The 144,179-nt window shown below is 36.5% G+C and overlaps 4 protein-coding genes across 4 annotated transcripts in view; all 4 read left to right on the top strand.

Annotated features, from left to right (window-relative positions):
- LOC109052570 (transcription factor Sox-18-like) overlaps positions 1-1,977 on the top strand; it is a 3,668-nt gene extending 1,691 nt beyond the window's left edge. Inside the window, exon 2 of the mRNA XM_019069991.2 lies at positions 117-1,977. Within this exon, the coding sequence (XP_018925536.1) occupies positions 117-1,051 (935 nt within the window). The 3' untranslated portion in view covers positions 1,052-1,977. The remainder of the gene's footprint in view (positions 1-116) is intronic.
- A 29,811-nt stretch (positions 1,978-31,788) lies between these two features.
- On the top strand, positions 31,789-88,016 carry LOC109069277 (XK-related protein 7-like). The gene is made up of 3 exons (XM_042750671.1): positions 31,789-32,401; positions 77,960-78,159; positions 86,261-88,016. The coding sequence occupies exons 1-3, from the start codon at positions 31,836-31,838 to the stop codon at positions 87,235-87,237; spliced, it is 1,743 nt and encodes a 580-aa protein (XP_042606605.1). The 5' UTR covers positions 31,789-31,835; the 3' UTR covers positions 87,238-88,016.
- A 6,293-nt stretch (positions 88,017-94,309) lies between these two features.
- LOC109094463 (cerebral cavernous malformations 2 protein-like) lies at positions 94,310-106,340 on the top strand. The gene is made up of 10 exons (XM_042750852.1): positions 94,310-94,556; positions 96,952-97,110; positions 97,188-97,271; positions 97,427-97,610; positions 98,024-98,629; positions 99,913-100,044; positions 101,773-101,836; positions 102,157-102,307; positions 103,832-103,970; positions 105,101-106,340. Exons 1-10 carry the CDS (start codon positions 94,527-94,529, stop codon positions 105,379-105,381), a joined length of 1,830 nt encoding a protein of 609 aa, XP_042606786.1. The 5' UTR covers positions 94,310-94,526; the 3' UTR covers positions 105,382-106,340.
- A 470-nt stretch (positions 106,341-106,810) lies between these two features.
- Positions 106,811-131,148, top strand: LOC109094600 (CDK5 and ABL1 enzyme substrate 2-like). The gene is made up of 9 exons (XM_042750486.1): positions 106,811-107,557; positions 116,953-117,045; positions 122,178-122,255; positions 124,985-125,093; positions 125,295-125,448; positions 126,569-126,663; positions 126,765-126,871; positions 127,454-127,658; positions 128,216-131,148. Exons 1-9 carry the CDS (start codon positions 107,055-107,057, stop codon positions 128,354-128,356), a joined length of 1,485 nt encoding a protein of 494 aa, XP_042606420.1. The 5' UTR covers positions 106,811-107,054; the 3' UTR covers positions 128,357-131,148.
- Positions 131,149-144,179: the final 13,031 nt, after the last annotated feature.

The raw sequence follows: 144,179 nt of genomic DNA, 5'->3' as shown, positions 1-144,179 counted from the left end.
AACTAGGTATGATAAAAAAAATCATATTTATAAGCTACTAAAGCAAAAACAGCTATAACCCAAGATGTAGCACAACGAATCCTGAAACAATAACACTGATTGGATGATGTTTCTAGGTCAATCCTGGAAGGCTCTAAGCACACTAGACAAGCGTCCGTTTGTGGAGGAAGCCGAACGACTCCGTTTGCAGCACCTCCAGGATCACCCGAACTACAAATACCGTCCTCGCCGCAAGAAACAGCCCAAGAAGATGAAACGAGTGGAACCGGGTTTGCTCCTACAAGGCCTCACTGGCGGCCCGGGACCAGGAGATGCCTACTCGCCACATCGCCATGCCCATCATCTGCTGCCACCTCTGGGACACTTCCGAGACCTCCACCCCTCTGGAGCTTCGGAGCTGGAGAGTTTTGGCCTGCCGACACCAGAGATGTCACCGCTGGATGTGTTGGAGGAGGGAGGCGGAGATTCAGTGTTTTTCCCCCCTCACATGCAGGAAGATGTGGGTCTGGGTTCGTGGATAAACTACCACCAGCATCCAAACCATCAGACTGGCCACCACCCTCACCACAACTCCCATAACCTCCAGCATTCCCACCCACACCTCAACCAGAAATCTCCCCTGGCCTGCCTCCCACTGCAGGAAAAATGCCTGGTTGTGGAGTCCACGAACCCTAACGGTCTCTACTCCAATATGACCCTCCCAGAATCCTCCAAGGCTCCTCACAATCCCACACCTGCAGGCTATTACGGTCAGATATACGCGAGCAGTCAGTCCCAGCCTGCCTTCACCTCTCATCTGGGCCAGCTGTCTCCACCACCCGAGACCTCGGCGGTCGCTCAGGTCGCTCCACCCTCTCTGGACGCTGTGGACCAGCTGGGACCCTCAGCCGAGTTCTGGGGCGAAGTGGACAGGATTGAGTTCGACCAATACCTGAGCGCGAACAGGACTCGATTGAGCAGGAACGCCCCTTGTGAGGAGAGCAGCGCTTTGATATCAGCCCTGTCCGATGCCAGCAGCGCCGTCTACTACAGCGCGTGCATTACGGGATAAAACCGCTTCTCCATGCAGTCCTGAAGTCTGGTGCACATATGGCTTTTTTGAGTCTCAGATCTTTTTGATTTATTCGAGTTACCTTCTTCAGGGAATCATCTTGCCCGGTTTCACAAATCACTGGAGGTTACTGAACTCTATACAGGATGGTTCTCACCATATAGACTTCACTAAATTGCATTTCACAGTCTGACTAGTCATTACTGGTCTTGATAACCTGTACTTTCTGAGACTGTGGCCGATTTAACCGATAATTTTGCTGACTCCATCCAGCTACTGTATGCTTACGGTCTCAAATGAGGGTACTGGGACGTGGAAGTCAAGAATGTGAATATTTTTGCAATGCATATATATATTTGTCTTTTTATTTGCTTTTTATATTGTTTATTTCTATTTTTATAGACATTTTATATAAGGTTGTATGAAAATATGTTTTGCACTGGGTATGTGAAAACCACTCAAGACTTTTATACTGCACTTAATATCTTTCAAATACTTTCAAATATTTTTTTTCATGACATCTGACGTATTTTGATCCATTGGCGACTAATTTATCTCGCATTCTTCCCTTCTGTGTGGTTGAATATGTTTGAATTGGGCATTTCATGTGGACATGAAATTTTGTAATCCTCTTAGCATTTGAGGATCATGTTGAGTTGGTAATAACTCTCCCCCTTTTGGTAATAATTATCTTCAAATAAAAAGAGTTTGCAATAAAAAATGTCTCAGAGCTATTAAATCAAAGCAATTAAATTGAAAACACACAATTGTACATAGTATTTCACTAACACACTTTCCCACACCACAGAGTGCATGTGCTTTTCAATGTGTTTTTTTCTTCTTAAAACAGTTTTAATAATTAAAAAAAATGTATTACACAGCAAAATGTATCGATGCATATTTTGCAAAATAAAGTTGTCACTAAATATTGGGTAGTTGTCAAAATCTTTACACTTGCATTAGGTGCATATTTGCCTGATTTATGTAAAATGGTGATGTGGCTGCAATTGTTGTTGCCTTTTTGAGAGAACAGAGAGCGAGAGCAGGGCCGCAATGTTTAAGTTGTAATCCAGTCTTGTCTCTCTGATTCCCTCCTCCAAGATTTTTGATCAGCCACAAAATGAGTTTGGCTCTTTAAGCTATTTTTTCCCCTAAAACCACGGACAAAAAGAAAACATTTTCGACTGAGGAGAACAAAACTGAAACTGTCTTCTCTTATGTCTTCATACAAAAAAAGTCAGCTCTGAGATTAAAGAAATGCTCCCTCATGTTGATTCACTCAGTGCTGGAAAACAAAAAGATTGATATAAGAGTGGGTTTCAAGAGGGAAAATAGTCTTTCCTAAGCATTTACATGTCAGGCAGGATGCCTAGTGTGTGTTATTCTTTACATCCAATGATACACATTTCATGTGTTCTTTTCTTTCATATCATGCTGACTATATTCGGATGTCTGTTGAATGACACACCACAGGTTCTTTTGCCAAGAAGTTAAGTGGGCTCAGTTAGGTCCAGGTCAGCTGCCGTGCGGTAAAGTTTCACCCCGCCAATTAATTAGCCATAGAATTAGCAGGAATGTCAAAACAGGGGAAGATCCTGGGGAAACTGGGGATGTTGGGATAGCAAGAATCTGTGTGTTGGAGAATATCTGTGTGTGTGTGTGTGTGTGTGTGTGTGTGTGTGTGTGTGTGTGTGTGTGTGTGTGTGTGTGTGTGCTGCAGGGGGAAGGATGTTAAAGGGAAGAGGAGCTTTTTTTCACCCCTGACCAGCTCCCTAAATGGAAAGAACAACACTGACCGATCATGCAGGTCCAGTAATTCTGAAGTCCGATGTGCAGGTCAGCAAAACAATGCTTATTTTGAGCTGCGTGTTATTTTGTGTGACAGACAGAAAGAAGGCTTGAAAGCTACATTTGTGGTTGTTGCTGGTATTTTGCCATTTCTTTCACAGTTTACGGTTTATTGCCCAGCTGTGGCTTCATGAACTCATGAGCAGTGTTTTCACGACATGCACCCCTGGTGATTTTTTTATTTATTTATTTTTTTCCCCCAAATGAAATTGACAGTAAGCTCTTCACTTTTTGGAAGGATGAATAATCAAAACTCAACTCTGCAGGCTTCAGGAATCTCAAGTTTAAAACAATGTTTCGACTTAAGTCTTTGTATCTTATCAGTCAACTGACCTGTGTTTGTTTTCTATGAAAAGATGTTGGGCCTAAAAATAAAGAGGTTCAAAGCATTCTCAATGCCTTTGAACAATTTTGCTACAGCTTTTGCTTACACTGTTTCTGTACCTGCATAGTTCTGATAATATCAGAGCTCCACACAGAGAGAAAAAAAAAAGAGAAAGTTTTTTATGTTGTTTTAATTATAGTTAAAACATTAGGGTGACCCTGAATAGTCGAAGATTCAATGCTTCAATAGGAACCTGATTTGACTATTAATCTCAAAGTCGAATATTCGAGGCCGAGGGGTGTTATGATCATGCCATTTTGGCTATATGGGGGTGCTCAAATGTCTGATTTCACATAGAAATTAGCGTTATGTTGTATAAATAACAAAGCGTATTCTATATGAGATAAATGATGAGTTAAATCCCATTGATTTAAAACCTGCTATCAAATGCTTACTAGTTATTATTATCTAATTCTTAGGGTTTTGCTGATGTTTAATGTTAACTATCTTTTAATTAAAACGTTATTATTGTATCACCGAATCTATTATAATGTACTTTCTTTTTTCACACAACATAACTGTTGTGATCATGTATCTTTATATGTTACATGTTGTAACAGTTATTAAGTAAATAGTCTGATGTAATTTTCACAAACCTAAAATGTAGCTACTATACACCAAAATAACACTGAATTTCAAATCAGACCAAAAATGATTCACTGAGTCAGTCTGATTCAAACCGCTAAATTACAAAGGAGCTTGATGCTGTTTTGTGAAGCTTTTTTGGCTGACTCATAAAAAGAACTATTTCATAAAAGGCCTGTTCACATCATAACTATCATAACTATAATGCTAACTATATTAGCCTCCAAACCAACACACAATAACTTTATTATAACCATGTGCTGTTGTTTGCCACTGTAAATGCTCAAGCTTTTTAAAGCAGGAATGATTCTGATTGGCTGTCAATGTTTTAGTAGGAAAAAAAATCATAAGTGATTCCAAAGATATCATTCCTTTATGTCGTTATCGTTAGAGTTGTGGACTTGTAGACAAGATTTTTAAAACAACTGTATATCCTTATAATTGTAGTTATCACCCATGGTGTGAACAGGCCTTAATGAGTCATTTTTTCATAAATCAGACATTACGGGCTCACGCTGTGTTCGCATATCTTGAGACCAGAATATCATAAGCTATGTTTCCATTCAAAGTTGTGAATTTAACTTATACCAAAAATGGAATATTGCATGAAACATTTTGCAAATAAAATACCATTTCAATCCATGTGTTAAAGAGAACAAAATCATCACTTCCTGAGAAATTGGCCAAGTTATCATTAATAAAAAAAAATAATAATAATAATAATAAAAATAGAAGTTACTGCAACTGGGGAAACAACTGAAGCTCATGACGACACATGCAGTAACAAACGCTGTCATGTTATGTTGCATTGAGAGGAGGAAACCTGATTTAGGGAACGCAATCGTGCGAGACAATTCTAGGAGATACTGCAGAGAAATACCCTAGCAACCACAGTGAACAGTCATGCCAGTATAATTTGCATAGCTATATCACTCGCATATTCTTCATATTATGCAAAACTTTACTTGTCACACTTGTCACGTAGCATGTTTTTGTGTCTGTGTGTGTTTTATGCGTTCGCACGCGTGGGAGTGTTAGTGATTTCATGTGTCAGTAAGTAAGAAGTTGAAAGAGCTTGACCTGTGTTAGTGTTTTATTATTGCAGCTGAAGAGTGCACGTGTGTGTGTGTGTGTGTGTGTGTGTGTGTGTGGTGTGTGTGTATGTGTGTGTGTGTGTGTGTTTTTCTTTGCACACTTGCTTCAGCTTTTCCATCAGGCCAAAGTACGGACTCTCCCCAAAACCCCGTCCAACAAACCTAATGCATGATGTCATCTGTATATTTTCTGTTTCTTTCCTCCCTTCTTCTTCTTAACAGGAAGTGTGGCCCCCTGCTATACCCTTACTCTTCCCCTCTTGGACAGGAAGTAGCTCTACCTCCCCTTCCTGTGTAAGCAGCAGGACGTGGCGCATATGTGTGCATGAATAAACATGCGTGTACCCGTAAATGCGTAAAGGAACCGCGCATTTATTACGGGACACACTGGCCCAGCTTACACCTGGTAGATGTGTGATGTAATGTCTCTCAAATCTGCCTTGTTTCTTATGTCTCAGCAAGGCTGTATTTATTTGTTCAAAAACATATAATAAGCTGATTTGAGGCTGAAGAAATCTCTTATTATTATCAATGTTAAAACAGTTAATTTCTGTGGAAACATTCTGTTTTTGATCAAATAAATGCAACCTTGAGCATAACAGACTTATGTGTATAATATTATTTATTCATTTTTATTTATTTATTTTATTTTTTCTAAAAGAAGTGAAAGCAACTGGCAAACTTAAAATATTTTTGCTTAATAGTTGACTGTGGTCCTTAAAATTATATAGACATAATAAATAAAAATAAAAACTATAACTAGGAAGAGCTATATTTGACATTTTTAGCACTGATACTACATTAAATGTGACATTGACTTACTGCAACTTGATCCCTGTGAGTAGGTGGCTTTTTAAATGGAATATTATTCCAGAGACAGCATGGAAAACACAAAGCTGCTGGTCGCTGTTTCCTGACTTTCTGTGTCCAATCTTACTGATGAACTGGAACGCAAGTCTCCTTTGACTTTCCCTTTCCTGAACTGTCGGCATAATTTACGAGCATGGCTGTGGAAAGGCCTGGTGGTTTGGTGGCCTTGGGTTTGTGTGACCCGTGGGTTATGGGTTCAAACCCCGGACAGAATGGTAACTGTGACCCAACCAAATGGACACATGCCATCCTACTCTGAGCTTCAAACACAGGTTGCGATAGTTACAGTGTGAACAACCTGCTAAGACTTCCTATGCATCGGCTGTATATAGAAATTTAGGCTTAATACTGATGCTTTAATACATTTTTATCACATTTTCAGTCCCACTTCCATTGGATATACTGTACAATATTTGTGCACTGAACTGGACTGTGCATTTTTTTTACATTAGTAGTTCTAAAATGTATTGCAATTAAATGATGACTGTATGCTGAAACTTCACTGTAAACAGGTTCAGAAAATAACTGTAATGTAGCAGTGTTGTGCTGTAGAATTACAGTAATTATCTTTGCCTGCATTACAGTAATCTTGAGTATATGTACACAGTGTTTAGGTTCTCAGCATGTTCCCATCATTTTTCCCTTTTTTGCTATTTGTTGATTTATTGTGCTTTTGCTATTTTGTTGTCACTTTTACTTGCTTGTCTTTATATAACAGTCTGGATGTCAAAGCTGATTGGTTAAACAGTGTTCTAACAGCATGGATACAGCACTGGGACTTTTCACTGTTGTGTCAGTCTGCTTTAATTTGACAGATCCACACACATTGTATTCTCTTTATTCATGTAACACTACAGATCCCCACACATGGTATGATTTTGTGGTGGAAATTAAGAGTTTGTGGCAACAAGGAAAAAAATTAATTAATTTTGGTAAAGAATTTCATATATATTTTTTTTTTTTATATGAATCAAAAACATCAACAATAAAATTTTTTTTTTTTTTGTGCATGGCTCTGTATAACAAAACAAGTGAATGTCTTTGTTAGTCATAAGATCCTTCCTTTAACTGATTCATTAAAACTGCTGAGTCATTCTAGAACAGAACAAGTGACTGTATTTGTGAGCGAGTCATTGAATCATTTACTTAAAATGCTGACTGATTCTCAAGAAGTAAATCAATTACTGTCTTTATGAGTCATTTCACTTCAAAATGTAATGTTTATTTAATGTGATACTTTAATTTAATTAATTGTGAAATTTGCTAGCAATTTCAAAGTGAAATTTCTTTCTACACATTTTTTTCATTGCACTTAATTTTTAATTAAGAATTATATTATTTCCATACTACAGTGAACAGAAGTGCCACATATAGGCCCTAGTGTAGATATGTGAAGTGAACAAAACAATTACTCACATGATTATTACACTATTTTGCATGATATGGTTATGTTTAAACAGTCATTTGTCATTTGAGTAAATTACCTATAAGCTTGCATTTCAGTGTTTAGTTCTGAATATAGTATTTTATTGTAAGAAATTACAGTTAAACATGGCAGTTGTTGACAGTGTGCTCTAATTGTTAAAGTAGCAGTGCATTGTGTTATTCCAGGACAAGCTGCACTACTCTGAGTTGTGAGGGGTCATTTTCTCCATGGCTTTCTGCAGTTTCCATGATAGTGCCATAATTGACAGTGCAGCGTCTGTGAGACGGGCTGCTGACCCGGAGTGACGCCTTGCTAAAGATCGGGGAGTGAGCCAGCAGACTAAAACAGCCCTCATAAATGCTCCGTTCTTTTTTGGGGGTTGTTTTGGGTGTTCTTGATGTTTTTCTGTTTCGAGGTTATTTTTTCCTTTCACACAATTCCCCTTCTCAGGTTTCCATTTTCTCTTTTACAAACATATCATTGTGAGTCTCTGTCTCTGCAGAGTCAAGCAGGACTTGGCCCTTGGAGTTCGAGTGTGTGTGTGTGTGTGTGTGTGTGTGTGTGTGTGTGTGTGTGTGTGTGTGTGTGTGTGTGTGTGCTCACCCACACACTCAGCACATACTACTAAAGGGCTAGTCACTGCCCTGGCCTGGAGGTTTCGAGGGCAGTGTCTCCACTTGGTCTTCGACAGGGTAATTTCAATTGTTGACTCTCTCAGACACAGTCAATCACACACACACACACACACACACACAGTAAACTCATATCCTTTTCCCAGGACCCACAGTCTCTTAACCCGCTGGTGCCATGCGGCCGTTGTGTAACATCAACCCAGGCTCTGTATGTTATTTTATTCCTTTCTCATCCTGCCTGTTATTTGTTATCGATGTAATTATAAAAAACAACTCTATGCCCTTGATGAGTGATGTTTTTTTCAAGTCTCTGTGATGTAAAGACACTACCACTTACTCACTGATTTATCTTCACTGTGTTAAATGGCTGTTTCCGTAGCGATGTGACAGGACTCTGCAAACTGAGGACAAAACTCTTTTTTGTTTGCATTAAGTGGTTTTCTCTGGGAGAGAAGAAGACAGCGAGACCGCAAGTGTGGGGAGTAGCCAAGAGCCAAATGTGGGGGGAGGGTGGGGGGTAAATGAGGGTAGACGAAAGAAAGAAAGAAAGAAAGAAAGAAAGAAAGAAAGAAAGAAAGAAAGAAAGAAAGAAAGAAAGAAAGAAAGAAAGAAGCAATCAAACAATGAAACAAATCAAACTCTTAAAGACAGAAACTGCAATCAAGTCAAACGATGAAATTAAGACTCAAATAATGAAACAAACAGAAAAAAAACTCAGCAATCAAACAAAAACAAACAAAACAAACAGTCGAAGACAGAAACTGCAATCAGTCAAACAAACAATGAAACAAAGACTCAAAGAAACAAACATAAAAAGAAAGAAATACTCAAACAAAAACAAATAAACAAACAGAAAAAGTCAAAGAAACAGAATAAACTAATCAAACCAACAGTGAAACAAAAACTCAAACACACAGACAAGGGAACAAATTAAACAACCATTTAATTAAAAAAAAACAATGACGCAAAGAAAGAAAGAAAGAAAGAAAGAAGCAATCAAAATAAAAAAAATCAAGCAAATAAATTAAACAAACAAAACATCTTAAAGAAAGAGTTAAAGAAAGAAATAAACATGAAAAATAAAGAAACAAGAAAGTAATCATAGAAATAATCAAAATAATCAATCACTTAAGCAAAAGGGAACAAAACATAAGAAAATGGATATGAGTCTGAACTAATAAACATTGTGGAGAAAAATTGAGAACAAAAAGAGAATTTTCAGGAAAAGCTTCTTTAGCTTTCATCTTCTTGCTCTCTGAATATCTGCACACAATACACACACTCCTAGTTTGAAGCTACAGCTCTATAAAGCTTTCCTTCTTGTTGCTTTCCAATTCTATTTTCTGATTTTATTTTCACATGAAAAGTTTGTCAGCATATTCCACTTATTTACTCTTAATTTATTCCAAAAATGTCTGGAAAGTTCCAACCAAAATTGAAAAAGACAGGAAAACAAGATGAGGAAAGATGTTGCGTATGTGTCGCTTGTGAGTCTCTGAAGCTAACCACCCACTCCAGTGCTATTCGGCACATCAAAAAGAGCTTAAGTTTCTGATGGAAAGCCAAACATTTCCTATTCCTTTTTTATGGTCTCTCTTGGTCTCTCTTCTTCTGCCGCTCTCTCTGTGGCCAGCAAGGGAGCGAGCATGAAGCAGCACTGCAGTGATCCTGTTCCCAAGATATTTAAAAGTGAATTTTTCCAGAGACATTTATATGTTCATTTAGATGATAGACTTTGTGATACAAAATCCTGCTGTTGTACTGAATATCAGGATGTTGATATTCGCTAAAACTGCACTCCTGCTTGTGTAATAATTGCTTAAATACTGAAAGTATAAGACATTGAGTTGAACAAACAAATACGTGTGTGATTTTAAAAAAAAACATGCGCGCGCACACACACACACACACACACACACACCCACTGATATACTGTTTGCATGAGTGCGGTTGTTGTAGTATTTTAGGACCATCTTAACTGCATCTGGTGGATTTCGCACATTGTCACCTGTTAAAATGTGTGTGTGTTCATTTGTAAAGCAGATGACTCTGTTTCCTCTCCTTTGTTATTCCAGTTTCTTCCTGTTTCACACACTTTAATTTCACACTCAAAACAGATTTAAAGAGAGGGAAAGAGAGTGAGATTGCACAACACTTCAAACCTTATTTGTCAACAGGTTATCTGAAAATCATTTTATAGACATTAGGTGTCTTTGACATATGGCAGATTTGTGATGTTAACAAAAGCATTCGCTGCTGATAATACTATCACCCACCACAACAACACCTACTACTCATCATTCTCCACCATTTTCCCACATTTAGAATATACTCTTTTTTTCCTTTTCCTGGTCACGTATTACTCAACATCAATGATACCTCAAGGAGGTATTTCCCATTACTTTGTAAACGAAATTGTTCATCAACAGCATTGATATAGATCACTGCACTGTTGACTCTATGGCCAAAATACGGGCTGTATTCGAATATGCGTACTTCCCAGATATAGTAGGTGAAAAAAAACTGTCCAAATTCAAAGTATTCATAAAACACTAGGGAAAAAATATTCTGACATGCTCATCTGACAGACACTTTACTGTCCCATGAGGCCACAGGAGTTGTGAATAATGATGAAGCAATGCAATGCAATTTTCATATTACACAAATTAAAGGCATACTTCACTCAAAAGTCTGTGATTAATTACTCCCCCTTATGTTGTTCCAAACCTGTAAGAACTTTGTTCATCTTCGGAACACAAATTAAAGGGGTCATATGATGTTGCTAAAAAGAACATTATTTTGTGTATTTGGTGTAATGCAATGTGTTTATGTGGTTTTAGGTTATACATTTTTTTTTTTTACAAAGCTCATCAGTTTGAAAAGCGAGGTGTGCTCTGATTGGCCAGCTATCCAGTGCATTGTGATTGGCCGAATGCCTCAAGCGTGTGACAAAAATGTTATGTCCCTTACTATACTGTGATGCGTGTTTAACTTTTATAAAGAGTATCTCTTTGGATTTGAGACTTTAGTCTTTGCAACTTTACAGATCTTCTTTATGCACCAAGAGCTTGTAACACTCCAAAGAGAAAGGAAAATTTGAAATCGCATCATATGACCCCTTTAAGATATTTTTTATAAAATCCGAGAGCTTTCTGACCCTCCATAGACAGCTACAGAACTACCATGTTCAAAGCACAGAAAGATAGTAAGTACATTGTTAAAATAGTCCATGTGACATTAGTGGTTCTACCGTAATTTCATGAAGCTACGAGAATACTTTTTGTGCGGTCATGAACGTGTGGCATTGTTGAATTGAAAATTGTTGAATAAAGTCCTTGCACAACTTTAAAGGTTGAACCACTGATGTCACATGGACTATTTTAACAATGTCCTTATACCTTTCTGAGCCTTGAACATTTCAGTTGTGTAGCTGTCTATGGAGGGTAAGAAAGCTTTCGGATTTTAACAAAAATATCTTAATTTGTGTTTTGAAGATGAACAAAGGTCTGACGGCTTTGGAACGACATGAGGGTGAGTAATTAATGACAGAAATGTCATTTTTGGGTGAATTGTCCCTTTAATACTATATCAAATTTTTATCGGTCACAAATAGAAGTATACTCTGAGATTAGATAATGACCAGGCCTACATTTTCTACAGTTCTTTGAGAAAAAAAAAAAACACATATACATGGGATTTAAATGGTCAACATGTTCAATTAAAGAGGTTACAATACAGCCCAACGTATACTTCGGTTTTTACACATACAGTAGGATATGTGTTCATGTGTGTGACGTAAATTTCATACACTTTGAAGGGCTATTTGTTAAATATTAAGCAGGCGTCAGGTGTTTGTGTCAAAACTGAAATAAACTTGGGCTTTATTGGTAGTTACATTGCATGTGAGCCTGACAGTTACTGGACTTTCCATATGTATGGCCTTTATATATATAGCCCTCCACTAAATATACATTTGGCATTTGATAGGTGTAGATGTCATATACTGTACATACCTGGTAGGCTGAACATACTATATTCTATATTTGTCTGCTGCTGTAAAATGAGATGTCAGTGGGTGTAAGAACACATGGGAATCTTCTAATATGTGGTGTTATGGGTACAGTTGCTGTGCTGGATTGCTGGGTGTTTACTGACCTGAAGAAAAGCCTTGACAACACGCCATCTATGAATGATTCAGACGTCAATAAAACCCTCTAGACCCATCTCTATTATTCTCACATACCTCCCATTTGAAATAGATAAAGAGTGTGAGTGTATGTGCTGGAACACATTAATGTCCTCATGTCTCTGTAACTAACACCTTGACTGTATCACATTAACTCCCCCAGGTCGTGTGTGTGTGTGTGTGTGTGTGTGTGTGTCTGTGTGTGAGGTTGCTGAGGTTCCTTTGTTGGTCCTCAGAGACAGTTACGAGTTTGTATGAAAAACAGGAAACAGTGCTCATGGTGATGCAAAGAAACAGGAGCTTGGGAAGTCGGCGAGAGAGAGCGAAAGAGAGACAAACATCTGAGGCAGAAAAGGGTGTGTGTAGAGCTCTAAACTGTTTTTGCGTGCATTCACATGGTGTCATTTAAGACATATTAAGAATAATTTAAACGATAATGTAGTTGTTTGAGCAAACATAACTTTAGTTAGTGCCTCCCTGACTTTTTTTTTCTTTTTTTTGTCTTGTCTTAAAGGGACAGTTTGGATAAAATTGTGCATTGTACGTTATTATTTACTCACCTTCATGTAGGTCCAAACCTGTATAACTTTCTTCTGTGCAGGACTTACTGACCTTGACGCACAGTCATGATGATTTGCACGATGAACCCACTTCCTATTTTATGTTTTATTTTAGGAGTCCAAGAACTGAAAGTGTTTTGGCATCAGAGACCGTAAATCATAGAAATCTCAAACTTAGCGGAACGCTTCCAACTCAGGTGAACACACGCAAATCTGTAAGACACTAGGTGGTGCTATTATATGAGTATTTGTGTTTTAGTCATAATTTTAAAACCATAAGGGCTAGAATCAAAATTCCTTTTCTTTCTGGATCAACCCACAAGAATATATTTGGTTTTATTCACCCCTGGAAAAAAACTGCACCATTTAGAATTTTCTGAAAAGCCTACTTTTTCAGACTCAGTTCTTCTATTCAAATGCTAAACAAGCTATGAATATGAGAACGTTTCCAGGTCTCATATTCCTGGCTGGCAGACTTCAGTGGTTGTGAGCATGCAGGGCTTGTTTGGAGACACCGTTGGTCATGGGTAATGTGGAGAGCGAGGTCAGGAAGGTTCGGTCTCTGTGGTGTTGAATCTGCTTCTGATGGCCAACTATGAAGTGAGGACAGCCACATCAGCCCAGTGGAACGTCCTCCAGCGGTACACCAGAACCACTTTATATCAGTATATATGACTCTACCTTTCTCTCTTCCTCCCTCTGAAGGAAGCTCTGTGGTGTGGCGTGTTGCAAGCGGGAGCCCATAAGAGCAGCCATGCTGACCTGCAGACCACAGATCAGGCCATCCCGGCGCTCTGTGCTATCTCATTCACACTGATTATACCTCACACTGCCATTAGAACAGCTGCCGGACTACTGACCACTTGGAAAGATACTTGTTTGTGTGCATTCTGTCCATTTATTTCTAGATAAACATTGCAGCTAAAATTGCTTGTTAGTCCACTTAATGCGCTTAAAGGGGTGATTAATCCAAAATTTAAAATGTATTCACCCTCAGGCCATCCAAGATGTAGTTGTGTTTGTTTGCTCATCAGAACATATTTGAAGAAATTTAGCTTCAAACCATTGCTTGTGGTTAAAATATAGTTCTCTATTTATAATTTGCTTTGCCAGTCAAAAAGTTGTGTGGTCTGAATCAGGAGAGAAATATGCATAAATCTAGCACTGTTACAAACAAAAACAGTCCGAAACTGTTCTAAACAAATATGTCTGTGGAGTTTGATGAGAGGTGATTGACTTTTTTAATTGGATGAAGTGTTTTTATAGATTAGAGGCAACAGTTTAAAGTTAAAATGCCTCAATGGATTTGTTTCTTAAAAAACACACAGCTTTTCACTTCACAAGATGTTAACTGATGGATTGTTGTGATGTTTTTATTAGCTGTTGGGACTTTCATTCTGATGGCACCCATTCACTGCAGATGATCCACTGGTGAGCAAGTGTTGCAATGCTACATTTCTCCAAATGTGTTCTGATGAAGAAACAAACTCATCTGGATCTTGGATGGCCTGAGGGAGAGTACATTATCAGAAATTGTTCATTTATTGGTACACTATTCCTTTAATTCAGTTCTGTACATATTCAAAAGTTTGAGGTCAGTAATGGGTTAATACACCGATTTAATTGATCAAAAGTGACAGTATTGGATGCTGAAAATTAAGCTTTTCTGTCACAGCACTATATTAAATTTTAAAATATGTTCAAACAGAAAACAGTTATTTTAAGTTGTAAAAGTATTTCACAATATTACAGTTTTACTGTATTCTTCATCAAATAAATGCAGCCTTGGTGAGCATAAGAAACTTCTTTCAAAAACATTCAAAATAGTTCTGACCCCGCTTTAAACAACAGCTGTCAGTCTCAAAACTATTTAGTGTGTACTGCTGCAATGTGTAATTTTTTCTTGGCAGCATGTAAATTGTTATGCTAAAACACTTTTTATGTTAAAACACTCCACCATTGGTGAAAGTTTGGGGCATATGGTAAAATGCTTTTTGAGTGTTATTTTAGAATTAGTTTTTGGTCCCACTATTGGTACAGAATTTTGCACACATTACTTTAAAATTGCTTAAATTTAGACTACAAAATCTAACAATAGTAGGTTTATATAATTAGTGTTACATTGTTGCACGAGCTGTCCATCACAATACAACCAAAGAACTTGACAACTTTATCTGAGGTTATCTGAGGGTCAGACGATTGCTGCAAGTGAGGGAATTATAAGTGAGGGAAGGTGTTGACTTTATGATTTTAGCTTGAAACTTGTTGCTTCCTGCATTAAACGGAAATTTATTTGTACAGCAGGTGTTTTAGTCTTTTTATCTCTTTTACACACACACAAACCTTTGTCTAAACAGACACACACAAGCCTTTCCTGAGGGTCTGCTGACAGGATGTTCTCCCTAGACCCAGCAACAAACTTTACGGGAAAAAACAAAGGCACACATACGCACACACATTCACAAACCAAATACACCGTAAGCAACTAGGGTGGCCTGCACAAGCTAAAAACTCTTTTCACATCATCTACTTAATTGTTTTACTGTACAGTTAATGATGCATTTTGGTTTATATTGTTCCAGCCACAGTTCTACACCTGTTAGATGCATTTCTTTTGATCTCACAATGCCTCTGTATGTGCTGTTTCACAATGGAGCCCATCTATATTTGATATTATGTCTAGACAGTGTTATCACACCTCATCTCAGCAGAAAGGAAAAGGTCTGCAGAGACTATACTCTTTATTATTGTGTACATGTGTGAAAGATGATTAATAAGACTATAATGCAAGCAAGCATTTGTTGTGTCTTTGCATAAATTATCACGAGTAACCATAGTAAAACTTCACAGGGCCTGGCACAACCTTTTTTTTTTTTTTTTTTTTTTTTTTTTTTTTTTTTTTTTACTGCCTTGGGGATTTAGTAGGAATAATGCAAAGAATTCATTCTTTTAATCTATATTTTGATTTTTTTCCCCAGTAAAATATACCTAAACATGCTTAAAACTGATTATTAAATTCTAAAGGAAAACTCTATTGTTAAATGTATGTATGTGTGTATTTACAGAAAAAAAAGTTCTCAATAAACACAGTTCAAACGTGTGAGGTTGACGTTTTTTCTTTGTTTGCTTTTTGTTTCTTGTTTTGTTTTTGTTGAAGCCATGATACTTTTTCAGGTTTCTTTGATTCTTCTCCTCTATAGAAAGTTCAAAAGAGCAGCGTTTATTTGAAATAGGAATCATTTGCAACATACTAAATGTCTTTACTGTCACTTTTGATCAATTTAAATAAAAATTTATTAATTATTAATTAAAATACAAAATATAAAATACAGAAATACATAAATTATTATAAATTATATGAATATAAATATATACATATAAATATTTTCAAAATATATACTATATGTGTGTCTTTATATATTCATATTAAATAAACACAGCACACACACACACACACACACACACACACACACACACACTCACATTATATAAATAAAAACTTTTATTTTGGATGCCATTAATCGTGATTAATCGTTGCCCAGCACTAATAAAAAGTAAATACATAAAACGAAATAAATAAAATCTTTTTTATGCTGCTTTTTATTTAAAAACAGTAATATTGTGAAATATTATTAGAATTTTAAATAAATATTTTCTAACTGAATAAATTTTAAAATGTAATTTATTCTTGTGATGCAAAGATGAAATCTCAGCGTCATTACTCCAGTCCTCAGTGTCACATGATCCTTCAGAACTCATTCTTGGTTGTTGAGTAGAAAAAAAAATGCAGAAAATTATTTTTACAGTGCTATATCATAGAGGATCTTAGCCGGCCACCCTCATTGCAGGGCCTGGGACTACATTTTATCATGTCCTATCATGTTTTATAGTCCAGTCTGATCATCTCCACTGCTGACATGGTGTGGAGTTTTACACATTTAACATCACATTCCACTTCTGAAGCCAAATTCCAATGAAATCTACACAGAGACACAAATGAAGAGGTTTGATCTTAAAGGGATACTTTGAAAACCAAGGTCAGGCAAGGATGGATGGAGATTTTGATGATGCACTGCTCTCCCCAGCAGAGGGCATTTTGGGCCATATGGTGACTGTGAGTGTGGCATATGGACAGGGTGCACATCTCATCACCGCTCCAGGTTCATTATAATTGGACAATTTTATTGGACAATCTTCTTTTTTTTTTTTCTTTTTTTTTTCACACTTTCAGTTATTCTGTTTTGGTCTTTGTAAACCTGCAACTATTTTTCGATTTTATTCTGACCTGAAGTGATGGAGTGAAAACACTTAGCCTTTTGGCAGCATGCCACTCTGTCTCATTTGTCCTCTCTGTCTCTCTCTCTCTCAGTTGTTGTGTTCTGTTGTGTTGTACTGGACAGGCAGCTGCAGCAGAGCTGATAAGAGCTCCTGACCTTGGCAGATGGAGTGACTCCTAGAGTGAGCTAATCATAGAACTTCCTCCTCCTGAGAGAGAGAGAGAGAGAGAGAGAGAGAGAGCAGGACCAGGTGTACATTCTAGTGTCAACCACAGTGTGGCAGCATCTCTGTGTGTGTGGATCTGACTTACATGTCCAGCATCAGTATACAGGTATATCAAAGTAAATCAGTTTCATAAATGTGTTTGTGTATGTATGGACTGTGTAGTCATATTTCAATTAATAAGTGAATAATGTACACTACCATTCATAAGTTTGGGGTCATTAAGATTAAAAAAATAATAATTAATCAATACTTCTATTCAGCAAGGACACATTGAATTGATCAAAAGTGACTGTAATGTAAATACATTATAATGCTACAAAACAATTTGATTTCAAATGTTATTTTATTAAAAGTATCATGGTTTAAGTGCACACACACAAAAGGTTTCTCGAACATCAAACCAGCAAAAAGGCCACGTGACACTGAAGACTAGAGTAATGATGCTGAAAATTCAGCTTTATCATCACAGGAGTAAATCAAATTTTAAAATGTACTAATATAGAAAACTGTAGTAATTTAAAATTGTAGTAATATTTCACATTATTAATGTTTTTACTATGTATTTAATCAAATACATAAAGCCGTGGTGAACTATATATATTAGATTGATTTACTTATAATTGTATTCCATATGTAAATTCTATTTGTATTTCAAGAAAGTAAAACTCCTCCCCTTATTTCTTATTACTGTAATTCTGTAAAATACAAATAACAAAGTGATTTAAAGTGTAATGTTAAACACATTATACTTGCATAAAGATTTACATGATTGCTCTAGTAAAGTGAATGGCTTCTACACTCCATCTGAACCTCTGTTCTGGGAGTATGTAAATTCTTTGAACAGGTATGAAATCCCATGAAGGGCAGATTGCTTTACAGCAATGGTCTCATTTTCATTTACATACAATTAAATATGGTGGCTGTGTAAGGGAGGCCAACTGGCATAATTTGTGCAGGTAAACCTCACTCTCCTCTCCTCAAGAGGTTACATCTGTTACATCTTAAGGTCTGTAAAGCTTCATTTAGGACATTACAGCATGATTGTGTAATGTCTGTGAATAACTACAAGACACTTGAAGCAGTATGCATGGGTGAACTGTGAACTCATATAGGCCAAGCCATTATGATGTCATTCTCCTTCACATCTCTCTGTTACACACATACATACCTAATCCTTCATAAAGATACTTTCTTGTCTCTCTTTTTACTGTCACCTCCTCTCCTCCCCAAGTCAGCTGAGTAAATGCTCTCTCTCTCTCTGTCCTCCTGGGGTTGCCTGTGAATGACGATAGTCTTCTGCTTCAGTGCTTTGATGAGATTTTGTGGTGTCGGTGTCACTTCTGCAGTCACACACTGCTCTGTGTGCCTATGTGTTTGCCTCTGTTCATTTCTCTCAGTAATGTCACTCGGCTTGCCAGATATTGGATCAATGTGCAGCATAAAATGCAGCATTAACTGCAAAGGTTGTAACATTGATGGCTTTGATGAATATTTGTGTTTGTTGTAAAAAAACATAAGCTTACGGGCTGATTTCTTTGCCATGTGAATTCTAAGCCTTTCCTAGTTTAAGTTCTGAACAAAAGAAAACTTACTGTTGAAATCGTTATGTGGTTCGGCTCCAAGCTTCATCAGCGAACAACAGACACTTGATTTCACAGTAAAGACTCTAATATTGGCCCATATATAATCAAAAGACGTTTATACCTGTTTATAGTCAAGAAACGTTTAGAATAATACTACAGTTTCCAATTAGCATGTATTCTTAAACCCATACAGTAATGCACACCTAAAATAATATTTTCACTATCAATATCTTCTTTAGTCTAAACTCATTCATCAAAATGTCTGTGGCAGTTGAGTGGCATCCAAGTTATTGTAGAAACAGTCTCATGTAGCCAGACTTTTTCCGACCGAGGAGATAGAAAATATGTTTTGTTTTTACATGTGGTTTAGGGGTGAGTATATTTGAAATAGTTCATATAATAATAATACACCAGCCTGACAAAAAAGAGATAGATAGATAAATAGATAGAGAGAGAGAGAGAGAGAGAGAGAGAGAGAGAGAGAGAGAGAGATAGATAGATAGATAGATAGGACGGGACGGACGGACGGACAGACAGACAGACAGACAGACAGACAGATAGATAGATAGATAGATAGATAGAACTATCTCTCTTCTGAATAAAATAAGTATTTGATTACAGATGATATGCATTGACCAGTGGCTTCTATTTTATACTCTTTAGTTAAAACACTTAGCACTGATTGCATGTGTGTGTTCCCTCCTGTAATCTCTCACACGCTGAGCTGGTTTAACTGGAAGAAGACACTTTTGATGAACCAGCAGCATCAGTTCTGGGTAGAGCCCCCAACAGCTAGCTTGAGTAATTAAACTAAAGGAATTAAAAAGGCAAATGAAAACACAAAATGAAATAAATAAGGGAGCAATAACCGCCACTCAATAATGTAAGAGTGCTGAGTGTGAAAATCCAGGAGGTGCGAACGTCTGCACGTGTGTGTGTGTGTTTGGGCGAGAAGAGTCGGGAGACTATTTTCATTAGGATATAGGCCTGAATGCAGCAGAACTGCTGACAGGGGCATCCATAGCTTCCTAAAGCTAATCTTCCTCACTTGATAAAAACTTCTCCCTCCTCTCTGTTAACGGCACATTCATTCATTGCTGAGCGCTCAGCGCTCCTCCCTCACTTTCGCTGCTTTTCATTTTCTTCCTGTCTCATTATTTAACACTCATACTGCCGGGCTACCATATCCTCCCTCTACAAAAGGCTCCTGTCCATTAAAATTAGTAATTCTGCTTTCTTCTCCATCTCATATTCACTTCCTTTTTCTTCTAAGGAATTATGGGCCTTCTCTCTTTTTCTCCCTTCCCTTCTCTCTATACAGAAATCTGTGTTTATACAAATGGTAATCAATACGCCAAAAAAATATAGTTACTACACTTTTACCACAATAAAACCATGGTTAATTTTTGTAAGGCTTGGATTATTATTAGAATATTGAGCTCTGACATGGACATTTCATTAATGTTCACCCAAAAATTATGGGTGGATTAAAACAGAATTGTGTCTGTTGCTCCAAATGATGAATAAATAACACCTTAAAAACATCAATAAAATTGTCCATTTAGTTAATATATGTAAGCCCATATCATGTCTGAAGCTGAACAGACAGAAAATAAAGCTCAATCATTAGGTTGTAATGTGGCCAGCTGTCACTGCTGATATAATCATTTAAGATTATAACAGATGACTCAACTTTGGATCTATTAATCTGGAAAGATTTATGTACTCTCTTCCTTTATTCTTAAAATACCTTAAACAATATAGTTATCTAATTAATGAAAAAAAAAAGTAAACTCAAATCAGTTTAAAAAATGCTATACGAGTAAATTCATTTTGAATTGGTCCAACTACAGTAGTTTGCAAATCGGTATACGATTCAGTGTAAATCATTCGTACCGCGATCACTCACGCACTAAATTGTTCGGATCGTTTCTTACTCCATAAAACAGCAACTGTTTACACCAAGGAGAACACAGAGAACGAAAAGATTGCTAGAAGTGGATACATTGACTGAAACCAAATCTGACAGTGACAGGGCAATGAATCGTTTTCCAGCAATGAAAACGTGCTTTATTAAGTTCAACATCAGCACGTGCTGCAACAACTCACTGGTGAGCATGATGTCAACAAGTACAACATGTTCCTGGATCAACATCCTTGTTGAAACAAAATATGTTGATCCAGGAACATGTCTTACTTTGCAAAATCACGGCGACCATAACTCACTGTACTGTAGGTAAACACATTTTCGGCATTACTACCTCAGCTTCTTATGTTTTGGCAATGTATTATAGTAGTAGTAAGGTATTTTTGAAGTAGGCTACCTTATACAGTAGCTTAGTAAACATCATGCACATGACATGAATAGCCTAACCCTTCAGTGTACAGGTTTTTATTATTTTTTTCTCGGAGAGACATTTTGCTAATTCAAAAAACAGTATGATTTAACAACAGTTCAATCCACTGAACACACTGTACTTCTATCTCTCACAGCCTTGTTTTCATGTCAAAAATTAAATACGGTGCTACCCTGACTACCCTGTATATACTTTTTCTAATAACAGCTTTCAGCATTTAGGTAATTTGTCCAACACAGCTAATCGTTTGAGAAACAAACAGCTGAGGGGTTAAGAACACATTTGTTTGAAGAAATAGATGTGGCACCAAAAAGATGATTTACTGAACAGATGTGCCTCATTTGGAGTTAATATGTTGTTAAGACTCTTTGATACAACAGCATACCATTCTGCACCAGAGATCAATACTTATAAATGACACATTTTCCATTTATTGCTTCAGAGGGAGGGTCACATATTACACTGAAAGTACAATGTTCACATTATGGTATAATTAGCCTACATAAGTTCTGAGTAATATGAATGAAGATCATTTGCTTAATATGTAATAATTTGTGGAGCAGCTAGTAATTAAAAATAGTAATTAGTGGTGCCTGCTTAGGCAACTGTCACTATTATTATTGTTCATACTTATTAGTAATCCTGGCTAAGAAGATATGGTTAAAAATTATAATAATAATAATAATAAAAAAAAATTTGTTAGGTCAAAATATAAGTCTTTGTTGTTATATTGTAGCTTTTAAGCAGAGGTGGAAAGAGTACAAAAATATTCTGCTCAAGTAAAAGTACCATTACATTAATGAAATTTTACTTAAGTACAAGTAAAAGTACCGGTCTAAAATCTACTCAAGTAAAAGTAAAAAGTAGCTCATTTAAAACTTACTCAGAGTAAAAATTACTAAGTTACATTTTAACAGTGGGAGGGAGGAAAAAATGGGATAGGCCAAGGGTGTCAAACTCAGTTCCTGGAGGGCCACAGTCCTGCACAGTTTAGATACAACCCTAATTAAACACACCTGATCCAGCTAATCTAATCATTTAGGCTTATTTGAAAACTACATGATATGTGTGCTGGAGCAGGGTTAGAACTAAACTCTGCAGGGCTACGGAGCTCCAGGAACTGAGTTTGACACCCCTGAGGCCTATTAATCTCAAACTAGTTGTTTTTAATTAAAGGAATCAGTTATTTAGAATAATAAGACATTTGGGCTGTTACCAGGCAAATCAGTATCAACAAACTCATCTTTTCAATGCAGATGAAATGCAGAAGCTTCATCGGAAGTGGCATTTAGATGTAATTACACACTGTTTAGTGCAGGACAAGAATGCATTTAACCTGCAGTTACAAATGCATGAATAATGTTTTGATATACAAGACATAAAATGTTGAATACTCATTTGAAACTATAAGAAATTAATTATTTAAAAAAAAATCAAAAGCTACTTTAAATGTGAAATTAAAATGGCCAGTATGTGTCAGCAAGTCACTGTTAATAAGTGAGTCGTTGCGACTGAACCGAATCATTTAAACGGTTGATTCATTCAGGAACGAAACACTGTCATGTTGCTCAGAGACGCAAAACTGTGCTTTGGTGGCTGTGTTTGGAATAATATTTTGTTGTAGAAATAGAGCAAAAACAGGCAATATGGTGTCTAAAACGCACGTCTCTTAATTAACTTATTTACTGACCTGTTGTAAAAAAAAAAAAAAAACACAAAAACAAAAAAAAAAAAAAAAAAAATCTATATGAAATTATATAAATATATATATATATATATATATAATCATGATGATTTTTGGAGGAAAAGACGGCATTCTTTGTGTGATTTTGATTTACTATATGAAATGATATAAATATGTACATTTTCTGCCCCTATATCTTCAATTTTGTGATCATTCTAAATGCATTTTACAAGACTGAATCACACAGTGAAAGAACACACTCTAAATGCGCGCGCACATCATTAAAACAACAGTTATGATATTATCGCAGACGATATACATCGCACACTCCGCACCACTGTCTTTTTGGCTAATTTGTTCAAAACCTCTTGCTAAAATGTCAAAGCTTCATTTTAACCACCAATGCAGCGATGCAATTATTTAGCTTACCTCTACATGCTTGCGAAGGGTTGATGTCTTGTCGAGATTTTATAAACTGCTAGTTTGGTCTCCCTAGGCAAGCACAGCATACACAGCATAATAGAGTATAAATATGGGCAGGGGTTCACTTCATTTCCTTCGAGTTCAACTTCAGAATATGACGGGTTTCGTTTTCAGCGGTGTCTGCACCACTAACGCCTGTTTTGTCCGTCTGCATCTTTCTTGTGATTTTAGCGCCAGTATGCCCTTCTGCACATTATTTACTGCAGTAGTTTCCAGGGAGGGATTTTTTATTTTTTTTTACTCAGTAATTAATGTGTTTTAAAATGTAGCGAAGTACAATACTTCAAACTAAATATACTTAAGTAAAAGTAAAATTACAGATTTAAAAAATTACTTTAAAAAGTAGAAGCACAAAAAAAAGCTACTCAATTACAGTAACGCGAGTAAATGTAATTCGTTACTTTACGTATACACTTATTAGGTAAGCTATGTATGGGATACATGCAACTTTAAAAGAGGTGTAAAAGACCTCAACCAAATATTTTCCAATCCTAACAAACCATACATCAATGGAAAGCTTATTTATTCAACGTTTAGATGATGTACGTATACATCTCAATTAAAAAAAAATCAACCCTTATTACTGGTTTTATGGTCCAGGGTCACATATAATAGAAATGGCCTACAGTTAAAGTTGACCGTCAAAGCTGCGTTTACACTGGCAGTCATGAAATCGTAAAAGGAGTCTTTGGCAGACTTCAAATGGAGTCGGAAATATTTAGGTGGTATGACCATGTAAATGACCACACAAGCTTAAAGCTCAAGTTATGGTGTTGGAAGGGCATAAAATGTAAAAACATGACTAAAGGTCCATCACACCATGAAAGATGACTATAAAGATAACTATATTAGTGTTCAAACAGATTCAAACAGTAAAATTAGGTTTACTGTTAGCGCATGCTGCAGTTATGTTGTCTGTCGCTTTAAAGTCTTGAGTTTTTGAAAGTCAGGTGATTGGCTATCAATGTTTTTATTCTTCACCAACAGAAGAAAAAAAAATAATTAAAATGATATTGTTCCTCTTTGTCATTATCCCTGTGGAATGGACTCCACTCTTCTCATAATATTAGAATAATTATTAAAACTTTATAGTTATCATGTTGAATCTGTTGTGAATGTTAGTTATTTTAATAGCAAAAGAGCTTCTAAACAGCAAATGATTTACTTTACTGATTTTTTTTTTTTTTTTGATGCAAAATAAAAGTTTTTGCTAGATGCCATGCATTTATATATATATATATATATATATATATATATATATATATATATATATATATATATATATATATATATATATATATATATATATATATATATTATAATTTTCATTTCCAAAATACTGTAGTAGGCTACTTCTGTAGAATTTTTCCCAAACTGAATGCGAATGATGTTGAAGTAAAGGCTTCCCAGATGTTGGTTTCTGTTAGGTGGCAGATTACTTTTTGCATTGCCATTTGTATTTTGCTCTTTGGCATAAAGTTAGACAGTCATCAAGTTATAGATTAATATATAATCTGATAGTTATGTACTGTATTTTAAAAGATATTGACCTCTTAAATAGTTTGTGTACACTATAAAAAGAAGATGTACTGTAGCTAATCTTTTTTAGGAGAACTACTGCTAGTTATATTATTTAAGTGAGTCCGCCTGAATGTATTGAGTTCAGTCATTTTTAGTATCTTTGAGTGTAGCTGAATGCTTTTTCAAAACCATAGCTTTAACTGCTTCAAATTATTTGTCGCTTGGCTGGCTACAGCTACAAAGTAGTTTCCTGAGACACCCGGTTTGTTTGTTTTTTTCTCATTTCCATGCTGTTTTCTTTTGTGTCTTTGTTCCATTGGATTTTCAGAGTTGACTTCAGTCCCCTCATGCCTTTTCTTTGAACACATCTTCTCTTAACGTCAGCCTGTCGTGGCGGATCACCAGATCGTGCGGCAGCAGTGTCTTGGCAGTCGTCTTACCGGGGTGAGAGGACCAGACAAACAACGGTGAGCAGACATGGCAGCTGACAGCCTGCACGAGATTCCTGCCGCTGACACACAAACAAACTGAGCGTTTCAAACACAAGACTAGCATAACATCACATGCCTTCTAGCGATAGAGTAATACATTCGTGAATATCATGACAAACAGCCGCTTAAGACAGCCTTGACTTTCGTATATGTTGAAATAGATTGTATTTATTATATAAATATGGCATAATATTATTAATTCATAGTGCTTTGTGGTTTTTAAGACCCTAGCTGTGACAGAGGTGGAGATAAGACATAGCAGACGTGCTGAGTCTTCAGTGTATCACATCATAAACATATCAGTGTTTCCCGTTAAATGCCATCCTGTGTTAACTACCATTTATGTTAACTCACTCAGTCTTCTTTTGTGAGTAAATGCTTTAATGCTTGTGACATCTGTAAGATTCTGTAATACCTGAACCTGAGCTGTCAGTTATGTTTATATCTATTAAAATGAACTGAGACTAGTGACAAAAGCCTCACACATGTTGTTAGAGTTGTGCAAGTTAATATAATAAAGGTAAATGAAGGTATCAATCCAACAGTGCATCTTAAAGACTAAAACGGCAATGACTTTTATCTTGCACCATCTAAAAGTGAAGGCAATCCTACCTCTGTACAGAAGTTTTCTTCAGAGCCGCTGCAAACCTTGAATATTTTTGCGTGTTTGAATGACGGAGAACATAGAAGTGATTTCAACCCTTTTAAATCAATGTTTCATTATATTTATAAATATTATATAAATATATTTATATATATTTATAAATTTACAAATTCAAGAATTAAAGAGCTAGTTCCAGATTCTTCTACTGCTATTGAGTGGCATTTAGCAAAATAGTATGTTCATGTGTTTCACCTAGTTGTAGTTTTTTGTAACAGCAGTGGCTCTGTGGCATGTAACCAAAAGCGTTAATCTTACTGGTTGGCCAGTTTTCTTCGTAGTGCAATAGAGAATGAGAATCATTGTCATTGCACATTGCATTATGGGTAGTTGCAGCTATATTTGAGGACACACTAAGTAGCATACAGTGACAACGGACCTCCGTTTGTTCATCACCACAAATCACTACCAACCACCTCCGTTTGTTCATCACTAGAGGTCACTATCCACCACATGGACTCTCATACTACACAGACTGTTACATGTCACCCCGGACTACATTTCATGTTTCTGTTTATTACATTAACACCTGCCACCAATCACACAGACTATATAACACCCATTCACATGCTCTTCCGGGCCGAGTATTGTTAACGTTTATCTCTGTTTAGCGATAGCTACTGTATACGGAGTCATTCCCGGTATTCTAGTCCTGTCAAGTCTTGCCTGTTTAGTCTAGTCATGGTTTTGGATATCTTGCCTGTCTTTGGATCATTCTCTTTCCTTGCTCTGTTTGGACTCTGTGTTTCGGATTACCCCTTTGGGTTACCCTTTTTGGACATTGTTCGCCAGCGATTGACCACACCTGTTTACTGGACTACTCTTTTGTCTTGCCCATGATATGCCTGTTTGCCAGAGTCTGACCCTTGCCTGTTTTGTAACAATGTTGTGAAATAAAGCTCTGCAGATGGATCCAAACGCCTTTGTCACTTTTTCCGTAACAACAACAAATACAAATCACCAGAGGAAAAAAAGTCTATTCACATTAATATCTTTAAGAGCTGCTTGCACTTGCTTATAATAAATGGACTAATATTTATATCCCTTGCGTTCATTCGAGCACTCAGTTCTGTGGCCAGGACACGACACATACACACCATAGAAAGCATACAGCCACCTTCTATCTTTTCCAGTTTTTAATAACTAAGTGCCACTGATATATCTGCCAGACAAAATAATAAATTCAATATAGCTTGATCTCAGCCAGTTGATCATGTATTTAGTCAAGACATATCACCATATCGCCATAATATCTTAATGTTAAAGCATTAAGGGCCAAAATAACAGTATGACCCTCTGTAATGCAGCTCTGAAATGAATTGTATTGTGAAAGCGCTACACCAAGTAAGTTTTACTGGACTTAAATGGAACAAATACAGGATTTCTTACCAAAAGTTGCTGAACAATAAATCAAAGGAGTGTTGCTTTATGAACACAGAAAGTGATCACAGCAAGCTATATCACACATAACATTTCCAAACGTGTTTTCATACAATATTCATGGTGTGAGCACTTATACTGTAGATTCAAGCAGACTGGATATTATGAATCCATAATAAATATGAAATACAAATGAAAAAGCCAAATTTTGGTTAAGTTGTTTATGTTCATTGAGCTATACTTTTACCATTGTGTTGTTTCTAAGCAAAAAAGAAATAAATAAATAAACTTAAAATTGCACTTGATTTCAGATCCATTTTCCACTCTGGTCATGAGAGCATATGGCAGTTCATAACACAGCAAGCATTCTCCATTCTATTGTGTTTTTAACTGTATAATATAAATTTTAACATATACCTCTACTATTACTCATTCTCAGCTGTAGTGTCAATGTCCTAAAGTCCCAAAATGCATTGCGTTGCCAACGTTACGTTTCCATTCTCTATAGAAACGCAGTGTTTAAAACATCTCTCCATAAAAAACATGCCAAACACCATAATGACAATAATATTTGTCACTTCAAATATATTTCTGTTTAACATGATACTATACATGGCAATGTTAATGTGTTTGATCTTGGTGGAATAGATCTGCCACAATGCTGGTGCTGCAGCAGAGCAATTGTTGAAACTTGCTACTGCCAATACATCCACAAGATGCTACTGCGCATTTAACATATATGAAATAACCCCCATACATAACATATATGATACGTATGGGGAAGTCGTGGCCTAGTGGTTAGAGAGTTTGAATCCTAACCCTAAGGTTGTGGGTTTGAGTCTCGGGTCGGCAATACCACGACTGAGGTGCCCTTGAGCAAGACACTGCTCCCCGGGCGCCGCAGCATAAACAGCTGCCCACTGCTCCGGGTGTGTGTTCACTGCTGTGTGTATGCACTTTGGATGGGTTAAATGCAGAGCACGAATTCTGAGTATGGGTCACCATACTTGGCTGTATGTCACATCACTTTTTTTTCACTTTCATATCACCCCGTAGCAGATCTAGACAGGTGGAGCTGGGGAAGGTGGAGGGTTTCCGAAGCACGCTGCAACTGCTACAGCAATCCCTAGCCCAGTATTTGAATGCTGAGCAGTAAGCTCATTGGCTGCTGATGTGAAAATAAACCAATCAGTAGTGCCATGTTAATAATGATGTAATTATATCAGATTGAGTTAGAACCTATCGGCCTGAGCCATATAGTGTTTATGAAAAAATTATGTATTTATCTATTTGCTGATGGAGGATTTGTTAGACCTCTGGGTAAAGATGTTCAACCCCCCACATAACTGGGGCAGTGCTTTTATTGTTTAACAGTTATAATTAATGGAGTTGTTAATAATTCCATGAATTAGATTTTTCCTTTGTGTTTTTGAAAAGTTTTATGTATAAATGACAATGTTATCGAAATTATCCAGTTCACATGTATCTGCAAAAATGACTAAAAACACTGTTTTATGCATGCCAGGCAGTTAAACACTACACCCCTGCTTACATATACACACCCATATACACCCATATATATGCACATCACAACAACATTCACACATACTCTTTTTAATAAATAAAATACATACAAAAAAAAAAACTATTGTTTTCAAAAAATGCTGTTATTGTGTACAGCCAAAATGCATAAAAATTTTCAGTTTTTAGTTGAAAACAGTGTCAACACCTCCTTAATTGAATATGACTAGACTTTTGAAATTAGCACCGTAGTGATTTTTCGCTACTGCAGATTAAAATTTGCTAGAGTGATCTTTTTTATGAGTGTGTTTGTTTTAAGAAGAAGCACATACACATAACGCCATATAACAAGAACAATCATTTCCTTCACTTCATGAACATCAGCATGATGAGACTCCAGGAAAAAGTGATGGAAACAGCTGAAGAGAGGAATTTGAAATTCCGCTGACACAAGAACCAATACAAAGGAAATACAGTCAGATTCATTGGTCATATGATTATGCCAGAGGGGTGAAAAAGCAGACGAAAGCAAGGTGCAAATGTGAGCCTTCCCACAGCAGGGTCTTCACAACACAATAAGTCTCACAGCACTATTCAGACAACTGCTGGCAATGGAAACACCAGCATAAGAAAGCACTGACTCACCTGAAAAAGCTTTGATTAATGCTCATGTACTCAAGTACTCTGACCCCACCAAACAGCCCATTATTCACACAGATGCTCACAAAGATAGTGGTGCATGTCTGCTTCAAAAGACTTAGTCAGTCACTTGTGAAGTAGTAACTGACACAGAAAAGTACAATAATGTCTTCTGAACCAAAAGGGCTGGGGTGAGCTATCATTTACTGGACAGCAGTCTCAAAGGGAACTGAAATTTTACACTGCTTCTGTGAACTTCCCTTTGATTTCACTGCACCTCTCCGACAGTGCTATAGTGGTTAGACCGGGTCAGAGTCTGTTCTCTGTCAAAGCGGATGCTGTATATCTGGTCCGCGCAGTAATGTTAAGCGTTATTTATCTCTGTTGGAAGTTAAAGAGCCTACCCTGCAACTCTGCCAGTACGAATCCCAAAGTAAGCTAGAACACTAATTGACTTAATGGAATAAGTGTAATTAGGTCTGCTGCTCATTTCTTACGGTCCATGAGCAATGCTTTTGGAGTTCCATTCTGTCAGATAAGGGGTTTTAAGTTGAAAATGACCTCGGAATTGATTTTTCACCAATTCAAAAACATGTTGTCCTATCCTTTCTCTTTTCTTGTAAAGCTCTGTGTGAACATTTTGATTTGACTGACTGTTAAAGTTCCCACAAAAATCTAATTCTGTCTTTATTTACTGACCCTTACATTTTTTTCAAACTTGTATGTTGTATAAGATTTTTTGAAGAATCTTTACAAAGCTTTTTTCCATAAAATGAAAACAAAAGCACAATAATAGCATGATATATATTGTCAATATGAGTCCATTGTTATATTCTAATTCTTCTGAAGGTCCGTGTTCTGAAGGAACAAGTTGAAAATTAGTCACTGTTCACTGACAATCTTCAAATTTCAAACTGTTCTTTAATTTCATTCACTATTTTTCATATTAGAGCAATATTTTTTAAAGGTTTATGATCTATGTAGGGTTGCCAAGTTTGTGGTTTTCCTGCGTAATTACATTGCCTTTAAAATGTGGTCACGGGGTGATTTTTTTCTCCTCACGGGGATAAAGGTTTGACATTGCGTAAATTATATTCGACTGAAATGCTTGTTTTGAAATAATTTACTCGACACAGTTTGCATTCTACCAATAATAACACAGTGTTAGATAACTGGTCACCATGATTGTCACTAATAATAATAACAATTATTATTATCATTGTTATTGCTGTTGTTGTTGTTGTGAGTCAACATCCGCCAAACTGCTTGCGTATTAGGTATGGTACATTAGATTGGGTGGTAACATGCAGCTCCGCTGTCATAATGACAGTTCCTATAACCGCGTGCTCGCCTCGCACTGTCAAACATTAAATATCACAGAGAGCACGAGCTCGCGCCCATCCCACTAATCAATAAACCATTTCCAATCCTTCACCACAAAAGCACGAGTGCTATCATTCTCCATTTATGGGCCTTGAAGCACATGGAAAGCATACAATGTATTAAATAAGCTGCCTCGATGAATGAGATCGTTTTAACTGTCTTATGTTCATGGTATCAGTAAAATAAGTCCTAAAACATGAAGACAATCGCCTTTTTTATTTTATTTTTTTTAAGTAATTTTAGATTTGAGTAAAGTCTCTCTTAAACATTATTCGACATATCATTATGCGTAGTGCTACTGTTAAGTGCTACCAAGATGCTAAATGAAGGAACAAAGGATGTGATATTACCTGATTAACAAATCAGACAGCTGCTGAAGTCCTTAAATCTAAAGACTTTTTTTCTAAATCTAAAAGGGCTTCTTAAGAATTTTTTTCTTCATGGGAACCATGAAGAATTAGCCTTTCAGATTGCTCACAAATTGACGTCACAACTGAACAGCTCTGAACAGTTAGTTTGATTAATTATTCATCAGTAACTTGGCGCACAATTATGCACTGTTAAATTCTGACTCTGCAGATTTACAAACAAACAACTAAAATGCGAAGCATGTTGTTAACTTTCCCTCCGGTCAAAAATCATAACGCGGATACAAATTAGATTTTCTTCATGACACTAGCATGCATATTGTAAATTACTATGAATGAAAGCATTTGTCAAATCACTTTCTATTTACTTTCCTACTAAAGACTTTGGTCGTTTATAAAGAAAAACAATATTCTCACAAAAATCTACAAAAATTAAAACACAAACAAAAAAAAAATTTAACAAACAAGGCCCATATATTTGTAGTCCTTCCAACGAAAGGTTTGTGAAACAAGGCTGATTGTATCCCAGCACAAACCAATTATATCCCCGAGGTCTGTCCGTTATCCCTCCCCCTTCCCCCTCTCTCTCGCTCTCTCTATCTCTCTCTCTCTTCCAACTCTCCCATGAGCTTTCACACACACTCCAGCACACACATCCCCCTCCCCTCTCATTGTACTTCGCTTTCCTTTGCCCACTCTCTTTGTACAACAAACATGGCCGCTAAATCGGATGGAGCAGCCGTGTGTGAGAGCGCTTCTCGGTGTCTGCTTGGCCCTGAGCAGAGCGCGGCTCCTGTGCACCCTCGCGCCGAGAAGCGCTTCTCGCTGCTGGACTGCTGCTGGGTGGTGTGCGCCCTCCTGGTCTTCTTCTCCGACGGAGCCACCGACCTGTGGCTGGCAGCGGACTACTACTTGAGGCGGGACTATTGGTGGTTCGGGCTCACGTTAGTGTTCGTGGTGGTTCCCTCCGCGGTGGTTCAGGTGTTAAGTTTCAGGTGGTTCGTGTATGATTACTCGGAGATGAGCGCCTCCCCAAGCGGGGACGGATGCGATTTCAGCACCAAGGACAGCGACCGGCGGAGCGGCAGCGGCAGAACCCTGCCTGCGAACGGCACGCGGAAATGCTGCAGAGTACTTGTGTGGCTCTTCCAGTCCATCATCCACATCTTGCAGCTCGGCCAGGTCTGGAGGTAAGATGCATTACGTCTGTTATCCAGAACTTCTCTCAGAGCCCATGAGCGCCGGGCAGTCGGTGTTCGTTTCCATGCATAGTGTCTCCTTTCTTGGAATGGATGTTACTCTTATTGTGGCTCTCTGCTTGGTGATGCTTTGGGAGCAGATGGAAAGAGCTGCATCCCTGTCTGTCTACATCCCAATTCACTTCTCTTGGCTGCGCATCTGTGCTGGTTGCCAACATAGATGGTGTGTGCCAAGGTGGACAGAGCGCCCGGTGCCATCTCTGGTGGCCCCACGGTCACGTCACCCTTAGGTTATGTTGAAATGGATGTTGTATTTGGCTTACGTTCACTGTGTCCTTTGGAGCACACAATTAAGTAATATGAGCAACTCAGTAGCCAATAAACAAGCGTTCTGATTCTCAAGACACCTGCGCTGTGCAACGGCACCCAAATGTTTTCAGATAAATCTTAAAACAGTAGGTCTGAACACAAATTTATGTTGCAACCCAAATGGGTTGTATTTAATATAATCTTCATAGAATTTTCTTTTTTCCTTGTGCATTTTCATCCATGGTTTAGAAGGATGATGAGTTTGCAACCTGCTTGTGCTGTCATTATGTTGCATTTAAATGTGCACTAAAATCTCACTTAAATTGTTTTTTCCACAGAGAGTGGTTTCTTTTTGATTATACTGCTATTTTTGCATTTAGCCTTGGTTTTCCCTCCTGTCCGTGTCCCATCAGAACAGACCTGTGACTGAGTTGAGAACCTCCGCTGTGTAAAGAGACTTGTACTTTCTCAAAATGACAGCGGATCTTGCAAGAATAGTCCACAGATTTAGAAATAATTGAAAACTCTGAGCCCTCTTCAGACAAAACAGGCATTGTGTAACCCTACAGGGTCATTACTGGCTAAGTACAGAGAGTACAGACAACTTCCAGGCCGGTGTTCTCTGGGGAGGATCATAACTCATTCTTGCATTGCCTGTGTGCCTTCATCAATTTGTTTTAGGCTTTTCCGTAGAGGGCTTCCAATTGTTTTATCTGTTCTTGGAGAAGTTATCAAAAGTGCCAAGGCTGGTTTGAATATCACTGTGAGCATCATATGCTCTTCGAGATGATGCAGTCAACTTTAATAGGGAAACAGAGTCAAAAGATGTTGTTTTATTTGTGCTTTATGGCTTTTGTGCTTCTCGAGGCCTGGAATGGGCATGCAGCGTGTTTGTGAGAGAAACCAGACGGGCACTTGAGGGACAGAGCAGGTTTGTTTTGCTAATGACATTTGAGCTCTGTAGGCATCGCTGAAAGTGCCTTGAGGAAAGACTGCATCTGAGGAATGCTTTTCCCTTGTCAGATGCTGCTTCTCTTTATTCCAGAGCAGGGACAGAGGAAGCGATTCACTCCCACATGTGTGTGAGTGTTTTACTGGTAGTTAAGTGCTGAATTATTAACACAGGGCCAGGGAGGACTGTGTGTCTCAGTGATTGTGTGGGAGAGGATATAGCATTTCCTGCCATCGTTCTCCGCAACAAATTCCTGTTACCTCTCCTTCTCGCTTACTCTCCTTACCTCCTACTTGAATTCTCTAAATATGTTTTATTATTGTGAACAGTTGTAACCGGAATGTTGAATATTTGCATGGGTTGATAGGTATGTCTGGCAGCCGTGACCAGGTCCATATGAAATCAGTGCCTGAAGATGTCCTCAAAACTCTCTGCCGATTTCCTAGCATCAGTTCTGAACGTCTTCTGCCTCTTGCACGTTTGTTTATTAAATATTTTGGATAATTTATGGTTGTGCTGTATAAGTCTAGGTTATGCTACCAGATATTTAAACAGCATGTTTAAATCCATTATGCAGATTCTGCAAGAAAAAAAAGAAAGAAAAATCCTGTCTATATCTGAATGTGATTTGCCTATATGTCTATAAACCAAAAATATTTTTTATGCATACCAAATATTTTTAGCATTAAGAATAATACTAAAAACAAAATAAAATTAGGCAGTGATGAATTTCTTTATTTTTCTGTAAATTAGTTTGGTATATTACTATACTATATATTTGTGAGTTATACACACACACACACACAATTCGTTTTTTTATTATTAATTAATTTATTTTACAATTAATTTGTTATATTACTACTTTAGATTTTATAAATAAAAAGCACTGAATGCAGTGGTGGGATCCTTGTTCTGCATTTCTGTAGTTCATAAAGTAGAGTCATGGGTTTGACATCCAAGGAAATTATGAAATGTAACTTGAATGCAATGGATAAAAGCTATGGATAAAAGCATCTGCTAAATGCATAAATGTCAATGACAAATATAGATTCTTTATAACTGCTTCTACTGAGGTATTAGTTTCTGTGCTTTGACTGACTGAGATCTGATGAGAGAAAAATAGAACAGAGCTTTACATTTTTGTGAAGAACGATGTCCACTGTCTTGACACTTTAATAGACAAACCCTATACATACTGTTTTCTTAAATTAATAAAAAAAAATCATGGCACCCCTAATATATATATAATATATTATTTATATTGTTTATTTTTTATTAGTTTATTAATGCATAATAATATATGTTTTATATGTTTCAATAAAGAAAAAAGAAAGAAAGAAACAACCCCATTATCAAGTATTTTCTGGAATCTTCTTGTGCCACTGGTTGGGAATCACTGTTTTAGAGGTCATATGCACTGGCCTGATTTGTGAATGTGTGTGTGCATGTTTACACAGTATCATGTCACATTAGGACATCTGTGCAGTGCTTTATCGGTCTGTTTGTTGTTTGAGTGAGGTTCTGTTGTCTCAGATAAAATCCACGTGACCTGATCTCAAACTGATGTATTCACAGCAACACCTCGGTGGACTTGGCAGGTCGACAGTATTTTTGAATATCACTAGTCAAATGTGCAACATCTAGCACTACTCCAGCAGTCATAAAGAGCAGATTAACGAGGCATAAACCAACTGAGAACATTCAGTTATTGGAAATTCTGACTCAAGGAGAGATCAATGCATAAACCAGAACTGGAAGAGCCTGAATCAGCTGCAGAGAGCTGGAACTAGACTTAAAAAGCAAGCCAAATAGCTCAGTTATTATGTGAAGCATGTGGTTTGTGAGATTGCATTTTACGGATGTATCGCTGGTCCTTGATCTGTTGCTCACAATGGCTGAGATCATATGTTCATTTAATTTTGATTTGTCCTAGATCAGTAAATAGATCATGGTGAATTCATCTTGCCATCTTGTATTTTGCAGAAATCAACCTGTTCAAACCAGAAATCTATGAGATGTGCACAAATAGTTTTAATCAGGGTCTGAAAGGAGCACTTGCTGACTACTAAATGTGAGGGGGGGGGGTAAGTAAAAATAAGTTTCTAATGATATTTCTGATAACTTCTTTAAAATATCACTGACCTTGCAGGATCTGACCTTGCAGTGAATGTCACAAATATAAAAGATTACAGCAGCCATATAATCCATTTATTCAAGTATAAACAACTGATCACACTATAAACAAAAGTGAACTTTATAAAAAGAGGCACTACATAACAGCATAAAATGCACTTTCATTTTTGTCTCTATGACATACAACTTCATTGTAACTGTTGTAAAAATAAATGTATTTTAATGTCACACACCAATAAACACATATCAATTTAGCTTCTGTAGGCGAATGACGCTGGGGAACTGTGACTCTGCACTTTTTTTTCATTTTTTATTTTTAAATTAACAGAAATACAAATCAAATTTAAATTTATACTTAAAATACACTTAAAAAACATAAAAAAATGTAATAAAAAATGACTGAAAATAGTTGAAGAATAATGTTTTTATGTTTCACTGTTTTATAAAAAGGAAGTATAAAATCAAAGCTGGAGAAAAAAACTCACTGTCTGATGTATCATCCATGTAACATAGCAACAGCCCATGGTTTTTTGTTTGTTTGTTTGTTTGTTTGTTTAATTGTTCATTATTAAAAATGACATTAGAATAGAAAATACAAACCTCCATTACATAAATCACATCAAACATATAATTGATTTGCATTAATCACAAATTACACAATATTTGATTTTTTTTTTTATACTGACACTTATGCAAATGTACTGTATACTGCTGTTCAAAAGCTTGGGGTCAGTCATTTTTTAAAAATTTTATTATGATCAAAAGAAAAAATACAGTATCAACATTAATTTTGTGAAATATTATTACATTTTGAGAAAAAGTGTTTTCTGTTTGTGTGTGTGTGTATATATATATATATATATATATATATATATATATATATATATATATATATATATATATATATATATATACAATTAAAAATGAATTGCTGTGATGGCAATTACTCATTATTCCAGTCTTCAGTGTCACGTGATCCTTCAAAAATGTTTCTAATATACTGATTTTGTGCTTTTGATTTTTTTTTTTAAATCAGTGTTGAAAACAATGATGTGCTGCTTAATATTTCTGTGGAAACATTTTTGTCCAGGATTCATTTATGAATAGAAAGTTCAAAGAACAATGTTTATTTCGAAATAGACATCCTTTGTTTTTTATTTGCTTACATTACAAATGTCTTTACTGTCACTTTTGTCAAATTTAAGCCATACTCACTGAATATACACATTATATAAATGATTAAAAACTCTCACTGACCTCAAACTTTTGAACAGTAGTGTATAATAAAACTTTCATAGCTCAACACTAAAATACAGACTTCAATCCGGAGCGATTCTGTATTATTCAGTGTGGTTTTTGCAACCCTCAGTACCGTATGTGAGACACTAGAACTACTTGAGAGACTCTTAGAGGCTACATAAAGTTTACATTATCTCAAACAACACGTTTTGCCAAGCTGAAGTAAAGGCTTAGTTGGACCTGTTTTAACACCCCAGACACACGCACACACAGATGCACTCAAGCACATAGCAGCTGTTGTGATATGTGTGTTGCAGGTGTGTGAAGCAGTGGAGTGTATCCGCTTGGCCATTAAGGGAGTTGATGGGGATATTCTCACCGAGCTGAAGGCATTACACTGCAGCCGGCGTGCGTGAGGAGCATTTTAGAGCAGAAAACACCTCGCCTATCTCAACTACACACCTCAAAGTGACATTTTCCCGGGGGCCGGGGATGGAGAAAATAATTCCTCATTAGATATGGCCGTCATTAAGAACAGGTTAGAGGACGGGAGGTTGTCTTTTGTCTCCTCTCCCCTGCCATTCCTCTATCCACTTGTCAGTCTCACCATCTCATTCCCTTCCTAAAGATCCTGATGCTGTCTGTCTTGTCGGAGCTGACCCAGTTCTTCACAGCAGATGCTGGAAAAATACTCACAATGGAGTGACAGATACGCTGTGTGTGTATTTGTGAAGGGAAGGGAGTGTTCACAGGTTTCCTAAACACAGCAGCTGAATATAGATTACTCTGAGTGCTGTTTGTACTGTATGTGAATGCCTCTGTGTACCCATCTGCTTGTCAGAGTTAGTTAAAGAGAGCCAGCAGATGTGTGTAAGAGTGGATTTAGGGACTGTACTTACGTCTAGGGATGTTATTTCAACTTAAAAACAAAAAACAGCACATATACAATATTGATTTCAATATTGGATGTTTCTTAGAGCTGGAGAGGTCTTCTTGTCAGGACTTACACTCATGCCCTTATAGCATGTGTTCTGTTGCAGAACACATTTACGAAAAAAAAAAAAAAAAAAAAAAAGGTAAAATTTAACTGGCAGCTGGCAGAATTTTACCATAAAAAATATGGCAGCAACATTTTAGGTTTTACAGATTTAACTTAAATATGGTAATGTTTTAGTTTTGGTAGTTCTGGTAATGTTAATATACCAACCTATTGAAGTATTGAAATCTGTTTAGTAGTTTTGTAATACACTGATAAACACCAAAGGCAGATGGTGATGAGAGTCACATGATAAACCAAAGCACATCACAAGCAGCTTTTCCACAAGCTAAAAAGCAATTATATATATATATACTTTTAACTAAATTTGAAAAACATTTCTTGGTCCCAATTTATATAGAGTAGGTGGCCTTAACTACTATGTACTTACATTAAAATTAATTATTTGATACAATGCACTTATTGTGTACATACACAGTTTATATAATTACACTATTATATAATATATAATTACACTGATGACCCATCCCTTACAATTTAACCCACTCTTAAACCTACCCATACCACCAAACCTGTCTCTAACCTGACCCGTATCCCACCTCAATAGCAGCAAAAGTGTTTTGCAATACAATATGAACACAATAAGTACATTGTACATATTTTTTGATGTAAATAAATAGTAGTTAAGGCCACTTAAAATATAAAGTGAGACCCATTTTTTGTATTTTCATCATCTCGGACATGGTTATCTGTCACTGACCAGCTTCGATATGGATCCATTCTGACAGGTCATCAGAGCTTACAAGGATGTGTTTTGTTTTATGGATGCACACAGGACATGAGGTCAACCCAGTCGCAGTGAAACTTTATGATGCATTTCATTTAAAAGGCAACTCATGAATGTTTGTGTGTTTAATAGGCGGCAAGTAATTTACTGTCTCTATTAATCTATCAATCAAACAGCAATCTGTCTCTGGCAGGAAATGGCTTTTTTATTTACAAACAAATATTTGTATTAAAATTAGAATTTTAATCATCTCTTTTGATTGTCCTTGACTGATAAATAGGTTATGCTTTAGGAGAACGCACATTGATTTACCTGTTTGCTCTGGTGGTGTCTATTTCCCCTGTGCAATTACACCTGTCAATCGTATTACTGTGATCTGATCGGCACTGACAGTTCTGGCCAGCACCAGTGTTTTGAACATCTGGATTGGCTATGCCTGCAGGTTGATTATATTTATCTAGTCTACTTACAGGCACACTTATAGAGAGCCTTTTCAGATTTTGTTTTAGTGATGTAGAAAACCATTTAAATCCAACAGATGGTGAAAAAATGATGCCTTGCTCTGTCAGCCCATGTTGATATTCAACATTGTGTCCTAAACTACCAAAAAAAAGTGAAACTTTGAGACATGATCAGCATGGATATGTTATAAATCAACATTCACCCCATGAAGTTTTTCTGTTTTTCTGTTATTTTGTTTTCGCGCTCTTCACATTTTCTGTATTTTATATCATTTTCAGCTGTGGTGTCTCCCCTGTGGCGTCACATGACATATATCTTATCTCTGTCGTCAAACTCTGGAAGGAATGGAGAAAGACCAGGAGTATGAGAGATGTGCTGGCTGTTCTCTCCAAGGAGAAATGTAGAGACATGGAGCTGTGCATTGTAAGGGCATTTTAATTTCTGTTCTGAGTGAAAGATTTCCTGATTACAGAACAAGTGTAACAATGTCACATCAGGAGCGGAAGGGAAGAGAAACTCCCCAGGTGCGTAACCTCTCTTTGACTCGGTTGCTTGCATATTCATTTATGTTATGTATATCCATGTTGATCAGGGCAGAGGTTTAATAGAGTCTTCCTCTGATTCTCTCTTCTGTTTTTTTTGTAGACTGTGCTGAAAAGCTTGAGTTGAGAAAAGATGTGACACTGGGGTTATCTGTGAGAGTCAGCTGTGAGAAACTCAGTTACATGAGAGGATAATGTGCAAATAGAAATGTTACAGAACATTTAACATTGTGTAACCAGGCATTTTACTGTCAGTATTGGTATTCATTGTGGTCAAGAATTACTTCAATCAGAGCCTGCTTTTTTCACTCTGCTTTTAATTGGTTTTGTATGTAAACATGCGCTAGATAGACATTTGTGCCTTGACACATTTTTCCAGCATCTAACAAAAAAAAAAAAAAAAAAAGATTCAATAAAAAAAAAAAAAAAAAAAAAAAAAAAAAAAGTTATTTTGACTTTTGACATGGGCGTAGCTTATTACTGACAGTTTACAAAAAAATGACCAATTAGGAGAACCAGGGGGCGGGCCAGCATTAGCATGTTTAACAGTTGATTTCAACTATAAATGGCATTGTTTGAGTGACATCTAAAGCATCCTACCACAGTTCATTTTGATATAATATCATGTTTAGAGATGTTTAGAAACATGATATTATGTCATGCTTAGATGTTAGACCACAATAACAGAATGTTGGGTGTGTATATATATATATATATATATATATATATATATAGGTCAGCCATGAGTGGCTCTCGTGCACCACCAGACTGGCCATGGAACGCCCTATAGAATGAGCCGTGGTCTTGGTGATGTGCAAAGCCAGGTCCATCGCGCTTCTCAGCTCCCTGAGCATCGCAGGGTCCGGGCCAGACTCGTCCATGCCAGCGAGGAGTTTGACCTGGAAGACCTCGAGAACCGCCATCGAGTGGAGAGCTGAGGCCTCTTGCCCAGCTGAGGAGTAGGCTCATCCAGCAAGGGCTGAAGTAATAATACAAAGCATGCGTACAGCAGAATACAGTGTGTGGCCACTGACTCGTCCAGCGGAGACAGCTTCTCGTATCCCTTAACTTCAGCGCCGTCCACCGAAGTGAGGACAGATGAAGCTGAAGTATGAGGTGTGCAGAGTATGGGGCGCACCATGACCTAGTGAGCTCATCATGGACCTCCGGAAAAGGAGAGGATCATTGATGAGGGGCTTGACAGCGCCCCAGCAGCGCCCCACTCGTCCAGACGGCTACAGGAGGGCTCCTCCGGTGGAGACCACTCCAATCCCAGCTCCTCGACAGCTTTCGAGAGGACACAGAATAATTTTGGCATACATCCCAGGCTTAACGTTACTGGGTTTGGATTACGGCAGGGGGTCGCAATTCAGCTCCTCCGCATCCGAGGCTGCTATTGACATGCTGTCATCCAGCAGCTCATCATCCTTCCCACCGAACAAGACCAGATCACTTGCACTGGCAGTGGGACGCTGGTCAGGCTGGGGGAAGAGGACGGGGGAAGCCTCTCTGTTTGGATTAAGCAATGCATGCGGCTGGTGTGAGCTCGCTCGCATCCGAGCACTGTGATCCTCTGCCCTGCTGTTTTTTCCTCACAGGCTCTTGGGAGGAAGAAAACAGGAGGGCGAGAGGGGCGGAGTCACTTTCTGAAAAGAAAGCTGTCCACGAACACATAGAGGCGAGACTCATGTTCTCACAATGGGAACAATCCGTCTCGGTGAGCGCGGATACCATGTGGGATTTACACTACCAGGAAAGAAACGCAAGGAAGCTGGCCATCATCGGTATGCAGGGGAGACCTGTAAAGTTTCGATAGGGAACACAGCATCCCAAATACTTCAAACCCTTTTCAAAGGGTGTAAATTTGTGGTTGCTAAGGTGTTCTGAGTGGTTGCTAAGAGGTTATTGGCTGGCCCAAGTCAAAAGAGCTTAACAACATTTCTTAATGATATTCAAGTCCCTAGATATGGCACGGCTTTATTCGTACCCATACCAATAAATTTGTTATAGTGTACTACAAAAGGTTATAGATTTGTCCCATTGAAAAGTATTAATAGTCATGCTTCATTCAGCAAGCACCACTAATTATTTCCAACAATAACAGCCGAAACAAAGCCCATTAGTCACGCTATCGATTCAACATAATGTCTAAAATGACCAGTGTCCCTCATTCACACTGTCCTCCGCTTTCATAGTCTGATTCCTCTAAAGAGCCTGTGATTTAATAATTCAACTACATGCTTTCTCCAGCCTCCTGATGAATGCATTGGATTCCTTTTTTCTCTTGTGCTCGCCTCATTTTTCGCCACTACTTCAGAGGGTCAGGGATGAAAAATGGAAAACAGAAGAATAGTCTGTTCTAGCATTTTCGTGAGCAGGCACAGAGCTGGAACAGAAGATAACTCCGTAGAGATGTGACATCCTGAAATAATGTCACTGTTTCCACAAGCCCTAATCATCGGTTTTCACAAGTACTTTTTAGCTTGGTGTGCCACAGCATTGAGAGTTTTACACACAAAAGTGTTTCTTTTGTGTGCTTTAAGAAAATGGTGTCTGATGGAAACAGTGTGAAGGGAAGGGAAAGCAATGCGTCAGAGAAGGAGTTTCTTTCATGACATCTTGATCTTGCAGTCGTTGTGCTTTGAACTGCTACTAACCACAAGTACAGGAGCATCGATTTAACAGATAGCTTTATTGCTGTTTTTTTTTTTTTTTTTTTTTAAATAGGCTGTGGTGAGATATACATTGATTTATATATAAATATAGTGGGATACACATATATTTTAAGAGCAGGGAGGCAATACAAGGCGGGAGAGTTATTCCCATTGCTGCGCAGTTTGCTGTGGAAGCATTTTCACAGGCCAAACAATATAGAGTGAAGAGTCTGCATTTCACACAGTGCCACCACACTCCCACCCACACACACATTAAACACATAAACACACATGCAGACCAGCAAACTTTTGCTTGCACACAGACATAAAAAAGGGTATCTAAAGTATGGAATTCGGTTTATCCTAGAAAAAAAAATTACACAAGCCTAAGCATTTATATATGTGGCATACTGTATGCTGTATATGGCATTTCCTCATTTATTCATTGCATGTTTAGCCTAAACATTTGAAAATATTTCTTAAACATTCTTAGCAGTCATTAAACACCTTAGCCATAAAATAAAATTCACTGCTTAAAGGGATAGTTCACCCAAAAATGAAAATTATGTCATTAATGACTCACCCTCATGTCGTTCCAAACCCGTAAGACCTCCGTTCAACTTCGGAACACAGTTTAAGATATTTTAGATTTAGTCCGAGATCTTTCTGTTCCTCCATTGAAAATGTATGTACGGTATACTGTCCACGTCCAGAAAGGTAATAAAAACAAATCTTCAAAGTAGTCCATGTGACATCAGAGGGTCAGTTAGACTTTTTTGAAGCATCGAAAATACATTTTGGTCCAAAAATATCAAAAACTACGACTTTATTCAGCATTGTCTTCGAGTCAATGTTTCGTTCATTATCTGGCTCGGCTCGGTGTTCATCATCAGTTCTCTCTTCACAGCAGTTCAGTCAGTGTACTGTTTGAGTAAATGAATTTCTCCGGGATATTGGTTTATTTGAACTCAGAGGGAGTGTCAGCATGTTAAAAAAGCTAACAGCTTAAGTCATTTGTGGATTAATGCTTATTGTAGACGCGAACCCTTTCAAACGATTCCGTTCGATTTGGTGAACTGGTTCAAGAAGATCCAGTTACATCGAGTGATTCGTTCGCGAACCGGATATCACTAAACTGCAGTGCTGTGAACGCGCTCACAACAGACCCGGGAGAGAAGACAATGCTAAATAAAGTCGTAGTTTTTGGATATTTTTTGGACCAAAATGTATTTTCGATGCTTCAAAAAATTCTAACGGACCCTCTGATGTCACATGGACTACATTAAAGATGTTTTTATTACCTTTCTGGATGTGGACAGTATACCGTACATACATTTTCAATGGAGGATCAGAAAGCTCTCGGACTAAATCTAAAATATCTTAAACTGTGTTCCGAAGATGAACAGAGGTCTTACGGGTTTGGAACGACATGAGGGTGAGTCATTAATGACATAATTTTCATTTTTGGGTGAACTAACCCTTTAAGTATTACTCAAGTATACAATCTGTGTGTCCAAACAAATATTAATCAATAGACAACACACAGTATTGTGACATCATGTGTATAAAGCAACAGTAAAGATGATATGGAATACTGTTTTTAATGGCAAATGTATTCTATGTTTATTTGTTATGCTGTTATGTTTGGTCAGATAGACACACACACAGTCATTGGCTCGTTTGTGTGTGTGTGTAATATTTTTGTATTTTTAGTAATTAAAAAAAACTGCTGATAAGTTTTGAAAGCGAAATAAGTGCTTAGATGTAGAATACTTTTTCATGATTCTTTGGTGAGCAGAAAATTCAAAAGAATAGCGTTTATTTAAAATAGAAATCATTTATAACATTATAACAATATCTTTACTGTCACATTTGATCAAATTAAAGGTGCCATAGAATCCAAAAATGACTTTTATAAGGTGTTTGAACACAGTTGTGTGGCTGCAGTGTGTGGAAACAACCAGCCTGTAATGATAAAAATCCACTCACTCATTGTTTTATAATCCCAAAAAATCATAAACAGTTTTCCACATGAGCAGTTCCAGACTATGATGTCATACTCAGTGAAAGCCCTGCCCATTTGTGACGCACTTTGCCCTATTAGCATATACACAGCCCTGAGTGAGAAGCAGAGGTCTGTCATTGCTGTTCTCTTGCTGTAGCTGCTGGAGATACAATATCAGTGCCAAAGAGCCATTAAAGGGTTCATATGATGCGATTTAAATTCTTCCTTTTTCTTTGGAGTGTTACAAGCTCTTGGTGCATAAAGAAGATCTGTAAAGTTGCAAAGACTAAAGTCTCAAATCCAAAGAGATATTCTTTACAAAAGTTTAGACTCGTCCACACCCCCCTAAAATGGCTCGTTCTATCACACCCCCACATCTCTATGTAACTATGTGGGAAGATTTGCATAACACCGCCCAGATGTTCACACAAAGAAAGAAGGCGTACCTTTTATTCTCACTGCAGTATTGTTGTTGCCACAACCGCCATGTCGTATAGACGCTGTGTGTTTCACTGTGAAAGCGAAACTACTTTGTTTGGCCTTCCAAAAGAGGACGATATCCGCTTAGTCATGCCTGGAGCTGATCCGTGCTGGTCGCTGAGGAAATACATCAACTTTGCACTGTGGATCGCCGGATCGGCTTTCACCGTGGACGTACACTCCTTCGCAGGCTCACTGTAGGCCTGATTCGGCCAATCACAACACACTGGACAATCAGAGCACACCTCACTTTTCAGAACGATGAGCTTTGTAAAAAATTTACGCGTTTCAGAAGGCGGGGCATAGAGGAGAAACAATAATGTACAGTATGTGGAAAATAATTGTTTTTTGAACCTTAAACCGCATAAACACATTGTATTATACCAAATACACAAAATAATGTTCTTTTTAGCAGCATCATATGATCCCTTTAAAAGTGTTGTGTGTTGGGATGCACCAACGAACATAGGAGTCTCCATAGACCGCTGAGAACACGGTGGTTAAATTTCATTTTTGAAGGAAATATCCTCGGGAAAAAAAACAGAAAAGTCGCTAATCATTATACGCCAGACTGCCTCACAAATAAGGGTCAGTTCAGCGCTGGAGTTGTGCAAAGATTGCTTCTGAAAGAGGGATCGATACCAACGCTTCGTGCGCAGATGTCCAGACTCCAGACAAAGTAAAGATCACGCATCATATTTTGTTTTCCAAAACAGCTTCTTGGCTCTCTGTAAGGCTAATGTTGCTAAAGCTAGCACTGTCTCTGCCTGTTTTCACTAATGCTGCCTTCACATGCTATCAGAATGATCGTAAATAGGAATGTGGTAGTTAAAAATTGCGTTTGGAAGCAATGTGAGATCAGTAACACGTCACCACCGTGAGTATGTGCTCTTGAAGCTCCACACTCTTCTGAGAATGGAGGTGGGAGTATCAGCTCATTTTCATTCAAAGGGGACATACACATTTAAAAACAGCGCATTTTGGCTCATACCCTAAAAGTGGCAGTTTCAATAAGCTATAAAATATTATCTGTTATTTTGAGATAAAACTTCACATACACACTCTGGGGACATCAGAGAACAATTTAAAATATTGTATCAATGCATTTCATGGCACCTTTAATGTGTGGCCTTGCTGCATAAAAGTATAAATTAAAAGAAAATCTTTTGAAAAAGAATTGAGAATTGAATTGCACTTGCACATACCTGATATGGCCTTTGTTTGCATTCAAGTATTACCTGTGTTTCATTTATTGAGTACTAACCTGCTGCCTTCAACTATACAGACTTCAATGTCTCTCTTCTGCTCTCAGAAATTGTTTATTTTTCTTGAATCTGTGGTATAACTAAATCTAAGTCTGCTTTTTCATCATCTTATATGGCAATGTTTATATTGATTACATTGGGATTCTGTGTTCTTCTTCTGAGAAGGGTTTAGGGGGGCTGGTTGAAGTGTGTGTTTTCATGTGGTCTATTAAAATGAGTGCATGAAGTTTGTTTGTCAGGCAAGATGCTGTGAACTTTCATCTTCCTCACTCCTGTTCTGAACTGTAATGAGTTTCCTGTCAAATTTGTGTGTCAAAATCAGCAGGATGGATTTCACAATAGGAAGGGCTATTAGTTGTTAGTTAGTATGTGTTAGAGCTACGTGAAGAACCACTCACATTTGCTTCGTTCAATATTTATTTTTTCTTTTCTTTTATGCATTTGAACAATGCTTTATTTATTATTTATTCTAACTGACTTACATTGCATTCAAGCTATAATTAATGCTTTCCATAGGAATTAAACCCCACCACCCACATTTTCTTAATAACAACTTTAATTAGTATGTGTTAGAGCTACGTGAAGAACCACTCACATTTGCTTCAGAACATCTTTAATATCTAGTTTCTGCCTGATATTTTGTGCACCAGAAATGCATACAAAATGTATGTCCTGCTGCTAGTATCAAAACTTCATTGTGATGTGTTGTATGTACAGGATATTTCTTGATCTAATTGGTTTGGGATGAATAACAGCAGATTGCACAGGCAGAATAAATATCATAAAATCTGCACACTGCATACTAACATAACACAGAGGTATAAAATATGTGAAAGTTTAATCAATGAATCTCCATTTGGATGATATTTTCAGTTGCACAAAATTTGCTATATATATATATAATATATATATATATATATATATATATATATATCTATATATATATATATATATATATATATATATAATGTATTTATGTATGTACATACATACATATACAATGGGTAAAACAAGTATTTAACATGTCACCATTTTTCTCAGTAAATATATTTCTATCAGGGTTTCCCAAAGTGGAGTTCACAAGTTAAAGGGGATCTATTATGCCCCTTTTTACAAGATGTAAAATAAGTCTCTGATGTCCCCAGAGTATGTATGTGAAGTTTTAACTCAAAATACCCCACAGATAATTTTTTCATAGCTTGTTTAAGTTGCCACTTTTAGGGTATGAGCCAAAACACACCATTTTTATCTTTGTCTCTTTACATGGTAATGAGCTGGTACTCCCGGCCCCCTTTTCAGAAGAGGGCGGAGCTTCAAAAGCTTATGCTCCCACCGGCACACCAGCAACACACAACAATCTCACGCAATGAAACTGTCAGAAACTCTCAAGCGATCGACTCACATTGCTTTCATATGCATTTTTTAACTACCACATTCCTATTTACGATCGTTCTGGTAGCACTTGAAGGCAGCATCAGTGAAAACAAGCAGAGACGATGGTAGCTTTACTAACATTAGCCTTACAACGTGCCAAGAAGCTCTTTCAGAAAGACAATTTGAAAACAAAATATGAAGTGCTTACTTTGTCTGGATCTGATGTTCGCGCACAAAGCATTGGTATTGATCCCTCTTTCAGAATCAGACTTTTTGAAAATCCAGCATTGGAATGACCCTCGTTTTTGAGGCAGTCACATGTAATATGATTGGCATGACTTTATCGATTTTTTGGGGTACATTTCCTTCAAAAATGAAACATAACCACAGTGTTTTTAGCGGCTCAGATGGAGGGAGTCTATAGAGCTCATATGTTCATTGGTGCATACCAAAAACAACACTTGTATTGCCTCTTTGGCACTGACATTGTACATTCTCAGTAATGGCGGACTGCTGCATCTCTCTCAGGCCTGTGTCTATGCTAACAGGGCAGAGATCATCACAAATGGGCGGGACTTTTTCCCTATGATGACATGTACCTAGGGAGAAATCTGGAATCGTTTGTTCTGAGAGACTGTTTATGATTTATTGTCATCATAAATAAAATGGATGGGATGGATTATACCATTACAGGCTGGTTGTTTTCACACACTGCAGCCGCATAATTGTGTTCAAACACCTTATAAAAGTGATTTTTGCATAATAGGTGAATAATTAATTAAATCATAAATTTTGCATAATAGGTGAATAATTAATTAAATCATAAAATCAAAATAAAACACTTACTAAAAATGGAAATATTTTGTTTACCAGTTGTTTTAGTATTATTTATATACTATTATACTTTTTAATACTACTTTGAAATTAGCTTTTATTTTTATATTTTTACTTTTCATTTTATTTGTATTTTTTTTTCTTTTCTTTTTTCTTTTTCTTTTTTTGTTAAAGGGTTAGTTCACCCAAAAATGAAAATAAGCCAGTGATTTACTCACCCTTGAGGCATAGGTGTATATGACTTTATTATTTCAGATGAATATTAAAAATGATCCTGTAAGTGCTTCACTTGATTTCCTAACTTCAATTGGTTGGCAAGGCACCATTTTTTTTTTTAATTAGCATTTTTATTAATATATATATATATATATATATATATATATATATATATATATATATATATATATATATATATATATATATATATATATATATATATAGCTTTATTTTAATTAACAAAAATGTTTCTAATAGTTTTAGTTTTATTCAGCAATAATACCTCTGCTTTGAACGTGCAAATATTACATTTCTCAAGGGGTTCATCAAGTAAATTCAGCAACCAAAAAACATTTGCGAATCCCTGACCTACATTACGCTGAAGAAGATGTCTTGACAATGTAGGGGGGAAAAATTACAGTATAAAGTGCCAGTTCTATGCTTTTCAAAATGCCTTTTTAACCTAACTGCAATAACAGTCTCTTTATACTCAAAAGTGGTTATTGATGGTTGAAAATCCATTGAAGAGGCATATGGATGAGAATAGTGGAGAGCAGCTTGCTGCGCTGGGGAAGAAATGAGATCTCACTGGAGCACGAAGATGACAAACTGTGCCAATACAGAGTGAAGTCAGAGGAGACCAAGAGCGAAGCTGCCATTTTTAGTTCTTTGATTCTGTAAGTGATGTACATTGTCTGCTTTGGCCCAAGTGCATTTATCGTCTCAGCGTGGAGAGCTAATTGCTCGGGGAAGGTCTCAGTGATGCTTCCTTTTCCGTTGCTCTTATTTCATCCTGGCAGCCTGTGCAAACTAGACTATGTTCTTCCAGCACTTGTGTGTGTGAGTGAGTGTAATGGATCGGGGAAATTCAGCTTCATTACTGCCCGGTCTCATTTGCTTTAACACTGAGATGAAGGCTTTATAATCAAAGCACCAGAATTGTGACAGAAAGGGAAAGATGGATGGGGTAGTTCAGTTCAGGCATTCACATGAAACACACTTGCACACACGTGTGAACACTCATACTGCAGGCAGGAGAGTAGATTGAGTTGGAAACCACACTGGAAAACTGTTCAGCTGAGCTAATTAACCTCTCTCTCTCTTTCTCTCCTCACACACACACACATACACACTTTTTGTGAGTCTCTAACTCTGATGTATTCTGACCTACTAAAGATGTCACACAAGCCCATAGGCGGTCGGTGGAAACGGGAGCTTTTTGCTGGAACCGCTTCTTGTTATAATACACTATTAGGGAATGAAGTATTTGCTAAATAGCGCTTAAATCACACAGAGAGGGCGTCTGTGCTCATGTCTTATCTAAGAGTTCCCCTTTTCAGCAGCTCTGCACTGCTATGCTTGAGAAGATAAATTAGCTTATGGCTAATTACAAGTAAAGGTTCTTGTCAGTTTTCTGCCAGCAGTGTGAACAACGATGTGTTTTGGCTGTAGAATGATTTCAGCAGAGAGTCAGAGTTTCTGAGAGAAACACAAGGTGATGTATTGAACCTCGCAGTCTACATGAATCCATATTCACAAAGAATGACTTACATAATGTGGTGTGTTTCCCAGTGAAACGGGATATTTAGTGAGGCAGAACTTGACTTTATTATTCAGGTTTTGATTGAATCGTGTAAATTGAATGTTACATAGAATGGAGCTGCATGGACCTGAGTGTGAGTTTACGTGAAGGACTTTATTGTGAAGGATTTTAATACTCAGGTATTGATTAAATTGTGTAAATTGGACATTACATAATGTATTGGATCCATTATGGATTTTGGTTCATTAAAGTAATATTATTATTATTAATAAATATGAATTCATTTTTTTTCCCCAAGATAAATCTCTCATTAAACAGTGATTTGATCACATATATTAAAAAAATAAATAAAATAACTTTTGTTTGTAATAAAAAAGAAAAAATATGATGAAAATAAAATTTACAAAAGAATGTTATTAATAAATTATGTCAATTTATACTTAGAAATGAACGAATATTCCACAACAGACCAGATATTTAGATCAAGCATATATTGCATATATTGCTTGTTCATCAAAGCAGAAAAACATCATGTTAAATCTGACATCACCAATTTGTGACATCAAAGCCAGCCTTGAAAAAAATAGGTACCTTCAGTGTTTCAGGAGTGAAGTCGTCCTCCAATGGAGATCTCAGATCAGGGAGGCACGTACATGCTGTCTGTGACGTCACAAACTGGTGAATGCTGCTGCAATTTAGTGGCTGAGGGCAGCAGATGGATATTCCATCCATAGAACAATGCTGGATCAAAGACAAAATAAAATAACACACAGGTTTCCAGTGCTTCCAGATCTGTTACTCCAGCTCCCCTTTTCCCTGCCAAACATTTCTTTGGGTAAAATAGCATACAGAGAGCTGTCAGCTGGGATTGGCCTTGTTTGCTTGTGATATAAAGGCTCAGGAATGGTTTTCTTAATCATCTCAGTGAGAGCAGCACCACAAAGCACTAAACTACTCACAACTTATCAAATGTGCATGTGTCCTGTCATTAGCGTCCGACAAGTCTACTTCTGTCATACGAATAACTGACAGCTCATTCGAATATGTTCTTCTCTTATCCTGAGACAGACAGAATACAGCGGATATTGAAACCTTAATTCTGTATTTTTTTTTTTTTTTTTTTTCATTGAAGGGCTGTCACGAACAGTTGCATTCTCTTGGGCGTTGATTTTCAAAGAAATAAATGAACCTCTAATTAGTCTAAAAGAGAAGGCTAATCAAACAGAAAACAAAGGAATAATAACAGAAGTAAAAATCCAATCGGAAGAAATTTAAAACTGAATTAGACCAATAAAGATCTAATAATAATAAACAAGACTAGGTTTTTATAAAATTATCTGACAACTATTGTCATCTATTTTGTGCAGTCTATTGAGATCTTGCAAGCTTGTATTTAAAACCTACAACAAAAAAAATAAAAAATCTATCAGTAGCTTCTTAGACCCTAAATTATTTGATTTCACCAGGCCATTAAACACAAAATGCAGACTTATTTATCACTTGCTGAGAACAGTAGCAGGCACTTCATCTCAATAAGCAGTTGCAGACCAGATCTCATTGGCAGCTTTCTGACCCGTCCAAGAACTTGCCAGTGACACCAAGCCACCTGAAACCAAATGTGTTGAGCTCAAATTTGCATTTTACTTTTACAAGTATGCAGCTATTTATACAGTGTGACCATTGCATTCAGAATCAAATGATGCTTTTAAACCCATTCTCTCTAATATATACAGAATTTGCACACACAGAATACGGTTTAAAAGAACAACAAAAAAAAAGATAAAAACTGGTAATAATAATGTTTCTTGAGCAGTAAATCAGCATATTAGAGTGATTTCTGAAGGAACATGAAACACTGAAGACTGGAGTATTGATGCTGAAAATTCAGCTTTGCATCAGAGAAATAAATAACATTTTAAATATATTACAGTAGAAAACAATTATTTTAAACAGTAATAATATTTTACAATATTACTATCTGTGCTGTATTTTTGATCAAATAAATATTTTGTGACTTCTTTCAAAAATAATACATATAAAAAATAAATATATATATATATATATAAATTATAGAATATATAAAATCAAATCAAAATCAATATATATGTATATATATATATATATATATATAAATAATATAGAATATATATAATTGGAATTAAATCAAATCAAAATCATAAACTATATGATTCCAATAAGTAATTTTCTACTGATACCTAGCCCTATTTGCACATTTTTAGTTGAGGTAGATGAAGTAATCACATCATTATGCATGTTTAGGTGCAAACACCGGCTCATTTAGTTTGAACCATACACAAGGAGTTGCTTTTCACAGTTGAGAAACCAGCTCTAAAGGAGTATGGTAATATTTCAGCTATAATGTGACCTACAGAGTGTTTCAGGACAACAGCGGACCACCAAAAGATAGAGCAGAAACAATAGCAGAGCACAGAAAGCAACAGAAGCTCTATATTTGGACTTATTGCTGGAATGCTGACTTTCTACTTTCCTACTTTCCTCTGTATCTGAGGCACCTATGATTAAAGTTTGTTCACTTTATACAGGAGTCATTGGCTTACTTTACAATAATTCATGTGCGTAGTTGCTGACTCATGAATCTGTCATATGTACGCACAAGTTCGCACAAGAGGCTCACTCTTGAGTTAATGATTAATAAAAGATGAGTAAACTACCCAAAACACCTGGCAACCACCCAGAACAATCTTTTTATTTTAGCAAAAAAAAATTTTTTTCCCCTGTAGACTCAATCACTCTCTTTCTACTGGAAAACTTATTTTAATAATGTACTGTAGATGTAGAGTTCTGTTTTCATTCGAAACACACACTCACATGAAAATTGCAAAACAGACAGCGTGCAGTTCTTGCTTTGCGATTGCAAGTGTCTACTTAGCCTCAATCACAGTTGTTTTTAATCAATCTGCCAATCATTTGGGGACGAAATAATCAAAAGTCAAAACATGAAAGATTTTCAGAGATTTATTTATTTAAATTTTATTTTATTTGTATTTTTGAGGCATTGAAATACAAGATATCCATACTGCAAGCAGAACTGTATATCCTGCTTCCGCGCATTAGTTATGTCATTTACATAGTCTCTACTTGTTTTCTGTACTGTACTTATTTACTGTACTTAATAGTGTATACTTTTAAGAATTATTTTAAAATCTTTTATTGTGACTACCATTATCGCAAAATAAAGATTTTTTAAAATAAACCCACTCCAATGCAAAACAAAATAAACTGTTTTTTTTCTTTGTTTGTTTGTTTCTTTTTAATGTTTGAGTTTATTATTATTATTGTTTAATTGCTTTCTTTTTTTTCTTTAAGTAGTTTTATTTACAGGTAGTTTGTTTGTATGTTATTCTTTCTTTTGTGAATTTTTGTTTATTTATTTATTTTTATTTGTTTAATTCCTTTGCTTTTTTTCTTTTTTCATTTTGATTGATTGATTGATTGATTCATTGATTCATTGATTCATTGATTGATTGATTGAAATATAGAAACACAATCGATCGATTGATTGTGTTCCTTTATTTCACTGATTGAAAATTTGAAGAGAGAAATACAATCAGAAAGTGATTGAAGAGGAGAGAGGGGGAATGGGATCGGGAGAAGAGCCAGGAGCTAGGACTAGAACTAGAGCCAGGAATATTCCAGGTATTATTCTTTACGTTACATTTACTTTACATTATGCTAAACCAAAATATGCAGCAATATGACGTTTTGCCATTTGTCCAAAAGTCTGTCTGTATGAGACTACGTTCTGTGTGGTTGCCAGGTCATTCCTCACTGGCCTAAATCATAAGAGCTCATTCCGAAGGTCCTTCCTTCACTGTATGTCTACTTTGTTTTGTTGCCATATATCATCCACCAAGTGAAAATTACAAGTCTGATTACTGAGAAAAATAAAAGCACACCTCTCCCCAACAAGCCACATGATTTGAGGTATGATTCATGTCTGTAACACAAACAATGCAAATGTAAATACTTAGGGTCAAGGGCTTTGTTCATAACAGCTATACAAGGCCAAATAATCATGATACTGCTAACAGAATCTATAAAAACTGTTTTAAGACAGTATGTGTAAGATACTCTCAGCAGTCTTTCTCGAGAATGATGTATAGCTGCGATCTAAATGATGCGATGCTGTGTGTAATTTGCTGTTTTCGTTACTTTCTTTCTGCTTATAGTCTGGACATTTTCACTGGGTTTGGTTAAAACACAAATGGACACACTGACACAAATTTGTACACAAGTATGCCAACCTTTACACTTCACTATAGCAGACAGTGCTTCATTAACATGCAATATGTTCATGGTCTAAAAGTGGATGAAGAAGGATTCGAGTGTGTACTGTATGTATCTATATTTAATCAATTTGACACACAATCTGACAATTTATAGCTAATTAGAATTCTCATACATTATCAAGATAAACAAGGACCCTGCATGAATATATTTTCTGACACCAGATAACAAATTCGAAGTGAAGTTGTTAAGGAAGTGAAAAGTATAAGGGAGTATAGAAACGTTGGTGATACGGACCCCGTGATTAACAGGAGGAAAGTGCATATAAAAAGTTTCCCTCTCCTGCATCAACACAGACGAGCTAATGGCATTCAGCCATGTGTTTCATTTACCAGCTAATTTGAATCCCCCCTAGTACTTAGTTCAAACACACACTTTCCTAATGTCTGCTCGGTAGGCCCTGTACCAGCTTGTTGATATTGTTCTGCTCTATTAACTCAATAATGATATATCATAAATCAGAGAAGTGATCGCCATGTTTTGTTTCCCCTGGTAATTATTTCACCCAGCTCCCAAGATGTGTCTGAAAGCACAAATAGCTCTTCATGATGAGTCAATTACTTCAGCACATCACCCCACTCTCTCTAACAGTGCACAATTTAAATGGACAATAAATAATATGCACATTACGCCATTTTGCGACAACAAATAATTTCAGAGATGTACCCAAGAATAACATTGCACAATGGACATCATTAGAACAAACTTTTTGCGACTGTCTGTATGTAAATATAAACTATTATAATTAATTTCTTTCCCTCGTACATATCACATGTGGTTTATATTGGTTTAATTGTGTTCTACATATTATTTTTGCAGTTATTTACAAGTAATATTCCACCCAATTGGAAGTGAACAGTTTCCTTTCAGTGGAGATAACTTTTGTATGAATAGTGCCTTTCTATATCATCAGAATGACAGATAATACTGTGTTGAATAAAGGTGTAAAATCCATAAATATACCCAAATGGGTACATATGGGTTGGATAAGTGTGCTCTTAAAGGGATGGTTCACCCAAAAATGAAAAATGAAACTTCTCTTATAATTTAGCCATGTGGTTTTATGACCTGTATGACTTAGTTTCTTCTGTGTAACAGGTAAAAGTATTGTAATTAAGGGCAATGTAATGAAAGAGAGATTCAGCGCTCACAGGTTCCAATAGGACAAAGTGTACCATAAAAATAATATTATAATTCCTCTGAATCCACGCAACAGTCTAAGAAGTATGATATATTTTATTTTATTTTATTTTATTTTATTTTATTTTATTTTATTTTATTTTATTTTATTAAGAGCCTGCTCTTTTCAATTAATTGTTTGATCTGGTTTACAAAACTGGTTTAAATCATTCATTCATGAACCAAACTAATTCTTAAATTCAACTCGCTGACTCAGTACTCTGGACACAGATCATTGTTACATAACATATAAATATAATAAATTTTAATGACAGCAAGCTATCATTTGACTTCAGATGACTTGGAATATAGTGCAAATATGAAATACCTTTAAATATTTTATGTTAGCTACTTTTATGTTGTTGAATTTTAAAAGCTCCAGTTCCCATTAATTGGATATTGCCTGGAAAATAGCTACCAGTATTTTCTTGAAAATATCTTCTTTTGTGCTCAAAGTCATACAGATTTGAAGTGACATGATAGTGAGTAAATGGTGACAGAATTACCATTGTTGGGTGAACTATCCCTTTAACATATTCTGTATCCACATATATCATGCACATTGGGCTAATGCAGTTACTCTCTTTCAGAGACTCAAATCAAGCCACAGAAGTTCATCTTTAGTAAGATATAAGCAGTAAGGAGAGGTGCCTGCTGTCTCTCGGCCCCTAACTGAAACGAATGGACCTGTGAAACCAGACACTGCCATAGACAGCCTCATATCCTGGTCTCTAATAACGTGAATAATTGTGCTGATCGATGCCGAAATACTCCAGCCTCAGCTCTGCAGAGTAAAAAGGGAAAGATCTGGCTTTACTTCACTACAGAGAAAATATTTTTCACTTACAATCAGTCTAAGCTTTTCAAGCCATTTCCACACAATACACTGAAAAGCTAAATGACAGCACTTTGAATGTATTGCAGCTATTAAGTTATACTCATTCAGTGTATCAGTTTGCTAAGATATTGTTTGCTCTTTTCATCCATTTCGCATCGAAAGCTAATGAGCTAAGTGAATAATTAATTGTGAGGAGGTGACTGATGGATCCTTGTCAGTTGGTTTGTGTTGTGGCTCTTGATGATCCTAATGTTAGCAGTGAGTGCTGTATATGGTACTATATGTTAGCAGTATACAGTATGTTTTAGTCTATATTAGCATAGCGGCTTGTGGATATTGAATGAATCAGCCAATGCACGTCATGTGAAGATAATAAATAGGCTAAGAAATGCTAAGTAAAATCATATTTGTGTTTTGTTTTATATAGAGTACATTACATTAGTCACTGCTAAATATCTGATAGTCTGGTAACCATTGAGAAAAAGAAGTGCACTGAATTATATTGAATGTGCACTTGTAGTGTACTTTAAATCATAAAAATATATTTGTAAAAATTACAATTGCAGATATTAATGAAACAAAAAGCCTCTTAAGTGTATATAACAGAGACACTTTCATGAGTGCTAAATACACTTTTAAAAAGTACACAAATAAAATACATTTTAAATTATGAAGTTTTATTAATCTTTCATTGTGGATTCAAGAACCATTTATTTTGGTGTTCTGACTTACATACGAAAGCACATGTAAAGTGCTTATTATAATTTTAAATGTAGTGTGTTATTCAAAATTATATTCAGTTATATTTTAAATGTACTACATTGTAGGTTTGTCATTACAAATGTGTAGTTACAAATATATTTAAATGCATGACATGCAAGTTTCACTTACTTATTGAGCTAACTAATTAAATATAAATTTTAAATAATAAATTTCAAGTGTCAGAAAACATTAGCTTATATTCCTTTAAAGTAAATATTTCCACAATAACTACTCTTTTAAAAGTATGCTGAAATGTACATCTTTTCCACACAGGAACTTTTGACGACATGCTCACATAATGTTTATGTGCCAAATACTGCTTCTTGCGATATAGTTACATTTAGCATATGTTACCCTTATAGTTAGTGGATACTGTGGACTAGTAGCTTTTATCAGTGATAAGAAGTGAGTACTAGGTGCTTCAGTTTTCTGAGTGAAGGCAGGCACTGCAGAGGATCACCAGAGAGGTGAAGAGTGTCCAAAGACACACACACAAAGAGTAATGAAGCCAAGGGGGATGCTGTCGGCTAACTACAGTATGTATCTGTACTTGAGTGTGTGTGAATACAAAGGTATGTGTGTGCAAACACGCGCTTCCAAACCTGTGTGTGTGTCGGAGGGGAAGTCACACTGTGGTTGACTGGGCAAATGGGCCAGCAGCTTCAGGAGAGACAGCTGATTCATACTGAGTGGCACTGGAGGAAGAACTATTTATAGATGCATACACGTAAACTCAACAGCTCAGACATACCTGTGTAAACACAAGTTAATACAACAGTTAATGCTGATGAAATAATACTCCTATCTATCCCAACTTAAATAAATCATGAAACTTTATTTACTTATTTAACATATACACACGTTCAAAAGTAAGTGTTAGAAAACTTCTTTTTAAACAGCGTTTTCCATTTCTTTAACTCATTGAAATAAGTTAAACAATAACTGAATTTCAATTTAAAAAATAACTAAAAGTTGAAATTACTTGTACAGCCAATTTAATTATACTTAAAAGTTCAGGACACATTTTTGATATGCTGGTTGAAAGCCTCTTCACATCCCGATAGCAATCAGTAAGTTAAGTAGTCTAAATGTATTTGTGTGTATTTATATCATCTGTGGAAGGCGTAGGACCATAAAATGTTTGACCAATCAGATTATTCAGTCTGAACATTATGATAGGCTGTCCTACCTGCCTGTGATTGTATGTATTTGCATTACTCTGTACACCGTGTTCACGCAGACAGTTACATCATCAGCGCTTTCAGTTACGCTATTGCATACCGAGCAGGAATGAAGGCATTATTGTAATATTATGTGCTTTGTACATGAATGTTTTCTCACCGGTGAATTGAGACATGAGGTAATCTGACAACACTGCTTTCAACCCTCCTCCAACATCGTCTCTCAATAGAATCGCTGGTTAGTCTCTGGTCTGCCGGAGCGCATTCGTGTGTTTTGGAGAAGGCGTGGCTTTGGAGAGTTATTTGCAGGGAGGGTGAGATCTTATGCTTTCAAAGCTAGTTTTCTATTGCTAGCTTCTTTGAAATCGCCCACCCTAATTTAAGTTTGAAGTTAGAGTGGGTGGAATTTTTTCAGTCTACACATTCTGTCATACAAATGCATTGATTTTAATAAGATAGTCATTGTGTTCAGAAAACAATGAATTACAGTTGGTAAAATACCTCCTCTCTAATGTAAGTACTTCAGAAAAAAAAAAAAACTTAATGTGTAAGCTAACAATTTTTTTTCTTCCCTTTATTCTTAAAAAAAAAATACAACTTCCACATACTCCTATGAAATATTGTTGATTACATGTCAATTAATTAAATTAAGGGCATTCAGTAGCTAGACAATTTTATCCAAAGTGACTAACATTGCATTCAAGGTACACAGTTCTTGCTTTCGCTTGGAAATGAACCCATAACCTTGTGTTGCAAGCACCATGCTTTACTGTTTAAACTACAGGAAGGCTGTACAATCACATTTTTTTTTTCCTGCATTTAGCAGACAATTTTATCTGAGGCAATTTACATTGCATTCAAGGTGAACAGTTTATTCTTTAGGAACTGAACCCATGACTTTGGCATAGCTAGCACCATTTGAAATACAAGAAAGGGACTTTTTGCATCTGCATCTTAAAGGATTAATATATGTATGTATATACTGTATGTATGTAGCCTATACATATACATATATGTCAGTCTCTACATATACATCTATATCAGTCTCTAAGAACTCACACACATGTGCTAAAGCATGGAAAGCTGACCAGAGTATGATTTGTAGACTACTTCGATGCATGTATTTACTCATCCTGGGGATCAGAGCTGCCATACGGCCAGCCAGAGATTTCTGTATCCATGGCAGCCTTCGAGTGAACCCTTTATCATCTCGGCACACACATGCACACACAGAGCACACACCACATGCAGGGGTGTTAAACTTTCTATGGCTTTATCCATCCAGTCCAGAAGGCTTGCTATGAGAGCCATCCATCTAGCCACCCACACACACACATAGTCTCGCTCATTTTCTAACCATGATACAAAGCAGTATTGTCATGTGTTGCATGATGTGTGACATAATAATCTGTAATCCATATCCTGCAACTAAAATGATGGTTAGGTTTAGTCATTTTTCTTTTTTTTTCATCTTGCCTGCCTGCCTGTTCATGAGTTATTTGAGTTACTTTACAACACTTTTTTATATATATATATATAACTGATCAATTGAGAGATGATGTAATGCATATAACATCATTTTCCATTAGAGGGACACTGTGAGTCATGTCCCCTGTGTATAAACGATTTTCCTGAATTCCTTTCATTTAAGTCTGATATGTATCTTTGTATCTACTGTATCTTTGTAGGAGACATGCAAATCATAGACAGTCATATAAAGTCCACTTATCAAAAGAAAATGGGTCCCACTTTATATTAGGTGGCCTTAACTATGTATTTACATCCATTACAATGTACTTATTGTGTTCATACTGTATTGCAAAACACTTTTGCTGTTATTGAGGTGGGATATGTTTAGGGTTAGGGACAGGTTTGGTGGTATGAGCATGTTTAAGGGTGGGCTAAGGTGTAAGGGATAGTCCGACAGTGTAATTATAAATGTAATTACAGAAATTATTTAATATGTGCTTTATAGTAGCAATAAACAGCCAGTATGCTAGTAATATGCATGCTAATAAGCAACTAGTTAGTAGTGAATAGTGCTCCCTAATCTAAAGTATTACCAATCTTTGTTATGGAATACACTTTGAATGTTCTTGATTTCTTTTTCAAGATTTTCAAGACCTGAGGTAAATCATTTATTGCCTCTTTTATTATGACTATTAAAGTTATGCAATAATTACAAGTACATAATGTACATGTAGGTACCTGAGATAATCACTGTGCCATCAGCAATGGCAGAGTAGAAATAGAATTTAGTATCCTGCCGCTTACCATATATTGCAGTCATGGCTGGTTAGGACAAAAATTAGCATGAATTAAAATATCTTTTGTCACAGCGTCGCATCGCATCTGGTTAGGACTTGGTGAAGACCCCATTACTGTGGAGTCTTGACTAGATCTACTCACATTTTCTTCATTAATTAAATTCTTTGTTTGGTTTCTTTCATTATCTAAGGCAAGATCCTGAGACATAATATTCTTAATAAATAATAAATTAGTTTAGAGTCATTCATACAAAAAACATGTCTAGTTTCAGGAAGTCAGTAGTTTGTCATTGGCCTCTTGGGGCTATGAGACACACTGAATTGTGGGAAACACAGCAATCTGCCAGTGGAAATGGTGCACACTTGAAGATCAAGTGATAAGAGGAATCGTGTGAAATGCTAGATTACAGCTAGATTATAGTCTTGACTGAGCATAGCTATAGAATAGATCAGCTTCAGGACTAGAAGTGCTTTATTTGTTTTTTTGTTTTTTTTATTCTACTAAGTCTTGAAGTTGACATATGGGAATAGGCTAAGCTAGCAGGCTAATTGGCTAGCAGTGTGCTTAGCTAGTACACTGAGTGGTTGGCTTGTTAAATGGTGGCTAAGAAAACACTAAATCTTGCTGATACTATACTTTATTTAGTGGGTGTACTGAATAAATTCATGACAATGAGTGCTTTGAGAATTGGTCCCTATCTGTGTCGGTTAGCAGACCTAGTCAGGTCTAGGTCTTTTATGGCTGGATTGAGCGATTGTGGTATTACTGTCAGTCCATAGAAGGCATGTGCTGTAGTATGTGTCATTGTTTGTACTGGCCACCTGTCCCTCTGATTTTCCATCTGTCTCTTTCTCTGAATGTCTGCCTGCTGTCTTGTTTATTCATTTGTCGTCCTGTCCATTGTTACTTGTGTTATTTGCCCTTCTGTCAGCATCTTTTCCTTATCAGCTCTCTTTCGCTGCATGCTATGGACCTCAAAGATGCACGTCACACTGAACCAGGACATTTTTATTCCTCGTAGTCCTTGTAGACACTGAGACAATGTTCCGGTCTATCTTTTTTTAGCCACTTTGGGGTTTGTCTGTATATACAGCAAGTTGGTTCCATTAATACAGTCAGTGAAACTCATATATGTGTGATCATAGATCATGCCAACTTTATTTCAGTTCATCACTTATTCTGCTCCACTGTCAGTCCCACAATCCCCTGTGCAAGACTTCTGTCTAGCTCCCATAAATGAGAAAATTAGAAAAGCCCACTGAGCTCTGCTTACACTGCTGCACCAACAGAAATGCTATAAAGTAGAGACTGTGAGCTTTAGAAGAAAGAATAGAAGAGCAGAGTAAAAGAAGAAGGAAAGAGTGCGATATAAAGAGATGATGAAGGGTTATGTCTAGAAAAAGCTTGTAATGACACTCATTATACACTCATTAATAGTTAGTTCTGGTTCTTGAATTTGATTGGCTAAGCAGTGATCTAAGAATATACTGATAATAACCTTTTTCACAGACTGGGATTATAGATTCCTGCAATAATTAATATAGCCTGGAATAATTTTTCTAGCAAACTTTTATTTTCATTCATTTCACAATTATTTATCATACATTTATATGACTTTGTGTTATATTACCCTGACAATAAACAGCAAAAAAAATAAAATAAATAAAAACAATGGTGCTGATAAGTGAGTCTTTATAAGTGAGCGAATCAAAGATTCCCTCAAATGATTCATTCAAACAGACTGATTCATTCAAGAACGAAACAACTGACTGTGTGAATGAGTCAGTGAATAATTCACCCAACCAAATCAATTTAATTAAAAAACACCCACCAACGACACATCATAAAGAACATACTCTTTTATTTTGTTTAAATTTTTTTTAATTTAAGAACAACAGTGCTGTCTGTGTGATAAATAACTCTATACAGTACTCATTAAATTACATACACACAAAGGTGAGTTTGCTTATTTATAGTGAGAGAGCACTCTTTCACTCAGCAGCACTCTTTCGTCTTATCTCAAGGACGCACGTGTGTGTGTGTGTGTGTGTGTGTGTGTGTGTGTGTGTGTGTGTGTGTGTGTGTGTGTGTGTGTGTGTGTGTGTGTGTGTGTGTGTGTGTGTGTGTGTGTCTACAGTCCTAAATGAGAATTGATTTCAGTCTTGTCTGTGACTGACCTACTCTTCACTTCTTATTCAGAATATGCCCATTCAACACTGTGACAGCTACACACTAAATGGCAGTCTGACTTTTAAACACTTGTGACAAAGACACACACACATAAATACAAGCATCCAATCTAAGACCATTACCAATGTGCTTAACGTGAATATATTAAACATATTGCATTTACTTGGATGTGTGCAGCTCCTGTTTCATGTCTGATTTCTCTTGCAAATGAATGTGTACAGCTCACAGACAGATCCTATCAGGGCTGAAGAGGTTGGCAGCACACATCGATCACTTGCCCTCGATCCTCCTTGTCTCTCTTGCTTTAAATACCTGTCTTTCTCATTCTGTATTTCTCCTGCTTGCTCCTTCTCTGACTTTCCCTCTTTCTGATGTCCTCTTGATGGATTGATCTTTAGGTTTTCTAATGAAAAAAAGATTACTATAACAAAAACACTAGTTGGTTTGTTGCCTAGTTGCTCAAAGATTCAGAGTTTCAAGCTCTTCCTTATTGCTTCCCTCCCTCCCTCCGTCACTCACTTCTCATTTACTGTATCCTTATTATTAAAGTAGCATGTATAGTGTAAACACCATGGCAAATGCATATGATATTATCAAGTACAATGGTAAAGTAATTGTTAAATGTTGCTTAAATGATAATACCATATTTTGACCAAGTCTCTTTTCTTTTTTTTCTTTGGGTAGCTACTATGGTACAGTATTATTTATTGATATTTAATTTGACATGGTAAATTACCACAGATTTCTGCACATGTTCTATATTAATATCATGTTTAACCATCCCAAAAATCTATTAATTATATAACAAAATGTATTAAGTATTTAACCATTAGACATATTTTTTTTCCAGAGACGATTTGGCTGAAATCAATAACTGACATTTCTAATTTGATCAGTCCCACCAAGTCATGCTTTCAACAGATCATTTATTTTAAAATGAAAATTTAGTTACCATCAATTGTGCCCTAAATTGCTCAAAACAGTATATTATTTTGCCCCCAGTATTTTCATCGTATATGTGACCATTCATAAGCGTGGGTTTTTGAAAGATTTTGTAATGTTTTTGAATGAAATCTCGCTTCTTTGCATTTATTAGATTAATAAAATACAGTAAAACAGCAATATTGTGCAATATTACTAAATTTCAAAGAAATTGTATGTTAAAATATTTAAAAATGTTACACATATAATTTGTGATGCAAAGCTGAAATTTCAGCCTCATTACTTTAGTAGTCAGTGTCACATGATACTTTAAATCATTCTAATACGCTTATTTGCTGCTGAAGAAATATTTCTTATTATATTTAATGTTGAAAACAGTTATGCTGCTTTTGGAAATATTCAGAATTTTTTTATTAATAGAAATTTTAAAGAACATCTTTATTTGAAATAGAAGTCTTTTGTAACATATGTAAATGTCTTTACTGTCTTTTGAGCAATTTAATGCATCCTTTCTGAATAGTATTAATGAAAGTATTAATTTCTTTCATATAAAAAATATTACCGACCTCAAATGTTGAATGGTAGTGTACATATATATTTGAAACACACGTGCTCTATATGTCTTATCTTACTTAGCTGCAAGATGCCCTGTACCTTTAAAGCACAGTTACAGATTTTAATGTACTTGAATATGGCATTATTCAGTTTCATGGTACATATCAAAGTGCCATGGCATTTCTATCTGATATAATCAATGTGCCATACCGCCATATTACTTTATAAGGACCATTGAAACATTGTTGAGGTCTCTTTCGGCCAGATGGTGGGTGTTTATGTGAGTAATGAGCAGGCAGACTGCAATGTGGAGGACCTGCGGTATGTTTAAAAAAAAACCACAGCAATATACCTGAACAGCTCCTCTGGAACAGCTCCGTTTTCCAGACATGTTAATTATTAAAAGAGCGAGCATGGCACCACTCTCACATCTCCATGGAAACAGCAGGGGTCAGGGTAGCGGATGGCATCAAGTGGCAGACAGAAGGAATAAGAGGGAGAGAGAGCAAGACACGGAGACACAGATCAAGACAGAGAGAGAGGACTTTGGCAGTTCATATGTCTGTGCTTGAGTGCTAAACCAAGTTTGTCCAGTCCCACAGAGGAAAGCCAAACCAGTTCAGTCTGATCAAGAGCGCGAATGCTGTCATTCAGTAATACTCTTTCTCTTTGAGGCTCTGACAGCTTTGAGAGTGCATTATAAAATCTTCTCACTGTAAGATTAGATGGCATATGCAAAATCTGATTTGGCTTTTAATAAATCTACAAGTTAAAATCCACTGACAGCTTAACAGGTTAGTTCACCCAAAACAAGCATTTCACCCTCATGTCGTTCCAAACCGGTATGACTTACTTTCTTTTGTGGAACACAAAAGAAGATACAGTATTTAAAAAAATGTTTCAAGTGTTTGGGTCCAAAGGAACACTGAGGTTGAGTAAATGATTTCAGGTTATCCATTTTAGCAGAGAAAGTAAGGCATTGACTATGCAACAGTTCAAATGAAGTACTTAGAAACTCAGATGTGAATTCCTACTAGCTGCAGTGTACCGTTACACAGCTCACTGAAGATGTTTAGCTCGGAGTCGACATTTTGCTAGTGAATCTAATGCCTGATTCCTAAACATATTTATTTACCAAACATACATACAAAATTAAAATTAATACTAAACTATAAATAATTACTTAAATATATAAAATACTTTTTATATATTTATATTTAACATGCAGACTACAGTAGATTTAATAGTTATCTTTTAATATTTACTTAACCATGTAAAATCCTTTTTTTTCATTAATTAATGCCTCTTTATAGATTACTGATTGCGTTTTGTGTGTGTGTGTGTGTGTGTGTGTGTGTGGGCTATAAACTCTATTAATATACATATATTTATTTATTTATTTATTTATTTTTCTAATTTATATATTTTTGTCCCGAGATATCCCTAAAGAGAGGTAAACTTTACCTTACATTTGGGGACATCTTCATGAATAAAATTCTTTTTAAAGTCTTAAATGTCAATATATATATATATATATATATATATATATATATATATATATATATATATATATATATATATATCTCTAACTCTAATACTAACACAAACACAATGAACGTAATTAAAGGAGACCGATTATTCCACTTTTTACAATATGTAATATATGTCGCAGATTTCCCCAGAATGTGCATGTGAAGTTTCGCCTCAAAATACCCCACAGATCATTTATTATATAATTTTTAAAATGCCTATTTTAAGTGGAGGCAGAAACACGTTGTTTTTGTGCATGTCTCTTTAAATGCAAATGAGTTGCTGCTCCCCGCCCCCTTTTCCAAACGAAGGCTGTGCCATTACAGCTTGTACCTCAGATACTTTGCTAAAAAAGCATCTGTTTGGTTTTGATTATCATGTCTATCGAGCTGAAATCATGTGCTTTTAAACATATTAGTTAAAACTTCTGATATACGGTTTTCTGAGAGCACACAGAAAGCGGCTGTCACACGGCAAGTGTGTATTAAATTGAGCTCTTAAGTTAATTAGGAATAGTTCATATACATTTTCTATAATAAATAACAAATGTCTACGTTCTCATTTAAGTACATTTTTGATGTGTACCATTCTGTATTTCAAGTGCATTTTAATGAGAGAAGAGCCAGGGTGGGAGAAAAACACTGTGACTAATCCCGTAAAGACATTTTGTGCGTCTCTTTGTTCCAGACCACTGGCCTCACTAATTGGAAAGATTTGCTCTGTCTGAGAGAGAACTAGATAAACTAATAAGGAGAGAGAATCATACCATTTTAAAACCAGACCGTCCCTTGACCTTGACTCTGTAGAGTGCTAAGTTAACTTTAGAAGTGAAGTAAACTCTTTCTGCCAGTGAGTCACTTTCTGATAACCTGCTGTTCTGAAAGCTTGTTTGATGACGTCACCAAGCCTTCTGTCTCCATGGCGATAATGATCAGCACTTTTGATTGGCAGGCGAGCAGAGTGAGAGAAGGCAGAGATGGACAGATTGTGGGCTTGAGTGGGATTGTTTCACGAAGTTGGTCTTTGTTCCATTCTCTCAAACATACAGGAACGTGACAACTGAAGAAGACAACAGAAAAATGAAGATTCGTTCTAGTCGATCATTTTGAAGATTGAGTCATTTCAGCTTTACATAGTTTGACATGATTTTTCTCTGTAGTGTCTTTTTAGTGTCTCTATCGCTCTCCAGCTCTTTGTTGTGCCGAGTTTTGTGTCTTTGCTGTCTTCGTTAAACACAAGAGGGAGAAGGACGGCGAAACAATCCAAAAATTATTCAGCAGGAAACACAGTATAAAAAGAGCATAAGATAGTGTTTTAGATTTATAGCAACACTGGAAAATTATAAAGTGATTTTTTTTCCCCGTCATTCATGTCAGAAAAACTCACTCCTATTTTCCGCTGCTGATTTCGCTTTGTTGGAGAAAATGGAAAATGTATAGTTTATATTTTCCCGTTTATGCAAAAAATAAACCTTCAAAAATAGTGCTGGTATTGCAGAGGCTTATCTCTCTGGAGTGCACAACTTTATAAAAGTGTTCTTTAAAGCCTCATGGGACAGGACAGCTGTCAATCAGATACTGGACTTCTTGTAAAGAGAGAGGCAGAGTCTCAATCTTTATCTCTCTGCAATTTTGACAGTGCTGGCTGCTGCTGACCAGCGCTGGATGAGAGAGAAAGAGACAGTCACACAGTCAGCTAGAGAAAGTGTGTGTGTGTGTGTGTGTGTGTGTGTGTGTGTGTGTGTGTGTGTGTGTGTGTGTGTGTGTGTGTGTGTGTGTGCGTGCGAGTGTGTGTGTGCGAGTGCGAGTGTGTGTGTGAGTGTGTGCACATCAATAAACATTCCTGAAAATGTGTTTACCTGAGACAGAGTGCTGGGGTGCTGCATGCATAATGCATGTGAAAGCATCTAAGTAGGAAAATTTCATTGCATTTATTCTTATATACTGCTCAGGTTTAGTAATTTGAACAAACCCCTAATCCTAAATATTAAGCTTTGGTGTGTAACTCATCCTGCACTATTTGTGGTATGGACATGAGGTGTGATAATTTAATTTTCTAAGTGACTAGATGATTTTTGCAAAAATCCCAATGAGCTGAATTTTCACATCTACAAATCTAAAAAGCTAGAATATCATAGAGATTTAGGGGTCACTTTTTGCCAGTAAACATATACCTGGCAACCACTCAGAGCACTCTACTCTAGCTTTGCGGCAAATTTTGCACAAGCAAGCACCACTTACATTTTCCTCAAAAAAAAAAAAAAAACTCTTGTCTAATTGTATTATTTCAATGTCAACCTTGTGACCTATGAATATTTTATTTAATTGTATATATTTTAGTTTTTTGTTTTTCAGTGGAGTTAAAAGAGCAACTACAGGGTTTGGTGATTGTGATTGGCTGCATTGTGTTTGTCCAATTAGTTCCATTGTGTGTGATTGGCTGTCATATGACTCATGGGATTTCTCTGATTAGAAGAACTGTCTCTGGCTGGTTTAGTGTGTTTTAAAAATGAATTGCAATGATCTTGATAAAAATACATTTAATTTAGAAAAACAAAGTTACCTTGTCTCACCTTTTTCTAATGGCCTGTCTAATGGGCTATAATCAAGTTTTTTATTTATGCATTTATTTTATTTTATTTTATTTTTTGTTTGACATACTGCCTTATATATTTACTATATATGTATATATATATATATATTATATATATATATATATATATATATATATATTTTTTTTTTTTTTTTTTTTTTTTTTTTTTTTTGATGTATTATCAAAAAATTATTACAGGCTTAAATATGAAGTAATGCAGACAGATTGTATGGATTTATGGATTTATATTATTCCCTTAAAGCCTGTCCTGCCTTATATTAGTTGAAATGCACCGCATTTGCTTTAAAAACAGTACATCTCTCGACAAAACATTTTTGACTTTTTTTTTAATGGTTGGATGGTATTTAAACTTCACAAATGTTTAATGCTGCCATTCACAAATGAAAGAATCTTTTGGACTAGATGTATTTGTCATTCAGCTCATTTTCATTGGTCGCACAGACAGCCCTGGCTATAATAGAGAAATGTCAATATGCTGGTAGAGATGAATGACAGTCATTACTCTGTCAGAAACAAAATAACAGAATATTTTTGAAGAAAGACAGTAAAGGAAAAAGGCATGTGGTTTGAGTAATGTTGTGTAGTTTTGTGCTTGTATAGACTCACCGCAGGAGGGCTGGGCACTTTTCCGTCTCCGCTGCCTGCTTTCTGCATGACAGAGAGGGATTTGCGGCACATTTCGGTTTATGTATTAATGTATTCAATGCAGTGAGGAACTTCCTCCTATGGATGTCATCTCATCATCTGCTTCTTACTCATCCATCCATCCTTCCATCCACACAGAAAGCACACACACAGAGGTAAATTTCCTCTGACTTCTGTTGTTTTTACTGACACTGATATTATTTATGAATCATTTTTTGTCAGAAGAGACAGGTTTTGTCTGATGTAGCCCACTTCTGAGAGCAGTTTTGTTCCTAAACTATAGCTAAGTACACACACTAAATATTGATGATGTCTTTGTACTGTAATTGCTTAGTGGGTTTAATTTACAGTTTAAGTAGAGTCATTGAGACAGTCACTCACCTGGGTTTAGTGTATAATCCATGGCTTAAACTGGACTCTCTCCATTCAAATGGGATAATTACCCTCATTTAGTTAAACCACATGCAGCAGTTCGGCATTCTAACTGCTCGTTTTCTTTCTTTCTTCCTCTCTCTGAGGACTTTATGTCTTCCAATAAAAGTTATTGCAGCCATATAAAGCATCCTTACAGCGAACTTTCCACTTCAAATTATGTAAGTGTTCAAATTGGTCAAAACACACAAGACAGTCCCAACATATTGCTTATGAGTGAACTTCACAGAGACAAAGATTAAAATCAGCATAAATTACAAGCAATACTTGTATGACAATGTATGACTATGTATGACAATACTGTATAGGTTTCACGTTTTAATTTATTTAATTTATTTTTATTTATTTATTTATTTATTTTGCTGCATTACAATGATGAGAACTGAGGGGAAAGAATCTTATAAGTCTTATAACTCTGAGGTTGAGCAAATGATTTCAAGTTATCTGTTTAGTCAGAGTTTTGTAAGAATCATGAAACCTATTATTATTAATAATAATAATAATAATAAAAAAAAAAAAAAAAATAATCAAAAAAACAATAATATATTAAAAATGCAATTCACATATATCAAGGCTTAAACAGACCTTTTCTATAATGAACTAAAATGAATTTTCAATTCCTATTTTTCCTATCATCATGAAGAAAAAAGCATGATATTAATGAATTAAAACATTATGTTTTTAAATATCTTTTAAATAAACAAGATGTGTAAACTCTTGTGTACTGAATCAAGGGTGTAAGGGAAATATGTGTTTTTTTTTTTTTTGGCTTGGTTACATTGCGATTTCAGATTTAAACTTTTCTTGAAATGGTATAAATGTTTTTCAAAACCAAATGAAATTAACATTTCCAAGAACTTTGGAGAATCTTTCCAAGAATTTGTTATTGACCTGTAAAATAGGCTTAATTTTGAGAAACTATGAAACTCATAAAATCAAGTAGAAATTACAGAAATTATGGTGAAAAGTTAAATGAATGGAAACAAAGATCTTGATGTAATGACAGAAGAATGCACTTCAACAGGAAGGGAAAGTGTGTGTGTGCGTGCGTGCGTGCGTGCGTGCGTGCGTGCGTGCATGCGCATGCTTGTGTGTGTTTGCTTACAAATTAAAAAAATTTTCCCAGAAGTGAACAAAATTTGAGAAAATCTTCATTTGGGAATATCTGGGGACATCCTTACTTATAAAATTGCAGAAAGGTTTCTGCTAAGTTTAGATTAAGTTCTTCTGTTAAGCCAAAGCAGTTTATTTCAAGTTTATGACAAACAAGAAGCCTAGCAGACAGGTGTTTAAAGAGAGCTTCATTTCCTTGTGAGAAGGATTGTATTTGCTTCTCGCTATAGTTAAACACGTTGAGTAAAAGATTTTTTCTTTTCAAATCCGGACAGATTTCTTTCATCGCACTTCAATGTTATGTTTGTGGAATAATTGGCTGATTCCTTATTTCAAAGAAGCCATAATATCATTGAATATCTTGTCAAGTCCTTTCAGTCAGGCTTTAATGTGGCGGCAGCTGTTTAATGTATATGAGTGCAGATGAGTGTATGAATGTGAATGAGAGCGAGAGAGAGAGGCTCTTCACCTAGAACCCTGCGCGCCAGCTGCATCTTCCCTGCTTCCGTATTTTGTGCACTCTAAGCCTCGTTTAGTGTAATTAGCTGTATTTGCCTGAGTTAATGAGTTTCCCCTCCGTCCTGGATACTTGTTTTTAGAGGAACTCAGAAGAAGAAAGACTCTACCTATGGCAGACTCTGTTTGTGTGTTAGTGTGTAAATACATGTGTGTGCGTGTTTGTGTGTGTGTTCTGGCTGGGACAACCTCCCAGGCCTCATTCACACTCAATGTGAGCATTAATCACGCTAATTACAGCAGCTCTACCCCAGAGGCTGCTGGGATGGTGGAGGACTAAGGTGGGGATAGGCTGATAGACAGGAGATGTTAGTCATTTGCATTGCAAATGGAGTCGCAGGGAACAGCATGTGGCTCATACTGAGTAAAAGTAGAAGAGCATTCAGTTTTTCCCTGCCTTGACTTGCTCTAAAATTGATTCATCTACAGTACTTGCGCAGATCATGACAGTAAAGTAAGCCACAATATGTGTAGACCCATCTTACACCAGTAATGATAAAATATGATTTTAACATTAAAACTCATGAACGTTGGGCTGCTTCAGGTCAGTTTTTGATGTGTAATATTATGTTTTTATTGAGTTAAGGCTAGAAAGTATTGATTAAATATATACATTTATGTACACTGCCATTCAAAAGTTTGAGTTTCAGCAAGATGTTTATTTTATGAAAGAAATTGATACATTAATTCAGCTTTTTTTACTTTCTACTGTATTGATCGAAGAATCCAGATGAAAAATTATCATGTTTTCCATGAAATAACTTTTGAATCAGCATATTGAATTGATTTCTGAAGGATCAGAAAATTGCTGATAATTCAGTTTTGCCATCACAAGAATAAATTACAATTTTAAAATAGAAAACTCATTTTATATTTCACAATATTCCTATTTTTACTGTATTTTTGATCAAATAAATGCAGCCTTGGTGAGCTTAAGAGAAGTCTTTCAAAAACATTCAAACATTTCAACAATAGCATATACCATTTAAAATTTTTAATTCATTAAAAACTCATTTTCCACAGAGGCGCACTCTCTTTTATTTTAAAGATTTTTTTTTTATTTTATTTCATCTTTTATATGGTAAATCCATATATCTGAGAAGTGACTTGTTTGCTTGTGCTCCCTGATTCCGTATGTTCACAATTTGCCAGAAGTTTTTACCTCACTGCCACCCTCAATACCCACACCAGCTCTCATACCCCTGCCTCCTGGAAAAACCAGGTCATACCAGTTTAAGCAAGGATGGATTATGGGCTGAGCCAATGGGGCCAGTAACCCGGGGTCTCTGACTGTCAGGGGCCTCCAGACTCCTGGAAACAAGACACTGCAAATGTACTCTTGATATAGATCGATGAAGAGCTCTTGATTGTGTGCCAGTATCACCGCAGTGTGAAATAAGTGAAGAAATAAGAAATTATATCTCTTCGCAGCTCTGATGTTGTACACTTTTCACAGTGCATTGTTGTCACTTTTGCATGCAGCGTATTACACACAAAACAGATTTGAAGTGCAACTGTGCAACAAAAACACTTTATTTTACACATTTCTGGTGCAGTTTTGATATTGTTATAGCAAGTGAACAATACATCTCATAATTGTGAGAAGAAGGAAGTCTAGAGTCCCAGGACCACACAGGACCATAATATACTCTTATACTCAAGTGGTTTAGATTAGAAGATGGTAAACCAGCTCAACCAAAAAGGTACCACCTTTGCTCTGTCCAGCCCCCTGGAAGATCTTAAGTGGAAATGGAATTGAAAGCTTTCATTAGAAAATGAAAATCGCATTTTTCTGTCTCAAAGATAATGAACACTTTTGAATATTGATTCAGTGTTTAGTGTTTTAGTGCAATAGTGCCTTTGTGAAGATTTAAGCCTATTGTCTCTCTGGTCTTGGGTCTGGGTCAACTGGTTTGTAGTTTTGATTAAAAAACTTAATTAAAGACTCCTTTGAGGAATTGAAGTTTAAATAAAGAGGGTTTCTCAAAGTATTCTTCAGTTTTCGGCAAGGAGCATCTCACATTACACTGTATTTAATAGCGTGAGACACAGGTGGTGTTTCATCTACAGTTTCATCCACTTTCGACCATTATTGCCACATCTCCAGTAGTTTGTTGTAAAAACCTAAGCATAACAAACCAAAGTTATATACCGAAGTATACTTTGTGCTTAAGGTGAAATGTATAGAGGCTTGAAGGTTGTAGACTTTGATCAAGCTGAATGAAACAGCAGGTCTCTTTGACAGTGCCAAGTGTGTGTGTGTGTGTGTGTGTGTGTGTGTGTGTGTCTCACACAAATATATGTGCTTATATCACATCTTATCACTATATCACACTATGAGAGCAGAAGAGAGAACATCTCACAGATCCATTGCCTTCAGTTCTGCCTCTCAGTATACTCCACATACACCTGGAGAGAGGGAACAGAGTATAGGAGAGTATATTTAATTCTATTATATACAATGCTTAGTGTAGGTAATGCATGTAATTAGTTACAGTATGCAAGAATGAGTTTCGGGAGAAGCACGATCAGATAATCAACCAATCTGGCACAGGTGAAACCCGTTTAGCTAATCATCCTAAAGCCTGTGTTATACTTTCCGCATCTGCGAGTCTGCTAGTGTCCGCTATTTTATTCCAGTGAATTTGAGAAGTTCTTTGGTAGAATCAACTGAATTCCACGCTTTAATAAATAAAGATTATTTTTTGCCATTTATGTTTCCGTTAAGGACCTGAAGAACCAAATGTTCTTTAGATTATTCAAATGTTCTTTTTGGAACCAAATATGGGTCTCCTAAGGCATCACTGCGAAACCCCCTTTTTGAAAGCTTTCTTTTCAACAGAGTAGAGATCTTTGATTTCAAAAGAAATCAGCTGAGTCAACTGAAGAATCTTCAAATTCAGTTAGCACAACTAAGGAATTCTCTTGCTTAAAAGTAAATAATGTAATGCAAGAGTGCACATATAAGAAATTAATTTAAAAGGATACTCCACCCAAAAATGAAAATTTTGTCATTAATCACTGTACCATGTCGTTCCAAACCCGTAAAATCTTTGTTCGTCTTTGGAACACAATTTATGATATTTTGCATGAAAACAGGGAGGCTTGTGACTGTCCCATTGACTACAGTTGAATCACTGATGGCAGATGGACTTTTCTGACGATGCTTTTCATACTTTTCTGGACCTTGACGGTGTAATTTACTTGGCAGTCTATGGGACAGTCACAAGCCTCCCTATTTTCATCCAAAATATCAAAGCTTTTATGGGTTTGTAACGACATGGGGGTAAGTGATTAATGACAAAATTTTCATTTTGGGGTGGAGTATCCCTTTAAATTTGAGAATTCTTCAATTGAATCACACGTTAGTTTTCATACACAGCAGATGGCACATCTGCTAATAGACACCCGATAATAATGCAGCTTATTGCTGAAATGCAGACTGTGTTAAACAGTGTTGACTGTAAGCGTGTTAGACAACAATACAGCTTGGCGGTCTCAACAGGGACAGGGGTGCTAATTACTGCAAAGGATAAATTAGCCACACACATACATGCTCGGTTTCTTTCTCTCTATCTCTCTGTATATTTTCTTAGTTGGAACTCTCTGTTATCCTTCAGGTCTTTGTATAAAGTAATCAAGGTTCATTATTGCCAGAATCAATGTAATTAAAGTCCTTCAAACTGTAAAGCTCAACCGCTTTAGTCTCTACTCTCAGGTTCTCAGGTGTTTTTCACTGCTACCTGTCCTTTTATATCAGCCTCACTGCAACAGTTCAATGACAACTTCATAAAGCCATTTATCTGAAATATAGAAAAACATGGTTTCTGTGATTCAGGTCTGTGGTGATTCTCTTATTTTTCTCAGATTTCGTCACTCCAAACCACTCCAGTGCACTGGAGACCTAAAGATTAATTCATCCTTGTGATAATGGATGTGCTGGAGTGCACATACTAGCTAAATGTCTGAGACGCCACACACTCACACAGCAGAAATTGTAGCATTATGTGTTTGATTTTATTTGGTATTTGGCATGTCTTTGCTTTCAATGCTGTCTTTCTCTTTTACTCTCTCTTGGAGATAGGAAAATATTCACATTCGCTTCACATGGAGTGCTTGGCATTGGATCATCCCGAAATCTCCCATAGTGCCATGCAGGCTCAGTTCCCTTAAAACCTTTAGCCTATCAGAGAGGAGCATGAAATACAATCTTTGGCCCTCACTGCCTATCAGAGTTAAGCATGAAAAAATCCCTCCCATTGCAGGCTGAGAGTGTAGAGCTCGGGATAAAGTACTCTTCTGCAGCCTTTAGATAATGCAGCTGGCCTGAAGCTGGTTAGAGCCGAGATGAGAGAGGAAAGGAGAGAGTTAGAAAGAGAACAGGATTGAGAAGAGGCGATTCAGCTGAATCAGAGAATTCTTTTACTGAATAAATTCTATTTCAGAATTCAGTTTGAAAAAGCATTACAACGAGATACATTAAATTCAATATTTATTTATTTGAATCAAATGAACTCGAAAAAGAGTTTTTTGACCGAATCAAAAGGAGTAGAAAGATGAAGAAGATTAAATAGATAACAGCACTGCATTTTGAAAAAGTATTTCTGCTGATGTGCAAGAAAGCCTAACACTTCCTAATATGATTATGCTGCGTTTAAATATTTCAATAACATGTTCCATCACATATAATTTTTTTTACAAAATAAGAATTTTCAAAAGGAAGAATTTAACTTCCAATCTGCAAAGGATTGGAATAACTTCAAAGACTCTATTTAATGCCAAGGAACTTTACATAAACACAAGTGTACCTTTTTCACAAAATCTGTCATTTTCTGTTGCTGTTTGAATGGAGTAAAACACCCACAGAAAACATCAGGACATGTTTTCATTTTCTTCTGTCACTGGCCACTATTCTTACCTTGAAATCAGGATTAAATAAAACATTAAATAAAAAAATTTATTACTATAATCATTCATACAGGAGAAAATTGGCTTTGAATCAAACAAACTTGGGAAGACAGAAGTAGGAATTGTGTCTTTATGGACATTTTTTCTGATGATCACTTCTTCTACAAATGGTTGTCTAAAGCAAAAATGCTATCAAATGCACATCATATTTTGTAAAACAAGCTCTATTTTTGGAATCAGCACCCCACAATTAGTAATAAACAAGTATTGGATATCATTCAGCAAAATATGATAAGCCATGTAATAAAATGACATTCAATTATTTAGCGACATTCAACTGAATTTGAAAATCCTTCACATTTTGAATCAGTTGAATCAACTGAAAAATGTTTCTGATCATTAATGGATCATAAAAGTAAACATTAAGTGCATCCTCTCTGATAGTTTAGGAAAAGGATGGCTTGAGCTTGAGCTCACCGCATTGACCATGCGTGTGTGTGTGTGTGTGTGTGTGTGTGTGTGTGTGTGTGTGTGTGTGTATGGTATCAGGTTGTGTCCTTTTCTTCTCCTGCCAAAAGCTGCTGACAGGTGAAAAGCCCTCAGTGCCACTCTGCTGGTGTCATATTGTGATGCGCACTTTGACAGTCAGTTCGCTCAGCTCAGCCAAAGCTTGTTTTCAGATAGTTTAGGTACTAGACCTGTCTCACCCACTCACCATTCAACCAGGTTTACGCCAGAATTCCCCCACAGTAGTTCGATGATTTATATATTTTTAGAGAATTGTTGACTGGCCAAAGAGAAAAAAACACTCCTATCAAAAACACCACTCAGCAAATGTAACAACATTTATTGCTCATATAACATATAACTAAAATGATAAAGACAGTATTATTTGTGTGGTACATTTCAGGAGATATACAGTAATACAACCTTAGCAATGTTTCTGCATAGCCTATTCAAACAAGTTGCATCCTGTTCTTGCCCAATCAATGTTATTAACCTCATGAATATGCAAATAAGAACTTGAACTACATTTTAAACCATGAGAATTTCCTAACAGAGTTTCCTCCACTGGTTTTTAGCTTTAGCTTTTTTACTCTAAGGCATCGTTTTGGAACCGTATAAGACAGCATGTTGTCCAGTTAGTCAAATACTTCAATGAATAAATTGGAATTCTACATTTAAAAAACAAAAAATAATTGCACTGCTAGAATTGACTTTAAAATCAGTATAGCCCTATGTTTAATTACACAGTAGAGAGCAGTATAATATTACAAACTGACAACAGAAAAAAAAAAAAAAAACGTGCTGAGGTAAATTCAAAATAATACAAATAATAATAATCATGCACAGTTGAGACAGCAAAAATATCTTTTGAGAAAGGCTGAGCATCTAATCAAACTCTATTAAATTCATCTGTCATGTTGCTAATACAAACACAATAATTAGCTCAGTGTTTGTTCCATGTGTTTGGCTGGTAAATCAAACTTCTGTTGTTGTTTATGCATTTACAAAATTGTTAATTTGTCATGTTGTAAGTATGCATATTGCTGGGCTTATGCAGTTATTGGTAATATCAGTACATACAGTAAACAAATTATGTGCTTTGGTAGGCCGTCACTGAAGAAATCATTAACTGTTAATGTATATTTGCAATCAGTGGCTAAAGAGAGAATATATCCCCATGTAACATCATTTGACCTTTAATTACTGAACCTAAATAACCCCTTGACATTTCCCCTCTGTGTGTCTCCAGGTACGTCCACACCTTGTGCCTGGGACTGCAAAGCCGTTGGCATGGCGGCCCGGGTCAGCGTAATTTCTACTGGCGTCTGATGTTCGAGAGCGCTGACATCAACATGCTGCGGCTGCTGGAGGCTTTCCTGAAGAGCGCGCCTCAGCTCGTGCTGCAGCTCAGCATCATGATCCACAGCAACCACATACTGCCCCTACAGGGTGAGACAACACACACACATACAGAGGGTTCCCAGGTGGGCACATGAGATGCTTTTAGTTGGGCATACTTAATGAGGAGTGTTGAGAAAGAGAGAGAGGACAGAACGCTTGTGTGATTGTGCCGTGATCGTCATGACTTATTCATACGGCCATTCCGGAGAAGACGTTTGCTTGTGATGAATTAAACAAAACGTTTAACACGCTTCTCTCTGTGCGATGACATATGACACGGCTCAGCTACAAACATGGGAAAAAGACAGCAGTATATTATATGAAAATAAAAAATGATTAACAATTATTAAATACATATATATATATATATATATATATATATATATATATATATATATATATATATATATAAATATATATATATATATATATATATATATATTAAGAATTTTACTATTTCAGCAAGGGTGCAATAAATTTATGAAAAGTGACAGCCTTTTTAACATTGTTACAAAAAAAATTCAAATAAATGCTGCTCACAGTTTCTACAAAAATATTAAGCAGCACAACTGTTTTCAAAACTAATAAGAAACGTTTGTTGAGCAGCAAATCAGCATATAAGTATGATTTCTGAAGGATCATGTGACACTGATGACCAGAGGAATAATGCTGAAAATTCAGCTTTACATCACAGAAATAAATTACATTTTAAAATATATTCAAAAACCAAACATTTTATTTAAATTGTAATAATATTTCTTAATATTACTGTTTTTACTTTTTAAAGAAATGCAGCCTTGATGATCATAAAAGAGTTTTCTTATGGGGTGCTGTGGTGCCCCTTTTACAAGATATAAGTCTCAGGTGTCAGAATGTGTCTGTGAAGTTTAAGCTCAAAATACACTACAGCTCATTTATTATGCCATGTACAGTAAATGCCCCTTCTTGGGTACACTCTTAAAAATAAAGGTGCTTCACGATGCCATAGAAAAACCTTTTTGTCTAAATTGTTCCATAAAGAACCTTTAACATCTGTTTCACAAAAGGTTCTTTGTGGCAAAAGAAGGTTCTTCAGATTATAAAAAGATAAGAAAGAGATGCTTCTTTACAGAGACTTTGACTGAATGGTTCTTAGTGGAACCAAAAATGGTTTTTCTATGGCATCACTGTGAATTACCTTTTAAGCACCTTTATTTGTAAGAGCATAGAAGCAAAAACATTCTTTTCTTGAGTGTCTCTGTAAATGCAAATTAACTGCTTCTCCCTGCCCACATTTTCAGAAGAGGGCGGAGTGAATGTACACAGTTAGGGAAGAAATTGCATTTGTGTCAGTATATTACACCGGTAACACTTTTAGAATAGGGAACTTTTATTCACTATTAACTACAACTTTTCCCTCAATGAATTCCTAATTTGCTGCTTATTAATAGTTAGTGAGGTGAGTTTAAGTATTGGGTAGAATTAGGGATGTAGAATAAGGTCATGTAGAATAAGGCATTAATATGTGCTTAATTTGTACTAATAAATGGCCAATATTCTAGTAATATGCATGCTAATAAGCAACTAGTTAAGAGACTCTAAAATAAAGTGTTACCATTAGATCTATGAAACAGCATTTCAACATGGCAACAACACAATACTAATGCAACTCAACCAGATATCACTCGCATGTTTTGGGGCGGGAATTATTTAAATGAGGGACACTGTGACGTGTACATTTCCAAAAGAAAACTCAGGACTACAATCGAGGTGGTTGAGGGAGTTCAGAAGCAGCACTTACTGATAAAGAGAATAACTCCCTCTGGAATGGACTTCGTGCTATTTATTGTGCAAATCTTTTTCAAGCTCAAACAGAAACATTATGCACTAAAACAAGTGTAAAAAACATAATAAGACCCCTTTCAAAACAGTGTAAAATATTTATTTCTATCTTATATTCTTATTATAAATTATTAAATATTGAGATTGAATGATGTATAAATCATTAAAGTAAAAAAAAAAAAAAAAAACAGAGGAGACTGCTTCCTCAGAAGGCCACCACATGCCACTGAGAAAGAAAACTCAGGAGACAAAAACATGAGAGGAAAAAAAGGAAAAGACAAGAGGATGGAATGAAAGAGAGATGAGTTGTACAGCAGGACAGAGAGCTCAGAGGGACACGCTGTAAGACTGAATAGACTCAGAGATGTTCTGATTAATTCTGGGTCATGGGTTTGGTTACCAGCTACCACACAGAAAGGCTTTTGCTTGTTCTTCTTATCTTCTTTCGCCTTTTTCCTGTGTTTTCTGATCTCATGGCCCTGCCTGTCAGTCTGACTCAGACCTTTGACCTTCACATTGTGTCAGCAAATCATTTGAAAGTGAGCATCTGTATATGGAGAGCAGAGCACTTTAAGTGAGGACTGTGAAGTATGCAATTACCTACACTATAAAAAGCTGTTTTTTTTTATAGAATTATGATACGTTTTATGTTGATGATAGTTTTTTTATACAGTAACTGCACTGTTACAAAGTAGCTTCACTTCACTGTCCTTTTCAAACAAACAAACTTCAAATTAATTAATTAACGAGCAAGTATGAGGGCATTGAGATGTTTTATTATATCTGCAACAACATGAATTTGCATACATCTGATTTGAAGTTCAGAAGCAAAACCACTGTTAGAGTTGAAAGGTTTGATTCATTTGAGTGAATCAGTTTAGTCTCTCTGTTTCAGTAACAGATTCAAAACTCTTTAATGATTTGTTTGTGCCATCGATCAAAAATGATCATCGTCTCCATAATCTCAGTTTGGCATTTTTCAAGTGTTAAAAAATATATATATAGGTAAATATTGTATATTTGAAGATCTTTAATTCTTCAAATAATAGATTAGAATGAATAGAATAAATATCTTGGCCATACTTTATTTTAAGGTCCAATTCATGCTATGAACAAATCATAAACTACCACTTTTCAATAAAATCCTAGTTTGCTGCTTATTAATAATTAGTAAGGTAGTTGTTAAGTTTAGCTATTGGGTAGGATTAGGGATGTTTAAAATGCTTATGCAGAACATGTGCTTTATAAGTACTAATATACAGACAATATGTTAATAATAGGCATGCTAATAAATAACTAGTTAATAATCATAACTTTTCCCTAAAATAAAGAATAACAAATTTTTATTTTTTTTTTTTTTTTTACTTAATTCTTACTTACATTACGTCTGTCTGATCTAAATGATGGTTCACAAATACATGCACATGATGTACTGTCAAAATCATATAATAAATATTGTCAAAAGGCTTGTAAATCATTTGTAGTCCAGCTTAAAATACTGTAATAATGTGACTAAATTTATACTGTAATAAAATGAGAGCAGCCACAGGTAATCATAAATGCTCTTCTCACACAAAACTCTAATGCTTAAAATAAAACCAAGTTGTTACTACTTTAGTTCAAAAGCATTACTTTCCAACACTTACTGTACAGTAGGTGATGCTTTCAAACCAGTAATGGCGGCTTGGGCTGTTTTTAAGCAGGATGGTTAATCACTACCATAAGAAAGGAACTCACAGAGGAGCATTTTAGGGAATGAAACAACACAGACATGGCATGCAAATTAACAACACCATCAGCAGGCACAATTCATTCTTTGTGAATTCCCCACTGTGTGTTTTAAGGTCTTTGAGGTCTCGTGGAGGGTCTTTTTTCTTTGACTGTAACTCTCAAATCGACATTTCATACAATCTAAAAGCACAAATGCTGTTATTAAAATGCATTATGCAAATATCTCCTGTGTACTTTCTTCCACCACATCATCTGGCAGTAGCAAATCAAACACCCCTCTTTCTCTCTCTTAGCACTGGCAGCGCTGGGCTTTAACTTGTCTTATCCCTTTCCCTTTAAACTGCATTCTAATCTGTGGCAGTCTTTGTGGCAGTGGGCTTGCGCTGTGTCTGATGTTTGATTTAATTAAGATTGCCAGCGCATTGCTCCATGAGGGCCTCTGAAATAGAGGCCGGGAGAGAACACGGAGAGCATGCGGGCAAGCTGGAAGCAGAGCGGGAAAACGCAGACTAATGCTTTCGGATCTCTGCTAATTAAGACCTCACTTAATCTGGACCAAATGAGTTGCTCAAAATGAGAGCCGAGACAGAGAATGTGAGTGTGATGGAGAGAAAGTGAAATGCTGGTGCAAAAGAGACTCAAAAAGAGTAAACGCTCTATAAACAGTGAGGGTCAAGCTTGTGAAAAGAGAAATCCTGAGTATGATTTGCACTATGTTTCCTTGAAATTAAAGTGTATTTCTTGAAATATTTATACTACTGGATGACATGACCAACATACTTGCCAATATTTGGCTTTTTTTTTTTTTTCTTTTTTTTTTTTTAACCGCCATCAGCCGATGAGTTTTTCTGTTTTAAAGGGATAGTTCACCTAAAAATGAAAATTCTGTCATTAATGAATCACCCTCATGTTGTTCCAAACCAGTAAGACCTTCGTTCATCTTCAGAACACAAATTAGGATACTTTTGATGAAATCCAAGAGCTTTCTGACCCTGCGTAGACAGCAATGCAAAGCCCCAGAAAGGTAGTAAGGACATCATTAAAACAGTCAATGTGACATCATTGGTTCAAATTTACTTTTATACAAATTTACTTTTACAAACTTTTTGTGTGCAAAGAAAACAAAAAGAACAACTTTATTTAACTATTTCTTCTCTTCCAGGTCAGTCTCCGCCTCCATTCACGAGAGTACCACTATCCCTTTAATTCCACAAAGCTCAAAAAATGTGCATGTGTATAACATGTTCGTGTAGTGTTTCCTTACAAAGTAACATCACCAACTACTGGCCTGGCATGCATAATACAGCATTTTGAGTAATTTTCAGGGATCCCCGTAAATGGGAATTGTTTTGACAATTTTGTAATCTGTACATGAAAAACACACAGTAAAAACATTTCCATTTTTAGCACATCGTTGACGTGTAAACATACCCTTACTTTAAATCCTTGATTTCAAACTCTGTTGCACTATATCTAGTTGGCTGTTATGTCATATTCACTGTGTATTTAAAATTAGCATTAAGTGCATGGTCTTTATTTGAGAAAATATTATTCCATTTGCACATAAACTTACAAGGCTGCTGAGTGCACTGCCAGTTGCAGTATTTCCTTTCTTGTTCTTCTTTATTTGTCAAAAATACTATAATAGGGTTATGAATTCAACAAGTTGCTATCAAATCATGTTTATTTTATTTACTTTTTCAAGTTACTACTGACTCATTTTTAATTATGCATTTCTAATTTACTAAATATTTCTTAAATAAAATTCATTGCAACGTGTTATTTACTATATTTAATTATTTATGATTTATTTACTCAAAAGTGCAATATCATGTATATCAGCTTATATCTGCCATCAGCCACCCTTCTCTCTTAGAGATCAACATCAGCTATTAAAAAATCCATATCTGTCGATCACTAATTTATACCAGGATCAACTTTTTCACAATCTAGGCCTGACAAAAGCAATGGGCTGCCTTCTTTTCATACGGTGCTCATCCGAATATCCTTAGCTGACCTTGGATAAGCCAGCCTGGAGGGTTTGAAGTGTTTAACAGGTTGAAGCTGCAAGTATAGCTCCCTAAAACACATGTGTGTGTGAGGAGTGAGACAGGAGAGGAATCAAACACCAGAACAAAGCCAATCTGCCGGGACCCACCAGATAAACAAACACGCAGTGAGATGTATTTAAGAGCTGATCCTCATGATAACATCTCCTAAGATAGCTCCATATCTCTCAATCACACACATTCACACACACCTCTTCTTCACCTTTTCACTCTACCTTGTGCTCTAGGGTACTCGCAAACCACAATATAAAGCGCCTGTCAGCAAGTCAAACACAAGCTCACACTCGCTTTCTCTAGAGAGACATCCTCTCAGGCAGTTGGGGAACAAGCCCTGCGATTTGTTGTCTCAGCAGGTGCTGTAGCTTCTATGAAATATTATTTGAAAATTAAAACAAAAACAACAACCGTTACAATACTTTGAACCTTTTTTTTCCTGGCATCACTCTTGAAAGAGCAGCTTGCATGTCTCTGCCAGCTCACGTCAGTTTGCGTTTCATAAGAGCCACTGTGAAAATCGCTTTGCATCTTTGCCTCATCAGAATCTATTACCTCAAAATGTGTCTGTCATGACGCAAGGTATTCACACATTCATATGTTATGAGTCCAGATAGACATCAGTTAGGGCCTGAATTATTCATGCTTTGAAAGTTAATTATTCAATTGCATGTTCAATTAGGAATGAATCACATCAGATCTAATTAAATATTGAAGGCAGAACTCTGAGAATGTGGAAATGTAGTTATTCTTAATGATTTTGATTAGGTTTTATATTTAGCACTTGCCCATTTCAGGATATTTAAATGGCCCCAACTAGAGAAGCTGCACAGACACAGCATTTACAGTCAAATAAACACACAAAGCAATGGAGTACAGAGATATTTTGCGGGGAAATAAAACACAAACATTTCATGAACCATATGAAGTTTAGCAACGTTCGGGAGGAGCACGATCAGATAATCAGACAATTCAGCACAGGTGGAGCTCATCTAGTCGATCAACTTATTAGCATTATATGTACTGTGTATATATATACACAGCCAAGTCACCTCTGTCCCACGACAGTTTTGCTTTGCATTTCATCCTTGCATCTAAGTCAGGTTGTCTGGTTTGCAAGTTTCACCCCTGCACTGTACACTATAGACTCTAAAAATTGCTGGGTTAAAAACAATCCAGCGCTGGGTAAATTTTGGACAGAACATAAAGACTTAATAAAGTAAATAAAATAAATAATATTAAATAAAATGTATAAAAACCTTTATTTCACTGAAGAAGTGCACCAAATCGGCGGCGCTGAGAACCACTCTCTCTCCTGTAGTGGACTCAAAAAGCCTGCAATCTGACTGTAACTCAGCAGCTGGGTTGTTTCGTTGGACACACGCTAAACCCAGTGGTTGGGTAGAAAAAAATAACCCAGCATTAAAAATGACTCATTTTTGACATGACAACATAATTACAGAAAAACTACCCATCACCTGGGTAAACATATTAAAAACAACCCAATAAAATAACCCAATGGGCTGAACCCAGAATTTGGGTTTAAAAAATTTGACTACATTACATTTTCTGTATCGTAAATTCAATTTGTGTGGCTTAAATTATTTTTCCTGACCAGTTGAAAGTTCATTCACACTCAGGCCTGAAACCTGCTCTATGCATGGACATGAATGCAAACGCTTCTAGCTATGCAAGCTTGATTTTGTGCATCACTTCCTTTCAAAATGTGTCAGGATGCAATTCAAAATGAAACACACTGTGTTCTCAGCCACAAGGCATTCCCTGCTGAAAAAGAAAAAAGCTTTGCTTTGTTTTGCTTTGCTTTATTTTCTAGTCCCCAGCATGGGATCCTGGCGTGCTGGTGCTCTTGAGCTTCTTGACGAGCCTAACTAGCAAAATTTCCTTCCTCATCCAGCATCACCAGAAAAACCATGTGGTGATCAGCACTGATAGCCCAGTGGGCAGTGTGCCGACATACAGTGCTGTTGCGCTACGGGTGTCCCGAGTTCGAATCCCAGCTCGAGGACTTTTCCTGATCCCACCCCTCTCTCTCTCCCACTTCGCTTCCTAAATCTAGATCCAGTGAACATAATGCCTATGCTAGTCCCAGGCTTCTTAGATTTTTTTGTGAATATATAAAGTTTTATAATATACCATATATCAAAAACTAAAATAAATTTGTCTCAGTTTTGTCCATTGTAGATGGTTTATAGTGGGCATCTTCAAAGGCTAGTATTCTCTTTCAAGTCAGCTACTGTCATGGTGGAGCAACAGCGCATATTGTTGAGCAAGTTACTTAAGAGTTAGTTAAATTTCGGACAATTAAACAGCTACAGTACATGAACAATAGCAAATCCTGTTTAACAGCACAGACATTTGAAAGGTAACTCCAAAAGCCTTTGAGTTCTAAGGTTTGTTACCAGAACAGTGCCACATTGGCCAAGCTGCTTTTGTATATTTTTGTAAAGTTGGTATCTGTCTTTCCTCGACATTACTCATGGTGTCTCCCTGTACTTCTTGCTCTATTGCTGTAGGTCTCTCAGCATCTGCCTCATTGGTTTCTCTCGCCTGGATGATCGCGTCCTACCAGAAGGTTCTGCGCGACTCTCGAGACGACAAGCTCCCCATGTCCTACAAGGCCGTGATTGTTCAGATGCTCTGGCACCTCTTCACCATCGGTGCTCGAACCATCGCCTTCGCCCTCTTCGCTTCAGTCTTCCAGCTTTACTTCGGGATCTTCATCGTGGCCCACTGGTGTGCCATGACCTTCTGGATCATCCAGGGCGAGACCGACTTCTGCATGTCCAAGTGGGAGGAGATCATCTATAACATGGTGGTGGGCATCATCTACATCTTTTGCTGGTTCAACGTCAAGGAAGGCCGTGCCCGCTTTCGGCTGGGTGTGTACTACTGCGTGACCTTGGTTGAGAACGTTGCACTCACCGCCGCTTGGTATATTCACAGGGGACCTCACACCTCGGACTTCTACGCCCTGATTATTGTGTGTGTAGTGGTGTGTAGCTATGCTTTGGGAACATTCTTTATGTTTGTGTATTATTGCCTGCTCCACCCAGACGGACCTATCCTAGGAGCTCAGTGGAGCTGTGTGGAGGAGGGAATGGGGGTAATCGGTCTGGGAGGTGTTGGGGATTTGGGAACCCCCTTGCCCCAACCGGACGTAGTTACTAGCCCTCCCAGAACACTCCAAAGGACTACTGGTGGGGATCGGGAGATAGGGGCTGGGGATAGAGACAGTTGCCTGCCGGTGTTTCAGGTAAGGCCTCCTAGTGTTCCCCCTGCTTCCTCCCCACGTCCCCCAAGAACCGAAGGTCCCGTTATCCGCATCGACCTGCCAAGAAAAAGGTACCCAGCCTGGGATGCCCACTTTATTGACCGAAGGCTGAGGAAGACCATCCTGGTGCTGGAGAATACGTCTCCTGTGACGCCTCGCATCCAGTACCAGAGCTTCAGCAACCCCAAAGAAGTGACAGAGTATGAGACTACGGTGTAGTGTTGTTCATACCTCCACCTTCCACATGACATCTCTATGCAGAGGTGGAACTCAGCCGCCATGAGGCTATGGTCCGATCCTTGCGGTCGGCATGGTGCTACACGGTGGGACCGCAGCACGCTTGGCATTCGAATGCCTGGGAGCGCATGACTGGTCCGAAAGTGTACATCAAGCTGGACACGAGTAGCGTGGTGTTTACATGATCTGCATGGGAAGTGACACTAGGAAAGGGACTTACCTTTCTGCCTACACACTGAACATATAAAAATGACAGTGATGAGAAGAAGTGGACATTTGTAAAATATAGATGAACTGACCAATTAGTATTCCTCAGGACCAGCCTGGCTGCTGTATTGGTCTAAGTTTAATGTTCAGTGACCTGAAAACAGTACAAATTGTGTATTATTTGCTTCTGTGAATGGTGAGATTAGCAAGTTCAATCATCCATTTCTTCAAAAGAGTTCTTCTGTAATTATTGACTTATTAGATTTATTTTTTATGACTCTGTGGCCATGTCTTTGATATAATTCTTCTAACTGAATATTCATAAATAGATATTATCTTTTGTTATATGTATCTACAATAGAATGGTGCCAGTGTGTTGGTATGAATGTTTTTTTGGGTTATCTGGTCATGCTGCATTGTTTATCTGTAAAGATAAAGAAAAAATGTCATATACTAAGACAAAAAGTTGTGATCTAATGTAGTTGGATGAAAATAATATTGTTAAAAAAAAAGATTCAGATGACAGCCTCAGAAAAGTAAAAAAAATGAATATGTGTGTTTGAGTGTTTCATGAAAATGGTTTTGGGAGCATTTGGGAACATAAAACTTGCAAACGTCAGAGTGTTTGTGTTGCATTTCACAGAAAAGAAAAAAAAATGCAAATGACTGACAGTGAATTCTAATCCTGAATGTGAACTCCCTTTACAGTAACTAGAGCAGTGAGTCTTGGTTTGCTCCATCCGCAAGCCTCAAAACCCTTTTACATCTGTATGTGTTCATTTCACTCATTATTTTGTTATTTGGAAGGGGGCGGCCATTGCTGTGGTTATGAAGAGTTTAGATTCTGAATTTTTGGGGGCTTTGTGGTTTGGCAAGAGTGAATGCTCTTCTTGGCCATGAAAAGCTGCCGACTATTGGGGACAACAATGTTTGTGTGTATGCATGAGAGAAAGAAAGACTTTTTGTCACCTCATAAAATCTTAAGACCTCTTTTTAGTTTTAACTGCTTACCCTACTCAGCACTTTTCCAGGCTTTTTTGAGTAAAGACAATTGTAAAGAAATCACTGCAATTACAAAACCATCACAAGACATCAGCTGAAGTGTTTCTCTCTGTCTTTCTCACTCCCTCTGTGGGGTCTTTCGAGGTCTTGCTTGCTGCATGGAAATTCTATTGCCTGGTTAAAAACCAAGCAGAAAAAACCCAGAGTCATGGTGGGTAATTGCCAATGACAAGAACCCTGCTGTCCAGTCTAAAGACGCTGATGGAGAGCAAATGACACTTGTGGGCTGTAATCATGCTGCCCTATAATGAGACATTCACACATACAGGAATTTTATTGTTGGAGGTCATAGAGTAAATGTGTTTTTGTTTATAGTGCCCGTTCTTTGCTCTGTGGTGGTCTCCACACCTTGCTCAAATCAGGGTCCGGTTGCATAAACTGCTTAGATGAGTCTTAAAAATTTCTTCAAGATTGATCATAGCTTTTTAAGGTCAGTTATAAAAAACTAGCTCTGTCTAATTTTAAATCCTAAAAGACTGATTATCCCTTGGCTAACTGCTAGTTCAAACTAGTTCTTAAGGGCTATGTTTATGCAACTGGACCCGATCACAAATGATATGTATTACTGGTAAAATAAGACGTCTAAAATTACAATTTCACATGAGTAGCAGAATCCATTGAAATATTCTTAAAATGGCTGAAAACCTCCTTCAGGAGCACTTTACTAACTAACCTTTAAAAATTTCTGCAACTCTGATACTTATGGAAAGTTGGTATAGTGGCCCTACTTGTGTAGTGTTCGCATTCTTGATTGATTCCTTAAACTTGTATTATTCTCGATCTGGATAAAAGCGCCTGATTAAGGAATCAATTTAAATGTACACTGAACAAAATTATAAAGGCAACACTTTTGTTTTTGCCCCCATTTTTCATGAGCTGAACTCAAAGATCTAAGACTTTTTCTATGTACACAAAAGGCCTATTTCTCTCAAATATTGTTCACAAATCTGTCTAAATCTGTATTAGTGAGCACTTCTCCTTTGCCGAGATAATCCATCCACCTCACAGGTGTGGCATATCAAGATGCTGATTAGACAGCATGATTATTGCACAGAAGTGTCTTAGGCTGGCCACAATAAAAGGCCACTCTAAAATGTGCAGTTTTACTGTTTTGAGGTGTCCGGGGGGTGGAGGGGGGGGGGGCGGTGGTGTGTCTGAAAACCAGTCAGTATCTGGTGTGACCACCATTTGCCTCACGCAGTGCAATACATCTCCTTTGCATAGAGTTGATCAGGTTGTTGATTGTGGCCTGTGGAATGATGGTCCCCTTCTCTTCGATGGCTGTGCCAGACGCCATCGAATGTGAGTATATGCCCACTCAAGTCGGTTACGATGACGAACTGCAGTCAGGTCGAGACCTCAATGAGGAAGACGAGCATGCAGATGAGCTTCCATGAGACTTCCCTGAGACCTTGAGGTTTTTGACAGTTTGTGCAGAAATTATTTGGTTATTATTTGTTGCAGCAGCTGTCCGGGTGCCTGGTCTCAGATGATCTTGGAGGTGAAGATGCTGGATGTGGAGGTCCTGGGCTGGTGTGGTTACACATTGTCTGCGGTTGTGAGGCCGGTTGGATGTACTGCCAAATTCTCTGAAATGCCTTTGGAGATGGCTTATGGTAGAGAAATGAACATTTAATTCACAGGCAACAGCTCTGGTGGACATTCCTGCAGTCAGCATGCCAACTGCACGCTCCCTCAAAACTTGTGACATCTGTGGCATTGTGCTGTGTGATAAAACTGCACATTTTAGAGTGCCCTTTTATTGTGGCCAGCCTAAGGCACACGTGTGCAATAATCATTCTGTCTAATCAGCATCTTGATATGCCACACCTGTGAGGTGGATGGATTATCTCGGCAAAGGAGAAGTGCTAACAGAGATTTAGATAGATTTGTGGACAATATTTGAGAGAAATAGACCTTTTGTGTACATAGAAAAAGTCTTAGATCTTTGAGTTCAGCTCATGAAAAATGGGGGCAAAAACAAAAGTGTTGCATTCATAATTTTGTTCAGTGTAAATGTAATTTGACAAGGAAGCAGTTTTTCTACAGCTAAAATTAATTCAGAAGCAGAAAGCATTTGTATAGAAATTGCCACAGTGCATTATCCATCATACAGGAGTATCTTGAACAGGATGAACAATTATCAGTGCATGAATCAAACTCACTCTGAAATGCTAACAACTTTTGCTCTGGATTTCCAAGAATCACTCTTCGATTATAGCCTGTATATGGGCATAAACAAATCTTATAAATGAGTAAAATCACTCCTAGCAACAATAACTACTGTACATTTAACCTACACTCAAAAACGTCACAGGAGATGGATCACGTGGAATGTCTTGGAACTTCAGGGGTTGCTGCTTATTTTAATAAAGTTAAACTTTTTTTCCAACCTTGTCACAGAACTGCTGTTTGATATACTTAATTTGTATACTCTGGGAATCATTTCACATTTGAATCAGTCGAGACTAATTCAGAATGAATTAACTGAACTAAAGACTCACTCCAATTAGTGATTTGCTGACTCGAAAATGTATTTTGATTTGTGAACATGTTGATCAATATTAATCAGCTTAAGAGAAACTGGACATTGCTACAGTACCAGTGTCGGAGTTCATTCAGTTCAAACGAGAAACAATATGATTTTATGAAATGGAGTAAAAAATAAGATTGCTTTAGAAAAATAAGATGATTATGCTTTGTAATGAAAGAAAGAAAAAAACGACTTGCGAATGTACAAAGTAAAAATACTACGTTACTGTCACTAATGAATACATCTCTCTGTCACATATTACATGAAATCATTCTACATCATTCCATGTTTAAAATGTAGGCTATCGCATGTTACATACAACAAACATAAACATCTGGTGACAGACAGAGAGCATGAGACACTGGGAGATGAATGTGTATCTTTTGACAGGTTGTTGTGGTAACTGCAGGATCATTAAGCAGGGCTGCAGGTATGTGATGTGTGTCTGAGTGTGTTTGTGGTCTGAGAGCTTTTCAATGTGGCCCCTCTCCTGAAAACTGACCCACCATTAGCTCTCCTCCTCCTCCACTCCTGCCCTTAAGGGGGTCAACAGCATCCTCTACTGTAACAATGTGCGCGCACACACACATACACACAGAACACACACACTGGGGTTCTCCAGGTCAACAGTGCACTCTACTAGAAAAAAACTCTTTAGGTACATGTACAGCACATGTAATGCAAATTACCAAAAACAAAATATAGTTTTAATTATCTCAAAAAATATGAAGATCAGGTTCAACCTTGACCATCAAATCCCAACGCTAATGCTCATTTTTTCAAATATATCATGATTTATTATTGCTTTAACTATTAGTAGCCTATATTAATGTTAAAGGCATAGTTCACCCAAAAATGAAAATTACCCCATGATTTACCCTCAAGCTATCCAAGGTGCATAAGACTTTCTTCTTTCAGATAAATACATTCAGAGTCATATTAAAAAATGTCCTGGCTCCTCCAAGCTTTATAATGGCAGTGAATGGTGGTTGAGATTTTGACGCAAAATAAAGTGCATCCATCCATCATAAAAAATGCTCCATATCGAATCGATACGTTTGTGGTACTCTAGTGCCCATGCGTCAAAGACTGGCAAAAAAAATGTATTCTTGTTGTATCATAACATTAGAGTTGAACCACTGATGTCACATGGATTATTTTAATGATGTCCTTACTACCTTTATAGGCCTTGAACGTCGTAGTTGTGTTGCTGTCTGTGCAGGGTCGGAACCTCTCAGATTTCATCAAAAAGATGAACAAATGTCTTATGGCTTTGGAACAACATGAGGGTGAGTAATTAATAACAGGATTTGTATTTTTGGGTGAACTAACCCTTTAAGAAAGTATGTAGGATCATTTTTGATTGCGCAATAACTTCAAACACAAAAGCAGACTGCTTACTCCTCAGCGTCCTTTATGGCCCAGATCATCTGCCACTGATTTCCAGGGACTATCTGGCCATTGTCCCAGTATGACATTGGGTTTATGTGATCTGTTCCTTCTTAAAATGAGCTACCAGTATGTTCCCCTGGGCTGTTTAACAATCCAGATCAATCCAAGCACAGAGTCTCTGACAAACTGCACATTTCTCCATGACTTTAGGAACGATTCTACTTGCCCTCATCATAAAGTTTCATTACATTCCTTTAGTAAATGTCATCGGGCGTAGTGCAAATTGCACTGTCGCACACAGTAAAATCAAATACACAACTCTTTCATTCTGACAAGGGTAAAACAGGTCAAACAACTGCAATAGGATTTTAGAAATCTATAAAACGCTCTTCCCGTATAGAATATGTAAGGATATAACGTGGGTTTTTGTGCAGCTCAGGGCAGTGAGTGAGCATGCCATCTCTCTGCAGGTGATTAGTTATCTGCTATTCTCATACCGTGTAGCCTCACGTTAAAGTGCCACTCCCCATTGAAACAAAGCGCTGGCCCACACTGCCCCCCAGTGGATGCTTTGAGAAATTGCAAGTCATTGGCATGACTGAGTTGCATAAGGTCTAATTCAAACGTTGAGAATTGATTTGGTGTTTCTAGTCAAAAATTACCAGACTAGTACTGTAAATCTCTCATTATACTATATTAAGCTATATTTAATCTATAAATCATGGATTCGGTCTTTTTTGTCGACTTGTTTTCTTTCATTAGCACAAATTGTAAATGTCTGTTTGGAAGTGACAGTGCATTGGTCTCATTGATCTGAGCTTATGCACCCCAGCTTTTGAGTAAAACACACACACACACACACACACACACACACACACACACACACACACACACACACACACACACACACACACACGAAAAAAAAACCCTTTAAGTGTGGTTATTTTTGACAGTGAAGTACATACTGCTGACATGTTTACCTAGTGTAGCTTCCTTGCTGAAAAAAACAATAGAAACCAGCAGAATTTGTAATGGTTTTGGTGGTTTTAATGGCAATTGTATTGGTTTTAATGGAAACAGTAACGGTCCCTGTGGGTCTCTACTGGTAATTTGCCACCTTCTATTGTTGGCCTGTTAAAACCACTAAATTCTAATGGAATGTGTCCCAAAACACACTACAGAAAATCATTTTTAATGGTTTTAATGGTTAATAGTTGATAGTTTGTAATGGTATTTGTAATGGAAACCATTATAATTTCTGTGACGGTTTCTATTTATTTATTTATTTATTTTTCAGCAAGGTTATCCACACCTTGTGAATGAAATAGATGCTAACACTCAAAATGTGCCATTGGAGAAAAATATATTACAATGAACTGTTCCGACTTCCAGTCAATGTTGTTGGCCCTACAAAACCAATTTGGCTGAATGCTGTCAAAATATTTTACACATAGCTGTCTTTTGTTACTTGCAGTTGTTTGTTGATGTCTCAGGCCTATTTGTCTCTTAGCATTGTAACAGCAAAAAATCAACACAAAAACTAATTTTAATTTATTTAAAAATAATAATAATAATAATAATACAACCCGTTTAAACAGTGTCCTCAGTGAGCTGAAACTTGTAAGGAAATTTAAAGTTGTATTTTAATAATTGCCAGAAGGACTTTGGGAATTTGTTTTGTTTTGCTTCATAAATCTGTGCAAATTTCTGTTTATGTAATTTAGGTGTGTGAAGGATTTGAAGAGTTAACGCATTAGTTTTACGTGTCCAATTATTTTAGTATTGTGTGTGTGTGTGTGTGTGTGTGTGTGTGTGTGTGTGTGTGTGTGTGTGTGTGTGTGTGTGTTTACGGCCCCATTTTGTGTCTGTATGAGTATTGTTATCAGTAGTTTGAGTGTGGAGGTGTTTGGGATTTTAGATCAGAGTCTCTGGTGGAGTTTCCTGTCCAGCAGGAAGTGTGTTTCCTGCACAGTCCTGCCTGGCTCCAGAGGGCTGAGAGGAGATTGGGCCTGTCCTACATAGGAAGACACATACAAACACACACTCTTGCACACAGCTTGCCATCAGGCTGGCCAATATGGACTATGAGCCCAAGCGAGCCAAGAAGGTAAGTTCTTCTGTTTCATTACATATTGAAACTAGCTGGATATACATTAAGGAATATTTCAAAGATGTGTGTTTGAAGTGTGTCGCAGATTTTCTGTAAACCTGATCATGTGACCTCTAATGTTTACATTTCTGCGTACTGTATGTGAGTACCACATGATATACAGTACCAAAATCCTTGTGTGGGTGATAACTTTATGCCAGTGATGTTGTTTGTTTGTTGACTCATTTTATCTCAGCTATGGCGTTTGCTGAATGCGACAACTCATCTGGAATTTAATTTCTTATATGCATGCTTATACATTGAAACAGGCCTAGGGTTTGTTGATTATTATGAAAATAAAAGATTCATATGAAATTTACACCATGCTTTATAAGTAAATATGCTTCAAAACACTAAAAGTAACTTCTGTAACTCCACACAGATGTTTTCATGTTTATAAACACATTCATTTTCAATAATTTTTCTGGTTTAGGTCTCTCCTAAAAGTTCCATTTTAAATAAAGTACACAATACATTCCCCCCATCCAAAATGTATCATAATGTGTACCAGAAAGCGTTTAATTATGCTCTATGGCAATAAGCTATATGATGTACCAATTTTTCTGAGACTGTTCCCAGGGATTCAGAGCCGATCAGCCTCAGTTTAAAGCCTTGTCTCAAGGGACAGGAGTTTGCTGGTTACAGGAAAGACACAAACATACACTGACTCCAAGGATTTCTTACATAGCTATAGGCCATATTCAACAGCATCAGTGCCTTATCCAGCACTGATCACATCAGAAATGTGTGGATTTTCAACCATTTAAAACAAAGAAACATTGTGGCATAAAATGAATAACAAATTTGATTTTGCTCTATTTCTGGGTCACTAATGAAACAGCAAATCCTCTGAGCTGTGGGATACAGCAGTATAAGAGGCCAATTATAGCTTCATATTATCTTCAAAGGATTAGCTTATTATGTATTGCTGTGTGAGTGTGGGGCGGGGGGTCATTGTAGATGAATATAGCAATAGTTGTGTTTAGGTTTAATGATTGAGTCATGACGTGGTTGATTTATTGTTTTGAATTTGCCTTTCTTAATGCGTTTTGAGTAACACCCAGAAAGCAGTCAGGATGATTGATAAGCCCCATTAGATCACATCTGATGTGAACACACACACCGTCGCCGACATGATGTGTTTGATTGATACACATTCCTTACGTTTTGAATTCTTTTCCTCACACACATTACACACACACACACACTGTATAAATCAGCAGGTTGTCAGTAGGGCGTGTTGTCTCTAATCTGTCTTCCATATCTAACAGCTGTCTCGCTGATGTCACAGTTTGAGCAGCAGGCTGATGTGTGTTACATCATCATAAAAGCAGATTTAAAGAGGCATTCACAAATCTAACGTCAAGCAAGTCAAATTAAATTATACAGAATTAGTAAAGACTCGTTTTAGTTTAAGTTTCTGTGCATGTTCTTATTCTGGATAAATTCAGATCTGAAAAGTTTCTGGTGCTATTAACACAAAGCTCACATTACTTGAATAGTACAGTGCTGTCTGAATATTTAGTATTGTGTTTTGGTAAACGAAAAAAATTTCGAAGCTACAGGGGAAAAATTGCAACTTTTTATCTCGTAATTCTGACTTTATTTTCTAACATTACTGAGTTTATATCTCATAAATCTGTTTATATATATATATATATATATATATATATATATATATATATATATATATATATATATATATATATTTATATGTATATATGTATGTGTATGTGTGTATATATATATATATATATATATGTATATGTATATATGTATATATGTATGTATATATGTATATATATATATATATATATATATATATATACAGTCAGATTTGCAAGAAATAAACTCACAATTGCAAGAAAAATGTCAGAATTGTGAGATTAAAAGTTGCAATTTCCTTTTTACTTTTTATGCCATACAGGAAAAAAAAAAAAATTGATATGTAAAGTCAGAATTTCAAAATAAACTCAGATTTACAAGAAAAAGTCTGAAAGAATTCTGAGTTTATATCTCACAATTCTGACCTTTTTCTCAGAATTCTGAGTTTATATTTCATAATTATGAATGTTTATAAACTAGCAATTCTGAGTTTATATCTTGCAGTTATGACTTTTTGCTCAGCATTGTGAGAAAAATGTCTGAATTATGAAATAAAAGGTCACAAATATTTTTTTATTAAATCACGTGGTGTTGAGGGGGAGGGGGTATGCTTGCCCATTTCTGCCTCAGAGTGAAAGGAACTTTCAACTGCACGTTATATATCATAATTGCTTTTTTCCCCTCATTATTGCAAAATCTCTCATCGTCACTTTATATCTTATATCTCTTATGCAAACTCTTGTCTCAGGGCTTTGTAAAGCGCCTGGTGTTCTCTAAATCTAGCCGGCGACAGGCAGACAAAGGCAGTGTGTACCGTAGACCCCTTCACACTGTCCCCCTTTACCCACCTGACTACCTCATCCACCCAGAGAGACTCATCTACGACTATGTGGAGAAGGAAGTCAAGGTTAGTCTGACAACACAACGCAAACAGATAACATTCACATGGAAACATCAACTGAATTTTATGGATGATACCAACAGCTTCTGGGACACTTGACATGGGTGTCATGTTCCCTGAATCCGTCGAGCAGAGACGAGCTGCTGCAGCTTCTGGACACAGCCAGGGTGAGAGGCATTGTAATAAATAAAAAAAAAAAAAACACTTAGATTTAAAAACCAAAAAATTAAAAAAATAGATTTAAAAACTATAATTTTTTATTTCTTTAAAATAAAACCACAAAATTAAGCAAATGATACAATGTGTCTGTCTCCATCTGTAGAAACTGAGGGTTTTGCCTCTGAAGACCAGTGTGGAGCAGGACTGCATTCTCAGCCTGTCTGCTCGCTGTCTGCTGCTTACCTGGAGGGACAATGAAAAACTGCTGCTGAGAATCCCCACACATGAAATCGCTGCTGCCTCCTACCTGCGGGATGATGCACTGCACCTACTGGTGCTCAAAACTGGTCAGTAGGAAATTAGGAACGATATACAATACCAGAGTTTACCCTGGCTACTATCTAAACTACCTTAATAAATTGCATATATTTAATTCACAAAGCACATTTTAGGAATACATTGCATATTTCTAAATTACCTGTATTTGTAGCAAATATATATACATATTGGAATATAATATCAAAGCTTCAGAAAAACAAAACAATGAGTTACAGGTGTTAAAACACATTCAGGTAAATAAGTAACAAAGTATGTAAAGCATGTGGACAGTACATAAATTGGAGAGAGATAAAGTATTGAGAGAGAAAAAAAAACAGTGAAGGTGTCTGATAGTTTTAGATCGCATTGCCATGAAACATTTGCAAGCTTTTGAAATAATTAAGGATGGGAGGAATCTTCAGTAATGTGTTTATATTCTCAGGTCTGAATGTGGACACTGTACTAGCCGGTGACAGTCTGGAGAACAGACCCACTGGTTTGGAAAGCCGCAGACAAACTATAAGCAACACTGACCCCAGGCCTGCAGGGGGCACCATGGAGCGCCGCCACACCATTTGTGGTGTGGACTGGAAGCTCTCATCCCGCCATGAGCCTAAACAGAGCAGCGTGGGTGGAGGAGGTGGGACAGGGGGTGGAGGAGGTGGTGGTGATGGTGACAGCCTAGAAGGGAAACGTGTGAGCGGAAGTTGGGAGCGTAGACAGACCCGGAAGCCATGCGGAGGTAGCTGGGAGAAGCGGCCGATGAGTGGGAGCTGGGACCGGAGGCCTGTAGGGGGCAGCTGGGAGCGTCGGGGAGGGGTCGTAGGAGGTAGCTGGGAAAAGAGGCACGGACCTGGAGCTAAACCAGGTGGAAGCTGGGAAAGGAAACACACACCAGGTGGGAGCTGGGAACGCAGGCAAGCTTGCACAGGGAGCTGGGAGAGGGGAAAGTCCTACGGGAGCTGGGAGAGGAGGAATCATAATCCTCTGGAGCCCATGCCATGCCCTGATGCCTACTGCAATCTCATCATACTGGCCGAAAAAAAAATTAAAAATTAATTAAGCATAAGTAAAAGATAGAGGAAAGAAGGGTTGGATGAAAGGAAGGAAGGACAGATAAAAAAGTTAAAAATGAAGGATGGATGGGTTAATAAATGAGGATTGGGTTAAAAACCTGTTAATGTGGCTGGCTAGATAAATGGATAAAAGGGTTAATAACTGATAGGTGGATGAAAGGATAAATGAGTGATGGATAAGTGGATGGATGGATGGATGGATGGATGGATGGATGGATGAAAGGGTGAATAGGTGGAGGATAGATTTATGGATTAATAAGTGAGGGATGGGCTAAAAAGTTATTCAGATGGATGGATGGATGGATGGATGGAAATAGATTATTAAGCACTAGATGTGCATGGATCTGCGGATGGATGAAAGTGATAAATAAGTGAAGAATGGGATGATGGATGATGGATGGGTTAATACATGATAGATGGGTTAAAAATTCGATTAATGTGGCTGGCTGGCTGGATGGCTGGATGAAAGAGTTAATAAGTGGTGGTTAGATTTATGGATTAATAAGTGAGGGATGAGTTAAACGTTAATAAAGGGTTAATAAATGATGGATGGATGGATGGATGGATGGATGGAGGAACAAAAGGGTTAATAAGTGATGATGGATAGATGGATGGATGGAAGTGTTAATAAGAGATGGATGAGTGGGTGGAGGAATGGATGAATAATTGTGGGTTGGGTTAAAGCCAATAATGTGGCTGGATGGATGAATGGATAGACAGCATTTCATGTGGATGGATGCTGGATGAGTTAATAAGCAATGATGGATGAATGGATGGACCATACAAACATTGTGGCTGTGACATTTGGAGAAATGAATCATTGCTGCTGTATACATTTAAGGTGATTATGATGAAGGAGAAAGTCCTAATTTAATCAGTTGGTGTGAGCCTCAGGAATATGAGTGCCTCACAATGAGCTGTAGCTGCGCTCCTGCAGTGACCGTGCTGACGAGATGAGTTGTGTCAGCTGTGATGTAAACAGCGCGCTCAGAGTAGACTCCCCTGTGATGTAATGCCCAGACTTATGTAAGAGCATGCTGTGTCAGTGATCTGTGTGTGTGTCTGTGTGTGCCTGCAGACATTAAAATGGATGGGATTGTGTTGACCCACCTTACCGTCTGGCTGCTTTTGTTGGTGTGCAATATGTGTGTCTGTGTAAGAGAGAAAAGCAGAACGGTAGATGCATTTGAAGTTGAATGTAGCTATAGACACTCAATGATTTTCTCTTCATTTAATTCTTATATTGATCACACACAGGACGCTGCAGAGGAGTACTGCGCGCTCATCTGTCAAATGTTTCAGATCATCTATGGACTTCAGACCATTGAATGTGTCGACAGGGCGGGATATCACTACACCATGCCTGACCGCTATTGGCTACAGAGGAGTGAGTGACATAACTATTGCTCTTTAGCAGCCAGTTAACAGTAACCAACTTCAACTTCAACTTCTCATCAATAGTACTGGTGCATCTCAATAAATTAGAATGTTGTGGAAAAGTTCATTTATTTCAGTAATTCAACTCAAATTGTGAAACTTGTGTATCAAAAAAATTCAATGCACGCAGACTGAAGTAGTATAAGTCTTTGGTTCTTTTAATTGTGATGATTTTGGCTCACATTTAACAAAAAGACACCAATTCACTCAACAAATTAGAATACTTTATAAGACCAATAAAAAATAAATAAATAAATAAATTAGTGAATTGTTGGCCTTCTGGAAAGTATATTCATTTACTGTACATGTACTTAATACTTGGTAGGGGCTCCTTTTGCTTTAATTACTGCCTCAATTCAGCGTGGCATGGAGGTGATCAGTTTGTGGCACTGCTGAGGTGTTATGGAAGCCCAGGTTTCTGTGACATTTTTTGGTCTCTTGTTTCTCATTTTCTTCTTGACAATACTCCATAGATTCTCTATGGGGTTCAGGTCTGGTGAGTTTGCTGGCCAGTCAAGCACACCAACACCTTGGTCATTTAACCAACTTGTGATGCTTTTGGCAGTGTGGGCAGGTGGCAAATCCTGCTGGAAAATGAAAACAGCATCTTCAAAAAGCTGGTCAGCAGAAGAAAGCATGAAATGCTCCAAAATTTCTTGGTAAATGTGTGCAGTGACTTTGGTTTTCAAAAAAAACACAATGGACAAACACAAGCAGATGACATTGCACCCCAAATCATCACAGACTGTGGAAACTCAACACCGGACTTCAAGCAACTTGGGCTATGAGCTTCTCCACGCTTCCTCCAGACTCTAGGACCTTGGTTTCCAAATAAAATACAAAACTTGCTCTCATCTGAAAAGAGGACTTTGGACCACTGGGCAACAGTCCAGTTCTTCTTCTCCTTAGCCCAGGTAAGACGCCTCTGGCATTGTCTGTGGTTCAGGAGTGACTTAACCAGAGGAATACGATAACTGTAGCTAAATTCCTTGACACCTCTGTGTGTGGTGGCTCTTGATGCCTTGACCCCAGCCCCAGTCCATTACTTGTGAAGTTCAGTCAAATTCTTGAATCGATTTTGCTTGACAATCCACATAAGGCTGCGGTTCTCCCGGTTGGCTGTGCATCTTTTTCTTTCACACTTTTTCCTTCCACTCAACTTTCTGTTAACATGCTTGGATACAGCACTCTTTGAACAGCCAGCTTCTTTGGCAATGAATGTTTGTGGCTGACCCTCCTTGTGAATAGTGTCAATGATTGTCTTCTGGACAACTGTCAGATCAGCAGTCTTCCCCATGATTGTGTAGCATAGAGAACCAAACTGAGAGACCATTTTGAAGGCTCAGGAAACCTTTGCTGGTGTTTTGAGTTGATTAGCTGATCAGCATGTCACCATATTCTAATTTGCTGAGATAGTCAATTTAAATGTGATCCAAAATCATCACAATTAAAAGAACCAAAGACTTAAACTACTTCAGTCTGTGTGCATTGAATTTATTTAATACACAAGTTTCACAATTTGAGTTGAATTACTGAAATAAATTTTCCACGACATTCTAATTTATTGAGATGCACCTGTATGTTTTGCAGCATAAATTCAGTTGCCATTTTAAAAGCAAAAAAAAATAAAAATAAATAAAAAACGTTGTCTTTCTCCCTCCCATCAATACTTGTCCAGGTGACAGCTGCCTTACTGACATGACATATGGCTATGACACAGACTTCAGCGGCTGCAGTTCTTAGTGAGTGTCTGTTTATGCATTATGAATCATGAAATCTGTCTTTATGAATTATACCCTTTCTTCAGTTTGTATATTTTGATTTTGTAAATCATTTTCTCAGTTACTAACAGAACAAAACAGAAATATAAATAACGACCACACCAGTCGCACCCCCTAAGGACGGCCTTGGCTGCAGTCTAATATTTTTGCCATTTAGAGCTGGAGGGCACATATTTTTTAAAAAGCTGTTTTAATATATGAGAGAAAACGGGGGTGTGCTATTAAAAATAGCCTTTAAGCTCTGTCACATCTGACTTCATGTGTGTTATCTCTCCTCACAGTGATGGTTCACAGGAAGCATTTGATCCGTATTTTAGTGAGAACTACAGTGAGACCTCATCTCTCTCCTGCCATGAGTCACATCGAAGCCTGGCCTCCACACACAGTGACTCTGAGCCCTGTAATGCCAGTCTGCAGGAGTACATGATCATTGTAAGATGCTTACACACATAAAATGATGTAATACAAGTGACACTTCACCTAAGGAAAATTCATTATTTACTCACCCTCATGTTGTTGCATGTATATACTGTATACACACACACACACACACACACACACACACACACACACACACACACACACACACACACACAGAGACACACAATGTATTTTGAAGTCTTTTGAAGCCATATGATGCTCTGTGTGAGGAACAGACTGAAATTTAAACAAAAATGAAATTTTTAGTCTTACAGAATTTTCTTTTTTCTTTTTCTTTTTTTTTAATTATTCAGTTTTATTCCACTAAAACAAGCAGACTCACAAATTCATATCTTTTGTTAAGGTGAAATTCTTTGGCTGGTGCCCCAGTATAAAATCTGACATGCACATATGGTACACACCTTAAGTGACATGTGACCAAACTCATCACTCCACTCTTAAAAATAAAAGATTCCAAAAGGGGGTTTAGTAGCAGTGCCATAGGAGAACCATTTTGGGTTCCCCAAAGAACAGTTCTTAAAATAACCATTACTTTCTTAGTGTGAAGAAAACAGATTTAGATTTATTAATCTGAGAAATCTTTTCCCACTAATCTTTTGTAGAAGCATTGTATGTTTAGGGTTAGTTCACCCTAAAATGAAAATTCTATCATTAATTAATTACTCACCCTCATGTCATTCCAAAACCGTAAGACCTTCGTTCATCTTCGGAACACAAATTAAGATTTTTTTTGATGAAATCCGAGAGCTTTCTCACCCTCCATAGACAGCTACACAACTGACACGTTCAAAGCCCAGAAAGGTCGAGAATACTTTTTGTGTGCAAAGAAAACAAAAAAAAATAATTAATTCAACAAACAATTCCCTACCATCCAAGTCAATCCATGCACACTAAATAAATTAATAAATAAATTTTTGTATTCTTTTCACATTTGCACAAAAGTATTCTCGTAGCTTCAAAAAATTATGGTTGAACCACTGATTTCACATGAACTATTTTAACAATGTCCTTACTACCTTTTCTGGGCCTTGAACATGTCAGTTGTATTGCACTCTATGCAGTATCAGAAAGCTCTCGGATTTCATCAAAAATAATTTGTGTTCCGAAGATGAACAAAGGTCTTACTGGTTTGTAACATGAGGGTTAGTTAATGACAGAATTTGCATTTTTGGGTGAACTATCCTTTTAAATGGAACCATAGATGCCAATAAACAACCGTTATTGTATAAACTTTTAGTGAATAAAGTATTTTTAAAATTTTGCCTAATAATGTGGATCCAAACTTTTGGAAACACAAAATTAATCATGGTTATTTTAAAACAGCAGTACTCCCAGTTCCTGGTAATGAAAGGTTTTGAAATCAGTCAGCCTTGAGGGGTTGAAATAACATGAGGATGAGTAAATGACAGCATCGTTTTTATACTGCATGGATGATCCACTGCAGTAATCCATAATATTATTGTCTCTTTATAGTTCTGCTGTATTATAGTTCTGTGTCCTGTTCTCGTTGATTAGCTGAGGAGTAAGCTGATGCCTCAGGAGATTCAGCAATTTGCTCTGTTTCTAAGAGAATACAGACTTGGTGCTCCGATAGAGCAGTTCTGCACTGACCTGCTGCAGCTCTATGGAGACTCACGCAAGTTCCTGCTGCTTGGTGAGAAACTCACAACACAGAATACAAAAAGTCACTGTAGATTCTCTCTCTCTCCTTCTTTGCCTCTCTTGAGGAATTTGAGTGCCTGTTTAAATCCCCAAGGGGCGTTTTTGTACGGCTTGGTTTATTTCATTATGAAGTCTGAAGTCATATTTCAAAAGTCATGATTTATCGGATTTGGCATTGTATTCAGAGTTTGTGTTAATTGCTGTCTATGATTAGCTCATTAGAGGGATTAGAGTAACATAAAGCCTAATGAATATTCATGAGCACCTGGCTTTCACTGGAGCAGTCATGGTGCAACAGCCTTTCCAACAACATCACACTTTCACAGCGTGACAGAATTACAAAACTCTCTACTAACACTAGCCACTGTGGGAAAAGAAACATGATACAGCCTATAAATAACTCTAGGACCACGATTCAAAACTATAAATAACTCTGTAACTGTGATCCCAGATTTATCACAAATACATATTTAGATAGTGAGTCATTAAATAACCAAAATGGATTGTACAGTAAATTCCCTCTGCGACATAAATTTGTCCAACCTGATTAGAAAGACCTTGTAGATGTTACTTTTGAAGTGAGCTTGTAAATGATAAAGCAAATTGCAGTGATTGTGCGCAACAGAGACACAATTACATAACACTCACTGAGCCACTTATACCTCTGCTGGCCGTAGACTCATCTAACCTGACACGCAAGCAGAAGGCTGAGTCAGCCCGATACCGCTCTGGACGAGTTTGAGACTGTCTGTGCTTTCGCCATTCAGACCATTCAGTATTGTTAGTGTGAATTTATAGAGTAGAGTTACAGTGCTGAATAGAGACAATTAATCACAAACCTGAATGCTGCCACATTCTCACAGGAAAAAGCATTAAAAAAAAATACACTCACACTTTAAAAAAATAAAACGCCCCATATCTATAAAAAAGTGAGATTAACTTAACCAAAAATTTTAATTTAACCTCAACCTTAAAAATGTATTTATTGAAAGTTTTTGAAATGTTTGGTTGTTAATGTGACTAACAATACGTATTCTCAATAAAAATCCAATAAATTCATGCTGTCTAAAAATACAGACTTGCATGGTGCATTCTCACGTATTTCCTCTCCCATGTGACCAGGCATGAGGCCCTTTATTCCAGATAAGGATGTAGGAGTGTTCGAGACGTTTCTGGAAGACATCGGGATCCGAGAGGGTGGGATTTTGACGGACAGTTTTGGCCGGATCAAGCGGAGCATGAGCAGCACATCTGCCACAGCAGTCCGTGACTATGACGGCTGGACTCTTCCTTCTGTTTCCCAGGATTTTAACCGCAGAATTGATGACATCACACACAACATTGAGGCTTTAGGTTTTGAGGAGGGCAACGGAGACATAGAAGAAGAGGATTATTACCTGTGAAACATACAGAATGACCTATGTATATATAAACCACTGTATATTTGAACTTGCACTGGAGAGTTTTTGAAAACAGGGTTTAGGTCACATATTTCTTTGATTATAATATAAAACAATTCAAGCTCAAATAGTTAAACATTTATAGTATATGTGCACTTTACTGGGCCACATTAAGTGCATTTGTAAATCTGCGTATTATTTGCATTTGTAAATCTGCGTATTTTTTGCATGCAAGTTTGGTTATGTAATGTTCTGTGTGAATGAGTTACAAAAGAGCACCAATGCAGTGAGGAAGTGCCAGAGAGAACATAAGTAATTATTTGGAGAAAAGGTCACTTAGACATAAAAGGAGAAAAAAAGAGAAAGCAATCATATAATATTGATGACAGTGATGATGATGGTGATGAAGAGTTTTCTTCCAGCCAGTGCACACTACACCGTAATCTGCTGGAGCCGGAGGGTCATTGACTGTGGCTGCGGTCTGCAGGGAGAATAACTCATGAAAAACTCAGCCTTGACATTCTTTCCAGTGACACTGTCACCTTGCCACAGTCTGATGCCCTTCCCTTCCCTCTTATCTATGCCAACCACAGAAGGTTGATGGGCACTGCGCCCAGCATTGGGGGTTATCAAAATGGCACATACATCTGTCAGGCTAAACGTTTGTTATGTAATGGAACCGGGCAGAAGAACAGGGACAGACAGGGTTTAGATTAAAGTTAAACCTCTACTCACACCCAAATAATCTGGGGGGCAACAGGGAACATTTGTGCCAGGCCCTCTGTGGAATATCTTAGCCAGCAGGTCAGAGGATCGAGGGCCCATGCATTATTATTAAATTATTTATACTTTAACTGACAATCCTGATTGGAATAAAAAGCTCTCTGACTTCACTGTACTGTTTATAATAGTTTAACACTGTAAAATGTAATAAAGTAAAATGGTGTGATACATACCTAAAATGTGTGTCTAAAAGACACGTTTATTTTGCTACTCTTTGTGACCCTGGACCACAAAACCAGTCATAAGTAGCATGGTTATGGGTATATTTGTAGCAATAGCCAACAATACATTGTATGGCTCAAAATTATCCATTTTTCTTTTATGCCAAAAATCATTAGGATATTAAGTAGAGATCATGTTCCATGAAGCTATTTTGTAAATTTCCCATCATTAATATATCAAAACTTCATTTTTGATTAGTAATATGCATTGCTAAGAACTTCATTTGGACAACTTTAAAGGCGATTTTCTCAATATTTAGATTTTTTTCACCCCCAGATTCCAGACTTTACAATTTCTCTGCCAAATGTTCTCCTATCCTGACAAACCATAGATCAAGGAAAACTTAAGCTTTCAGATCATGTATAAATCTCAGTTTCAGAAAATTGATCCTTATGACTGGTTTTGTGATCCAGGATCACATACTGTATAATAACAAAGCGGCAGAAACTGCATCTCCAGTCCTTCATTTTCTCTCTCTTCTGTCCGAGCGCGCCTGTGAAATTATTTCAAACACTTTATGACTCATCAGCCAATGAAATCCGCGCACGCTCTATCTATTTACTAAGATCCTGTCCTCTAAGCCAATCAGGTGCGAGTGGGCGTGTCCAGGCGAGTCGCGCCGGGGTAGAAACAGAACCGAGCAGCAGCGGACAGACGCGGTTTACTTGAGAATGGCGGCTGCTGCGTGCAGTACGCAGAGCACTCTGAACCCATGCACTGGCAAACTGCACAGAGAGCATCTGCGGAAAAGTAAAGATTCGCGGAGGAGACAAGCTGCGCTTTTGTTTCTCACTAATATATCCTTGGACGGTCGGCCTGTGCGGAACAATGTGAGCGCAGCGGGCCCAAGTGATGCGGAGTTTCAGTGCTCTGACATCGGCGCGACTGTGACCGAACTGTCCGCTGCGGCGAGTAGCGATGAGACCTTCTCCAGCCTCTCTGTCCCCAGACTCGGGCTGCTCAACGTCCCGCCCATCCTGGTTCTGCCGTCGGATTCTGGGTTCAGTAACGCCGGGAGCACCGAGATGTTCCTGGAGAGGGAGAGGGGCTCGTTCTCCTCGCAGAGCAATCTGCTGTCCCCGAGCAGTCTGCAGCCCACTCCGCTCGGAGCGCGGAAGTCTCCGACGCTGCTGTCAGTGCAGAGCTGCGGCTCTTCGCTGGAGTCTCGACCGCGGTGGGTTCTGCACAGGTTTCACTTTAGAGGTAGTGCGAGATAGGACCGTTTAAAGCATTCTGATACTTTACGTAAACTTCTGAAAAAGACAGTACACTTGGCCGAGGCTCAAAATCTAGTGAGTGCCTACCTACTAGGCAGCCTATTTGGGCTTCATTTGTCATGTGTACTGTCAAGGTGGCAACTTACTAGTGTAATAAGTTAACGTTATGTTTTTGATGTTATTATTTGACTTTGATCTTAAAGCTATTGATGCTTAAATTGTTTAATTGTTAATTAAATATTAATATATTAACCCTTTTCAGATGAATAGTTTGTTAGTTTTGTGGTCCAGAAAGTAACTATAATATTTTGTCAAAGTGTAGAAAGAAATAAGTTCTGTATATCAGATTTCAGACATTTCATATTGAAACATAATCCGTATAAAAACCAAATCTAATGCTATCAATGATTATTTTTTATTTATTTTTTATTTGTAAGATATATGAAAAATAATTAAGGTGGTTCTAATGCTGCATTTCATTTACTGTCAGAAAAGGCTATATTTTAAAATGGCTTTTTAAATTGCACAAAATGTTTGTTTTTTTTTCTTTACCATCCCTTTCACAGCTTACTCTGCGACACATTTTTGTGATGCAAAGAAATTTTCAAACATTACATTTTCACGCTTTATATTAGTGTTCTTTTTACTTATTGCATAAGCACCGAGTAATACTGATGAACAATATAAAATTAATGTGTAATTTTTTTTTTTAATATAATTGCACACTTTATTGATTTTTTTTTTTTTGTAGTTAAATATTACAGCATTAATATGGACACATAATGTAAGGTGTTAGTCTCTGACCAGTCTGAATGGGCATGTTTTGTAACAGATTTGACCCAACCTGCATATTTAGTGGGAGAGGCACCATAGAGTCATTCAGACTAATGATACGAGTGGTCGGAGATGTTTATATAAAATGTGGCGTAATATTGCCAACCTCAAAATTCACTTCATTCTTTTATTATTTACTAGAAATTTCAAAGAACAGAATCATACAGTGCAAGAGTAATTGTGTATTATAGTTAGAGAAGCTTTAATGTTTCTTCATGATTTTGAGTCATTTACAATATCTGTCCATTCAGAGTCTAATTTGTTTGTGCTTTAAATATACACCCCTATTTACAGTGAATGAATCATCTGGGGTTACGTGATCTCTAGTTTTGAAACACACCTTTTTCCGGTTTGCTTAAAATCCTTTCCAAATATCACTTTGGCAATTTTAAAAGTGTTGTTGTTTTTGATGTTGTTTTGAAATATATTAATTAACTTTCAAGTTGCACTGATCTACTGATAAAAAAAAATGATGGTGAAATGACAAGCCACCACAATAGATTTTATCTGCTTGACTTTTAAATGTTGTTCCAGAGATGCAAAAGTATGAGAAAAAAGACTGAGTTTTCATTCTCACTAGTAGGTCTCATTGACCACAGACTGAACAAACCCCTTTCTGGAATCCAGATTACTTCACTTGCCTAAAAATGGCCATTTGTGCGTGAAGTTTTCAGCTTTGGTTGGTTTATCTCTCCACATGAGGAAGTGAAAAAGCTTGTATTACACACAGTGAGAGAATGACGTTTATGTTTAGTTCTTCATCTCAACAGTCCATTGAGCAATAGGAGGTCTTTATTCTTTTAAATTTACCTCCTCCCAAATCCTCTTCCCACTTTTATTTTAAAAGGGTGCAGTTGTGACCAGACTGACAGTCACGGCAGACATTTGCTTTGCTTTATCAGTTGGAGCTTTGAGGTCAGTCCGTGCTGCATATAAGGGTGGTGGTGCTGCTTTGTGCGCACAGTACCTGCAGAGATTAAAGCTTAAGACATTCTGTCATATTCTCAAAACTTCAAAGGGTCTCTGCAGGTCTGAGGGAATGAACCGTCTCTGCACTGGAGAATAGATCAGGGCTACATGAACCTGCTTGATTCAAATGTTGCGGCTTCTTAAAATAGTTCCAGTAAATGCATCCAACATGCATTTAATTGACCTTTCCTTGCTTAAAAACAACCTCTCGGAGTATGTTGTCTTGGTGGGGCGCAGAAGACTTGAATAACCGTTCTTAGCATGGACACAGAGAGATGTGACATTCAAAATAAAGACATAAAGATAGTTTGAATAGTACAACAAGTAGGAGCTTGTTGACCACACTTGCCAAATTCTCAGCCTCATTGTCAACATGCTTTGAGGCTTTAAACTTTTTTTGAGTTTGCCTTTGGGTTATATTCACTTTTGGCGTTTGAACATGATTCCCTTTGGTAACTTTAGAAATGGTGAATCTTACTGTCTCTTCATTTTAATGTTCTCACATTGAGCTCTATTACACATGCCTCTTTTTCTGATGAAGAAATTAAGTTTTATGAAGACATTCTTCAACCTTAAATACCTCAAATTCTATCATCATTTGCTTACCCTGTTCAAAATGTGAGACATTTCTGTGCTTCCATTGAAAGTTAATTCCAACAAAACTTAGAAGCTTCAGAAAGTGCACAAAAACATCACAAATATGCATCAAGCAAAAACATTTGAGAATGTTTATATATACATATAGAACATTATTTATTTATTTATTTATTTATTTATTTATTTATTTATATATATAATAGTGGAATAAGGTTTTATGGGTTTCGAACAGCTTAAAGGGATTGTTCACCCAAAAATGAAATTTCTGTCATCATTTGCTCACACAAGTACATGACAGAATTGTAATTTTTTTTTTTTTTTTTTTTGGTGAATAATCTCCTTCTGTATTCTCTTTTGTTGCAAGTTAAAGTCAAATTTAAAGTTTTGAATAGTAATTTTGAAGAATTTTTGTGCATGACAACTTCACAGGTGGCACTAGTGTTGTCACGGTACCAAAATTTCAGTATTCAGTACCGATACCAGTGAAAATCCACGGTTCTCTGTACTAATTTCGGTACCAAAGCAAAACACAATAATATGTTAATAAAAAAAAAACACTTTTTATCACTAAAAATAAAACCAATGCCATTCTTTATACTTTATACAATTGTGTTTAAATATAATTATGAAAAACAGTAAACAAGTTTCACCCAAATTTAATTTGTCTTAATTAATGAAATTTAAACACATTTTATTTTTTGGTAAATAAAGGGGATTTGCTATTAAAATGAAAACATGGAAGAAATATTGTGTGATTTATCTCTTTAAAAAATAAAGTTTTATTAATTTTTCCAACAGTAGTAGCAGTATCACATATATTCTACTAAATAATAGTAATATTTCTAGCACAATGCCTTTATGTAACTTTTATTTTGACAGGTTGCCGAGAATACCTTTAAATTGACACTGGTTTTACTCAAATGAAACAGTAAAATGCTTGTGAAGTGACTCAGAACAGTTCTGGTGATGTTGTTTATGTATATATGTCCTCATTGAGACGGCAGATGCTGAAATTACTGCAAGCGTCATGCGCTTCAGTCTATGTACCCTTACCAAAAAGTAGTATACTTCGTTTATTTTATTAAGTATACTTAAGTAAAGTTCAAGTATATTTAGACTTTTTGTGAGTATAAGTCAAGTATACTTAAATGTCATTTTAAGTATATTTCTGAGAAGTACATAAAGCCCATTTCTGAGAAGTACATAAAAAGTAAACTAAAAGCATACTTTCCTATTTTTAGTTTAAAAGAAGTATACTAATAGCACACTTGAATAAACTTCTTTTTCGTAAGGGTAGTAAACAAACCCGCACGTCTCTGCCATTCATTCAATCACACAGAGACGCGCAGAACATTTACAGATACTGGTCCATATGGAGATTTGATTTGATTAATTTATGCTAACTTTGACAAATTCCGTGACTGTCCATATTAAAATGTAAGTTTCATTTTCATGACTGGATTTTGAGATTCCGTCCTCGTTTTCTGCTTCGCGGAAATCATAGCGCTGTAAGCGTCAAGAACTGAGTTGACCAGGTACTCAGTACCACCGGTACTTAAAGAAACCTGGTACCGTGACATTTTCATTTTTTTAGTACCGACTTGGTACCGAAGTACCGGGTCTTTTGACAACACTAGGTGGCACAGACTATTAAGTTACTTCTGCCACTAGTTGAAGCATTGAGTCTCTGTGACGATTAATTGTGTTCTGTCCATCTTGTTCTGAACATGCTAAGAGGAAAACATCTCTGTGTAATGTCATTAGTTATGTATAGTAATCTGTGATGAAAACTGTTGATTCCTCTTGTTTAGGGGAAGTCCTTACATGTGAGTTAATAACTGAATGGGTGGATCCGTGTATAGGGAAGTGGCGTTGTTTGCAGACTGACCTTGCGCTTGGCTCATGCTCTTATGTCAATAGCACCTGTGGCATAGTCAGAATTTGAAGCTGAGGTACTCCAGGAAAACAAACACTCTTCAGCTTGAAGGTTGCTGTTAGTGTCAGTTGGCTGTCCTCCACATTTGCTGTTTTAGACATGCTAGGTATGACTACATCTGATGACAGCGTGAGATTTTTATATATAATTCATCTTTCATGTCAACAGGAAGGCTCATCTCACACTCTCCTTGCTGCTGAAAAAAAATGTTATGTGAATGAGGGTAAAAGATGTGCCCTTGTGTCTACCTGTGTGTGTGTGTGTGTGTGTGTGTGTGTTTAAAAAAATTATTCACACTACTGTTCATAAGTTTGATGTTAGAAAGATGTATTTTAGCTGGGATATGACAGATCTCATGGAGAACTTAAACGGATAGTTCACCCAAAAATGAAAATGTGCTGTTAATTTACTCACCCTCAGGCCATCCAAGATCCAGGAGACTTTTTTTTTTCTTCAGTAGAAGAGTAAAGACGAGCTGTAACTGTGGTTCTTGGTGATTCAAATACAAGTCATCATATCACGGAACATATCAAGGAGCACAAAATTAATACCTGTGGCTCCTGACAATATACTGAGGCCTCATGAAGTAAAACGATCCGTTTGTGCAAGAAACTGAACATTATTTACAACATTATTACCTGTAAAAAAAAATCTCCTACATCTTGGATTGAATGAGGGAGAATAAACTAACAGCAAACTTTCTTATTTGGGTGAACTATCCCTGTAAGAGGACAACATACATCCCATCCGATCATTCATTATGCTGAGCACACTGTGCCAAAACTCTCCACAATATCCAATTATTATGTTATGAAACTAAAGTCAGATAACAGATATTCACATTTTAAATAAAATGGCTCATATCTATCAATATAACTGGCATTCTTTAATTATTTTTGCTGAAATGTACTGCAAAAAGATGTTTAATGATGTTCAAAGAGGTGTTTTATGCTTACCAAGGCTACATTTATTTGATCAAAAACACAGTTAAAACTGTAATACTGTGAAATATGAATTCAATTTAAATTTTTTTCTTTTTTTTTTTCTTTTTTTTTTATCAGTCATGACCCTTCAGAAATCCTTCTAATATGCTGATTTGCTGAACGTTGCATATTATTATTATCAACGTTGAAAACAGTTTTGCTGATTAATATTTTTTTTTTTCTGGAAACACATTTCTTTACAAAAATGTACTGACCCCAAGCTTTTGAATGGAAGTGTACATTAATCATATGTTTGTGTATTATCCAAAGCAACAGCTGTTTTAGACAAATGCTACCAAACTCCAAGGCAAAGATCTCACTCTTAAATTGTGTAGTAACCCATGTCTGGCCTCCAACACACCAGCCCACTGATTGAGGCCTGACATTTCACCCACTCATTTCTCTAAGGCACTTCCTCTTGAGCCTGTGCTTCGGCACTTTTTGCACCAGCACTGCTTCTCTAGCTTTGCCTTTCATCCCTGTGTGCTATTAGAACACTGGAAGCATGGAATCAGGCCATATGTTCTCTTAGCACTTTAATTCTGTGCGTGTCCAGTCCAAGCAGGATTACACCAGGGTATTTATTCAAAGCTTTGTGACGTGATTGTGGCCTGACTGCATCCAGTCGGCCAGGAACAGCTATTGATCCCCTGGAATGAGGGGCGGGGATCTGTTGGACATAAAAGTATGAGATACTTTTGGATACAGTCTTTTAGCAACTTGTTTTCTTTCAGTCAGCACAGGTTTTGTATTTCTTTTTGGAACTGATTGGTTATAAGCCTCATTGATCTGAGCTTCTTTAAGTGAAAAAAAACATTATTTGTATATAATTTTGGCAATGTTCATATTCATAAGCTCAGATAAATGAGGCCTGTGATCAGTCAGTAGAAAAGAGGGTAACATTTAGGGACCAATTCTCACTATTAACTAGTTGCTTATTAGCATGCATATTATTAGCATATCGGCTGTCTGTTAGTACTTCTAAAGAACATATTAATGCCTTATTCTGCATGACCATGTTTTAGATCACTTAATACCAAATTAAGTTCACGAAAAGAAATCAAAACAAACTGTTAATAAGAAGCAAATTAGGGGTTTATTGAAACAGAGTAGTTAGTAATTAGTTCATTTTAAGAATCGGTCCTCAAACAAAATTGTGGCCCCAAAAAGAAATGAGAAGAGAATTAATCCAATATGGTGAGGATATTACATCAAAAAATTTATAGACCAGAAACACCACAAGTATAGCAAGGTGGGGGACAAAATGTATAAATATATATTATTTAGAACGTATTTTTAATTGAGCAAAGTCTGTAAGTCTTAGTCCAATGCGATAATTTTAACTAGCATTTTTGGGGAAAAGAAATGCTTTGAATTTTCAATACGCTATACAATGTGTGCAAAAATCGTTGTTTTTAATAGTTTTTACAGTAGAAACGTTTACATAACATCATATTTGGATTTTAATCACAGTTTAGTTTTTAGAGTTTTATTTTTACATATTTACATAAATTTACTAGAGTTTCCATGAAATGTCTTATTTGCATCATCCAGACTTTTATATCAGTGCATCACTAAATAAGTCATGTAAATGTAATAGTTTAGAAGTAATACCTTTTTTTTTTTCTTTTATTGTGTCATCGATATGCCTAGTGATGCACAAAGAGACCTGACTAATCAATAATGAAATTTGTTGTTTCCTTGAACGCTCTAATGGATGATTCATCCAAACACATCCATCTTACTCTGGGCAATCTGTCCACTCTGATTGTGTCTGTGATTTGATATGACCTCCAGTGTCCCGCCTCACCAAGCTCATGTCTTAGTTTCCTCTCCATCCCATTTTCTGCATTTGAGATGGATGCAAATGGCTTGGAGATTTACTAGAAAACAGAGAGAGAGAGAGAGAGAGAGAAGAAAAGACAGAATAAATGAAATGTCGGGATCAAGTGAGTGACAGATGGACCGAGAGAGAATGAGGTTTACGCAAAGCTGGCAGCTGCTTCAGAGTTCATCACGTTTTTCATTCTGGAGATAAAAAAAGGGGTTTCAAGTCATTTGTTTTCGGTCACAGTCTTCAGCTTTTCATCGCTCTCTTCTTCTCACTCGCCTGCACGCAGTTCCTCGCCCTGGGTTATAATAACAGTAATTCAGATTTGGAGAGAGAGTGTATCACCACACAAATTGTGGAGCAGATGGAGGGTGCAAATAGGGGGAGCTGTTTGTATTTGTTCAGCACGCTAGGGTTGTGTAATAGTTTTCAAACCAAACAGAAGGTAGATGTGGCCTGGGTTTGTGCCCAAAGCATGTGGCAAAAATCTGTGATTCTATCTCCTGTAGGGATAGATGGGTTTAGAACACACACAGATGAGACATAGACCAAAAGTTATGTAACTATGGTAAGACGCGTAACCCAACAGACTGACTTCTTTTGAAGGTTTTTTGAGGAATTTTTTCAGAGAAATTAATTTCATGTCTGAAGCATGTCATATTTGGGCTTCCTGAAAGGGATAGTTCACCAAAAAATGAAAATGCTGTCATTAATTACTCACCCTCATGTCGTTCCAACCCCCTAAGACCTTCGTTCATCTTCGGAACACAAGTTAAGATATTTTTGATGAAGTACGATCCCCAGAAAGGGAGTAAGGACATTGTTAAAATAGTCCATGTGACATCAGTCTGCAAAGTAAACAAATAACTTTATTCAACAAGTATTCTCACGAAATTATTCTTGTAGCTTTATAAAATTAACGTTGAACCACTGTCACATGGACTATTTTAACGCTGTCCTAACTACCTTTCTAGGCCTTGAACGTATCTGTTGTGTGGCGGTCCCTTTAAGACTGACTAGCTGGTCTGGTGTCATTCTAAAGCCCTAACAACTATTCAGTTATGAAACTGCTGGTTTGCAGTGCACATTATTATTTAGCCGGGACCAGATGAGATGCAGCAGAAATCAAGTGAGGTTTGACCGACTGTCTGCTCAGGCACTTGGTATGTGGTATTTAAAACTTGATCTCCTAGTTTAAAGCGCCATAATCCATATTTTCCAAAGATTTGCAGAGCTCTTGTAGTATGCATGATACAATTAACAGGTTGCACCACTTATACTGTCTCTGCTTACTGAAAGGTCTGGTATGGTAAAAAAAAAAAAAAAAACAATAGGAAGATAAATATCAACACAAATATAATTATGTAAAGTTTTGAACTCAATATAAAGGGCCGAATTTTAATAATCTAAGTGCATGGTCTAAAGCGCAATGTGTCTGAATCAACTTTTGATAGTTTGACGACGTATTATTGACCATATTGTTAGGGCTGATCGCCTTGTGGGTTGCATGGTACTTTCTGATCTCCTGTTCCCCTCTCTTTCCCACACTGAATGATTCAACGTTTTATACATTGATGAATCACTCAAATATTATTCCAAAGGAAACTGTCTGTCTTTTATCAAAGCGTAATAACTTGTGCTGCCTTTAGTCCCGTCTTAGTAAAATGTGAGGGTATGTCGATGAGCAAAGAGCCGTAATGACGGTGCCATGCAGAGCAGGACATGGCCAGTTTCATTAGCCATAATGACACATTCCCTTGAGGAGGGGAAACAGCCAGTCAGTTGACTCACACACTTCAGTCACATTTAAACAGCATTTAAACTCTGGAACAGCGCTTGGCTGAACGGGAACAAATGGGTGTATAATAATAGACGACTTTATATAGAACAAATTAAAGGAATTGCATTTGGTTTAGAAGAGTTTCAAGCAGCATAAAACTTGTGTGTGCTGAGTTTTATGTTTTGTTTTGATTCTTTCCATTGAAGTTGTTGAGTTTGGGTTAAATACTTGTGGGCATTTGGGCAGTTTTGCATAGTTCTGATGTAGGCGCTCTGAGTCACAGCAGCATGTATTATAAAGGTTGTGTCTAATCTTCAGACAAAGGTTTATGTAAGAATGGTGAGGTGAAACCAAATATGAAAGGCTAAAGGATTTTCATTTCATGTTTTACCCATGTTCTGTCCATCTGTATTTGTCCTCAGGAGTCGGAACCCATCTGGCTCTCCTCGTCCACGCTCTGTGAAGAAAGTCCACTTTATTAAGAACATGAGGCAGTATGACACCAGGGGCAGCAGGTGTGTTTATTCACTTCTCCATGTGGGTGTGTGGGTTGTGGGGTTGTTAATACCAATGATAACAGCCCACAGTGTGTGTGTGTGTGTGTGTGTGTGTGTGTGTGTGTGTGTGTGTGTGTGTTTGTGTCTGTGTCTGTGTCTGTCTGTCAGTCTGTCTTTTCCCATGCTAGTCATGTTTTCCCCTCTCTATGCTTCAAAACAAACAATCTGGCTCTCGTCATCATTCTCTTCTCAGTTTGGCAATGATCCATTACAATTACTTTATGCAGAGCTCTCGTATGATTCATGTGAGGATATCATATCTCTGACAGTTTGTACACAAATACAAAAGACATATTTCCTATTATCATAACTAATTTGTTAAAGGGGCCATATTTTTAAAATGTATAGTTTTTAATGTAAAATTAAATTTCTTTTATTTTGTGCAATAAACAAGTTTGATGTGCTATGAAAAAGAATAATGGCAGAGGTTGATACTATTATTCCAGTTTATATACCGTGCTGTGAAAAGGTTTTTCTGTTTTTTTAATTTTCTGCATATTTGTCACACTTAAAAGATTCAGATCATCAAACAATTTTTTATATTACACAAAGATAATGCAAGTAAATACAAAATGCAGTTTTTAAATTAACACCAAAATTATTATGGAAAAAAGCTGTCCAAACTATGTGAAAAATGAATTGCCCCCTCCCGTTAAATCATAAAAGAACTGTGTTAACCACATTATTTTTAGAAAGCTGTTAAATTTCACTAGCCACACCCAGGCCTGATTACTGCCAGAGCTGTTGAATCAAGAAATCACTTAAACAGAACCTGTCTGACAAAGTCAAGCATGCTTAAAGAGCAACACATCATGCTGTGATCTAAAGAAATTCAAGAACAGATGAGAAACAAAATAGTTGACATGTATCAATCTGGAAAGGGTTAAAAAAAGCCATTTCTAAGGCTTTGGGACTCCAGTGAACCACAGTCAGAGTCATTATCCACAAATGGAGAAAACTTGGAACAGTGGTGAACCTTCCCAGGAGTAGCGACGACTCATCCAGGAGGTCATAAAAGAACCCAGAACATCATCTAAAGAGCTGCAGGCTTCACTTGCCTCAGTTTTGGTCAGTGTTCATGATTCAACAATAAGAAAGAGACTGGGCAAAAATGGCATCCATGGGAGAGTTCCAAGGCAAAAAGAGAGTTCCAAAAAGAACACAAAGGCTCGTCTCACATTTGCCAAAAAATATCTTGATTATCCCCAAGACTTTTGGTCAAATATTCTGTGGACTGATGCGACAAAATTTGAACTTTTTGAAAGGTGTGTGTCCTGTTACATCTGGCATAAAACCAACACAGCATTTCATAAAAAGAACATCATACCAACAGTCAGACATGGTGCTGATAGTGTGATGGTCTGAGGTTGCTTTGCAGCTTCAGTACCTGGAAGACTCACCATAATTCATGAAACCATGAATTCTGCATTTGTTAAGAAAAACCTGAAGGAGAATGTCCGGTCGTCAGTTTGTGATCTCAAACTCAAGCGCACTTGGGTTATGCAGCAGGACAATGATCCCAAACACACCAGCAAGTCCACCTCTGAATGGCTCAAGAAAAACAGAATTAAGGTTTTGGAGTGACCTAGTCAAAGTCCGGACTTAATCAGATTGAGATGCTGTGGCATGACCTTAAACTGTCCATTCATGCTCAAACCCTCCAATGTGGCTGAATTAAAACAATTCTTCAAAGAAGAGTGAGCCAAAATTCCTCCAAGGCGATGTGAAAGACTCATTGGCAGTTATTGCAAACGCTTGATTGCAGTCATTTGTTGCTGCAAAGGGTGGCAAAACCAGTTGTTAGATTTAGGGTGCAATTACTGTACTTTTTCACGTAGTGCCAGGCAGGTTTGGACCACTTTTCCCCCTTAATAAATTAAATCATTATTTCAAAACTGCATTTTGTATTTACTCTGGTTATCTTTGTGTAATATTAAAATGTGTTTGATGATCTGAATCTTTTAAGTGTGACAAATATGAAAAAAAAAAAAAAAAAAACAGTAGGGGGCAAAAACCTTTTCACGCCACTGTATACAATCAGTGTTTAAAAACTGTTGTAATTCCTAAGCATTTTATGTTATATTTTTGTTTAACCACTTGAATTAAAGCTTAAAGTCTGCACTTCAATTTCATTATGATTGTTTCATTTTAATTCTATTCTGATGGCATACAGAGCCAAAATTGTGTCAGTGGCCAAATATATATGGACCTAACTGTATATTCATACAGAAAACATTTATTTTAAATTATAATATTATATTACAATATTAATGTACTGTTTTTATCAAATAAATTCAGCCTTGCTTAATTTTCACCTAATCTGAACTGTTTCAGCAGCACATTTTGATGCCAATTGTTTTATAAACTCAACTCATGTTTTACTGAAAAATAGTGGACGACCGATATAGCGCCAATGCCGATATTTGGCATTTTTCAAATATCAGCATCGCCCGATAAGTTTTTAGGGGGCATTAAAGGGATACTCCACCCCAAAATGAAAAATTTGTCATTAATCACTTACCCCCATGTCGTTCCAAACCCTTAAAAGCTTTGTTTGTCTTCGGAACACAATTTAAGATATTTTGGATGAAAACCTAGAGTCCTGTGACTGTCCCATAGACTGCCAAGTAAATAACAGTGTCAAGGTCCATAAAAGGTATGAAAGTCGTCGTCAGAATACTCCATCTGCCATCAGACGTGCAATCTGGGTTATATGAAGTGACGGGAACACTTTTTGTAAGCGAAGAAAACCAAAATAACAACTTTATTCAACAATTCCTTTGTCAACGGTCTCCTCTGTGTCTCTCCATATCACCGTATGTTCTTCTGTATCAGCCGCACCACAAGGATGCGCTGTGTCTACGTGTATTTAGGTTTAATTTGAAAGAATTGTGCATCCTTGTGGCGCGGATGACACAGAAGAGCATACACAGCATACGGTGATATGGAGAGATGGAGTATTCTGATGATGACTTTCATACCGTTTATGGACCTTGACACTGTTATTTATTTGGCAGTCTATGGGACAGTCACAGGCCTCCCGGTTTTCATCCAAAATATCTTAAATTGTGTTCCGAAGACGAACGATTATTTAAACAAATCTTTGAATGGTTAATGAACATTTAATTTCTCAAACCTTGCAAACTTAGTCGAATCCAGCTGTGAGATCTTGTGAAGTGTACATTTTTATCCAGCATGATCACTTGTTCTCTGTGTGACGGTCGGTCCCGTGTGAATTTAATGATTTAAACTTTAAACTCGTGATTTCAAATTATGCTGCACTTTATGCTTTTTCCCACTGTCATATTCATGTCATTTTCTCTGTGTGCTGTATGTAAAATGACTGTTACCCTGGCATTATTTGAAAAATATGATTCCCAATGCACACAAACTTCCCAGAATACTGAGTGCCCTGTTAGTTACAGTGTTTACTTCCTTTTTAATTATATTTTAATTAAATATTTATTTATTTGTGAAAAATACTTTGTCATTTGAAGTATAAGCATGTTTATTTTACACATTTAATGTTTAATCCATTGTCAAATGATTTGAAATTTCTTAAATAATAATAATAAAAAAAAAAAAAAATGTATCGGCTTTATATCGGCCCCCCTGCTTTCCAAGATATCGGCATCGGCTGTCAAAAAACCAATATCGGTCGACCACTACTGAAGAATGCCAACTACATTGAACCCCAAAATAGGATATGAACCCTAAGTTACAAAATTTGAATTTCAGTTATCTGACTTTTACATAACATTATAATCTGATATTATGACAAGTTGTGGCATAGTACACTCAACCTAAGAGATGACTGGGTGGGATTTTTGTTCTTCTCTTAAGGAAGTGGCTCTTCTCTCTGAGATCTGGCCTCATTCCATCTGAGGAACGATGGCTATGTTTACTAAAATCCCATTATAAACTGCCCCAAATAGACAGCGGTCCATATTTTCCGCTTGTGTTCCCAGGCTTTGGGTTTTCTCACACAAATACGCACGTACCTACTCACATTCACAGGGTCACAGACAGGATTGGGGGCGGGCGAATAAAACCAATAAGATATTTTCCACTGGATGATCACAGATCCAGATAAGTCTGGTGCTCAGTGGGCTCATCTATGGAAAAAATGCAGATACTCAGTATAAAAAAAAAGAAAAACTACTGTTCCCTAAAGGAAACAACGGGGCACTGTTGCAGAATTCACCATAATATCCAGTCAGATAACTGAAATTAAACATTTGTAATTTAAGGGGTCATATCCTATTTGTGGGTTCAAAATAGTTTAATATTGCATTTTTCAATAAAACCTGTTTAAAATGTTTAAATTTAAAATCACCTCAACATAGTAACCACTGATAAACTATTCCTAATTGTGATGTAGAAACTTTCATTTTCTCTGAAGATAATTTGCAATGATACAAATAAACCTGAATTGAATTAAATTGAAAAGCTGAATTCTCCATTAGGTAGTGGTTTTCTTAATGGAGACACTTCATTTGTGAATGAAAAATTATGGTTGTTAAAATCTATTAATTCCAAAATTGATGCCTGAGATAGAAATGGATATCCATCCCAGAAATCTCTAGAAAATGATTTAGTTAATTGCCCTCACTCATGCTCACTGTTATTTCTGGAGCCATTTCTCCACTGTCATGTGACTTATGACGAAAAAAGAGTTAGAAAAATCCTCTGGGCTGCGGCCGACCCTCAGTTTCATGTTAACTGCCATTCTACCACACTTTTTTTTTTACTTTTCTATGGTTAAAATGCAGTCACATACCCATAGCTGACACACACACCACCCACATCCTGTGTGTTTGTGTAAAGACTGAGAAAGAAGTGTACACTGAGGCTGATAGTGCAGGTGTTTTAACTGTGTGTCTGTGTGTTGATGAGGCAGGAGTGTATTTTGAAGGCTGCCCTATTTGACCCCTCTGGTGTCACAGGTGTTGTGTTTGTTCTCGATCTGAATGTTCTGAGAGATAAGTGTGTCATTTATGTTATGGAATTTTGAGTTGGCCTGTGTATATATGTGTGTCTGTGTGGAGAAAGAGTGTGTAATGTTAACTAGTTTGTGTTCACCACTGCAGGATCGTGCTTATCTGCGCCAAAAGGTCTTTGTGTGCTGCCTTCTCTGTGCTGCCTTATGGAGAGAGCTTCTATATCAGGTATGCATGAAACAAACATGAAAATCTGGTTATTTAAATCAAAGGTCAGATTTGGTACAGTCACGCTTAATGAAGCTATGTCTCTCTCAAGTTGACTTCTCACCAAGAAGGGTTGTGGTTTGCCCTTTAGCCAGTCTATTTGATTCAAACTTTTTATTTACTGAATCAGCCAAAAAGACTCCAACTAATGAGTGTTAAATTGGTATAATCAGGCCGAAGAATCAGTCTGACTCACACATTTACTGAATCGGTTGAAACAGTTCTTGACTAACTCACTGATTCATTCAGTATTACTTTCAGCAACTCAGAATGAACTGAAAACTGTCTGTGCAATGAATAATAATGGCAAGACTTAAATGGTTAAATTACTGACTGTAATTCTCATGGCTTTATAACATTACAGTTGAACCACTGATGACACATGGACTATTTTAACAATGTTCTTGTTACCTTTCTGGGGAAAATAAAATGATTGTTACATTTCTGTCTATGGAGGGTCAGAAAGCTCACGGATTTCATCAAAAATATCTTAATTTGTGTTCTGAAGATGAATGAAAGTCTTATGGGATTAGAATGACATGAGGTTAAGTAATAAATGACAGAATTTTCACTTTTGGGTGAACTAACCCTTTAAGTCTTTTCTTAGTATATTTGTATATTTCTTTATATAGTCAGCAACGGTTATATAAAGACAATAATACTATACAAAACTGTACTAACATAGGAGAATCAATGGAATCGTTAAGGTTGGAGAATTGAGAATCCCATTCCTAGCTGTCATTTCCATGTTTTTACATGTTTTCCTAAATCTCAAATAGACAGATGCACAAGGAGAATTTTTGAGATGAATATAAGTTCTGTTTGGTTCCTCTGCTCTCCTCGGGGGATTCATATCTAGGGTGAGATTCAGGGCAAATGGGACCGGAAGGAATTTTTCCCACATCCATGAAATGGGCCTGGCATGACACGACCAAAAGCCTCCTCTCCTTTCCCACCCTCTTTCATTATGGTTTCAGAAAATGCTTAAATAAAGTTTCCCATGGTCCAATTCCTTGTCTGTTAGGTCACTTTTTTGAAAAAGAGAAGAAATTAAACAGCCATGTTATGCAAGCGGTCTAAGACTGTAGATAAGGGCTGCTAGAGGGAGTGAATATACTGTATATGTGTGTGTGTGTGTGTTCAGTCAGTGCTTTAAGAGCAGCTCTGTATCTGTAACACACTCAGCTACTTCTTTCTAAAAGGAAAAGCAAAAGACTGGAACAGGTTGAATTTGAAGCTGTCTGTATTAGGTGAGTTAGACTTGTGTGTGTTGAATTGGCTTTGTGTTAGAACCTGTTTTCAAGTCAGTAAAGATCTTTCTGCTGCTCTTTCAACCAAGCAACATTCAATTTAATGAGCTAACGTCTTTTTGTCTTGTTTCGGGGTGGGAAATATTGCAAGGCGCATCCCAAGGGCTTTTATTTTTAAATAGCCAACAGATTTTAGTGTATTTTGACAAGAACAAAGGGAACTTTTAAATTCATTTATCAACTAAAATAAAGGATTTTAATAAATGATATCAGTAACAACTTAACTTAAAGCCTTTATGTATAATGCATCATAAAAGTAGTTTTAATGCATTAATTATGCCTTGTAATGCACTTTATAATTCATTGTACAATCTCATGAATAACTGTAACCAGTTAATACATTATAACACTTATCAATTAACACTGCACGTTTTAAATTTGGTTATAATTGTTTAGGCAAGTTATAATGTATCACAATGCACATTATGAATAATTATAATGCATTATACCCATTTATAATGCATTATACATAAAGGCTTTAGGTAAAGTGTTGCCATGATATCAAAAACACAGATGATCTCAGAGCAGTTAAACATGGACATAAGAGCCACAAAACTCCAATTTGATACACTTTTTGGATGCAAACACTTTGCAGCACTTAAATGTTTATCCCTGAAGTTAGTAATAGTATTAATGCAGCTTTCTTGCATTAAAACCAGTCATAGCTATACCTTTAAGACTTGTAAATTACTTCATTAACTAAGGTTTACTCTTAATCTGGGTTTCCCAAACTGGAGTTTGTGAGTTGATGAAAAGCTAATAATTAATTAAATGGTAAAAATGCCAAATTAAATTATTTTAAAATGAAACCGGTCAAAATAAAACACTTCCTAAAAAAGTTTTTTTTTTTTAATTAAGTGCATGTCATGTGAGCATTATCCGACATCAGAGAGACATGAACATGTAAATATGTTATTAAAGGGATTGTTAACCCAAAAATGAAAAATCTGTCATTATTATTCACTCTCATGTTGTTCCAAACCCATAAGACTTTGGTTAATCTTCGAAACACAAACTAATCATATGGTTTAATCTTTATGACTTTTCGCATCTTCAAAGTTGTGGTTATTTAGTCTTTTTCCCATAGAGTAAGAGAAACCTCTCAGGTTTCATTTAAAATACTTTAAATTATGTCTCCAAGATTAGCTAAAGTCTTGGGTATGGAACTACATGAGAGTGAGTAAATGATGACAGAATTTTCATTTTTGAGTGGACTATCCCTTTAAATTATCGAATATATTAACTTAAAATCTCAGGGTATACTACAAATACTACTTTAGGTCAAAAGGGATCAGCTGACAAATAAGTTTGGGCATCCCTGTTCTTAATTTTGGATTTAATCCATGAAAACAAGCATCAGTCAATCTGTCTTTGTGTCAGTGACCCTCGTCTGGATGCTCAGCGGCGGAGGCACTCATCTGGAGGAATATCCACCACCCTAGAGATGCTTCCCAGGCTGGAGGGGGTGGAGCTGGGCATGTACGGCAGGGTAAGAGCTTGTCATTCTATCCCTGCACCTGTCAATCAGTCAGTCAGGAGATGTCACAGAGCATTGTGCTCAGCGTACCACTGGACCTGCTCAGGAATGACAGCTTTATGTCTCTTCATTTGATGCACCCAGAAGGTTAAAGGAGCTGTCAGGATGTCTCAGGCTGACAGATGGTTTGTTATGATCTTATTTGTTGTGCAGACGGTGTCGTACGCTCAGTTCCTGTACCCCACTAACGCTCTGGACCACCACAAGCCTGCAGTGGATCTCACTCTGCCCATGCCGTATTCCAGAAACAGCATCCCTTGCAGTTATCCTCCCTCTCGCCTTAACAGCACCGTCGGCCTGGACCTGGGTATGTCTCATACATACACACACACTAACACACATAGACTCGTGAGGACCTCCTATAGGCCTCAAATAAGCTGAATATCTGAAGACTGACTCTAGACCTACTCTATACATGCACTTTCTTGGTCATTGAGCAAGGATGCTTTACATTGATCAAATGTTACAGTGAAGACCTATATAATGGTACCAAAGATTTCTGTTTCAAATAATTGTTATTCTTTTCCTTTTATTCATCAAATAAGCAGCACGACTGATTTTAACATTGATAATAATAAGAAATATTTCTTGAGCAACAAATCTGATTTCTGAAGGATCATGTGACACTGAAGACTGGAGTAATGATGCAGCAAATTCAGCTTTGCATCACAGGAAAAAAAATTACATCTGAAAATATATTACAGTGGGGAAAAAGCTATTTTAAATTGCAATAACAACTCACAATATTACTGTTTTTACTGTCATTTTGATCAAATAAATGCAGCCTTGGCGAGAGTATTGAAGAAATGAAAAATTAATTGTTGGCTGAAATGCCAATTTATTCCATATCAAAAGTAACAAAGCAAAAAGTTTAGTGTGTGTGTGTGTGTGTGTGTGTGTGTGTGTGTGTGTGTGTGTGTGTGTGTGTGTGTGTGTGTGTGTGTGTGTGTGTGTGTGTGTGTGTGTGTGTGTGTGTGTGTGTGTGTGTGTGTGTGTGTGTGTGTGTATGATGATTGCTAATGCTGCTATTCCTGTATTCTAATACTTAGTAAGTGTGTGAGTCATCAACTCAGCTCTCTGTATTCTTTTACCTTATTTAGCAAGCCTGCATTAGCAACACTTGTGTCAACCAAGTGTGTCGCTGATTGTACGTACTGAGTACTAATTGCGTTTTTATTTTGTGTGTTGTCTTAAAGGAAACAGCCAAAAATAAAAATTCTGTCATTTACTCACCACGACAGGTGACAGGCATCTCATTTTTGGGTGAACTACCCCTTTAATGTAGCTATGCCTAGTCAGTGCAGGAAGATACTGTCACCATCATCTCAAAAACACGCTTAAACAGGCCACATTCAGTTATGTTATCAGTGGTTCGATTGGCTCGTTTGACAGCCTTGTTTGTGTTTTATTTGTTTTTGTTTTTTCAGCCCTTGAAGACACTGACTATGACCCTAATATGCTCAGTGACCCACGGTGGCCATGTGGAAAACACAAAAGAGTGCTCATCTTTGCCTCATACATGGTGAGAGATGCAGTATGTGTTTTTTTTTAAAGTTTTTATTGTTGATTATCTTACTGATGTAGATTCTCAGTATTTACTGTCATTCTCTGTCTCTCCAACAGACGACAGTAATAGAGTACGTCAAACCGTCAGATCTGAAGAAGGACATGAATGAGACCTTTAAGGAAAAGTTCCCCCACATCAAACTCACACTGAGCAAAATCAGAAGGTACACATGCATTTCAAATGTTTACTTCCATAACCGTTTACATACACAGGAATATTCCTGTTAATCAGAATATGGTCATATTTTTATGTATGCCGTAACCAGATTAAACCAAAATTTTTCAAAAGAGAGCTTAAACCCTAATGAAAACGAACTGAATAAAATAAAAAGTTATCGAAACCCTGTGAATCGAATCGATTTGCTGTTTACCCAAAGATTCACAGCTCTACTGTAAGACCTTCGTTCGTCTTCTGAACACAAATAAAGAAACTACCAAATAAAACCCACAGAAATCTAATAATGAAAAGACAGCAAATCAAAAACAACTTAAAAAGCACACAAAACAAGAAAAAACATCATTAAAATAGTCCATGTGACTTTAGCGGTTCAACTGTAATTTACAAACCTATGAAAATACTTTTTGTACGCAAAGAAAACAAAATAATGACTTTACATTTTTGGGTGAGCTATCCCTTTAAAAGTTCAAAAGTGCTTTAAGTTACATTTGTGGATTAATATGTTCTTCTGTTGCCGTCTGTTCTCTGTATGTCTGCCAACATCTCTGTCATTCCCTCTCTTCATCAGTTTGAAGAGGGAAATCCGTTCAGTGGGAGAGGAGTCTTCCTTGCAGCCGGTCACCATAGCCATGGCATTTGTGTACTTCGAGAAGCTGGTCCTACAGGGGCGTCTCAACAAGCAGAACAGGAAGCTTGTGGCGGCCGCGTGCCTCCTACTAGCCGCCAAGATCAGCAGCGACCTGAAGAAACAAGAGGTCAAGCAACTGATTGACGTGAGTGATGCTCCGACACGCACTTTCCAGTCTAACACGCATACACTGCAGTTCAAAAAGTTCGGAGATGAAAAGATTAGTCTTTTATGCGCACCAAGGCTGCATTTATTTAATGACAAATACAGTAAAAACAGTAATATTGTGAAATATTTTTACAATTTAAAAATAACTGTTTTGTATTTGAATGTATTTTTAAATATAATTTATTCATATGATGCAAAACTGAATTTTCAGCATTATGTCCCCAGTCTTCAGTGTCACATGATCCTTCAGACATCATTCTGATTAACTGCTCAAGTAACATTTCTGACTATCAGTGTTGAAAACGGTTGTGCTGCTTAATCTTTTTGTGGAAACTGTGGATTCTTTAATGAATGTAAGATTCAAAAGAGCAACATCTATTTGAAATATACATCTTTTGTAACATTATAAATGTCTTTATGGTCCCGTTTGATCAATTAAGTGCCTCTGCTGAATAAAGGTATACATTTCTTGTATTTTTGTACATCTATCTGTCTATTTCTAATGTATATCTATCTGTTTTTTTCTGCCCAAAGAAACTAGAGGAGAGGTTCCGGATTAGCCGTCGAGAGCTGATTGCTTTCGAGTTCACTATCTTGGTGGCTCTGGAAATGGCACTTTACCTTCCGGAGAGTAAAGTCATGCCCCATTACCGCAGACTGGTGCAGCAGACCTGACGTGGGTAGAGCGGAGGCTCAGGAGCGTCGTGAATATGCAGATGAGATGCGTAAAGCAGTCAAAAGTTCCCTCCATTGCATTTTGAGGTAACAGAGCGGATACATATCAGCACGAAGCTCTAAGCAAGAACTGACGTTCCAAATGATGCTTTATATAGCAATCTGGCCAGCGGCTTTTCTTTTCATGGCTGTCTGTTTTTGTGACCACCATGGGAATACTGCTGAGGAAAACAGCACGGATCTTCTTTTATTGAAAACAGAAGGTTTTCACACTCACATGACAAGGGAAAAGTTTTAACTCCTGCTACTTCACTTGTGTGCAAATGCATGTTTTTAACATTCCGTATCTATTTACCAAAAATAACTTTTATTTAATTTAGACCTCTACTTTTGTATAGAACAACCTACCATTCACTGTAACACTAAAGCACTTTAAAACAAAAAAACAAAAACTATAATTGTAAACGTTATGCAATAATAATATAGTCATTAGCACAGATTATATAATATATATGCACTTACTTTAGTAGCGTACTCAGAAAGTGTTATTGAGTGACTAAAACTACCTTAGTATTCAGATTTAATATGTTCATTTTCGTTGATAAGGCTTGATTTTACCGTGAAAAGTGCTCTATATTAGAGCTGATTTCAAGAAAAGCACATTTTCAGTGCTGCTGTGGTATTCTCACTTTTTCTTTTTTTTTTATAGAATAAAAAAAAAAAACCTCTTTTAAATTCCACAGAAGATAGTCATGATGTAAATGTGTAAAAGATGACAGGTTTTTTATTTTTAGATGGTGAAGTATTCTTCTAAGATACATGGTATTAATGTATGTGCACACTTCCATGCAAAAGGAACACTTTTTTTTGTTTGTGTTTTTTTTTAGAAATTTCTACTGTTATTCAACAAGGTTGCATTAAATTGATTAAGTGACAAAAATCTTTTGTAAGATTATTAATGTCTTTACTATTTCAAATAAATGCTGCTCTTTTGAGCGTTCTCTCATCATAGACTCCTGAATAAAAGGTACAACAGTTTCCACAAACAAGAAATAATAATTTAACAGTGATGATGATTTCTGAAGGATAATGTGACACTGTAAAGATGACTGCTGAAAATTCAGCATTGCATCACAGGAATAAGTCACATTTTAAAACACATTACAACAGAAAACAGTACAAAAACAGTATAAAATTGTTTTTACTGTATTTTTAATCAATTACATGCAGCCTTGTTGAGCATGTGTGTATATGTCAATTTCACTGTTTATACATTAATTGCCATAACATTTTGTGTTCTGTTTCTCAACTAGTAGCATGACCATGCAGCATACTGTGTCATGATTTATCCAAAAGGTTTTCCCTTCTTCCAGCACCCACAATCTATGCAATATTTTAGATGCTTTTGTCCCATTTGCTCCCAAAACATCCCATTTCCAGTTCAATTCATCTATGTCTGCCTGATTTATGTTTCAGTGCGGACGCTCTGTTAATGCTGTGTGAAAAGGTTGTGGTGTTTGTCAGTAGCCAGTTTAGGGATGGCTGCTTTGTCCTTTATATACTGATGTATTATACATCCTTTCATTTACTTACATGATGTGCTGGTAATGTTGTCCATAAATGTCTGTCTAATATTTTTATGATAGTAATCCTGAAATAAGACATTGTTTTCCAGTAATATACCGCGTTTAATCAGATATTGTGCTATGAAAGCACCATTTAAGCAGTAAGTATGCTAGAGCGCCCTCTAGAGGAAGCGATTTGCAATCATATGTTAATAGGAAATCCGTTATAGGAAGTGGATCTTGCTACAAAGGCCAAAAAAGCAGCATCGCACTCATGTTCTCAGGAGATATTTGTAGATCACACAGAAATTGGACATTTTTCCAAGCCTTTGTTAGTTTTATGTTTGTGTGTGCACTTCTTTTTTTGTGATCGAGAGCCCCTGAACAAACTGAAATGGCAGGTCTAATGGATGTAAAGTCAGTTTTATTCACACTGAATTAAAGTGCCTAGGGTTTTTTGTAATGAATAATTTGGAAAAGGGAAAATGGAAGCAAGGCAGTTGTATTTAGTTTATTTTCACTGATTTTTCTATAGCCTCCAGTACTGCACTCCAAAGGCAAATCAGCGTAATTGCATGCATTGAAAGGGCATTATCTCTTTGTTTGTTTGTTTCTTTGTCTTAAATCTGAGCATGGTTGAGCCAAACCTGTCTGTCACTGGACAGATCATATTCTAACAGACCCGATTTCACTCATAACTCAATTGTGACAATTACGGTTTTATTTTTCATTTGGACGTTTCAGTTGTGTTTTCGCCTACATGAAGCGGATATAATCAAAGACATTTCCTATGATCTCTTCCGAGGAGTTCAGCATATTTAGCTAATCTTTCATTTATGAATTATGATAGGAAGGCTGGGAAGGACGTCAGCAGCAGATAAGGGATACGGTTGTATTGTAGACCTGCTGAAGTCATATTAGCATCTTTCCTAAAGATATACTACAAATATAACTCATTTCTAACTGATGTCCTTTGAGTATAAGCTGTCCTTTCATGTGCTCCCTTGCTACTCTCTCTCTCTCTCTCTCACTCTCTCTGTGTGTAATCTGTACCTGTTTGTTTGTTTGTTTGTTTGTTTGTTTGTTTGTTTGTTTGTTTGTTTGTTTGTTTTTTTGCAGGTGACATTCAGTTCATGTATGAAGAATTTTGTGTGTTAATTGTAATAATTATTGAATTATCATGCACTTTCACAAATATACAAATATATTTTCTAATATCACTGAAAACTGCAAGTTATTTATTTCTGGATATTTATTTGCACATGTACAAACACAAAGGATCTGGTTAAAATATATATATATATATATATATATAACTTCAGCAAAAATGTAACTCATTATAATAATTAAGAAACAGATAAAGTGTTCTCTGGCTGGGTTTAAAGAGTTGACACTTCTGTTCTACTCTAGAATAAACTGTATTAATCTAAAACCAGTTTGTTTGACTCTAAATAAACATTTTAAATTTGCTTAGGCAAAACTATAGGTGCTATTTGTCTGAGATACTGAACTGTGACATGATTCCTGGAAACAACCGTTCCCTGGTGGGAATTCCTTTTCTGTGGGATATCCTTACCACAATGATTAATACAGAACACAAAGAGGGTCAACTTTACTCTGGACACAGAAGGAATCCCTCATATTGTGTGTCAAGTTTGATGAATCTGGTCAGATATAAAATACAGAACTATAATGTGACACAGGGGTCATCTGAATGAGCTACTATAATTGCAGTTTTTTTTTTGTTTATCATACACACACACACACACACACACAAAATAAAAACAAAATCAGTTTTGTTTATTTGAACAAGCTTTATTCACTTCTATAAGAAGAATAAATCAGCAAAACAATAATAGCATTGTCATTTTTCAGGTATGTATAACATATTTTAGATAAGCCCCTATAACTACAAAGATTGATTTGGCTTTAAAAAAAAAAAAACATTTCAGAAATTGTTCTTAAACTCATGCATTACTTAAACGTTACAATATTTAGATCATTTTGCTTGCAATAAATTGTGTGAAAAGATTGCAGTTCATAGAAGGGCATATTAATGAACTTATCTATAGTGAAATTTTCCAAACAGGATTTTTCTTTGCACACGTACAGCCTAATGAGATTGTGACTGGTCTTACAGTTAATATTAAGAGTCTGTGATTGTAAGTGCTCGGGCAGCTCTGTTTGAATAACATGTTGATATTCTGCAAAATTGGTACTTTCTTGAAAGAACTTGGATTGCGGCACTCGTCACATGTGGCGTTATAGACTGGAAGAAGCCCAGTCCCATCTGTAGTTACGCTGCTGAAAAAAAGAGAGGGTCGTGAGTCTCAATATAAAACAGCACTTAAATCCCACTGGTAAATAAATAATGTTAACACAGTTAAAGCAACTTTATGTAGTTTTGTGTATATTGGTGACTACAGTTAAATGAGTGGAATTCACAGTTGTAAACTGTGTAAAAACCCCTTAGTTACAGTTGCTATGTCCGATAAGCCATGACGCTATCACGCAACACATCATGATCTCACGCAGTGAAAAATACATCGCACAGCAAAGACGACACTGACAACATGTCAGCTTTCAAATTTTGTCAGAAATTCAAATGATAAATATTGTTTTGTGACACTTTAATATGTCGTAACAGATCACGAGAGCGCCTTGTTAACCGATTATCTCTTCATCTTTACTAGTTTTAGCATGAAATAAACATGAATGAAGGTGTCTTGTTTCAGCCGCGGAAATACATAAACACACCGTTTTCCAAAGTCAAGTCTTAGGCCTACACACAGACACAATTTGATTTACATGTTATAAAAAGCAATATAGGTTAAGTCAGGCCATATTCATTTCTTCATCATGAACTAGCTACAGATATAAGCACTGCTAAACAACCTTATTAAATATGCCTACATTTAAAAAGCAGTAAATAAAATGCAAAATACGAAATAATAGCAAATAACTTTATAAAGCTGTTTAATCAAATAGAAAATAATATTTATGAACCATAAAAAAGCAAATAAGGCTGTAAGAATACTTACTTGCACTTCCAAGTAGGATTGGCTCTGTTTGAAATGTGGTTGTTCAGTCTGCAGTCTGAAAAGTGCATGGTCTTTTGTAATTGATCTGTGACGTTTTTCAAGCGATCCGCACTACATGGATGATTGCAGTCAGAGCAGGGCAGACCATGATATCCATAAACAGATACGACGGCAGAAACAAACACCTGTTTCAAACAGCACAAGTTAGTGGACGCGCAAACTATATAACAGTCGCTGTGTCGTATTTTACACAGAAATTTGCTAGATTAGTTTTACTCACCAACAGAGCAGAGATGTTCATTTTTCACTCGTTCAGTGTCACTCTTGTCACTGTAAGGCAAAGTAGGAGTATTGCTGTATTGTGCTTAGGACTGACTTTTATACCTTGATCAGGATGTGCTGATGATTTCACCTGACGTAATCCACAAACCTCTTTCCTACATAACAAATTTGCATGAGCCTGTTCTGTTTTCCATAATGATACAGTGACCCGTGGCTATTCAAGGGGGGAATGGGCCTTTTTTCTCACTGTGTTGTGATAGACCCACTCAGAAAGCAAACACAGTACACTCAGCTATGACAGTCTATATCAACGCGGTTAGACATGGTTATCCCGAGTGAGTGTGTATGTGTCATATTTACCAATGCTACTATTCTAATACTTAATGGTTGTGTGTGCATTAATGGAGCTCTTTCAGCTTTCTGTATCTTATTTGTACCTTATTTAACAAGTCTGCATTAGCAAGACTTGCGTCAGCAGTTTCAGTAATAGTGAGTGCTGAGTACAACTGAGTGCTGCTTTTGTGTGTGTTGGCTTAATATAACTTGGTTCTGACAGTGCAGACAGATGAATTATCATCTGAACATTCAGTTCCGCTACTTATGGTTTGATTGCCTTTTTTTTTTTTAAGACCTTTTAGACTAGTTTATATATATATATATATATATATATATATATATATATATATATATATATATTATTCATGCTATACTACTTTATTAATTGTCATTAGAACAATTTAGCACCCAAATTCTCATTGCTATAATGTGTTAAAGTCTCTTTTTTTGTCTCGTTTCTCAGAGGTAATATTAATGACATTGCAATAAAAAAAAATCTGTAATACAATAATTTAATTAAATGAAGTATGACAAATAGTTCAGTGATGTATACATGCATACTTTTTTAAATTTTAGTAATTAAACTTTCGCTTTACATTAAAGAGTAACTAATGGATTAAGTAATTATTAGATTTTTTTTAACAAATCTTAAAACCATTAGTTAATATTTAATGTATTAATTACACAATGTGGAAAGTCGTAATGTTCTTAAATCTATATAAAGGATGCTATCAATATTTTATATTAAAAGGGAATCACTGATTTAAAGAGTTGACATTTCTGTTCTACTCTAGAATTAACTGTGTGACTCTGAAACAAGTTACTTCAGAGTAATATGGTACTATGTTTTTGTTTATTTGGTCTAAATTTTGCATTTAGAAGTTTGCATATGCAAAACAATAGAAACTGTTTGTCTGAGATAATGATACCATGACAGTTATCATTCCTGGAATCAATAGTTCCATAGTGGGGATTCCTTTTGTGTGGGATATCCTTACCACAGTGATTAACAGAGTCAGAGAAATCCTGGATGCAGAGGAATCCCTCATATGATGAGTCATGTTTCTCCTTGTGGAAAACAAATGTGCTTAATTGTATTGAATGTGCACTTGTAGTATATTTAAAATCTTAAAAGACTATTTAAAAACTGTACTTAAAACATAATTCAACTAAAAACACAATAGAAATATAAGGCCTCTTAATTGTACTTAATAGAGTACGCTTTGATGTTTCTTAACACTTAATTACACCTTTAAAATGTGCACTCTGTAATAATGTCAGATTAGTAGTACATTTGAAATCTTTGTTTTATTAATCTTCTGTTGTGCTAAGTAGACTTGTTTTGATGTGTTATTTGATATTACATTTAAAGAAATATAAAAAACAGTTGCAAATAGGTATATTAATTTACCATAAATGCTTATCGGTTTACATTCAGAAGTATTATACCATATTTTAAAGACAAAATAAGTAATTATGAAATTACATATATAAAAAAAGTGGGTCAAAAACACTCTAGATTTCAGTTAATTGCATTTAATATGAATTTAATCTACAATGCATTTTCTTTCATTGCAAATAAATGCAATTAAGTGTCCAAAACAGTTCATATTTAACTATATTTTTAAGTACATAACTTCTGTAATAAATACAGTTTTGTTTAAAAAGTATGCTAAAGTGTGCTTTTTCTTCACAAAGGTATTGAGCCTGAACAGAAAAAAAAAAAAAAAAAAAAAAAAAAAAATATATATATATATATATATATATATATATATATATATATATATATATATATATATATATATATAATTTTAATTTTTTTCATTGTTACTCTTATTACTCCTTCAGAGTGTCATATCGTAGAGCATTTAAAAAACTCTTTGCCTTTAAGAGCACAACCATAAACACACTTGGAAATAAAAGCATTTGTTTGTCAAATACTACAATGATAAAGGGACTATACGTGGTGTTTGAATAATATGACTGAACGATAAACCCACACTTTAACCCACACTTATTCAAAAAACAAAAAGCATACATCATAAATATCAAAACAGATACTGTGCTTTCTGTTTTGCTGATACAATGGAAAGGTCAAAAATGAATACATATGCAAATATACAGTCCTGGTCAGAATTATTAGCACCCTTCTTAATATGAGCAAAAAAATAAATCTATATTGTTTATTTTGTGTCAAAAATCTGATTTTTTAGTTTCATCTGACCACAGGGCTCAGTCCTGTGTGAAGTACCAGTAGTGTTTGTGCTGCTGAATATGCTGAAGTTAGTTTTTAAATGAGAGCAGGGGATTTTCTCTTGAACTGTAATGTAGGTGTAGCTGTGTTTGATATTTTTTGAGGCTCAAATCATTTCTGCTGTTTTTCAGCTGTGATGCTTGGAGAGTCTTTGGCCACTCAGACTCTCCTCAGTAGGACATCCACTTCCAAGCAGATTCGGAACATCTTATTTATTTCCCTGATGGTGAAAATGGGAATTTTCCATGCTTTAGCACCTTGCTTACAGTCACTTTCTATTTTATTAAGCTCAACAATCTTTTGCTGCACATCAGAACTATATTCTTTGGTTTTACTCAGTGTGATGGATGATTAAGGGTATTTGGCCTTTGTCTTCCCTCATATCTGTTCTCCTGTGAAACATGAAGTCATGGCTGGACACTTTCATGTTATTAGCGAGCCTGGTGTACTAAAAATGTAAATATGAATGGGAATATACTTCAGAGGTATTTTATTCATAAGGATTTCAAAGGTTTCCAATAACTGTGGTCAATGTGTATTGGAGAAAAGCATTGTGAATTTTCCCCCTCTTCTAATTGTTTTACTTTAATTAAAGGTTAGAGAGTTTTGTAATGAAAGGTTTCAAAATAACACTATGGATTTTTTTTCACAGCCTTCTGGGCTCACATTTAACAAGGGTGTCAATAATTCTGACCAGGACTGTATTACCAAGTTATAAAATATGAAACACAACTCTTTTTCTGAATAAAAAATATACATTTATACACTGAGATGAATTAAAACTATGTATATGTATATACCTATATGTGGCATCTGAATGAGCTCATGTCGAATTCAAAAACAATTTCTATATATAATGCAAAAATGAAAGGATTTTGTTTATTTGAACAAGTTTTATTCACTTCTATAAGAAGAAGAATTTAGCACAAATTAATGCATCATTTTTATGATACATATACGTGTAATATACATACAACTGAATCATTACATGGTATTGAGAAAGTTATTATAATAAGTTAAAATAATCATAAAAAGCACTGACAATGATTTTACATTTTAAGACACAGTCATCACATTTGGTTTTCACAAATGAAAAATACAAGTATTCATGATGTGAACATATTGCAGTTCAGAGATGGTCATATTATTGAGCTTATCAAAAGTGCATGCATGAAACAATATATAGAATATTGAGTAAACATTGTTGGCACATGTACAGCCTAATGAAATTGTGACAGGTTTTACATATAATATAGTATAATTAGTGTCCATGCAACTCTTTTTGAATAACATGTTGATATTTTGCACAATCGGTACTGCCTCGAAACCTGGATCTGGGCACTTTTCACATGTGGTGTTACGGACCGTACGAATCCTGTCAAAAACTGCAGGTGATGGCCTGGGAAAAGAAAGACTGATAAGTGGTGGAGCATTGACACACATCATATCCTTTGTCACCATCAAAGCTCAAATGAGTAATAGTAGCCTAAACAACCTTATCAAGTTGTTAAATGAACATCACTACACTTAAGAAATATTACTAGCATATATACAAATAACTGAATAAACTGTAAGAATACTTACTTGCACTTCCAAGTAGGATTGGCTCTGTTTGAAATGTGGTTGTTCAGTCTGCAGTCTGAAAAGTGCATGGTCTTTTGTAATTGATCTGTGATGTTTTTCAAGCGATCCGCACTACATGGATGATTGCAGTCAGAGCAGGGCAGACCATGATATCCATAAACAGATACGATGGCAGAAACAAACACCTGTTTCAAACAGCACAAGTTAGTGGACGCGCACTACTATATAACAGTCGCTGTGTCGTATTTTACACAGAAATTTGCTAGATTAGTTTTACTCACCAACAGAGCAGAGATGTTCATTTTTCACTCGTTCAGTGTCACTCTTGTCACTGTAAGGCAAAGTAGGAGTATTGCTGTATTGTGCTTAGGACTGACTTTTATACCTTGATCAGGATGTGCTGATGATTTCACCTGACGTAATCCACAAACCTCTTTCCTACATAACAAATTTGCATGAGCCTGTTCTGTTTTCCATAATGATACAGTGACCCGTGGCTATTCCGGTGAGGGAATGGGCCTTTTTTCTCCTTTATTAGTGAGTGGGATACGGTCGCACACAAAGGCCACTGAAGAACAAAAAGCAACTACAATGCTGTGCTGACAGTCATGATGCTTCAGGGCAAATGAGCTCAAGTGTGCTCTATAAAGACATTATTGTGTATGATTTCTGCATTGCTGTGCAGAAGTGTGTTCACAGAAGTATGTTCATGAAAGCAGTATAAAAATGAACTTTTTTTTTTGCATTGCATTGCATTGTAATTTGTTATGCGATTTTATTGTATTGTGATATGCAGTACATACATTACAGTGAGTTGTGCAAAGACAAGTAAACAAGCAATTAATATTTTAAATGTATGTGAACCTTTTATAAAATGTTACTTCATATGCTTTTCAAATAACAAATATAAACAAAATACACACTTTTAATGAATATCTTTTTGATGATACAGATTGAAGAACATAAATGTTTCATGAGGACAAAATTTAATTAAATGCACTAAATATGTATTTTGGTAATAGGACGCGTGCTTGTGAAATATGGAATAAATATGACATTTTCAAACCAATATACATAAATCAATCACTGATTTGTGTTTCCTAATGTAAACATAATAATAATACTTTTGGTAATATTAAATGCCAATTTTAGTGAGAGGTTTAAATGCTTGCATTCAATGTTTTTCTATTAAATGTATTAAGTATCAGAGTAGAAACGAACCACATACCTACTAACACTGCTTCAGGCATTCATTTATTTTGTTTTATTTACAAATGACATATGCAAAACAATACATGTGCCTCCAAGGTATCAGCTGAAACCATGACGGGCAATATTGTTAATATATAAGCAATCGTTCCACAGAGATTCCTTTTGTGTGGGATTTCTTTACCACAACGGTTCATGCAGTTAGAGAAATCCTGGACACAAATCTCCACTGTAATGCCCAGACAGAAATTCCTCACTTTATAAGTCAAACAGTATTTAATACACTTTTCCATTTTACACTTTTACTTTCATTACACAACAATGTAACACATTCCAACCTATTCAAACACTTCAGTGTCTTTGCTAAATGTAAATGAAGACTTGAATCATTTGCAAATAATGATACTTGAAAAGTTACATTTCTCAAAATTATTTATATTTTAAAGAATTCTGTCTGTTCTTTGGTCTGTCTAACAGATATTAGGCTCTTTTTGGCTCAAATTAAACAGCTTTTGTCTAAAATGCTAGACTCATTTGTATAGGACAGAAAAAACTCATGTGCATATATAGAGATCAAAATTAGAGAACAACCTATAATTTATGGCGGGCCACTCTAAGGTGACTGAAACCCTGTGACAGGAGGTTGTCTAGATGGAGGCCAAAGGGATGACCCTTTCAGCCACAGCAAGAGAAGTTGGTCATTCCAAATCTGTGATATTTGCAGTGTTATAATAACACTAATTCATTCAAGTCCCCCAAAAATTCTGTTCATCAACAAAAGAGAAATGAAGAAGAAGACAGGATAATGCAGAGACTCTCAATAGGGAATTGCTTGCCAGTTAAGAAAGGATTAAAAGGCTACACCATTTTCTTAGAAAAAAAAATAAAGTATTTAAAGATAATCTCTAATTGTAATCTCCAGTGCAAGTACAAACAACAAACTGATATTAAAGTTGAGTTGTTCATAAAGATTAATTATTATAAAAAAAAGTTAAAATATTTTTTTCAGTAACTGATGAAGACATTTTTGGAATTATGTATATTATAGTATATTTTATTATATTATGATTTGTTTGAATGCAGTTTTTCATATTCTATTTGCAATTTCACTTTTTTATCAGTTTTATTGGTCATCAAATGTATTCTGTGATCATGTGGATGCAAACAATCATGTTAAACCGAAATGCAAGACGCTGTCTCTGTAGCCCACACGTCAACCTACACATCTGCTCCTCCTGAATATATTAAAAATGTTGTTTCCGTGTGAATGCCACTGTGCTAGAACTGCACTGTGTTTCTTGCTTTATTTATGATTTGTTTATACTATGGAAAGGTCACCCATCTTTTCTTTGAACCATGGAGAAAGGCATGTGCATGTCTGTATTAGTCTGAAATGACCATGAGAAAACATTTAAATCAACTCTCCATTCTCTGATTGCCTTATTGTGACATGAATTACTAAAGTATTGGCTAACCGGTTATCATACAGTTGGATGTACTTAAAAGAATAGTTCACCATAAAATGAACATGTGCTGAAAATGTAATCTCCCTCAGGCCATCCATGATATAAATCAGTTTGTTTCTCATCAGAACCGATTTGGAGAAATTTAGCATCACTTGCTCACCAGTGGATGCTCTGCAGTGAATGGGTGCCGTCAGAATGAGAGTCCAAACAGCTGATAAAAACAACACAATAATCCACAAGTGTGAAGTGAATGATTTGTAAACGTTGCTTGATCTGTGCATAAGTTGACTTTTTCACTGGAGAAAGCAATATTATGGATAGAGGACTCATATTTTAGCCAGAAGCAATTGTTTGAAATGAAACATCTTTAACTTCACAAGATAATGACATACTGATCCACTAAACATGTTGTGCATGTGCCATACTGTATCTTTTCAGTCAAAACTATGAGCTGTTTGTTTTCAGTGTATGCAAAACATTAAATTCTGTAGATCTCTCATGACAAACAGTATTCCCAGCATGGAGAGAACTGATTCACTGTTGGGATTCCCTCATGTGGGAGATCTCCTCTCACGGAAACCTCCTCCACCACAACCACAGAGGAATCACCTCTTATTACGGCTTACTTTAAAGAAGACTTTTATGTCTAATCATGATTAAGTGTATAAAATATATATAACAATATATAAGTCAGAAAAGACTTTACATATTTCAAATCAGTTGAATAAACTAGGAATGTATGAAAAAAAAGAATAATGAAACAACCAGTTTGTTTTGTTTTACAGGGATGGTGATGCCATTTTATTGATTTCTGATGCATAAAACAATGTATGCCATTACATGAATGTATTTAAGCATGTATATTTTATATATTTAATTAAACAAGCAAACAAACAAATGGATCTGACCCACATGCTCGTTTTAATTTTAATATATTACATAAGTTATGCATTTATGAGTAATATGGTTTTGAATTTGAATATCTAAAATCAAAGGTGTGATTTGATGCAGTTATGTTTGCATGTGGTTCACTCACTTTGTTTTCCTGAGGTAGAATATGCAAACCAGCGCTTGCATTGCCTCTGCCTGTTTACTGTGGATGGTTTATTCCAGAGCATGAATGATCTCTTATATAATGCAATGACAATGTAGTTTGTGGGTCTCCTTCTTTGTGGGATAAAATAGCCACACCAAGTACAAAATTAAAACGGTTGGTTATGATGAATGTAAACCAAAAATCTTGAAATAGTCATCGTTACTAGATATTTCAATCATGGTTTGATTGGTATTTATCTACAAGAAAGGCACCCTTAAAATGTCAGATTTACCTGTTTTGTTTATCTGATATTATGATCAGTATAATTACACCACAAAACACCATAAATAGCCATGCCTACGTGCCTTATGGAAAACTAAAAAAAAAAAACACACACATTGCAATATTACGGAAGTTCTAAGCGGTCATGCATTATAATTTTTTTCCTTCTTGTTTTCTAGTTATAACGACTTAATTTTCTCATTATCTCGACATAACGAAAGTTGTTTTCCCTTTACAACGACTTAATTTTCTCGTAATCTCGACATAACGAAAGTTATTTTCCTGTTACAACGACTTAATTTTCTCGTTATCTCGACATAACGAAAGTTATTTTCCCGTTACAACGACTTAATTTTCTCGTAATCTCGACATAACGAAAGTTGTTTTCTCGTTACAACGACTTAATTTTCTCGTAATCTCGACATAACGAAAGTTGTTTTCCCGTTACAACGACTTAATTTTCTCGTTATCTCGACATAACGAAAGTTATTTTCTCGTTACAACGACTTAATTTTCTCGTAATCTCGACATAACGAAAGTTGTTTTCCCGTTACAACGACTTAATTTTCTCGTAATCTCGACATAACGAAAGTTATTTTCTCGTTACAACGACTTAATTTTCTCGTAATCTCGACATAACGAAAGTTATTTTCCCGTTACAACGACTTAATTTTCTCGTTATCTCGACATAACGAAAGTTATTTTCTCGTTACAACGACTTAATTTTCTCGTAATCTCGACATAACGAAAGTTATTTTCTCGTTACAACGACTTAATTTTCTCGTAATCTCGACATAACGAAAGTTGTTTTCCCATTACAACGACTTAATTTTCTCGTAATCTCGACATAACGAAAGTTGTTTTCCTGTTACAATTACTTAATTTTCTCGTAATCTCGACATAACGAAAGTTGTTTTCCCGTTACAACGACTTAATTTTCTCGTAATCTCGACATAACGAAAGTTGTTTACCCATTACAACGACTTAATTTTCTCGTTATCTCGACATAACTGTAAGGGAAACAGGTCAATTTAGCTCAAAGGTAATCATTTAAGATTTTAAAGGGAATTTGAACAGAATCACTGTTTCACAGCTGATCACTGAAACGGCCAGCGATTCACTGAACGAGCCGTTTAACATCAAATCTGCGCTGAATATTAATATCCAAAGTATAGTGAAAACACTATTAATTAGCACAGTAACAAGATCGGCAGTTTAAGACATTAACTTGTGAGCACAAAACACAAGATACTTCTCTTTTCAATATAAATAAGGCTTTATTAGATAAATCTAAGACATATAAACTAATCTAACACATAAGCACACACACTCACACATACGCACAAGTTGCAGGAGGATAGAACGTTAGGAAAGAATGAGTTTAAGAGAATGAAAATGTGAAATCCCAAGTTTACAGCAATACGTGAAATTGCATAGACATGAACAGCCATCAATCACTTAATTAACCCTCGCATTGAGTTCATCAATTAGGTTAAAATTATATTAGATAACACCAGTACAGATCAGAGTCTGGAGGTACGTTACTTGTGATGCCTGTGTAACGGGGTTCCCTTTGTTGTAGCTGAAAAGGGGGTTTCCCGAGGTTGCTGATTGGCTGGAAGTTCAGTAGTCGTTGAAGTGACGTCTTGGGAAGCCCGTGGTTGGGCGTAGGCTGAAGATGCGGAGTTGTGGGCTGGTTGAAGTTGAACGGGCACTCGAGGTCAGACTCGGAGACACGGCGTTACAAAACTTAACTCAGAACAAGAAACTCTCAAACGGAAAAGAAAAGAAGTAAAGTTTGACGAGACTAGGTGGTGTTTCTTCTCATCGTGGCTAAGTAGCAGCAGGCGTGCAGGCCGAAGCACGCTGGAACGGCGCTCGAAGAACGCTAAAAGTGATGACAAAGCATGACTAAAAGCAAAAGCTAAAAGCCGGCATGACTGATAGCAAAAGCTAAACGAAAGCTAAACGCTAAAAGCATAATTTGATGGTGTCCTGAGTATTTAAACTGGCCTTTTGGCCACACCTCAAATGTTGTCTTGACCAATTAGATATTGTCTTTTCTCAGGGTGTTCCGATGTTTGTCCCACCCATTCATAAATCACATGTTATCTTATCAAGCTCGTGGTCCGAATTTTCCCGCTCTTGCAGGGTATAATTTGGACATGATTCCTATAACAAGAATATGATACATTTGACAAATAACTGATTGTCAGAAACGTTTCAAGCAAGAATATTCGAACACACACATACTAAACATGAATATGATCCCTTAAGCTATTCAAGAGTTATTAAAAAAGACATACACAATAAGTGATTAGAAACATTAAAATCAAATGTGTCGGTTACATAAATGATATGGAGTTAAGCAATGGACTGATATCCATTTAGAAGTCTTTTTTGAGTTCATTTTGGTGCATATATGCATTGGAAGGCATTCTCTGTGCCATTCTGGGGATTAAGGCTATGTCCTGTGGAGACCAGAGGGGTTAACAGGTCTCCTTAGGAATTTCAGTCTGGTTTTGCTAGGTGGGGGGGAAGTCAATCCAACGATCTTGTTTACTCTCATGGCTTTACATGTGAGGGTCAGACTGGTCCATCTCTTCGATTACTTGCCCCAAATTAGACAATCTCTTCTTCGAATTGAAATTGTCAATAATTGTTCTAATGGTGTTAATGTTGAAAGCTGTTCTGTGAAAGAGTTGGTTATCAGACTGTGGTGCTAGGAGTTGATTTACAACATCCTGCCTTTCTGTGGAAACCGTCAA

Source organism: Cyprinus carpio, chromosome B23 (assembly GCF_018340385.1).
Source record: "Cyprinus carpio isolate SPL01 chromosome B23, ASM1834038v1, whole genome shotgun sequence".
Taxonomy (NCBI): domain Eukaryota; kingdom Metazoa; phylum Chordata; class Actinopteri; order Cypriniformes; family Cyprinidae; genus Cyprinus; species Cyprinus carpio.
The sequence above is the reverse complement of the archived record's forward strand: the minus strand, read 5'-3'. Positions and strand labels throughout refer to the sequence as shown.

Coding starts and splice junctions, on each gene's coding strand:
- LOC109069277 (XM_042750671.1), top strand. CDS start 31,836: ATGAGCTTTCACACACACTCCAGCACACACATCCCCCTCCCCTCTCAT. Junction 32,402..77,959: donor CAGCTCGGCCAGGTCTGGAG/GTAAGATGCATT, acceptor GTGTGTCTCCAG/GTACGTCCACACCTTGTGCC. Junction 78,160..86,260: donor CCACATACTGCCCCTACAGG/GTGAGACAACAC, acceptor CTATTGCTGTAG/GTCTCTCAGCATCTGCCTCA.
- LOC109094463 (XM_042750852.1), top strand. CDS start 94,527: ATGGACTATGAGCCCAAGCGAGCCAAGAAG. Junction 98,630..99,912: donor CATACTGGCCGAAAAAAAAA/TTAAAAATTAAT, acceptor TTGATCACACAC/AGGACGCTGCAGAGGAGTAC. Junction 101,837..102,156: donor TTCAGCGGCTGCAGTTCTTA/GTGAGTGTCTGT, acceptor CTCTCCTCACAG/TGATGGTTCACAGGAAGCAT.
- LOC109094600 (XM_042750486.1), top strand. CDS start 107,055: ATGGCGGCTGCTGCGTGCAGTACGCAGAGCACTCTGAACCCATGCACT. Junction 107,558..116,952: donor TCGCTGGAGTCTCGACCGCG/GTGGGTTCTGCA, acceptor ATTTGTCCTCAG/GAGTCGGAACCCATCTGGCT. Junction 126,872..127,453: donor ACACTGAGCAAAATCAGAAG/GTACACATGCAT, acceptor TCTCTTCATCAG/TTTGAAGAGGGAAATCCGTT.